This window comes from Equus quagga, chromosome 4 (assembly GCF_021613505.1).
Source record: "Equus quagga isolate Etosha38 chromosome 4, UCLA_HA_Equagga_1.0, whole genome shotgun sequence".
NCBI lineage: Eukaryota > Metazoa > Chordata > Mammalia > Perissodactyla > Equidae > Equus > Equus quagga.
This window is the reverse complement of record NC_060270.1, coordinates 25,991,933-26,095,340: the sequence shown is the minus strand read 5'-3', so window position 1 is coordinate 26,095,340 and position 103,408 is coordinate 25,991,933. Positions and strand designations below refer to the sequence as shown.

The following is a 103,408-nucleotide window of genomic DNA, read 5'->3' as shown; positions in this document are numbered from 1 at the left end:
TAGCAGTAGCTGTTATTGTTATCAGGCACTTACTGTGCGCCAGCAACCATCCTAAGTGCTTTACGTCTATTAATTAATCTAATTTCACAGTAAGTCTAGTACAGAATCCATTACCAAAACTAAGAAACAAAGGAAGAGAAAGAAACTCAAGGAAAAACAATTCTACCTATGCAGACAAGATAAATACTTTCTCATTCTGACTACTCAGGGCTTATATAAAGAGAATTTTATCTTGGTCCCAAAGCATTCTGATTGTGTTGAATTTCTTAAGGTATGAAAATCTTTGAAATTAGTTGAAAGGCTCTGGAAAAGAAAACTTCCCTTGGTATCCTTTTTATTATCACTTGTTATTGTTCAGGGATTTTCAGTGGAGTCAGCCCTAAGAAAAACTACTGTAGGAGAGGAAGAATATTCTTGATATATTGTAGATACAGATAACCGAAGTCCAGAAATCTGAATTATTGTCCCAGCCGAACCAGGAATAGGACCCAAATTTCTGACGTCTGGTTATCTTCCCTGGAAAGCACAAATTTCATTTACTTTAGAATCAAGGTCTCCTGGTAAGAGTGTTCCAGCACTTTAAAATACAACAAAGCAAATAAATCTAAGATTACTCTGACCTGGCAATGATATCATAGAAATGCATTTTGTTTTCCCTCTCTTTCCTCAAAGCGTTCAGGAGAGTGTTGAAAGTGCCTGACTTTTCCAGCTCCTGCATGGTGTCTGTAATTATGTCAGTGAAAAACTGCCTGGAAGAAGAAACACAAAAAGAGGAGTCAATAAGATATATTTCCCTACGTTCACAAAGGACTACAGAAGTCACACAAGTTAAACCCAGAAGGAACATCATAACTAAGTCGGAATAATTCCGGGAATGCAAGAATAGTTTAGTATTAGAAATCTATTAGTAGAATTCATCACATTAATAAAGGCAAAAGGAGAAAAACTATACAATCAATGCAACAGATGCAGAAAAGACATCTGGCAAAATTCAACACCTACTCTTCATTTAAAAACAAGTAACAGGGGCCGGCTCCGTGGTCGAGTGGTTAAGTTCGCGCGCTCCACTGCGGCGGCCCAGGGTTCGGATCCTGGGCGCGGACATGGCACCACTCGTCAGGCTACGCTGAGGCGGCATCCCACATCCCACAACTAGAAGGACATGCAACTAAGATATACAACTGTGTACAGGGGGGTTTGGGGAGATAAAGCAGAAAAAAAAAAAGAAGAAGATTGGCCACAGTTGTTAGCCCAGGTGCCAATCTTTAAAAAAAAAAACAAAAACAAAAACAAATAACAGGGGCCAGCCCTGCGGCCAAGCGGTTAAGTTCACACACTCCACTTCAGCGGCCCAGGGTTTCACCGGTTTGGATCCTGGGCGTGGACCTAGTACCACTCATCAACCCACGAGGCAGCATCCCACATAGCACAACCAGAGGCACTCACAACTAGAATATACAACTACGTACTGGGTGGCTTTGGGAAGAAGAAGAAAAAAAAAGATTGGCAACAGATGTTAGTTGAGGTGCCAATCTTTAAAGAAAAACAACAACAACAACAACAAAAAAACAAATAAGAAACACTCTTAGCAAAGTAGAAATAAAAGAGAACTTCCTTAACCTGAAAAAATTTACATACCAAGGACTAACAAACACTGAATATACAGTATGATAATATGTATACAACATTTAGAAACATGTAAAACTATACGTATCGTTTAAATAAAACACATGTATACACAATATAAGTATCATAATATGCAACAGAATAAAAAACACCAAATTCAGGGGAGAGTTTATCTTTGGGGGAAAAGTGAGGGGACTAGGATCAGAGGCTTCAATTATATCTGAAGTATTTTATTTTTTTCAAAAAAACCTCAAACACAATCGTGGTAAAATGTTAAGATTTGGTGGTGACATACATAAGTACTCATTATTTTATTCTTTATACTTTTCTGCATTGTTGAAATATTTCATAATTTTGAAAAAATTAAATCATTTAAAATTTTTTTTAAAAAAGAACTAATAAACCCCTCACATTTTAGAGATGAGCACACCCAGGCTCAGGAAGGTTAAATGACCTGCCCAAGATCACACAGCCAGTTTGAGAAAGAGCCAAAACTATGTGATCCAGGCTTCCTGATTCCTAGTCCATTGCTCTTTATAACAGTCTCCTAGGTAGAGACTTTTAAAATCTGCTGTTCAATGTTTTGATATAGATCAGTAAGAATTACACTTAGTATTTTATACATAATTTATTAACAGTAGTTCACACAAAAAGATTCAGTAACTATATTAAGAAGAAAAGTTAAGTGTACTGAAGTCAGGAAACTGATGGAAAAGATATATGCCATCACACCAAGGACATGAACGAGGTTGGGCAGGTTATAAGCAGAACACCTCTCTGTCATGTATGCAAATCTGGGACAGACTGATTTTAGCAAGAGACATTACCCTTCCTGTGAGGGTCTAATGCAGGGCTCAGCAAATTTGTCCTGTAAAGTGACAAATAGTAAATATTTTTGGCTTTGCAGGCCATAAATTCTTTGTTACAACTACTCAACTCTGCTGTTGTAGCATGAAAGCACCCACAGACCACATGTAAACAAATGGGCAATGCTGTACTCCAATAAATTTATTTTCAAAAATAGACCATAGGCCAGATTTGGCTAGTGGCCCTTGGTAATTGCTATCAACTCTCATTTATCAAAAAACCCTTATCATAATGTTATGCCCTCTTTTAAACTTAATAGGCTTCTTTGTCAGTAAGCCAGTTGACAACAAAAAACTGAATAACGAGACAATGGAAATTGAGACTGCCTTTAAGAAACCTTCGTAATTAAAATACAGCTTAAAATTTGGCTAGCTTGATGGTGTCTGTCTCTTATTAAGGGAAATAGCATCACAAGGGCTACCACTTTGGGTCAGGCACTGGGCTGGAGCCTTATTTCTCATCCTCACACTAATGTTGCAAGGTTGCTATCATTATTCTCATTTTTATAAATTGGAAACAAAGGCTCAATAACTTGACCAAGATCATCGAGCCACCATACTGTCAATTATACCACACTTCCTCTGGGCAGTCTTTAGCTAATCCTGACATCAGCAGTCACTCTGGCTATAATGACCAATCTGTAAGAGAAGAGAGCAGTTAGCCACACTTGTACCCCTTCTTCATCCATCTGTAGATATATTATTACATTTCCAAATATGCTTTTTTCCTTACCTATCAATCTGAATTTTCTTCAGTGTCTCTGAAGTCATTACGGCCTGCCTTGTAGGTTTTTTGAAGACAAGATCTTGCACTTTGTTAAACTCATTGGCAAATTGGCCTTCTTGTCTGACTTCTGAGAACCGGAATTCTTCTTTAGGTAAGAATAGATTGGATATTTTCGAGGTTCTTGAGACCATTGAAAGCTTTTCTAAGCGTTTTCCTTCTAAACTCTTTTCTTTGTTTTGCTTCTAAAAACAATAAATGATGTTTTACGTAAGACAGATTTTCAAAGAGTAAAGAAACAATGCTATACAAGAGCCTCTGCCCACATTTTTCAACCCCATCTTTTCCCACTCGTGCCTTGTACTACAAGTGGGAGAGTCTTCTTTTTCTTCAGCCACACCAAACCACGTGCCCTGCTGTTTTGTGTCTTCCTGCCTTTAGATAATATTCCCTCTCTGTCATTCCCCGACTTACCACCTGCTGAACTCTAAGACGATGATCAAAGGTAAAGTTCTTTGTGAAATATCTTTATTACAGACATTTACCATATTGTCACCATTTGTATAAATATCTCCATTAGATTGCAAATTCTATGAGGGAAGGGACAGTGTCTTAGAGATCTTGGTTCACCTCAAATTCTTTTTGGAACAAGACTGGATAATAAATGTGGCCATCTTTACAGTCTCATTGTTTAGGACGATGCCTAGAGTACAGCAGAGACTCAAATGTTCATTGAACATATGAATTTGAAATATAATGAAAGGAGAATCGCACCAGAGAGAAGTTGACAGTATATTGATTGATTGATTGATTGATTGATTTTCTTCTCCCTCCTCTCATCTTCTCCCCTTTTTTTTGTTGATAGTATATTTACTGGTGTGGTATTGTTTTCAAAGGTTATGTGGGGAAAAGCCAAAATAATTTTATTTTTCAGACCCAAACTTGGATACTAAGGGGTAAGCATCACCATAGGAACAGCATATGTCTTTCAATTGATAATTCCTATGTAATCTGTGGCTAAAAGCTTGAGCTATTGGGAGGCCATATAACATAACGATTATGCATATGGACTGTGAACTCAGACTTCCTTGTTTGAATCCCAGCTTGATCTCTTACTAAACTGCACTGACTTAAGGCAGCTATTTAACATCTCTATGCCTCCATTCTCCCATTGGTAAGAGAGGGATAATAGTACCTGCCCTCAAAGAGTTATTATGAGGATTAAATAAATTAAGATACATAAATTTAGAACAGTATACAGAACTATGGAAGTTCTGTGTTTATTATGACTACTTAAATTCTTGTGCTGATCCCATGCACGGAAGAAAGGTTTATGTGCAGATTGATACATAAAACCTAGGGCTTTCTTAGGTAAACTTCAACTAGCCCAGAAATGTTAAAAAACTATCCTTGGGGGCTGGCCCCAGGGGCGGAGTGTTTAAGTTCCCACACTCCGTTTCAGCAGCCCAGGGTTTTGCTGGTTTGAATCCCAGGGGTGGACATGGCACTGCGCCTCAGGCCATGCTGAGGCAGCATCCCACATGCCACAACTAGAAGGACTCACAACTAAAATATACAACTAGGTACTGGGGGATTTGGGGAGAAAAAGCAGAAAAAAAAAATAAAGATGATCTTAAAAAAAAAACAAAAAACTATCCTTGAAAGCATACTAAATACAGACTCAACAGCATTTTTCTTTGTATCAACAATAAGCAAAAATTCAGATCGGAGGAAAACATATACAGGAAAGTAAAACAAAATACTGCCTTAAGAATTAAATTGTAAAATACTCCTTTAAATTAAAATTGATATGACTGATTACAAAGAGAATAGAAGCCATAGAATTTCAACAATTGAATTGAAACTTATTTGGACATAAGGAAAACCTTAAGTATATGGATGGTTGTTATTTTGGATTTTGTCTAGGGAGGGAAGGCGAAAATGTAAGGCCTAGGAAGCTCCATTTTTCTGGTTTCCCTAACCATTTTTCCTCTACCTTTCAGCTTGAGCATCTCGAAAAGGAAGCAAACATGTCAAGCAGCCCGATATACTGATTACTGCAAATAAATATAAATTTTTAAAGAAGAGAACTTAAAGGGGGCTGGCTCCGTGGCCGAGTGGTTAAGTTAGCACGCTCCGCTGCAGGCGGCCCAGTGTTTCGTTGGTTCGAATCCTGGGCGCGGACATGGCACTGCTCATCAAACCACGCTGAGGCAGCGTCCCACATGCCACAACTAGAAGGACCCACAACGAAGAATATACAACTATGTACCGGGGGGCTTTGGGGAGAAAAAGGAAAAAAATAAAATCTTTAAAAAAAAAAAAAAAAAAAAGAAGAGAACTTAAAGAAACCAGCTAAATGTTTTAGTCCCTTAACAGATTTTTATATAGCACATGCTATGTACAAGGTAAGGCATTAGACCCTAAGGGAAAAGATAAGAAAAACAGTATTCCCTGGGGGGGAGCTCTTGCCAAATTGTGGTCTAATTACTCCCACTTCTGATAGAATGTGGTATATTAGAACATTTTTCATCATTCCATTCCGTGATTCTGATAAACGAAAATCCACTTGGAGATATCCTTTGCTATAAAAATGGCTATAAAAGAGGGGTAATGCTAACCTTTCATCCTAAGGTTGTTATAAGGCTAAACAATGTAAAGGTTTTGGAGAAAGAAGACATTCACATACATATTAAGATTTTAAAATATATATCCTATGCCCTTTAGGGCGATGGCATTGTAAAATTCATGAGTTGGAACAACTATAGTATTATGATGTAAAAAGCAGAAAATTAAGAGATTTACAATTTTTAAAAGCTATGGAACTAACATTGAGAAAGGGGCTTTTAAGCTGCTATGAATGAAGATAAGAGTGCAAGCCTTTGTTATTTATATTACTATAAAATCAAAAGCAAGGCCTCTGTTAAGTCACAAAATTTTGTGAGTGAACATCATTATCATAAACCAGAATAAAATAGTGCAAAAGTTTCATTCTTTTATTTACTGGAGTGGTGATCACTGCTGAATGCTTTTTTAATTTGAGATTCTTCTCTCTTGACTTTCTATGATGGCAAATTACCCTTTTTTAAGCCTGACAGCAAGTATTGATAAGTATCATGATAAGACTTCATTGTGTTAACTGAATATCTTCTCTTTTCATTTTTGATTCTTATTGAAGGAGACAATAAATAGGAAGGAAACACTAGTTTCTTCTGTACTATTTATTAACTAGCTTATTTTATGAATCAGACTCTTATTTTAAATGCATTGAAAGGCTTAGTTCTTGGGGTTCCAATCTCTTTGCCTTTCATAAATTGATAAGGAAGTTAATTTGTTATAAAATTCCCATAATACCCATTAATATCATTTTAAAACTATCCCAGAACTCAAAGAATGCTATCATTGGAAGGAACCATATGGATCATATGGAGTTAAAACTTCATCACATTTTACAAATGAGAAAACTAAGACCAAGAAAGTGAAATGAATTGCTTATTGCACACAACTAAACGACAAAGGTCTTCTGACTCCAAATCCAGTGTTCCATTAAAATCTTGTATAAACTTTTAAACTTCAACAAAAGTTTTACAAATGCAGACTATATATATAGATAGATATAAATAATAATAATTTAAAAATTGCAAGGGGTAATTAAAGGGAAATTTAATATCTAGTCACAATATATATGGACTTCTTTTCTGTTAGACATGGGAAGCAGGGGCTGGCCCCATGGCCGAGTGGTTGAGTTTGCGCGCTCCGCTTCAGCAGCCCAGGGTTTCACTGGTTCGGATCCTGGGCACGGACATGGCACCACTCATCAGGCCATGCTGAAGTGGTGTCCCACATAGCACAACCAGAGGCACTTATACAACTATGTACTGGGGGCCTTTGGGGAGAGGAAGAAGGAAAAAAAAAAGACACGGGAAGCAATTTACCCTCTCATTTATGTAGCAATTTTCATTTGTCATAGAATCAAAAATAAGAATATATTCTGTACAAATTATACAATGTAATTTTGCTAAACTTAATGAACATGTATTTCTATTTATAAATTGTTTCTGTGTGGTGAACTTGATGTAATCTACACAGAAATCGAAATATATAATGATGTACACCTGAAATCTATATAATGTTATAAACCAATGTTACTGCAATTTAAAAAATAGTTTCTATTTTATATCTACAACCTAAGTTATTAAAATTTACAAGAGCTTAAGAACTTATAAAGATTTTGCTTACTACCAAGTTGAGTTTTTTGATAACTCCATAGTGCTTTAAGGAGGAGCCCATAATATCACTAAAAATGTAATGGCTAACACAATGATGTGGCTGGATATTCAGAAAGGCAGGTTGCAACATATTCAGCAATGACAACAAAGTCATTTTAGATTAAGGCCGTGTCCAGAGGGTCCAGCTGAATCTCCGGCACCTAGTGTTCAGTTACCTTTTAGCAGCTGAGAAATATAAGATAGATGGGACACCTCTGCAATTCGCCTGATCTCCGTATATATCCTATATTTATACTGACTTAACTATAGGCCTTTTTTTCCTTTTTTTTTTTCCTTAAAGATTGGCACCTGAGCTAACAACTGTTGCCAATCTTTTTTTTTTTTTTTCTGCTTTATCTCCCCAAATCCCCCCTGATACATAGTTGTATATCTTAGTTGCAGGTGCTTCTAGTTGTGGCATGTTAGACCTTTTTGAGTAATGCCAATTTAATGGAAGAAAAGGATATTCTGACTGGTAATGTACCTTGAGCTGTGTCTATGTCAGTCCATCAACTGAGTACATAGCTCAGGTAATTATTATAGTCCTTTATCTGAGACAAAGATGCTACTTCTCATGTTAAATTTAATGGCATAAGTACTGTAAATGATGGAAAAAGAAAAAGCAAAAATTAAATAATGGTGAGTCTATATACCGTGTCGCTGCTTATTTCTCTTTCATACTGAACTGGCATGATATAGTTCAGAATAGAAAGCTGGTCTATGGTATCCTCCAGAACTGCAGAGATTCTCAGCACATCTAGAATGAAGAGTGGCTCTGTGATTTCCGGGATGACTTCTACATCGGTTCCTTTGCCTGTTTCTTTTTCTTCTTCCACAGCCCTAGGTGCTTCACCTGTCACTGACATTGTCACCTCAGAATGCCAAACTTTTGGAGGAAGATTTGAGGATTCCAGTCTGTCTCTAAAGAAAGAAGAAAGAAAAATAAATCAGCCACCAAATGTTTAAAAATTACTTAAACTCAAAAGCACAGGCGTCACGTAGATTGGCTCCTGGGAAATCCATATTGTCATATAATATAACCAAGATAAAGAAGAAAAGTCAGAGTTTGTATGTGATTCTGTTAAATACCTCCTAGCAACATTTTGATCAACCAAAGTCAAGCAACTTACTGTTTAATAAAGATATGTAGTCCATGCTATTTGGCTATGCTTAACCAATTTGAATTGAGCCAAAACTAACTTTTTTTCTAGCAACATCTTTAGATGAGAACCAAAAGTATCTGATGATTAGTGAAAGACAGAATGTGGTAGCCAGTCTCCAAAGTGGTCCATAGGATTCTCACCTTCTTGTAGTCATACCCTTTTGCAGTCTCCCCCAAAGTGAATAGGACTACTTAACCTATGTAACCAAAAGGATATTGTGGGTTCCAAAGCTAGGTGATAGAAGACATTGCAGCTTCTCCCTGCTCTCTCCTCTCTCTCACTCTATGGGAAACCAGCTGCCTGATCATGAGGACACTTAAGCAGCCTGGGGAGAAGTTCATGAAGGTGAGGAATTAAGGCCTCTTGCCAACAGTCAACATCAACCTGCCAGCTCAGTAAATGAGCCATCTTAGAAGTGGATCCTCCAGCCCGAGCCAAGTCTTCAGATGACTGTAGCCCTGGCCAACTTGAACCTTATGAGAAACCCCAAGTCAGAACCATCCAGCTAAGCTGTTCTCAAATTCCTGACCCACAGAAATTGTATGAAATCATAAAATTTTATTTATTTATTTTATTTATTTATTTTTTTGAGGAAGATTAGCCCTGAACTAACTGCTGCCAATCCTCCTCTTTTCACTGAGGAAGACTGGCCCTGAGCTAACATCCGTGCCCATCTTCCTCTCCTTTATATGTGGGACTCCTACCACAGCATGGCTTGTCAAGCGGTGCCATGTCTGCACCAGGGATCTGAACCGGCAAACCCTGGGCCGCTGAAGTGGAACGTGTGCACTTAACCACTGCGCCACCAGGCCGGGGCCGGCCTCAAAATTTTATATTTTAAGTCACCAAGCTTTGGGGCAATCTGTTACACAGCAATAGATACATAATACACAGAAATTTAACATAAGATATAATTTATATATGTATATATATATATGCACACACACAAAATAAATTGGAAATTTTGAACATACTGTTCCATTCTTCTTGAGCTAGTTTTGTTAACATCCATGGTACAATTATAATTTCACAAAAATGCAGTTACCTAAAATGGGAAGAAAACATTGAGATTAGTTTAAGGGAGTGTTGAATGACATTTAAGTTATTTCTATGCCCTTTCATTAAGAGAAAATTAAAGAATTACAAGAGCTGTGGCTTATCCCTTCTTTGTGTTTATTAGAGCAGTCCCAGAGAGGGAAGAACCACTGACATCACGTGGTGCAGGTCTATCAAGTAGTCAGCTTAATTACTGGCAGACAAATGCATCCTTTGAGTCTCTTCTTAAGGTAAATTATTATTCAACATGGTTTTCATATTTTTAAAATTGTATTCTGATTTTTAATTAGCAATCTCTATATAAGAGATGTACTTTTCCACTATTCTGATTACTAAAATATTTAATCAGATCACTCCATTCCCCACATCTACCAAATAACAAAATTTATTGCACCTGGACTTAGAAGACTACTTGAGATCACACTTAGAAAAACTGTATTTATCCTGAAAATCAGCTTAAAATTGCTATCAAGATGTTACCCCTCCTCGTAAACCAAAGTCCTTTCGGCTTAAATGAGCTTTACAATGAGAAACACCCTATGGAGAATTTTGCTCTATACTGAATACATAGTGAATGGAAAGTTTCTAGTGTGATTTTATCCACAATAAAGTGATCCTGAGAAGGGTGGTACAAGCATATCTCATGCAACAAAAATCTCATATGCAAAAATTCAAACATATAAAACAGAATCTTTATGTTAACTGAAAAAAAGACACTCAAAACTAGCCAAATTTTCTGGTGCAACAGCAGTCTTAGGAGGAAATAGTGTGGTGTTAAGAAGATTTTGTTCTCGTTGTGTTGTTTATTTCTCCATTTTTTAGGCTTGGGGCATAGGTAAATGTGCTTCCCAGAGGTAAGGTAGGGGTATGCTTATGCAGTACCCAGTGCTTTCATGCTGTTCCGGCTCCTTATTGCTGAATGCTAGAAACCCAGGAGTCACTCCTGCTTCCTCCTTCATCTTGAGTCAGCATCCCCTCACTCCAAACCATCACCAAGTCCTGTGGATTTTACCTTCTGTTTCCATATCCCCTGACACCATCCTGGACCTAACTGTTGTTTCTTCCTTGAACTACTCCATTGGCCTCCGAAGTGGAAGTGATCTTTTTAAAATGAAAGATTGATCTTTTAAAATTGAAAATCTGATCATATCTCTCCTTAGAAGCCTTCAATGGTTTCCCATTGCCTTAGGACAAAAACTAAAACTCTTAACTTGGCCCATAAAGCCTGCATGATCTGGCCCCCTCCGTTCCTCTCCAGATCCATCTGGTACTGCCCTTTTCTTGCTCTCATGGCTCCAGCCTCAGTGGGCTTCTTTCAGTTCTTCTATGGAATCACACTCCCTTCCAACTCAGGGTCTTTGCTGATGCTAGTCCTTCAATGTGAACCACTCTTCCCCTCACCTCTTCACCTTATAAAGTCCAAGTGATCTATTAAGCACGAGCTGAAATCAGTGGCATTTTGCAGCTATCTTCCATTTGCCCCTCTAGATCGAATCTCCACCATTTTCTGTGCCCTGAGAGGCTGACCCATATGGAGTGCATCAACAGAAGATTCCAGAGAGAGGTACAAACTGTAGGAGAGTGAGGTCAGATATTTATTCTCCCAGCTCCACCTGTGCCAGGTCACCAGTGGTTGGCTATGTTTCTCTATCAAAGGCCAAAGCTCCTGTCAGGCAAGCCTCTCCATCTTGCTCTCTCTTGGGAATCAGGTAACTACTTCTTCCTCATATCCCTGGAAACTGCATCACCTCTCTTTTTAAAAAGATATTTTAAAGGTATGCTTTTTTTGGTGAGGAAGATTGGCCCTGAGCTAATATCTGTTGCCAATCTTCCTCTTTTTTTAACTTTTTTCCCTCCCCAAAACCCCAGGACACAGCTGCATATCCTTGTTGCAGTTCATTCTAGTTCTTCTAGAATGTGGGACGCCGCCACAGCATGGCATGATGAGTGGTGTGTAGGTCCATGATCGAGATCCAAATCCACAAACTCCGGGTCACCAAAGTGGAGCATGCAAACTTAACTACTCAGCCACAGGGCCAGCCCCTGCATCATTTCTTATAGTTTCACTCCTGCCTACACCTTTGTAAGCAGATCCTTTATTAAATATTCATCTCTGCCAACCATTTCCTTCCGGGGCAACACTGACTGATACAATGACACACATACATTTTTACATATTGCATATATATGAATATACATACATACAAATCACTGAAACAAGTTTCATAAAACAACTTACCCTTAACGTGCGAAACATTCTATTTTTGATTCTATCATATTTTGCTTAAAAAAGTATTATAATCATGATCTACTAATGGGCCAACACCTGAAGTTTGAAAATGCCTTAAATGACACTTCTGCAAGTGACACTTTCCCACCGACTCATCAGGTTGGATCAGGATTCCTCTGTTCAAGCACTGATTGCACTCTTATTTTTAGACAGCTTTCTTCACAATTGTCATGTTTATGTCAGTTTCCCCCACTAGACTGTTAAGTTCCCTGAGAACTGGAATCATGACAAGAATGCTCACTATTGTATCCTAAATTTCAGGCACTGTGCTCAAATAAGTATTTGTAGAATGAATGAACGAATGAACAAAGGAATGAAACTCACACTTAATGTGTTATTCTTCCCAAGAGTACTTACATTTGGATTTCTAGCACATTTAATAGTGGGATTTCTAGTACATTCTCTACTAATGGGATTTCTAGTATATTTCTGGGACACAGAACATTGGATAGGGGAGTGGGCTCTATGGTACATAAACTCTTTCTTGATGTATTTAAGAGAGGATCTGATTTTAAATACGATTTATGTACATCTATTTCATAAAACTTTGGAGTCATCCTTTTCTCTTCCCTCTCTGATTCCTTATCCATCAGCAAATCCTGTCAGCATTACATTGAAAATATATTCAGAATTTCGTCACCCCTGTCTACACACCATAATCTCTCATCAGGGTCATTATAACAGCCTTCTAATTGATCTTCCTGCTGGTGCTCTTGCTTTCCTTCACCCTCCACACAGTGACCCTGTTAAAACAGAAGTCAGACTGAGTCACTCCTCTGTACAGAAGCCTCAAACGGCTCCCGGTCTCAGAGTAAAAGCCTCCTTTACAGAAGCCTCCCTGCTGAATTTTTCTCCATTGAGAAAGTTTTTCTCACATCGCCTTCTAATGTGCCATTTACTTGCTTATTATCTTGCTCCCCGTACTAAGATGTAAGCTCTATGAGGCGAGAGATTCCTGTTGTTTTGTTTACTGCAGTATCCTTCGAGCTAAGAACAAAGCTTGGTACGTGGCAGTCATTCAATAAACTGTTTGTTGAAAAAAATGAATGAACCCATAGGGGAACCCAAATAAATGTGCAATAATTAGGAAATGTAAATCTCTGATGTCCACTAATCTATCTTATTCTAGTCTACAAGTATTTACTGAAGACCTACTATGTGTGGGCACGGGGCTTGGCGCCCCCAAGTTGGTGGGGGCAGCAGAATGAGTTCTTCTTAAAAGGCAGTAAAGTCTTTTCAGGGCAGTCCTCTTCACCGTCGGGGTCAAAAAGAAGGATGGAGGTAAGAACTTAAGTCATTTCTTGAAAACGACAAAGTAGAAGAAGGAAAGGAGTACAAAAAAAAAAAAAGAAAGAAAGAAAGAAAAGAAGGAAGAGCTCCTCCTGCTTTCGTGCTCCCGGCCTTTCTCTTCCGAGAATCTCTGTTCGCCTCTTACCTGTGTGGTAAGAGGGAAAGATACCCCCTTGTTGGCGAATCAAATCTGGGGTACTCGACACCGAGGGACAGCAAGCCCTCGGGCTTCCTTTCTGCAGCTACAGCGCCCGACAACCCAGGGACCACGCTAAGGTGTTTCTATGGCAACGGTCAGCCTGGAGGACCTTTTCTCACCCTTTAGCTGGCTACCACGTTGCCTTCCTCTGTTCCAAAGTAATATATGTTGCAGCTTACAAAGATAGAACGACTTAGGGAAAGAATTTTAAGAGTGTTTTTAAATGTGGCTTGTTTCAGTCAGATGACGATTTCTGAGGCCTATTTTTTATTTTTTGGGCGGTCGCGGAAGACGCCTAAACTGGGGGCGGAGCAATGTTTATCCCACAAGGCCACACGACCGGGCCTCGACTTTCTCTTTCCGCCATCTTGGAGGCTGTGGAGGTGAGGGAAGCTCCTGCTGTTGAAGTTTGGGGGCAAATAACTGGGATGGGCTCAATCGTATGCGTCCGCGAGGCCCTGGTGCGGCTCGGAGGCCCTGCCAGTCAATGATTTCTGTGGATTCCAGCAAGAGAGAGGACAGGATGGAGGAGATGTGGGACTGATGGTGCTGGTCCCCTGACGCCCGGAGAACGGGTGCTCCCGTGGTCGGAGTTGCTTCCTGGACCCTAGCGGAGTGGAATAGGTGCACTTTGTCCGTCTGCAGTCCCTTTTTTGAGGCAGTGCCTCCTAAAGTCTGGGTTCTTTTTCTCTTTGCTCGTACTCCGAATCTGGCTCACTACACTCTCCCCTTTCCTCAGCTTTTTTCCCCCCATTCACTGCTTAAAAGTCTTGTTTCTGCATGATTCTCTGACTCCTTGGTCTTCATTTCTTTCTGTTGATCGTGGCATGAGTTTTCTTAGGGCTTCCTTTTGGAGTTTCTAAGAGTTAATTTCTTTTGGAGTCTTGACACGTATTTTCGTCATCATTTTGGAGTTTGCCTAGGTGTCAGGCATTCTCTGAGGTTGGGGTGTCTTGCCAGACCGCGCTTCATGTAGGTGTTGTGGCATCATTACGTCTCCCCACACTCTTAACGTGAAATGCTGATCAAAAAGGAATTTGCCTGTGACAGGTTTAAGAAACGAGAGGGGACTAGGTGGGAAACGGGCCTTGCAAGATTTTAAACTGATTCTGTTTGTTTTAAGGCCTGCCGGAGACAGGACTTCTAAAACGACCAGTATGTCTGGAAGGTACGCGTTTTAAATATCACTGCTTTGTACTTGGAGTTTTTTTTGTTTATGGGGCATGAAGCTAAATGTAAGCTTAAAACTGTTGGGGAAAGAAGAAGGTGTTTGCTGTAGGTGACTTTTGGGTAGGTGTCATTACAAGTCAGTTCGCACTGGTGGTTTGTTGAAGTTAAACGAGATCTTTTAAGAGCTTATGGCTGACGTGTGTTTTGTGTCGTAGGCTGTGGTCCAAGGCCATTTTTGCTGGCTATAAGCGGGGTCTCCGGAACCAGAGGGAGCACACGGCCCTTCTTAAAATTGAAGGTGTTTATGCTCGAGATGAAACTGAATTCTATCTAGGCAAGCGATGTGCTTATGTGTACAAAGCAAAGAAGTAAGTTTATAGTCTTCTCATGCTTTTTGAATTTTGTCTCATTTTCCTATTCAAAGAAGAATAAACAAAAGATGTTGGTAAACTAATTGGTACTGTTGTAGCTTCTACTTGGGGTCTTGGTAGGTCATAGAAGGATGTTACTCCTCTGGGTGGTGTTGGATTTAGGTGTCTTCTGCATTAAAAAAAATTCCAGCTGTTACTTGTTTCAAGGACAGAGCCAATGCCTTGTATTATGATCTTAAGGTTTTTCAGAGCACTTTTTGTGTACCCTAACTCGTTTTGCTGATTCCTCGAAATTATATTTTATATACATGCTTCAAGATGTTATGTCTCTCGAGCATTGATTGTTTCTTAATCCTGGGTTCTTAAACCCATCCCAAACCAGTTAAGATCTCTAGGGACATGCTTTCATCTTTGCCCCGCCTTTCCTCCTGCAAGCAGAGTGATCTTTCAAATTATAAGTCATATAATCTGTACATTGCTCAAACTCCCAACTGGTCCCCATCATGTTTAGTAAAAGCCGAAGTCATTAAGGAGCTCCTAAGCCCCTGTACATTCAGGGCTCCCTGTTTCTACTCTTAACCCAGCCAGCATTCCCCCTTTGGTATCTTCTGCCTTTCCACAAGCCAGGGCCACAGCTTCCTCAGATATTTAACACAGGCTGTTCGCTTATCTTCCAGTCTTTGTTCCAGTGTTACCTTCTCAGTGAGGCCTTCCCTGACTGTTTAAAATTCCAAACAAGGGTTAAGTTCGCACAGTCCACTTGTGTGGCCCGGGGTTCGCCGCTTTGGATCCCAGGTTCGGACCTATGTACCACTTGTCAAACCACACTGGTAGCCATCTCACATATAAAGTGGAGGAAGATGGGCACAGATGTTAGCTCGGGGCTAATCTTTCTCAAAAAAAAAGTAAAATTGCAAGCAAATTCCTTCCTTTCCCTACACACAAATATCCTCACATTTCTTGTCTCCCTTTCCCCCCCAATATTGTAGCTATTACCATCTGACATTATATATATTTTACTTGTTACTTGAATATCCTCTGAAAGGGATTTATGCTTTGTAAATGGCTGTAGTTTACACAATTACAAAAAATTTCATTTGTATAGGTACTCAAATATTTGTTAAATGATGCCCCCGTCCTGTCCCCTCCCAACCCCCCAAAGTAGTGAACTACAGTTGAGTTGAGAGCCACTGGTCTAGAGGTCGGTCACCTTGAAATTGTGTCACACTATATTGGTTGCCTGGGTTCTCATGCTTTTTTTAAATCTCTTTAAAATCAGCAACACAGTGACTCCTGGTGGCAAACCTAACAAAACCAGAGTAATCTGGGGAAAGGTAACTCGTGCTCATGGAAACAGTGGCATGGTTCGTGCCAAATTCCGAAGTAACCTTCCTGCGAAGGCCATTGGACACAGAATCCGTGTGGTAAGTACAGTTATTAGCAATATGGCACCCAGTTGAGTCAAACTCGGCTCAAGGCTTGGGCTTTGACTCTAAGAACTATTGTGATTATAAAATGTCACCAGTAATGTTGCACAATTATTGGCTACTATGTCAGTGTATCATGGAACATCAGATTCTTGGCATTAGAAGGAAAGTGAAGGCAAAGTATTCAAATGGCTTGTGGCTGGATTTCAGATTTTGTTAAAGCTACCTGGAGGGGAAATCGTATTTAAATGAACAGTTTTCTGGCAAAGATGTTCATTGAGCACTGAAGTAATTTCTAGAAAGTAAAAATTCAACACACCTTTTCCTGGTATAATTCTTAATATTTTCCCATCTCTTCATCATGACAGTCTTGTTAGAAGAGGTGTTATTAGCTTTATTTTATGGAAGAAACCTGATGCTCTTATTTCTAGGTCCCAGGACTTTGGCCTAAGTCTTTGACTCCAGATCCTGTGATTTTCTAAAATAGCTCCTGTTTTCTTTAGTTAGGATTCATTTAGAGTAGACATGGCCATATTCTTGAGGTCCCAGGGTACTTTTTGAACTCTGCTGAGCAGTTGAGATTTCTCATCAGAGCAAGTTTTTACTCTGTTATTAGAAGAAACAAAATTAAATGGACTTTCAGTGCTCCCAGTACTGGTTCTTAATCAAAGCATGTTCACCCAGAAACTGAAGGCTATAAAAACTCAATCCCCCCCAACCAGGGTAAAAGTTGCCATTGGATGCCTTTCAGAAATGAGTAATGGGGCAGTGGGAGGAGATTTATCCATATTGTAGTACTTAATAACATTTGTAAATTTGTATGTAACATGATGACATTGTGTTCTTTTTTCCTCCCCCAGATGCTGTACCCTTCAAGGATTTAAACTTATTGAAAAGTAAATAAATAAAAGTATGGATTTGTTTTCTTGTATTTTTCTTAAATGGCTTAAAAATCTGTGCCATAAATTCAGCTGCTTTGTGCTCAAATGTGTCGTCATCAGGCATTTTCAGAGTATAAGGAACCCAGAGAGCTACCTGTAATGGTTATTACAGGCATTTAGGCAATAAGAGGGTTTTAGGATAGAATATAAGTTTTCTTTTTTTCCTTCTCCCCAAAGCCCCCCAATATATAGTTGTATATTCTAGTTGTGAGTGCCTCTGGGTGTGCTGTGTGGGACGCTGCCTCAGCATGGCTCAATAAGCGGTGCCATGTCCGAGCCGGGGATCCAAACCAGCGAAACCCCAGGCCACCAAAGAGGAGCGTGTGAACTTAACCACTGGGCCATGGGGCTGGCCCCAGAATATAAGTATTTTAATATAAGGCCTTACAGGGTGTGGGAGTGGTACAAGTAAGCTCTGGCTGGGGACACTTGAAAGGAGTAGCTTGTAAGGTCTGTAGTGATGGAGCACTTGAACCTAGCCTCTGAAAAGCTTTTGGACAAATGGAGAAACAGCATGTTCAAGGAAGGACCGAAGCCAGAAATTTTAGCCAGTGTAGATACATACCATAGAACTTCCAGATTTCCACATCAAAATGGATCTCTAACTCCTCATAACAGTATATTTCAACTTTGTTACTGAGGTTTATTAAATGTACTGGTAACTGCCCTCATTAGATTGGGAGTCAGTGAAAGAAACAAAATTATCTTGACAATTTCTTAAAGGACCTCCTAACAGTATACATTTATTCAATATAGACTGGTTGGGAAACTTGTGACTTAAAAATCAGAGTTGGGGGGGCCTGCCCCGTGGCTGAGGGGTTGGGTTCGTGCGCTTGGCTTTGGTGGCCTGGGGTTTCGTCGGTTTGGATCCTGGGCTCAGACATGGTGCTGCTCATTGGGCCATGCTGGGGCGGCATCCCACCTGCCACAACCAGAGACACTCAACTACAGTACACAACTCTGTACTGGGGGCGGGGGGTTGGGGAGAAGAAGATGGAAAAAAAGGAAGGGGAAGATTGGCAACGGTTGCTGGCTGAGGTGCAAATATTAAAAAAAAAAAACCTGTTAAAAATTGTAGTTGGGAGAAAGTTAAATGGAGATTATGTTGGTGGTATTTGGCAGCTCATTCAGAAAAGCAGGGATAAGATACCTTTGGGATTTGAGACTGGACAAGCATTCCGGTATATAACACTTGACTGGGAATAATGTGTAAGTTGAAAATGTCAAACTAATGCCACATGCCTAAGAAAAAGTATGTCTGTGGGGGTCAAGATTGCTAGGACGGTATGGCTTTCCTTGGCTCCCTGTTTTAATGTAGTAAAGTGCAGGATTGAGATATTTTAGCATAATATAAAGGAAACTAATCCAGGCTGCAGAATATTTTAAGTCTCAGAATGTTGAAATAAGAGTTTGAACCAAGGTATCAGTTTGTAGTATGTGGTTGTAGATGTTTGATGCAGTAGCAGCTAGGTTTTTTTTTGTTTTTTTTTTTAAGATTTTATTTTTCCTTTTCCTCCCCAAAGCCCCCCGGTACATAGTTGTGTATTTTTAGTTGTGGGTCCTTCCAATTGTGGCATGTGGGATGCCGCCCCAGCGTGGCTTGATGAGCGGTGCCGTGTCCACGCCCAGGATCCGAACCAGCGAAACCCTGGGCCACCAAGGCAGAGCTTGCAAACTTAACCTCGGCCACAGGGCTGGCCCCAGCTAGTCTTTTTTATTAACCAATAAATCTTGACATTCTATGGAAAGTGTCAACAGGAAAAGGAGTTTGCCAAACTAAAGCTCTTTTACAGTTTTTTATTTGGGTTCTCAAAAGCAGGTGCTAAACAATCAGCATGCTAAAAATGTATTGGGAGGGAGGGAGAAAGACTAGAAGAAGAGGATGTAGGAAAGGATTGCGTACTAATAGCACGTGGCAGTTCTAAGGTTTGCTAAGTCCAGTGGTCCTCAAGCCAAAGTTGCTGTTGGAAGAGTCCCATGTTTCACAGAAATGGGCTTGTGTTTCTACTGCCAATCTCATTTTGCTGGCAGCAACCCTTGGGAAGTATGGCTTCAAGGCAAACGAGGTGGAGGGTGAGGAGAAGCAGCTTGGGGCCATTGGTCAATTAGGCTGTCTTCTCTAGCTCTGTGTGTTCAGGTCACCACAAGGTGAAATTTGGTTATTAGAACCTGAAAGATAATGAACTTGTAAAATCTAGGGTCAATGGCAGAAAGTGCCAATCTCAGACCTACTACAGTGAGATTTATCCCCCTTCAAAAAACAGCCAAAGTGGGGCTGGGCCCGAGGCCGAGTGGTTAAGTTCGCATGCTCCGCTTTGGCGGCCCAGGGCTTGGCTGGTTAGAGTCCTGGGCAAGGACATGGCACTGCTCATTGGGCCATGCTGGGGCTGCGACCCATATGCCACAGCTAGAAGGACTCACAACTAAAAATACACAACTATGTACCGGGGGGGCTTTGGGGAGAAAAAGGAAAAATAAAATCTTTAAAAAAAAAAAAACGAGCCAAAGTAAACAAAAGTACCTGCTTTTCTGTGCCAGTTAGGCAGATGTATCACTACTCTTAAAGAAGTCATTTGAGGAACCATTCAACTGTGTTATTTACTGTGACTGAAATCTTGTGGGGAACAATTGGAATGTAAGTCCAGAAAACTAAGAAATGTCAGATTATTGCAAGGTCTTGTGTACTGTACTAAGGATTTTAGACATTATTCTTGTATGTAATAAAGTGTCATTGAAGAACTTGATTAACAGGGATGAGCAAATTCATTTTAGAAAGATCTCAGTAGCAACTTGGCATAAACTTAAGGAAGAGAAAGCCAGGTAGGCTTTGCAGTTTGTTTTTTTTTTTTTTTTTTTAGATTTTATTTTTTTCCTTCTTCTCCCCAAAGCCCCCTGGTACATAGTGGTATATTTTTTTTTTTAGTGGTGGGTCCTTCTAGTTGTAGCATGTGGGATGCTGCCTCAGCATGGCTTGATGAGTGGTGCCATGTCGGCACCCAGCATCTGAACCCGTGAAACCCTGGGCCACCAAAGCGGAGCATGCGAACTTAACCACTCAGCCACGGGGCGGCCCCGGGCTTTGCAGTTTTAAACTCAAGATTTTTGAGCACTGAAATAGCGCAGACTCCATAAACATTAACAGAATTTTAAAGCCAATTAATTGTGGAGAGGAGTCTTCAAGGGTAACATGTTCCTAGCTTTCGTTGCTGGGTAATAGTGCATTTAGAACGTTGGGGAACCAGGAGATGGTTTTGTGGCGGGAAAAGTGATGAGTTTGAGGAAGCTGGAGGATGCTCAGCTGTGAACATGTCCAGAAAGGCAAATGGGTATTCAAGTCTGGATTAGGCATATAGAGGAGAGGAAAGAATCCCCAAGGCCTGTCACTTTTGTAGGAGTTCGGTGAATGTGTGGTATTCTGGGTGGGATAGATGATGGTAGGAGAACAATGGGAGTGGATGAAGAAGTGGTAGGCATTTGGACAAAGCAGGGAAGACAAGACAGAATCCTTAGGATAACTTAAGTGCAGTGGCAAACAACCCTTACTGGCAAATTCATCCTCTTTTCCACTGATGTCATGCAGCACTTGTAGAGGAGAGGGTTCCTTATGCTCTTCTGCTCCCTTAATGAGGTTTGGTCAGTGCAAAGGTAGTCCTCAAGCCAAAGTTACAATTGAAGGAGTCTCGTTTCACAAATGCGCTTGAATGGCTAGCAGACCATTCAAACAGCCTATCTCCGCGATGACAGTATTGTTAGACCTAGGAACTTGAAGGTAACTGGTGCTTTTCTTTGTTTTAAATTCACAATTTCTTTGTGGTCGTGTAGTGGAAAGAGCACATGTTCTGAAAGTGATAAATTTGGTTTGGAATCCCAAATTCCACTAATTGTGGGATGATAGACACGTTATCTAATGAGTCTACTCACTTGTAAAATGCCCACCCTTTTATTATTTGAGTACATGATCTTCACCAATGAATTGTAAATTCTTGGGGATTTTCTATACTTTCCTACCCCTATAGTTTCTAGTATAGCAATTTACAATATTGAATTCATGCTGAATGACTATTCCAGCTCTGTGCTTTCAGTTCCTAGTTTTAATTCTTTGTTTCATGTGCCACAAGGAGATTTGTCCCAGTTTTCAATTTTTTATAGTTCTTCACAGCTCAGTTTTGGAGGTAGTTTCCTTAATTGCAAGGGTCCACCCAATCTCATTCTAGGTTAATGCAGTTGCAAGTCGGCTTTTACAGAAGTTAAGGGATGGGGTTGGATAGTAAAGGACACATCATTGATTTTATGGGAAATGAGTTTAGTTAAGAAAAAACTGGGCCTAAAATTGGTCAGTCAGGCTAGAGTAAAAATGGAAATTATATTCCATTCGCATTTTATACAGAAAGCTACACCATAAAAGGTTCAGCAGTTTATATGTCTTGTCTAAGCCACCTGGCATCTAGTGGGTGCATATCTTTTCCATGAAAAACAATTAGACTGAAAAACTGCCTCAGTAAAGACACGACCCACATACCACTAACCCATTGCCGTCAACATCCACTAATCTTCCCACAGCCGAACTCACGTGGGCCACTAAACCGCATTTATTGGCCGGCTTCGCGCAATGAGACACGATGGACGTGATGCAGCTCTCATCTTCCGCGGTGAGCTTCTTATGGTGACGCTAGCCAATCGAAAAGCATCTTTCCGCCGGCTGGTCCCTCCACCCGCCCCGAGCGGCGAGGGGCGGGGCTGGCGCCGAGCGCGGAGGCGTCGCGTACTCCATGGTAACGACGCTCGGCCCAAAGATGGCGGCCGAGTGGGGTGAAGGAACGGGCTTCTCGGGTTCAGGCCCGGGCCCTGACTGCGGGCGCTGGAGAGGTTCTTTGTGGGTCCGAGGCGTCTTACTCCTGTTGGGCGGGCTCTGGGCAAGCGCCACATCTATTCCTGTCTCCTTGGGCAGTTCCCCTCCCTGCCAGCACCACGTCCCCTCTGACACTGAGGTAGGGCGACGGAGGGACGGGAGCGGGCCCTAAGAGGGTAAAGTAATACGGGAGGCGGTGGCCTAGAGGGTAGTGATTGGAACAAGGTGTACTGGAAGAGAAAGCGAAAGTGGTCCAGAGACTGAACTCTTAGAGGTTTGAGAGCCGCTTTCAACTCCCTTTCTGCACTCAGCAAAGTGTCTGAGTTAGGCACTCAGAACATCACTTTCTTGTGCGGGGGGTTGTGCCCGTAGTTCTAGAGTAGTGGTTTTCAAACTTGAGTGTGCATCAGAATCACCTGAAGGACTTGTTAAAACACAGACTGCTGCCCCACTTCCCCACTTTCTAACTCTAGGTCTGGGATAATTTCCCAAATTCCCAAACAGTTGGTGATGCTGCTTGTCCAAGGACCACACTTTGGCAACCACTGATCTAAAGGTTTGGGAAGGAACTGACAGAAGAGCCAGACAAGGGCGTTGGAGGGATATTGGGGGTTCTCTGGAGATAAAATACAGGTTTATTTTCAAGTTAGTTTATCACAGTGCTTGCTTTACCCTGTTCTCCTGCCCTGGAAGTGCCTGCTCCCTTCCCACACTAAATTTAGTTTTTCTCCCTGTCTGAATTCTTTGTCTCACTTTAAGTTCCCTAACCTTAAGACAGCCTGCTGAAACCACCCCAGCAAAATGCTCTTTGCATTTCTTAGTAGTTCTATCTGTACTCTCTTCTGGCATTCAACCAAGTACTGATATGTGGTGATGGCTTATTTTTCAGGCATGTCTTGCCTTTGTAGTTAAATTGTAATGTTCCCTGGGATAAGATTTGTGTGTTATACTTGGATTCCTCCGTCGTACTTAGCTCAGAGGAGGGCCCACAATAATCACTATTCTTTGAGGAAAGGAGACCAGTACCTGGGGCAGGGCTGCATGTTATGATTGGTTTTATAATTTGTCTTATTACTTTATCAAGAAAGATTAACTTAGAAATTTTCATTTCATCCCAGAAATCTCATTTTTTGTGGTAATTTCCAAAAAATTCTATGCATACTGTTTATAACCATATGTGCCAAAATACTGTTTGGGGTTTGTAGCTGTATTACAGCTTTTATCATGACATTGCATTTTGGCTGAATTATTTTGTTTTTATAATCTCTTAGCAACTTCTAAATTTATAATACAATATTGTTGCCTGTAATCACTATACTGTGCATTAGTCTCCAGGACATACTTATCTACTGGTTGCAAGTTGGTAGTACCCTTAAACAACATATTTCCAATCCCTCCCCCATGATGAATTCTTTTTAAAACACATCCCCACAAAGCCTTATACATCCCTCTTTGATTTTAGGTTAAAATAAGAAAGTAGTGCAAAGAACTGCAAAATCTCTGTGCTAGAAGGAACTTTAATAGCTGTTTTCTTCTAGTGTTGATTGCCAGTGTACAAATCTCCAAATTATATTTGAATATCTCCACGGATGGGGAAATTATCTCTAGAGGCAGCCCCTTTGCTTTTTGAGATCACCGTTGTTAAAGTTCTTCTTTTTATAGAGCTGAAAAGTCTTCCTGAAACTTCCACCCACTATTCCTATTTATGCCTCTTGGCTGAACCAACTCAGTAGTAATAATGCTTCAGATATTAAAAGCAAGCTATTAAGTTCTTGAGAGTTCTCATCCCTAGTAAATTTTCCTAGTTCCTCGTGGAGGATGTAATAGCAAGTCCTCCTAACCATTTTCTTTGCTTTAACCTGCATACAAAGTAAAGGCAAAAAATATTCATTGTGCTCATATTAGTGACTGCACCTCTGTTAAATGCTTCGGGAAATTACAGTAACTTTTTTTTTTGGTGGTGGTGGGGCAGTACAAAACATTTTGACTCTTTTAACTTGTTTTAAGCTAAAAGCTCTAAGCTTTGATTTGTTTTTACTTTTTATTATGTAAATTAAAACAAATCCAAAACCACAATAGTATAATGAATTCCCATGGACCCATCACCCGGCTTCAACACTTAACAATAATATTCTGTCATTCTTGTTTCAAATATATTTCCACCCATTCCCCATCCTCCTACTTGTTATTGTTACTTTTAAAAGTTTTTTTGGTAAAATTTACGTGTATTGAAATGCAACAAATGCAGTCATGTACATCATATAAAACCCACAACCTATCACAATAAAGAACATTTCCATATCTCTAGAAAATTCTCTTCTATACTTTGCCAGTCAGTCCCTTCCATCCACCCCAGGCAACTATTGTTCTGATTTTTTTTTTTTTACATTAGATTAGTTTTGCCTGTTCTAGAACGTAGTTTATATAAAAGGAACTATATAGTATACACTGTTATATGGTAGATTACATTGAATTTTCCCAGAGTAAGTCAACCTTGCATTTTGGGGATAAAGCCTACTTGGTCGTGATGTATTATCCTTATTATATACCTCTGAATTCAGTTTGCTAATAAATTGTGAAGGATTTTTGCATCTATGTTTATGAGTGATATTGGTTATAATTTCCTTTTTTAGTGAAGTTTTTGTTAGCTTTTTGTTATCAGAATTATACTGACTGGCCTCATATAATGAGTTGAGAAGTGTTCCATCCTCTTGTATTTCTAAAAATTTGTATAAAATTGAAATCATTTCTCCCTTAAATGTTTGGTATAATTCATAATTGAAACCATCTGGGCCTGGATTTTTCTTTGTAGAGATTTTTTTAATACCTTTATTGAACTATAATTTGTATACCATGAAATTCACCCACTGAAGTGTCCAATTCAATGATTTTTAATAAATTTACAGAGTTGTGCAACCTTCACCACAATCCAGTTTTAGAACATTTCTATTACCCCGGATCCTTTGTGTCCATTTGTAGTCAATCCCTGTTTTCATTTCTGGCCCCTAGCAACGACTATGTAGGGAGATAAATGCAATTTCTCTGATACGAGTCTATTCATATTTTCTGTTTGATCTTGTGTCAGTCTTGGTAACTTTTGTTTTTCAAGGACTTTATTTCATCTGAACTGTTAAATCTCTTGGCATAAAGTTCATAATTTATCCTTTTGAAGTCTGTAGAATCTGTAGTTATATCTATTCTTTCATTTCTAATGTAATAATTTGTGTTTATTCTGTTTTATGCTAGTCTGTTCTTGCTAGGGGGTTATTAATTTTATTAATCACTTTAAATAACCAACTGTTTGCTTGGTTGGTTATTTAAAAAATTACTGTTGGTAATTCTGTTAAATGATTGTTTTTTATTTCATTGTTTTCTATTCTTTGTTATTTCCTCTTTCTACTTATTGTGGATTTACTTTGCTCGTATTGTCAGGTGGAAGCATAGATCATTGTTTTTGAGCCTTTTTTCCTTTCTTATATAAACATTCAAAGATATAAATTTCTAAGTACGACTTTAGCTCAACAGCACAGATTTTGATACATTGTATTTTAATTATCATTTAGTTCAAAGTGTATTTATTTTCCCTGGTAATTTTTTCTTTGGTCCATGAATTATTAAAAATATTTAAAATGTAATTTCTAAATATTTGATCCTTTTCTAGATGTTATTGTTATTGATTTCTAATTTACAGAGTATTTTCTGTAAGATTTCAGTCCTTTGAAATTTGAGATTGTTTTATTTATACCTCAACATATGCTCTATTCTGTTTAACTTTTCATGTGTACTTGTAAAAATATATATATTCTATAGTTATTGAGTGTAGGTTTCTATACGTGTCAATAAGGTGAGGTGATTGATAGTGTACTTCAGATTTTCTATATTCTTACACGTTTTTGTCTAGTCGTCAGAATCTTAAAAATCTCTTAAGATTGTAAATTTGTCTTTCTTCCTTTAGTTCTGTCAGTTTTTGCTTCATGGGTTTTGAATCTGTTGTTAGGTGCATTCACATTTATACTTATATCTTTCTGATGTATTAACACTTTATCATAAAATGTTACTCTTTATTTCGGGTGATACTCCCTGTCTTGAAGTCTGTTTTGTCTGACATTAATATAGCCATTTTAGCTTGCTTATGATTAGAGCTTACTTGATATATCTCTTTTCATCCTTTCACATTTAACCTATCTGTGGGTCGGGGGAGATGTACATGTATGTTTGCTTTAGGGATTACAATATATATCTTTTGCCTATTAAAAATATTTAATGTTAATATTGCCTTATCATACTGACTAAAACCTCTAATATGATGTGGAATAAGAGTGCTGAGGGGCCAGCCTGGTAGCGCAGCGGTTAAGTGCACATGTTCTGCTTCGGAAGCCTGGGGTTCGCCACTTCGGATCCTGGGTGTGGACATGACTTGTCAAGCCATGCTGTGGCAGGCATCCCACATATAAAGTAGAGGAAGATGGGCACGGATGTTAGCTCAGGGCCAGCCATCCTCAGCAAAAAGAGGAGGATTGGTGGCAGATGTTAGCTCAGAGCTAATCTTCCTTAAAAAAAAAGAAAAAGAATGCCGAGAGTAGACATCTTTGCATTGCTCCTGATCTTAGGAGAAAGCAGTGTTCCACTAGTAAGAATATTGCTTGTAGACTTTTTCTAGATGTGCTTTATGAGGTTAAGAAAATTACCTTCTATTCCTAGCTTACTGATAGCTTTTATTATGATTGGATGCTCAATTTTATTAAATGTCTTTTCTGCATCAATTGATATAATCATCTAGCTTTTCTTCTTTACTGTGTTGATATTGTGAATTATATTGTTTGATCTTTTTTGAATGATGAACTAGCCTTGCATTCCTGAGATAAAAGCTCCACTTGGTCATGATGTATTACCCTTTTTCCATTTTGCTGGATTTTATTTGCTAATATTTTGTTGATGATTTTGCGTATATATTCATAAGGGATATGGGTCTGTGTGTTTTTTTTTTTTAATTCAGTAAGTTTGTTGGGTTTGGCATTAGGGTAATGTTGGCCTCATAGAATGAGTTAAGAAATATTCCTTCCTATTTTTTTCCAGGAAGAGTTTGCATACAATCAGTGTTGTTTCTTCCTGGTTAGTAGAATTCATGAGTGAAGCCATCTGAGCCTGGAAATTTCTTTATTGGAGAGTTGTAAACTATTTTTTTAATAGATACTAGAACTATCTATTTTTAACAGATAATAGAACTCATTTTTTAAATAGATATTGGGCTATTCACATCATTTTTTCTTGGTTGTGTTTTGGTAAGTTATTCTTTCAAAGAATTTCATTTTGTTGAAGCTGTCAAATTTATGGACATAACGTTTTTCTTGATATTCTCTTTTGATCTTTTAAATGTCTGTAATTGATTCTGATAATCAATTCCAATGTATGAGGGTTTTCCCACACACCACCAAGCAACTCTGATACCAGCTGGGTGTCCTATAGTTCAACTCAGTTCTGACACTGTCTGCACAGAGATGGCATTGAATTCCATAGATTAAGTGTTCGGTCGTACAAGGCTGCCCCTCCCATTTCAGATGCCAATCCCAAGTCCAGGTTGTCACCTGAGCTTCTGACTGAATGGCTATTGGAGTTTCCAACAACACCCTTTATGGGTTCCATTACTTTACCAGAGCAGCTCACAAAACTCAGAGAAAGAATTTACTTACTAAATTACTAGCTTATTATAAAAGGATATAACTCAAGAACAATAAGATGGAAGTGATGTATTAATAGGATAAAGTATGAAGAAAGGGTAAGGAGCTTCCATGCTCTCTGAGCAGACCACTTTTCCTGAATCTCCATGTGTTCACCAACTCAGAAGCTCTCTAGACCTCATCCTCTTGGGTTTTATGGAGGCTTCATTACGTGGACATGGTTGATTAAATCATTGGTCATTGGTGATTGAATTCAATCTCCAGCCTCTCTCTCCTCCTGGGTGGGGGTGAGGAGAAGGTACGGGCACTGAAAGCTCCAACCCTCTAATCACATGGTTGGCCCCACTGGCAACCAGTTCACATCCTTATGTGCTTTCCAAAAGCCACCTCAGTAACATAGCAAAAGACTCTTTTATCACTCTCATCACGTAGGAAATTGCAAGGGTCTTAGGAGCTCTGTGCCAGAAATGGGATAAAGACCAAATATATGTTTCTTACTGTAAATCACAATATCACAGTCTGTAAAGTCTGTAGTGACGTGTCCTGTTTTATTCTTGATATTGGTACAGTCATATCTCAGAGAGAGCACAGGTTTGGTTCCAGACCACTGCAATAAAGCAAATATTTCAGTAAAGCAAGTGACACAAGTTTTTTGGTTTCCCAGTGTATATGAAAGTTATGTTTATACTATACTGCATTCTATTAAGTGTGCAATAGCATTGTGTCCAGCAAAAACAATGTACATATCTTAATTGAAAAATACCTTATTGCTAAAAATTATCTGAGACTTCAGGCCATAGTAATTTTTTTGCTGGTGGAGGGTCTTGCCTTGATGTTGATGGCTGCTGACTTATCAGGGTGGTGGTGGCTGAAGGTTGTGGTGGATGGGGTAGTTTCTTAAAATAAGACAACAGTGAAGTTTGTTACATCAATTGACTCTTCCTTCCATGCATGATTTCTCTGTAGCATGTGATGCTATTTGATAGCATTTTACCCATAGCAGAACTTCTTTCAAAATTGGAGTCAATTCTCTCAAACTCTGCCTCTGCTTTATCAATTAAGTTTATGTAATATTGTAAATCCTTTGTTGTCATTTCAACAATCTTCATAGTTTCTTCACCAAGAGTAGATTCCATCTCAAGAAACTGCTTTGCTCATCCATAAGAAGCAATTCCTCATCTGTTAAAGTTTTATCATTAGATTGCAGCAATTTAGGCTTCACTTCTAATTCTATTTCTCTTGCTGTTTCCACCACATGTACATTTACTTCCTCCACCAAAGTCTTGAACCCCTCAAAGTCATCCATGAGGCTTGGAATCAACTTCTTCCAGATTCCTATTAATGCTGATATTTTGACCTCTTCCCATGAATCACCGATATTCTTAATGGCATCTAGAATGTTAAATCCTTTCCAGAAGGTTTTCAATTTACTTTGCCAAGATCCATCAGAGAAGTCACCATCTATGGCAGCTATAGCCTTATGAAATGTATTTCTTAAATAAGCCTTGAAAGTTGGAATTACCCCTTGATCCATGGGCTGCAGAATGGATATTGTGTTAGCAAGCATGAAAACAACATTAATCTCATTGTACATCTCCCTCAGAGCTCTTGGGTGACCAGGTGCATTGTCAGTGAGCAGTAATATTTTGAAAGCAATCTTCTGAGCAGTAGGCTCAGCAGTGGGCTTAAAATATTCAGTAAACCATGTTGTAACAGATGTGCTGTCATCCAGGCTTTGTTGTTCCATTTACAGAGCACAGGCAAAGTATATTTAGCATAATTCATAAGGGCCCTTGGATTTTTAGAAGGATAAGTGAGTATTGGCTTCAACTTAAAGTCACGAACTGCATTAGGCCCTAACAAAAGAGTCAGCCTGTCCTTTGAAGCTAAGAAACCAGACCTTGACTTTTCTTCTCCAGCTATGAAAGTCCTAAATGGCATCTCCTTCTGATATAAGGCTGTTTTATCTACATTGATGATCTGTTATTTGGCGTAGCCACCTTCATTAATTATCTTGGTTAGATCTTCTGGATAACTTGCTGCAGCTCCTACGTCAACGCTTGCTCCTTCACCTTGCTCTTTTATGTTGTGGAAATGGCTTCTTTCCTTATGCCTCGTGAACCAACTTCTGCTAGCTTCAAACTTTTCTTCTGCAGCTTCCTTACCTTTCTCAGCCTTCATAGAATTGAAAAGAATTAGGGCCTTGCTCTGGGTTAGACTTTGGCTTAAAGGAATGTGGTGGCTGGTTTGATCTTCTATCTAGACCACTAAAAGTTTTTCCATATCAGCAATAAGGCTGTTCCACTTTCTTATCATGTATTTGCTGGAGTATCACTTTTAATTTTCTTGAAGAACTTTTCCTTTGCATTCACAGCTTGGCTAACTGTTTGGTGCAAGAGGCCTACCTTTCGGCCTGTCTTGGTTTTCAGCATATCTTGCTTTTGACATGCGTTACTCACTAGGCTTAATCATTTTTAGCTTTTGATTTAAAGTGACAGACCTGCAACTCTTTTCACTTGAACACTTAGAGGCCATTGTAGGGTTACTAACTGGCTTAATGTCAATATTGTTGTGTCTCAAGGAACAGGGAGGCCTGAGGAGAGGGAGAGAGATGGAGGAATGACCAGTGGTGGAGCAGTCAGAATATACACAACATTTATTGATTATTTGCCATCTTTTTTGGGTGCAGTTTGTGGCACCTCCAAAACAATTACAATGGTAACATCAAAGATCACTGATTATAGATCACCATAACAAATATAATAATATGAAAAAGTTTTAAATATTTTGAGAATTATCAAAATGTGGCACAGAGACATGAAGTGAGCAAATGCTTTTGGAAAAATGGCGCTAATAGACTTGCTCCCTACAGGATTGTCACAAACCATCAATTTCTAAAAAACACAATATCTACAAAGCACAATAAAACGAGATATGTCTGTAATTGGTGTCCTCTCTCTCTGTCACTCTGCTTAAAAGTTTATCAATTGTATTCTCAAAGAATCAACTCTTAGTTTCATTGATTTTTCTCTGTTTTTGTTTTCCATTTAACTGATTTCTGATCTTTATAATTTCATTTCTTCTGCTTTCTTTGAGTATAATTTGCTCTTCTTTTTCTAGTTTCTTAAGATGGAAGTTTAGATCATTAATTTGAGATTTTTTCCCTAATGTAAGTATTTAAAGTTATAAATTTCCCTCTAAACACTGCCTTAGCTGCATCCCACAAATATTAATTTGTTGTAATTTTATTTTCATTCCATTCAAAATATTTTCTAATCTCCCTGTGACTTCTTCTTCAACCTAAGCGTTATTTAGAAGTTTGTTGTTTGATTTTCAAATGTTAGGGCATTTCCCAGTTATCTTTCTGTAATTGCATTCTAGTTTAATTTTGTTATGGATGAAAATGTCCTTTGTATGATTTCATTTTTAAAATATTTCTTAAGGTTTGTTTTAGCCAAAAATGTGATCTATCTAGGTGAATGTTCCATGTGTACTTGAGAAGAATGTACATTCTGCTCTTGTTGGGGTAAGTGTTCTATAAATGTCAGTTAGGTCAAGTTAGCTATAGAGCTACTCAGGTCTCCTATATCCTTACTGATTTTCTGTCTACTTGTGTTGATTACTGAGATAGGAGAGTTGAAGCCTCCAGCTGTAACTGTAAATTTATCTGTTTCTCCTTTCAGTTTTCAGTTTTCACTTCATGTGTTTTGAAGCTCTGCTGTTAGGTGTTTACACATTTTAGATATTATGTTTTCTTGGCAAATTGACCCATTTAGCATTATAGACTGTCCCTCTCTTTATCTCTGGTAATACTCCTTGTTTTGAAATATACTTCATCTAATACTAGTATAGCCACTCTGGTTTTCTTTTGATTAATGTTTACGTGATATATCTTTTTCCATCCTTATACTTTCAACCTCTCTCTGTCTGTATAGTTAAAATGGGTTTCTTGTAAATAGCATATAGTTGGATCTAGCTGTTATCTAGTCTGACAATCTTTGCTTTTTAATGGGAATATTCAGTCCATTTGCATTTAATGTTTGCATTTAATGTGATTATTGACATGGGTGGATTTAGGTCTGCAATTTAGCTACAGTCATGTGCCGCATAATGACATTTTGGTCAATGATTTAGACAATGACCTCATAAGATTAGTACCATATAGCCTTGGTGTAGTAGGCTATGCCATCTAGGTTTGTGCAAGTATGCTCTATGATGTTCGAACAATGAAGAAATCAGCTAATGATTTCTCAAAACGTATCCCCATAGTTGTGATGCATGACTGTATTTGTTTTCTTTGTTTCACTTGACTATTTTTTTGTTTCCTCTGTTCTTCCTTTAGTATTCTAATTCCTCTGTTGAAGGAGGAATTGCTTTATTTTTTAAAGTGAGATATAATTAACCTACAATAAAACACAATATATTTTTGAATGTTTGCTGTAGTGATTATAATATGTATCTTGTATTTATGACATCCACTTAAAGTTAATATTCATCTTAAATATAGAAACTTTTCAACAGTATAGTTTCATTTACACCCTGGTCCTTTTGTTATTGTTTTAAGATATATTACTTCTACATTTATTATAAACCTCACAATTACATTTCTGTAAGTTTAGCTTTAAACTAAAGAATCTCTTTAATGTCTCTAAAGAAATAAAAAGAAGAAAAGAAATATGTGCATAATTGTTGAGGGTCTCCAAGACCACCTCAAGTTTGGTGATTTACTAGAAGAAGTCACAGGACTCAGCATATAGTCGTACTGACAGCTAAGATTTATTACAATGGAAGGATACAATGCACAATCAGCAAAGAGAAAAGGCTCATACAGCAAAGACTGGAGGAAACCAGGCACAAGCCTGCGAGAGTTCTCCCCTAGTGGAATTCCATAGGACATGCTTAATTCCTTCAGTGGTAACTTGTAACAAGAAGCACAAAATGTTGTCTGTTGGAAGTTCATCTGAGCCTAGGAGACCTGGATTTTTAATTTGAGGTTGGTCATGAGGCACAATTTCAGTCACTACAATTCCAGAATCTAAGAAGTAAAGCGTGCAACATAAACTATATTGTTTCTATTAACAGTTTAGACACAATGAACCTTCCTTATCACTTAGGGAAGTTTTATATCAGCATAGGGAACTGCTTAGTGTTCAAGTTCCCAGACCAGCAAAAGGTCAAACTTGCAAGCAGGGTTTTCTAAAGATAGCAGTCTTAGACCTGCCATGTTAACTCTTTTCTGCACAATAGTTTTTGTATTTACTCATATGTTTACCATTTCCAGTCGTCCTTGCTGTTTCCTACAGATCTGGTATAGACTGAAAATTTGTGTCCCCTGCAAATTCTTATGTTGAAATCCAAATTCCCAGTGTGATGGTCAGGAGGTGGGGTCTTTGGTAGGTGATTAGATCATGAGGGCAGAGCCCTCGTGAATTTGACTAATACCCTTAAGAAAGAGATCCCAGAGAGCTCATTTGCCCTTTCTGCCAGAGGGACATAGTGAGAATATGGCCTTATGAAACAAGAAGAGGGCTTTCACCAGACATCCAATCTTCTGGCATCTTGATCTTGGACTTGCCAGCCTCCAGAACTGTGAGAAATAAATTTCTGTTGTCTAAAAGCTACCTAGTTTATAGTATTGTATTATAGCAGCCTGGACTAAGACAAGATTCAAGTTACCGTCTAGTGTCATTTCCGTGACCATGAAGAACTTTCTTTAGTATTTCCTGTAGTGCAGGTCTGCTGGTGATGAATTCTCTCCATTTTCATCTCTCTGAAATATCTTTATGTCCTCTTCATTTTTGAAGGGTAATTTCATTGGAGATTGACAGTGTTGAACATCTTTCTTTTAGCACTTTAACTTTTTGTTCCACTGTCTTCTAGTCTCCTTTTTTTTTTAAATTAATGACTGTTTTTTAGAGCAGTTTTAGATTCACCACAGAATTAAGAAGAAGGTACAAAGATTTCCCAAATACTCTGTTCCCCCTTCACATGCATAGACTCCCCCATTATCAACATCCCCAACCAGAGTGGTACATTTGTTACAACTGATGAACCTACATTGACACATCATAATTACCCAAAGTTCATAGTTTACATTAGGGTCCACTCTTGGTATTGTACATTCTGTGGGTTTGGACAAATGTATAATGATATGCATCCATCATTATAGTATCACACAGGGCATTTTCACTGCCCTAGAAATCCTCTGTGCTCCACCTGTTCACCCCCACTCTCAACCCCTGTCAAACACTGATCTTTTTACTGTGTCCATAGTTTTGCCTTTTCCACAATGTCATATAGTTGGAATCATAGAGTCTGTAGCCTTTTAAGGTTGGCTTCTTTCACTTAGCAATATGCATTTAAGGTTCCTCCATGTCTTTTCATAGTTTGATAGCTCATCTTTTTACCTCTGAATAATATTTCATTGTTTGGATGTACCACAGTTTATTTATTCATTAGCATTCAAACTATAGCAATATGAATAAAGCCACTATAAACATCCTGGTACAGGATTTTGCATGGACGTAAGTTTTTAAGTCGTTTGAGTAAATGCGAAAATGCACAATTGTTGGGTTGTTATGGTAAGAAGATGTTTAGTTTTGTAAGAAACTGCCAAACTTTCTTCCAAAGTGGCTGTACCATTTTGCATTCCCACCAACAATGAATGAGAGTTTCTGTTGCTCCATGTTGTTGGCAGCATTTGGTCTTTGTTTTCCAGATTTTGGCCGTTCTAATAGATGTGTAGGGATATCTCGTTTTAATTTGCATTTCCCTGATAACATATAATGTGGAGCATCTCTCATTTGTTTATTTGACATCTGTGTATCTTTTTTGGTGAGGTGTCTGTTCAGATCTTTTGCCCATTTTTTAATTGGGTTGTTCATTTTATTATTGTTGATTTTTAGGAGTTCTTTGTGTATTTTGGATAATAGTCTTTTGTCAGATGTGTCTTTTGCAAATATATCCTCCCAGTCTGTGGCTTGTCTTCTTATTCTCTTAGTGTTATCTTTCATAGAGCAGAATTTTTAAATTTTAATAAAGTTGAACTTAGCAATTATTTCATTTATGGATCTTGCCTTTAGTGTTGTATCTAAAAAGTCATTGCCATACCCAAGGTCATCTAGGTTTTCTCCTCTGGCATCTTCTAAGTATTTTATAGTTTTGCATTTTACATTTAGGTCTATAGTCCATTTTGAGTTAATTTTTGTGAAGGATGTGAGATCTGTCTCTAGATTAATTTTTTTCCCCATGTGGATGTCCAGTTGTTCCAGCACCATTTGTTGAAAAGACTATGTTCACTCCATTGTATTGCCTTTGCTCCTTTGTAAAAGATCAGTTGACTGTATTTATGGGGGTCTATTTCTGGGCTCTCTGTTCTGTTCCATTGATCCATTTGTCTCTTCTTTTATCAGTACCACACTGTCTTGATTACTGTAGCTGTATAGTAAATCCTGAAGCCAGGTAGTGTCAGTCCTCCCACTTTGCTCTTCTCCTTCAATATTGTGCTGGCTATTCTGAGTCTTCTGCCTCTCCATATAAACTCTTGAATCAGTTTGTTGATATCCACAGTGTAACTTGCTGGGATTTTGATTGGGGTTACATTGAATCTAGAGATCAACTTGGGAAGAACTGACATCTTGACAATATTGAGCCTTCGTATCCATGAACATGGATTATCTCTGCATTTATTTAATTCTTTTATTTTTTTTCCTGGGTATTATACTTGAAATTTATTTTAATTTTAAGTTGGGATCTCTACTGGCTAACCTCTACAAGTTTTTTAAAAATTTTCAAATCTATTCCTTTTTTTCAGGTCATAAATAAGGTCCATCTTAAAGCAAATCATGTTGTAAAAAGAGATGTTGATGAACATTTAAGAATCAAGACTGTCTATGATAAAAGTATTGAAGAGTAAGTGTACCATTATTTTGTCATCTTTTTTATTAAGAATCAAACTATTAAAGATATTTTTATCTGTTACCTGAAGTTCCATAGATAGAACTAGGTGCTAATGCACCTTCCAGATAGAATTAAGCTAACAATGCTTTTTAGTCTGGAAAGATGAAGGCCATGGGATATGATTAAAATTTATACACCATGAGTAATTTAAACAGAACAAATGGGGATCTACTTGGATTGTGGTCAATAATAGACCTGGAAGGCACCTCCTCGATAAGTACTTGGAGGAAAAATAAGTACTAACATATACAATAATAAGAACATTTACAAAATTAATCAGAGAGATGATATAGACTAATTTTTATTTAGTGTAAGAGGAGTCCAGAAAATAGATAAATTATGAATCTGTAGTAGTTTATGAAGAGCTATTAGGAGTAGCTGATGTCTTTCCCTATCCTTAACTTCCCAAGTGAATAAGATAGCATTTGATCATGCCTAACGTTTTGCTTTGGCACACGGTAAACTCTCAGATGCTCACTGAGGTAAATTGAGATTTGGGGGGACTGATATTGCATGCATCCACAAAGCATTCCTTGGGGCTCTGCCAATGCATTCTGAACAAATGAGGCAGTGCTCTGCCCCAGCATGGCAATTCTTATGTTTTATATCATCATTTTCAGGTTGCTCCCTGAGAAAAGATACCTTGTAACGGTATGTAATAAATACTCATGGCTTGAATTGGATACTTAAAATGGGTACATTTTATTGTATGTAAATTCTGCTTCAATAAAGAAAAATATATACATGACTGTTTTGTGAATGACTAAATAAAAAGTGTTGGTAGTGAATGTATTTATCATTTCAACAAAGGTGTCTTTGTGATGCACTCACCAAAACTGTTCATAGTTGATATTAAATTAGTCCTCCTATTTTATAATTTGATATTAAATCAGTTTTCTCATTTTCTTGTTCTCAAGTTTTGGGGGAGCAAGGCATGCTGAGGATAGGGTGAAAAAAATGATTTTTGAAATACATTGGGAACACCATTCTGGGAGAAATTCTCATTCTCTTGAAGATTAATTGACCTGATAGTATGATATGCCAAAGTTGTTTATAGAGGCGCCAACCTCATTAGTTTTTTAACTGTTACAGACTCACAGACACACATTAAGTCAATTCATTATGGTCCACAGAAGTTGGTGGGGTTAAAGTAGATCTTGTAAACATAAGATTTTCTTAACATAAACCACCTTAATGTTGGAATCGTCTAAATCAGTCTCAAATTTAAAGTAATTTAGATTAATAGTTGAGGTTTATGTTTTCTAATATTCCATTTAAATGGGGACAGGGAAGGAAATTTCCACCTTGTGTTCTTTCTTCAAACTCAACTAGAAAATGAGGAAATTCCTTTGCTCCTAGACTCACTCTCTCCCCAGCCCTTGCCACACAACCTTTGACTAACTAGTATCTGTATTCCAGAATTGTAAGCTTTTCCCATTTTTCTCCTCAGTCCTTAATATCCTATGCTTACTTGTTTTAAATATAATTTATCCTTTGACTATAATTCTGACTGGTTTGGTTTTTTTTCAACTTTTATTTAGAACAAACTTTTTCCACAAGCTATTTCTTATTTAGAGAAGACTTTTCAGGTTCGTAGACCTGCGGGCACAATCTTACTTAGCAGGTATGTCACATTAAACACAGGTTATTTTCTTCAGTCGTTTAGTGCTCTGCCCTCCCCATTCTACCAGTATGGTAAATTATGAAATTTATGCTGGAATATTTTAATAAGACTAAACTGCAAGATATTTAAAAAGAACAAAAAAGCATCTGTTGGGTAATCATTCTTTCCCTGATTTTCCATTATGAGGCTTCCTAGGGTGTAGTTGTCCCTGTTCCCTACATCCCCTTCCTCCCTCCTTCATGTGTCTACATTATTGGTTTTATGAAGTAATTGAAATCTGAAAACCCAGATCAGAAGGATTTCCCACAGAACCAAAATTCTTTCTTAGTCCACTTTTCTAACTAAAATAGTAACCATTATTAATGAACTTATGTAGCAGCTACTAATTTTTTACAATGTTTTAAAATGCTGTGAACTATTCTTTCCTTGTTTTTTTTGGTAATTAAACTTTGATGTACCAACGAACTGAAGACAATGTGCAACAAACCAATACCTACGGAAGGATAATGATCCCCATAGATACTGTACTGGAGAATGTGCAGAGCACACAAAATGTGGCCCAGTTATAGTACCTGAGGAGCACCTCCAGGTAATTCACCCTCCTCTTAGCAATGCTTTTACTCTTTAGGATAAACTTAGGGGAGATTTTGAATCTGCGAGTGTCACCGGGAAGTTTTTACAGACTTAAATTCAGAAGCTTCATTCTTCTACCAAAAGTAATCACAGTTAGGTATGCTGAGTTTATTCTTTCATTGGTTTTGAAATGAATTTAATGATATTTTCTTCCTTTTTTTTTTTTCTTTTTCAATTTATCTCTGGAGTTGTCGAATCATTTCAGCTTAGGACTTTATCTTTGTCATCCAAAACATTTTTTAGCAGGTATATACCCCAGTATTTTTGAAGGGCAATATGAGATTATCTCCTAAAATAAAACATGTGTATGCTTCAACCCAACCTAGAAATACATTTCATAAAAATACTTATAACTATGTAATACATGTTAAACAATATTCTTTGCAAAACTATAAATGTGCCTTTGTTAGTATTAGTCTAATTATGGTATAACCATATAATGGAATGCTATGCAGCTGTTAAAAATGAAGTAGACCTCTATATACTGACTTTGGAAAGATATTTAAGCTCTTAAATTTAAAAAAGTTTCAAATCAGTATGTGTAGTTAGCCTATTTTATTTAAAAATTGCATTCAATTATTCAATTTTTCAATAAAGCTGAGATAAAAACATAAATAAAAAATAAAGAGTATATACATTCATACAATAATACATTATGAAACAATCTAGAGGTACACATATTTAAAAATCTGAACACATAGCAAAGTGTTAATCGTTTTCTTTAAGAGTTGGATTATGAGGGGCTTTTCTTTGGTGAGTCTTTTCTTTGGTAAGTATAATATTTTTGTTATGTTCTGATTTTTCATATTAAGCATACATTACTTATATTAGAAAAAAGATAAAAAATTTAAAATACAAATACCAGAAAACCAATTTATTATACATGTACCTTGGAAAATATGATTACTGCTATAGCTGTTTTTCTCTCTTAAACTGTATTCTCTCATTACTTATGGAAAATGAATACATTGCTGAACATTAACTTTGTAACCAAAATCAAGCATATGTTTAGATGATGTTTACTTTATAATTTTTTCTTAAGGTATTTGAAGCTCAGTAAAGGCTTTTAGAACCCTCTGTATTGGCACTAATACAACTAACATACTCAGCTTTCACTTATCAAATTTCTTGAGAGTATAAACAGTTTTAGGGACACATTTAAAAATTAAAACAACTTGTTAATTATGTAGATGATGATAACAAAATGGAGTAACATATGTCAAATCTTCTAAAATGGAGCTGGGAGGCCATTAAGGAAGTGGGCTTATGCACCTATACAGCATCTGCAACCAAATGTTAACTGAACTTTTGAACTTTGCCTGACCACAGAAGCCATATCCTGGAGCATTTCCTCTTCCAAGAATGGACCATCTGCTAAGATACAACTCAGGGACCAATCACATACTGGCAAATCAGCTTGTTCCTTGCCAGAACCAATCATTGCTTGTTCAGAACAACTTATGTAGGCTTGTGGGTTTTGCCTTTATAAATCCCACCTCTTTTGTCCTCTTCAGACTGAAGAATTTCTGTTTGAGTTTCTACTCAAATCTATATCTCCCAAATTGCAAATCCTAAGACCCCAAGTAAACATTTTGCTTCTCTTGCAGTTTATGCCTCTTATTCATTGACATTATGTGGTGTCAAAAGTGGAATCCAGAGCGACTGACCTCCGATTCCGGCGCCGCTGTGTGGACACGAGCAAGGCAACTGCAAAGAGTCTTTTGTGCTCTGTTGTCTCCTCCTGGCGGCTCCGGCTTCCGGTGGTGAGTCCTCCTGGGCCTGAACCTCCCGCCCTTTTTGGTAGAGGTTCAGATCTTTATTTAGATGTTCTTTGTTGCTGGCTTTTTTTAAGACATCTTTGTTCCTTTTGTTGAGGAACTTCTGTTCCTTTTGTTGGGCCTTTCTTTCTTTGGTAAGTGCTTACATTGGGAAGTTCATTCTCTAAGGGAACTGCTGATGGGCACTCTGGGTCTCCTGCTGAATTTTTGTTTAAAGAATATGGACTTTCTGCATGTAGATTTGTGTCCCAATGGACTCACATTACCCTGGAAATTTTGAGGTTTCACTGGCCTAAATGTGCTCCTTTGAAATTCCTAAATTGGTTTACTTGCGCACTCAACTGGAAAAAGGCTATCAAACCAAACAATTGAGTGAGAAGCTTATTTTAACTGGTCTCAAGGCCTCCAAATGAAACAACAAAAAGGTTGTTTCCTTGCAAGCTGTTAATTCCCATATTTCTTTCTCTCAAAGGGGAAAATATTTCTTGTTTTAAGAGACTTTAGAGACCTAACTGTTCTTCAGTAGATAATTCTGACCCTTCAATAAATGATAAGACTGGCTTTCCATTCTTGTCTTATCCACTCAAATCAAAAAGCAAGAGAATCCTATCTTAGACTCTGTTCCTGGCTGCCTCTGGTCAAAAAGCTTTACAGACGTTGCCTGTATTCACTCTCCCATTGTGATGAAAGTTGAGGTGGATCCAAATAAGACCTTAGCTAATATTAAGCAGCACCCTTTGCATGCTGAAGCAATTAAAGGCATTAAGCCTATAATTGAAGAGTATCTAAAACAAGGGCTCATCATTCCCTTACAAGTTCTTGTCATACACCCATCTTCCCTGTATGTAAACCTCATGGAAGAGGATGGAGATTTGTACAAGACTTAAGAGCCATCCATAACATTGTAATACCCAGCCATCCTGTTGTCCCTAATCTTCATATCTTACTGTCTGCTATTCCTCCAAATAGCAAGTTCTTTATGGTCATATGGTCATAAACCTTTGCAGTACCTTCTTCAGCATTCCCATAGATCCTGGTAGCCAATTTTTATTTGTCTTTGCTTAGGATGGACAACAATACACATAGACAGTCATACCTCAAGGCTATACTGAAAGCCCAACCTACTTCTTTTAGATTTTAAAGGTAGATATAGCAGATGTAACCTTTTCAGAAAATACTTTATTATAATATGTGGATGACCTCCTCCTTTGCTCACAATCAAAGGAAGCATCTGATGTAGATGGACTACATCTCTTAAGGGAACTTGTTTCTAAAGGACATAAAGTTTTAAAAGAGAAGCTGTAGTTTAATCAGCTTCAAGTTAAATTTTGGAACATTTGATATCTAACCAAGGGTTAATGCTTGACCCAGATAGAATTAAAGGAATCCTTTCTTTCCCTGTTCCCCAGTCCAAAAGACAATTGAGGGGACTTTTAGGATTGGCTAGTTATTGTAGAAACTGAATCCCCTACTTCTCAATGATGGCTGAACCCTTACACTCTTCCTTTAAGGTTGACCAGCCAGAACGTCTCAACTGGATAGAAGAAAATCAAAATGCCTTTGAGACAATTAAGCAGGGTCTGCTTGACACCCCAGACTTAGGACATCCTAACTACAAATAGCCCTTTTCCTTTTTGTTCATGAGAAGGAAGGACACTGGGTGTCCTGAACATGGAGGAAAACGTAGACCAATTGACCACTGCAGCCAACAATTAGACCCTGTGTCTGAGGGACTACCTCCCTGCATGAGAGCCATTGCTGCAACTGCAGCTCCTCTTAGAACTGCCAAAGAAACTGTCATGGGCTCTCCTCTGACCATTTATGTACCCCACTTTGGAAGCCCTTCTTAATTCTCATCATACTCAATACCTTGCTGCCAGCTGACTGACCTCCTGTGAGCTGCTTCTGTCCTCACCAAACTTTACTCTTACTTTCATTCCCTCAATCCTGCTACCCTCCTTCCATTGCCTTCTGATGACACACCTCACGACTGTCTTACCTTGACAGACCAATTACTGGTCCCCAGACGAGACTTACAAGAGGCCCCAGTTGAAAATGCTGACATAGTCTGGTTTACTGACAGGTCTTATCTGAAAGATGAAACTGGTAAATATAAGGCAAGATGTGTAGCTCTGTCTTTAACGGAAACAATAGAGGCTGTCCTTTGCCAGTGGCTACCTCTGCACAGCAAGTTGAACTTGTGGCCCTAACCCAAGCCTGTTGTCTGGCTGAAGGGAAAACAGCCAATATCTATACAGACAGCAGATATGCTTTGGGGGTAACTTATGATTTTGGCATGCTTTGCAAACAAAGAGGATTCTTGACCTCTATACGTCAAAGAATAAAAAATTAGTTTCTATGTGTTAAATCTTTTGGATGCCATTCAGAAACCAAGATCTTTAGCAGTGATAAAGATTCCTGGACATTCTAGGTAAATATGGAGGGAAGTGAAGGTAATCATTTTGGTGATTCAACAGCAAAAAACACAGCCCTTCGAAATTACAAACCTCTTTTGGAATTCACCCTAAAACCAAAATTACCCCTCAATCTCGTCAGAGATTTAAAAAATAAACTTATGGAAGTGCAACATTTTGCTCCTAAACAGGAAAGAAAAAAAATGGACAGAGCAGGGTTGCACATTTGAAAGAAAAAAATGTATGGTACAGTCCTAATGGCCATCCTGTCCTCCCTGATCGCCTCCAGGAATGTATTCTCAGCTATGTTCGTGATTTAACTCATTGGAATATTGAGAAGATGCTACTTTGGGGAAAACAATATTATTGGAAACTATCACCTAAAATGGCTTCGAAGGTTTATCAAAGATGCCATATATGTCCTAAACATAACCCTGGAAAGCCTATCCACAGTTCCATGGACCACTTCCCTTTACCTTCTGGACTCTTTGAAACATAACAATTGGATTTCATCCAACTGCCACCATTTCAAGGATATAAATATGTTTTAGTGATGGTATGCATGTTTTCCCATTGGACTGAAGCATTCCCATATTGCAGGGCAACAGCTCATACTCTAAGTAAAATTCTTCTAGAATGGATTTTACCTCAGAGCTTCAACAGCAATCGAGGAAATAATTTTACAAGCCAAATGGTACAATCTGTAGCAAAATTTAGCCTACCCTGCACCAATTTCATTATGCCTATCACTCCAAATCTTCTGGTCTTGTTGAAAGAACTAATAGGATCATAAAAACTCAATTGGCCAAATTCATAGACTCTTTTAATATCCCATGGCCAAAAGCCCTGCCTTTGGTATTGCTCAACCTTAGGTCTATACCTTTTGGAAAGCACAAACTATCCCCATTTGAAGTCATCACAGGATGACCTATGAGATTAGATCAAGGACTATATAAGCCTGTCTTGCATAAAGGAGATATCTTGACCTACCGCAAGGAACTCAGTAAGACTCTTAAGGATAATACTACCCTAGAAGAACAGTCCTTTCACAGCACACTCCCTGGAGATGAAGAAATATGCCACCACAATTTTCAACCAGATTTTGTCAACTGGAAAAGACATCATCACAAGGATGCCTTACAATCACAATGGAAAAGGCCATACCATGTATTGTTGACCAGTCCTTATACAGCTAAACTTGGGGTCGTTGACTCATGGATTCATGTTTCTCATCTTAAAAAGTCACCCTCACCTGATTGGACTTCTCAACCCACTGGAGACCTCAAATTAAAGTTATCATAGGCTGCTTTCCACCCAGATGAGAAGCAGATGACATCGGGAGTAGACAACTGTCCCAAGAATCTGAACCAGGCCAGTATCCATCCCTGAGTTAGCCAAACTTTTTGGCATTCCTTTTTTTGCTGGAATTTTAATGTTCTTTGCCCTTTTACAGACTGTGGGAATTCTACTGGTGGCGAAACATCTTCCTTTTTGCTACTGACCCTTAGATTCCTCCTCCTCCTTACTTCCCCAGTCTCTCATTCCTGGAAAAGCAAGGCTATAATATAATTTTCTCAGTCTTTAGCCTCCTCTTGGAACTAGTCTGAATGTTGGGTATGTCACTATTCCCCTACTGCATCGTTTTGCAAATAATGATTCCATAATCATAACTATATACAATTTTTCTTTTTTTTTAAAGATTGGCACCTGAGCTGACAACTGTTGCCAATCTTCTTCTTTTTTTTTTTTCTCTGCTTTTTTCTCCCCAAATCCCCCCAGCACATAGTTGTGTATTTTTAGTTGTAGGTCCTTCTAGTTGTGGCACATGGGATGCCGCCTCAACGTGGCCTGACGAGTGGTGCCATGTCTGCACCCAGAATCGGAACCGGTGAAACCCTGGGCCGCGGGAAGCAGAGCACATGAACTTAACCACTCGGCCACGGGGCTGGCCCCTACAATTTTTCTAATGTTCCCAGTTATACTGTCACCCTTGACCGGCCCCCCACCACTATTGCCTACCAGATAGAACCTGTCCACCTTATCTCAGGACCCCCTCCTTGCTTCTCCCTGACTCTCTTCTGCCTGTCCACCTTCTACCAAAATAGAGATCTGTCTTCTACACCAATACTGATGTGCCTTCTCAAGTTCTTACTTCTTTCCTCTAACTCTTATATCCAGGGTCTCTATAGCTCCAGGCCCAAATTCAACTGTTCAACACCTCTTTGCTGGGCATACTTGACGTTGCTACTTCCTCTATTCACCCTATTTGAGATCTGTTAACTTAATGGGAGCATTGGAGAACTCCCTAGGACAGATCCCTGGTTCACCTGTATCCCTTGAGAAGTGTCTACCAGTACATCCTTGGAACCCTCTAATGTCACTGGCTCCCTTTGCATACCCTGGAGCTACATTTTCATCTGTGACCAAGAAGGTTCTCCATGGGCATTTGAATGCCTAGATAGCTGGAGAATGGGAGGAACTTACCTCCTGGGACACTTAACCACTCCTTTCACTGTACTCAAGCTAATCTCTGGACAACTAGGGTCTACTAGAATAGGCGAAAGAAAAGGGCACTCTATTGTAGATGATTATCCTGATGAAGACCCCTCTGAATATGAGGATAATATTTGTGGCTGTAGTCAGGGATGTGACCTTCTCACTGGGTATTCAGGTGACCAATTCAATAAATTCTTGAGAATTTTGGGATCTTGGACAGGAGTTAGAACCAAAGATCTGAAGGTTATGATGTGAAACCTCACAAGAGCTGTCAACAGAATTATTTGCTCTGTGGCAAGAACTAATAGGGCACAACAAAGGTCCTTAGACACCCTAGCCCAAGTAGTGTTTGAAGACGGAATAGCCTCAGACTGTCTCCTTACCACCCAAGGATGAGCCTGTGCTATTACCAACACCTCCTGTTGCACCTGGATTAATACCTCTAGTCAAGCTGAATCTGAGACCACTGAGCTTTTCAAACTAGCTAAATCCCTTAAGGGCCGCTCTAGCTTTACTGCAGATTGGTTAAATTTCAAGTTTTCAGATTGAAATTTGCTTTCTGCCCGTTTAGGGGCAATCCTCAGATCCACTTTACATCTTGTTTTACTTGTGATAATTCTGATCTGATCATTTTTAAACTGTCACATGCTGTGCGTTTCTCGCTGTCACACAGCTACTCAAAACATCAAGGTCGTGGTCACTTAAAGACTCAAGACTATTCAGCAAACCTATCCATTGATGACCATTGAACAAAACCATCATTGATGCCTTGGAACTGTGAAACTATGCCTAAGACTCAGTTTCCTGATTGCATCATTATTGCTCAGATGTGGCCAAAGCCTCTGACTACCTTACTCCTACTGATGATTGAGCATCTCACTTCCCCCCATAATGGGACATGACTTCCCAAAGATGAGCCTTCCTGGTGAAAGGGGAAACACCTGTGGGTTTTGCCTTTATAAATCCCTGCCTCTTTTGTCCTCTTCAGAGTGCATTTGAGTTTCCTCTCAAATCTATGTCTCCTGAATTGCAATTCCTAAGACCCCCAAATAAACGTTTTGCTTCTCTTGCAGTTTATGCCTCTTATTTGTTGACAATCACATATCTGCCTCTTTTCACAAAACATTTAGAGACATTTTAAGACACATTTTTTTTTCCTAAGTATTTTTTGTTTACTTTTAATTTTCTTGGCATTTCCAAATTCTGCTTCCTACTTGTCTTCTTGCAGGTCCTGATTTTTTTTTTTAAATAAATGAGTGATCATGGAAGACAATGCTTAAAAATCACAACTTTTTGTAATGCCAACTGTTAATAGGTTAAAGTAATTGAATTTAAAAATTATAAATACATGGGTTAGAGAAGCTAGAGTAAACAATGTAATGAAATGGAGATTTCTGTTTTCTCTCTACAAGCATCACACCTAAAAGATCACAATTTACGGATTTCTCTATTTATAATTTGGAGATTATGATTGTTTAGGAACTTAGAATAAGTCCTCTAAAAAGCAGATATTACAAGAGCAAAGTAAGAATTGCTTAGAAAACTAGAAACAAGGGTAATACTATCAGATGACTTTAACTTTACCTTACATACTTTTGAATTATTTGAATTTTTAACAAGATACCTGGATTACTTTATAATAGGAAATATATTTCCATTAGATAAAAAGTTTTTTATTAATTAATTTCTAAATAACTATAGATTCACAGGAAGTTGCAAAAACAAATCTGTACTAGGAGGCACCTTGTAACTTTCACCTAGTTTAAGGGTTTAAAACCTTTTCTATTTCTTTTTAGAATCCTTTGCAGTTGCATCCAATTGCCCTTTGTAAATAGCAGTTGTTTTAATTACGATTATAGATGTATGATCATTTTATATAAAGTGGAAATTTTAGTAAAATAAATTCAAAATTAGAAATAAGAACTGAGTAGAGGGAGGTATGGATTTTAATAAAAGTTAATGGATAATAAATAAAAGTTAAATCATATGTATTTAGAGTCTGGATTCACTTTAAATTAAAAATCCCTACAGCTAACCTTGTCTCTGGTCTGATTTTCTGTTGCCTCTCATGGGTGCAGCAATGCAGGGTCTGCCGTGGGGGTAAGTGGCCCTGTGAAGCAGTGGGTGTGCAAGACCAAGAGGGCATCCTGGATGCAGACTTTGTTCTTTATGTTGGTGCTCTGGCCACTGAGAGGTGCAGCCATGAAAACATCATCTCTTATGCAGCCTATTGCCAGCAGGAAGCAAAAATGGACAGGTAAACTTTCCCCTGAGACTTATTTCCCAAGATCTAATATGGGAACATGTTATAACAGACCATATTGTAAGTGTTTAGAATATGTACAGGAAGTTCGCATTTGCCAGATTGCCTCCAGTAGTCAGAAACATCCTGAATGGGCAGTCAGGTGGGAGGAGTCAGGTGGTGGGACTGTTATTCACGTGGTAATGTCATCACCAACTCCAAAGAAAAAGTCTGTCAAGAGAACTTTCTTTGGAAGCGAATACCTCTCTAGGAAACAATCTGGACTTTAATTTTAGCCTTTCTGTGCTAAAACTGTAAGATGTTAAAAATATGTGTTCATCTCATTGTCATATCATTTGATATGTCCTTCACTTAGCTAAATTATCACTTAAATTTGTATGTAAGGACCATTGCTGAGGTCCCGAACATTCATCTATCTATCAAAAGATTAGCTGCCTTTAAAAAGCTATTTCACTTCTATTGCTACGTAATTCACTTAAGGAAAAAAATGAAATTATTTGTTGAATGAAGTAGGCAGAACAAAGGAAAGAATTATACTGTCAATCCTGAAGGTGGTAAGGAGATCAGAATCCGCATTATGGATTATGAAAAGCAGTCTGTTACCATGATACTATGTAATTGTTCATCCATAAAATCTACTAAAAAATCTAGCTTTTGAATGTTGAAAAAGCTTAGAGTCAAATATTGAGTATATTACTCAAGAAGAAAGTGCTCTATGTTTTTGCAGATATATATGTACTATTCAGTAAAAACAATATATATATTCTTGTTTATATTCTTTAGTAAAAAGAATATATATATTTAATGGAGTGTTTCTTTTTTCCTGGGAAGCTGTTATTGAATTTATGATATTTTATAATTAATGGTGTCTCAGTATCAAGGAAATGTGGTGTTTGAAGTGCTGAATGATTGTTACTTGATAAAATGAGATACTTTCCTAAAGTAGATGTCTTTGAGAAACAGACCTTCATAACAGTAGTGCTCTACTTTCAACTAAACTATACGAATCGCACACACACACACCTGCAAGTCATTTTGAATATACTGTTGAATGTCAAAAGAACATTGTAAAATAGTGTACATAATATGATTCCATATTTGTTTAAAAAATTTATGTATGTACTTAAAAGGAAAAAGTCAGAAGGAGGATTACCAACCATCCCAGTTTGCCCAGGACTACCCTGTTTTAGCACTGAAAGTCCCAAATCCTGGGAAACCCCTCAGTCCTGGGCAAACCAGGATAGCTGGTCACCCTAAAAATAAAGCACCCCAAATTGTTGGTAGGAGTTACCTCTGATAATGGAATTTAGTGGGGGTAGGTTGTTAAACAGGGAATTTATACATTTCTATATTGTTGGATATATACATTTTTACAATGAGCTTTTACTTTTTTAAAATAAAAGATATTAAAGTGAACCTTATATATTAGGAGCATAATGGCTTCCCTGGGGAGTTGAGGGAGGGATATAAAATCTTGTGTTGAAATGAGTCTAGATTAGTTCATCTCCTTTCAGCATCTGATAATGCTGAAAGTACTTAAAGTATTGAGTTGTCTACTAGTAAGAGCATCCAGCATAGGAGCCATCACACAAATGAGAATCCCCTAGCCCAGAAGTGCATTTCAGTTTCATTGTACTGCTGTTATGTTTGTTTAAAACACTTTAACATTTGGTTCACATTTGATGTGAATGAATAGCTAAAAGAATAAATGTTCTTGTGTATCAGTGAATATAAAGCTACTCATAAATGTCTTCTCATGCCTGGGGAAAGATTTAGGTTTCTTCTGTGGAGAATGTTGATGTTGGAAGAAAAAGCAATATCTTCAGTTATTTTCTCATCTTTTTGAAGGAAGCAAAACTTCCCTTCAAAACTGCTATATTGTAGGGGCCTGGCCCGGTGGTGGAGTAGTTAAGTTCACATATTCCACTTTGGCGGCCTGGGGTTCACTGGTTCGGATCCCAGGTGCAGACCTATGCACCATTTGTTAAGCCATGCTGTGGGAGGCGTCCCACATAAAATAGAGGAAGATGGGCACGGTTGTTAACTCAGGGCCAGTCTTCCTCAGCAAAAAGAGGAGGATTGGCAGCAGATGTTAGCTCAGGGCTAGTCTTCCTCAACAAAAGAAAAAGAAAGAAAAACTGCTATGTTGTATTAATTCATTCAGTGAATATTTGAGTGCCTAGTACGTTGTCAGCAACTAGGTGAAGAAAACAGACGTGTGTACCTGCCTCACAGAACTTAAAAATTACAGAGGGAGACAAATATTAGTTAAATATACTTAGAAAAAGTATGTGATTTCAAAATGTAGTAAAAACTTTGTAGAAAAAAACAGGGTGCTATACCGTAAAAGAAAACAAACGCGGGAAACATAATTTAGATCAATTGGGCAAAGAAGCCCTCTCTGAAAAAGTGAAGTTTTAGCTGTAACCTGAACCTTGAGAGTCTTCACCCAAATAAAGACGTGGAGAAAGAGCTTATGTTGGGAAAAAACCATGTGTACCTGTTGCTGTTAGAAGCCACTTCAGTGGGCAGTGTCTGAGGACGAGACCTTCAGGAGATTCACTGGGGAGGCAGACAGGGCTGCTTTATGCTAAATGCTGTAGGAAGTCCTGACAGGTGGTAAGCCTGGCGGTGACATCCATTTTGTATTTTAGAGGTCACTGTGGTAATGTTTTAGTAATTAATTATATTCATATTTCTTCTAAGTGTAAGTCTGTTGTTTTCAAGTATGAAGAAAGTGTACTGTATGCTTTTTACTTAATCCCATTTACTTTACATTACAAATGTTACTTTGTAAGTAGGCGATCACAATTTGGTGAGGTTTGTGGTGTTTCTGCAGTAAAATGTTAAGGTTGTGGTGGGAGAAAGGATCTTGGGGCTCCTTACCATCGTCTGTCTGCCACAGCTTTTGAAAGACAGGTGGATACCTGGTGGAACGGACTGAATTACTCTGGGTCCTAGTCTGCTCTTGCTCTCGGACTCTCAGGTTCTAGGCTTAGAAAGAGATGTAGAATTCTGCAGCTTCTAGAAGGTGTAGAACATGAAAGAAGATGATGGGAAGATAAAAATCTTTATGTGAGTGAAGGCAGTGTTAGGGCAGGAGAAAGGAAATAGCGAGACGGAGATACTAAGGTTCAGCAATTTTGAGCAACCTGAATGATTTGCTTACTATCCTATTGTATGTTGAGTTTCCCTCTCTACCTACGTGTCTGTCGCTGTGCCTGTAAATACAATGAAATGCCAAAGTCAAATATGGATTTTGCAAATAAAATAGTGTTAAAATTTAAGTTTTTCAGTTCGTTCCTTTTGTTTTTTTTGGTATAGATTGACATATTTTACAAATTCATACTAAAGTATAATTAACTGACTATATCTTTTTGTAGGAAGAGGTGTGGGGTAGCCATGCCATAGGAAAACAGAGGTATATGTCTTAAATATAAAAAACAATAAAAGTTAGATCTTCTGGTACAGAATGTCATTTGATATTTAGCAAAGATTTTTCTGACCTTGTCAGTTTTTGATAGAAAAGTATGTTAGTAAATATCATAATATATATTGTTCTGGAATATAATAAAAAATTTAATGTCTATCTTAACAGGCCAATAGCAGGATATGCTAACCTGTGTCCAAATATGATCTCTACCCAGCCTCAGGAGTTTGTTGGGATGCTGTCCACAGTGAAACATGAGATTATTCATGCCCTGGTAAATTTTTCTAACTACTGTTTTTTCCTTCTGCTTATTATGCTCTCATTTTAATGTATATATTAAATTTTAAGATTGTATGGATTCTTGGAATCATCTTCAGTCAAACCTAGTTGATTAGGCTTCTGCCAATAGAGAATTTTTAATGATTAGGATAGTGGCTAGGTTGAGTTGTACTTCCTAAAATAATTAAACAAGTAAATCCACGGGGCACATAGGATTTTTGAGGAAATGATTAAGCTTCTTAAGAACAAAACTTAAGTAATTTAGTAAAATTTACTTCCCTCTAAAATAACTGATATGCGAATTAGAGATCTTATCTGTAACAGAGATCTCATTTCTAACAGTCTTCCTGGTCTATTTAGGCTTTCTAAAGTGTGTATGTATACTACTGACTCAGAACTTCTTCCTTTTCCCCAATTTCTCCAAAATAGTGAACTTTTACCACATGTCTAGAGAATTAAACGAAGTTGCCTAAGACTCTAGGAAATGTTCTCCTGATGTTATTTGTGTATTTAGAAAATAGATGTCAGTAAAATGCAGGGATTAAGAGAGAGAATGGATCACACAGATCTAGGGGTGAATCTTCTGACCTCTACCACTAAAAATCCTTAGGATCTTGCGCAAATTACTTAGCCTTTGTAAGCCTCAGTTTTATCTGTAAAATGAAAATAATAGTGGTACATATTACAATGAATTTTTCTCATGAAGATTAAATAAGACAAAACAGATAAAACAGCTTAGCACCATGCTGCACATGGCAAAGTGTAATAAAATTAGTGGCTATTATTTGTCTTATTTAGTGGGCTGTCGTGTATGACCTTGAAATGCAAACTTCAGTCTTTAAATCAGTGAATACGTTGAATAACTTGGTGAAACTCTAGTGTAACCAGATTGTGCTTCTGTCCTTCAAGTAAGGAGATTCTGAAATGAGTTGTCTGTTTTCCTTTTATTAAAAAGGAAGTGAGTCAAACTTGCTGATTGTGGTGAAAGACAGAATCATTCTAAGTAACATTTTAAGCTTTAAGCTCTAAAAACTGTAGATACTTGATGTTGAGAGAACCAGAGCAAAACAGCAGGTTTTAAGTATAGTACATAAGTGAACATGAATGCAGAGTTTCCAGACATGAGTTAGTTAGGTTATGAACAGGCAGTTCACAAAAGAAAAAATCCAGTTCACCAAGAAATATGTAACAAGGTATTCAGACTTACTTTAGCAGTCAGGGAATCTCAAATTAAAGCAAGACATCATTGAATATGAAAACGTGTATGAGGGGCCTGCCCGGTGGCATAGTGGTTAAGTTGACACACTCTTCTTCAGCAGCCCAGGCTTCACAGCATCGGATCCGGGTGCAAACCTACACACCATTCGTCAAGCCATGCTGTGGCAGCATCCCACATAAATTAGGGGAAGATTGGCTTGGCACGGGTGTTAGCTAGTGACAATCTTCCTCAAGCAAAAAGAGGAAGATTGTCAACAGTTGTTAGTTCAGAGCCAATCTTCCTCACCAAAAAAACCCCCCAAACATGTATAAGAATTATGCGCGTTGGCTTCAGGGTAGTGGTTACCTCTGGGAAGAAAGGGAGGAGAAAGGGTTTATGTAGTGGGGCTTCAGCAGTATTTATTCTGCAGTGTTTTATTTCTTAAAAAGTCTGAAGAGGGGCCAGCCCCATGGCCAAGTGGTTAAGTTCCTGTGGTCACCTGCAGCGGCCCAGGGTTTCGCTGGTTTGGATCCTGGGCACGGACATGGCACTGTTCATCAGGCCACGCTGAGGCGGCCTCCCACATGCCACAACTAGAAGGACCCACAACTAAAAATATACAACTATGTACTGGGGGATTTCGGGGAGAGAAAAAAAAAGTCTGAAGAAAATATGGCAAAGTTAACATCTTAAATCCTCTTAAAGAGGTTACATAAATGTCTATTAGATTTTTTTTAACTTTTTTGTATATTTATTTAAAAAATTGTAAAAACCTAAGAAATTTTAAATATTAGTTTAAGGCTCAAAAACTATCCTGGAGGATTGTAAGAGTTAAATGTTTAAAGATATTCCCTACAAAATTATATTTGCTCATAGCTATCAACTATAGTCATCCATGGTACTTTAAATACTAGATAAGCCTTCTTCAATGTGAGTGCTTAGAAAAATTTTCAAGTTGATAAGAGTAGAAAAAATATATATTTAGAATACTATAAAGGATGAGGCAAATCATCCTATTTTAAGCTTTATATAACTTCAGTGAATTCTATATTAAAAACTATTTAGGTTTCTTAGCTGACTCCATTGTGTCCTTTGCATCTTCAGAGATTAAAAATGAAGAAGAAATGTAAGAATAAAAGAATAATCTGGATTCCATTAATCATTTTGGCAAGCCTTGAATGACACAGAGGTCACAGTTATGTAAGCAAAGAAATTTGCCAAAGAAATTGATTAATTAATTGGTGATTTATGATTGTTAGTTATTTGGATATAAGCTATAGCATATTCTCAATATGTAAAACATACCTAAAGAAGTAATTACAGAAGTGCTTTGTTTCAGTTATTAGATTAGGAAAGAAAGCAAGAAAAAAAATTTCTCTAATAGAATAGGAGATATCAAATGTCAATAATTTTTTTGGCCCATTTTCTCATCTTATTTGGGAGGGAAGGGATAGAGAATGGGAATTTGAGTACCTTTATACGAAGTATCCATTATCATTAAAATTGAAGACTTCATCAAAACACTATTTAAAAATGTGATTGTAAACATACATATTCACATTGTAAGAAAATTGAGAGAATTTGAATGATTTTACACATTACCATACCACCAAAAGAACCACCGCTTACACTTTGATATATATGTTTCCAGTCTTTTTTCCTAAGTGTACACACACACACACACACACATTTCCAATCTTGTTTTTTTAAGTATAGATATCTATGAAATGTGGACTTTGAACTTTTATGAGCCTGCTCCCCTGCTCTAAACTGTATTAATTGTCTGGACAGCAGCGATCCCCAGACGCAGGTGTAGAGTTGAGCAGGTTCGTGTGAAGAGGATCAACTGTGATAAACACATTCTCAAACAAATAGATGCTCTGTTTATACTACCACCAAAGAATGTCTTTGTTACCAGTACTTTTGATTTCCTCACTTATAATTACCTCAGGTAATTGGAAGTTAAAATTCATAAATATGAAACACTCAGCTGGTGTCCATTTCTAACATATGAGAAGTTCCTGTAGAAGTATTGACGTGGTGTGTTATGTGGTTGTATCAAAGTTCTGATAGCGGCATGTTATCATGTCTTTCATCAGACTTGATATTTTTCCTTTTAAGATATTTTGAACTTTTTCTTATAGGGTTTCTCTGCTGGGCTATTTGCATTCTACCATGATAAAGATGGAAATCCTCTAACTTCAAGATTTGCAGGTGGTCTCCCACCTTTTAATTACAGGTATTTGTTATTTTTGTTCTTGTTCCTCTTTTAGGAGGGTGCTAAGAGTAGAATCTGAGAATCATAGCATATTAGGTGCCATAAATAATAGTGGCTTCATGGCTACCCTAAGAAAATTATAGCTATTAAAACATGATAGGAGGGGCCAGCCCCATGGCCGAGTGGTTAAGTTCTCATGCTCTGCTTCAGCAGCCCAGGGTTTCACTGGTTCAGATCCTGGGCACAGACATGGCACCGCTCATCACGCCTTGCTGAGGCGGCACCCCACATAGCACAGCCAGAAGGACCTACAACTAGAATATGCAACTATGTCCTCGGGGTGCTTTGGGGAGAAAAAGAAGAAAAAACACATGATAAGATATAAGAGATCATTTAGCGTCCCCCTTTTCATTTTATAGATGAAGCAGTTGAGATGCAGAAAGCTTAAGTGACTTATCCAAAGAGCCAGGACTCTTCTTGCCAGGCAGAGCTCTTTTCTACCACATTGTAACTTGTCTTACCTTACAGTATAGTGAGGTCATGGGAAAATGTGGGTTGGTTATATTTTGCTTTATTAATAGTTATTGCCTATACATGGCAATATTTGTGTGTTAAATGTTTTATTTAGCACAGCATATTAGCAGTGATCTAGAGGGCCCAGGCCTAAAATAAATAATACTAAGAAACACTAAAAAATTTATCAAGAAGTTTATATGGACTGTCAGTCACAGAACTGTAACCATTTGCATGCATTTATATAAAAAATAAATCTCTAAATTAAGAGCACATGTCCACAAAAAGACATGTACAAGGATGTTCATGGCAGTTTTGTTATTAATAGTCAAAAAATGGAAACCATTGAGAGGTCCATCAATAGTAGAATGGATAAATAAATTGTGATATATTCCTATAATTGAAAACTACAAGGCACTAAAAGAGAATACACTATTGCTACATGCAGTAATGTGTATGAATATCACAGATAGAATGTTGAGCAAAAGAAGTCAGATAGTCTGTTTGTATGAGTTTAAAAACAGTCAATGATAAACAAATTAGTGGTTTTACTTGAGAGAGCTGGCTGTTAAACTCCATAAAAGTTGAGTATAGATTGGGAAAGGGCACAGGAATCCTTCTGAGGGTGCTGATGCTGTTCCATATCTTTATCAGAGCAGTGGTATATGGGTGTAGAATAAAAAATTAATTAATCTTTATACTGAAAACTTGTTCACTTTATATGTATTTTACTTTGACTACAAAGATCTCTATTAAAATAACTAGAATTAAATAAATATTGAAGTAGATAATACTTTATTCATCATAGTATTTTTTAGAGTACATATGAAGAAACGAGATTCTAATGTAGAAATAGATGTTTTACTTCCTAGATTGCTTGTGTTCATTTGGTGGGGTGGAGGAAGTCTGGTCTTTCCTAAGAATTGTGGTCTTTATGGGAAACATATAAATGGTCAGATAGGCGTCGTCTGCATAGTGATGTAGGTCAGGAGGAGAGAGATACCCACCCAAGAACTATTGTTAAGCTGATCATTTGCAGTGCTTTCTTGCATTCAGGATACTCAAAAGCAGGAAATCTCAGAGTATAAATGAAAATAATAGAGTAATAAAAAATTCAGTTGTTAGACACATGAAGAGTTGAATTTGGCCATAACCTATCTGGAGAAACTGTTAATTGAAGTGTGGATAGTAAAGAGGATTTTAGAGTTATTAATAGGGCAAAAGCTGCTTATTTTCTTGTTGGCTTTGTTCACTATTTATGTTTAAACATTGCCTTGCCATGAAGAAAGATGAAAGGAATTAAGAATAACCTCTCTAGGACATGGGTAAATGAACAGATACATGATTCAAAAAAGCATAACAAAATGTGAATTATAGAATCTAAGTGACAGTTATTGGGTGTACAGATGATCATCATACAATTCTTTCAACAGTTTGTATGTTTAAAATTTTCATAAAATAATGGTGGGAAAAAATAACCTCTTTATATTTTGTTTTATTGGAGAGAACGCAAGATTCACAGGGTCAATGGTAGAAATAATCTAGGGAAAAAGCCAGAAAAAAACAGATTTGGGTTTTAGGGAAAAATCAAAATTGATATCCATCATAATTTTCTGTAATAAATAAATATATTACTTTTTTCATAATGCTTTTATTTGTGCAAGATAGAGTCCCCAAAGTGGAACTGTTGGTTTAGAATCTATGCCCACTATAAAGTTTAATAAAAGTTGTCATATTCCTTTTTTTTAAAGGTTGTGGCAGGGCACACTCCCACCAGCGATATATGAGTGCTTTTGTAACACCTTCCCAGTACTGGATATTATAAATCTTTTTTTTTAGGCCACTTTGATGGGTCAAAAAGATGGTATCTCATATTTCCAGAACTACTAGTAAGGTTTTAGCCATTTGCATGTTTCTCTTTGTATACTGCCTGTTTATTTTCTTTGTCCAGTCTTAAGTGATTTTTCCTTTTCTAGTGACTTTGAAGAGTTTTTTATAAGTTAGAGATTTAATCCTTTTTCATGTTTGTTGTAAATATTTCTCCCATTTGGTTATCTTTTTATTTCATTTATCGTATTTTTGCCATATAGAAAAGTCTTTCAATTTTATATCATTACATTCATCTTTTTTTCCTTTATCGCTTAAGAAAGTTTCTGCCCTCCAAAGATTATTAAAATATTCTCCTAAATTTCTTCTAGTAAATTATTATTTGAATTTTTTACATTCCTAGCTTTAATCCATTTGGAATTTATTTTTGCTTTTTGTATTTTGGGATTTTTTTTGTAGGGTACATATATGTTTGTAATGTTATCTCCTTGGTAGACTGACCTTTTCATCATTATAAAATTGTCTTCTTTGTCTCTAGTAACAATGTTTGTCTTAACGTCTATTTTGTCTGATATTAGTATAGCCATTCTAGCTCTCTTTTTAGTACTGTTTGCATGGTGTATCTTTTTAATCCGTTTACATTCAACCTATTGTGTCCTTGAGTCTGAACTATGTCTCTTGTAGACGTATGGTTGGATCATGTGTTTTTAATACATTCTCCAGTCAAGCCCTTCCCACCCCCTCTGGTGGCTGCAGTTGCTGCTTTTCACCATGGTTGTGAACTGTTGGTTTTCAAGGCTGCCACAGAGCTGGAGAGAAGGCATGGGAAATCGCCACAGAGCTTGCTGTTCTTACTGAGATGCATCCATTTTTCTTAAATAAGTGCTCCCTGAATTGCTGCAAGCCTTTGGTTAATTTCCAGAGTTCTGAAATGTTGATTTGGCCAATTTTGCTACTTTTCTCATTGCTTTCATGAAGCAGAGAATTTTCAGAGGTCCTTACTCTGCCATTTTTGCTGGCATCTGTCTGGAATTTATTTTTGTATATGGGATGAAGCAGAGATTTAATTCTTTTTATTTTTTTTTTTGAGAAAGACTTGCCCTGAGCTAACTGCTGCCAATTCTCCTCTTTTTGCTGAGGGAGACTGGCCCTGAGCTAACATCTGTGCCCATCTTCCTCTACTTTATATGTGGGATGCCTACCACAGCATGGCTTGCCAAGTGGTGCTATGTCCGCACCCAGGATCCAAACAGGTGAACCCCAGGCCGCCGAGAAGCAGAATGTGTGAACTTAACTGCTGTGCCACTAGGCCAGCCCCAAGATTTAACTCTTTTTTTTCCCTCAATGGATAACCAATTTTATAGCATAGTTATTAGGTAAATTATACTTTCCCACTGAATTAAAATGCCATCTTTTTTGTTTATTAAGTTTCCTTATGTACTTAGATATGTGTCTGGGCTTGCTTTTTGTTTTAAAGATTGGCCCTGAGCTAACATCTGTTGCCAATCTTTTTTTTTGCTTCTTCTCCCCAAAGTCCCCCAGTACATAGTTGTGTATTCTAGTTGTAAGTCTTTCTAGTTCTGCTATGTGGGACGCCGCCTCAGCGTGGCTTGATGAGTGGTGCTAGATCCACGCCCAGGATCCAAACTGGTGAAACCCTGGGCCGCCAAAGCAGAGTAGTGAACCCAACCACTCTTGCCATGGGGCCGGCCCCTGGACTAGCTTTTGTTTTATCCAATAAATTTGTTAAGGAAGTAATTTGTCGTCATCTTAGCCAAGTATTAGCTGTGTGAACTTGAGCAAGTTACTTCATTTCTCTCAGCTTCTCTCTCTTTACCTGTAAAATTGTGATGATAATCTCATTAAGACTGTTGAAAAGATTAAATTAGAAAATGTTATCAAGTACTTTGCATGGACTTGGCACATAGTAAGCTCAAATATTTTAATTTCATATTGATATTCATAAACATTTTTACATTTAAAGAGATGGTGAATTTTGCAAAAATGACTCTTTTACTCTTTAATTACAGTCTTGGATTATATCAATGGAGTGATAAAGTAGTTCGAAAAGTGGAGAGATTATGGGATGTTCGAGATAATAAGATAGTTCCTCACACTGTATATCTTCTAGTAACACCTCGTGTTGTCGTAAGTATTACTAAACTTCAGGTCTCATGAGCTATGTGCTCTTTTCCTTCATTATGATCCTTTCTTACCGTTATTGTTTAAGAACTTATGATTAAATTTCAGAGCCTATGATAGGAGAAATAATATGAAGGAGGTACAGTAAAGCTACAGACCAAGAGAAATCTGAGGAAATGGAAATTTGGCAATGGCTCTCAGTGCTCCATTCTACCCACTGCTTTAAGCCAGTGCTCCTCTGTTGTGATACTTCTTAGGATCACTGGTACTACTTGCATAATTGCTGGTCATTTCATTTGGAATCTGGATTAGTCAGGGTTCTCCAGAGCAACAGAACCAAAGGATGTGTTGACAGAGAGAGAGATTTATTTTAAGGAATTGACTCATGCAGGTGTGGTGGTTTTGAGAGTCCAAAATCTGATGGGGTAGGCTGGCAAGCTGGAGACTCAGGGAAGAGTTGCAGTTTGAGCCCAAAGGCTGTCTGCTGGTGGAATTCCTTCTTGCTCAGGCAAAGTCAGTCTTTGTTCTCTTAAGGCCTTCAACTGATTGGATGAGACCGTCTATATTGTGAAAGGTAATCTGCTTTACTCAAAGTCCACTAACTTAAATGTTACTCTCATCCAAAAACACCCTCACAGAAACATTCAGGATAATGTTTGACTAAATATCTGGGCCGCAGTACCAAGTTGATACACAAAATTAACCACGTCTGCTTATTTAATAATAGAAACCTGTTCTTCCTTCCTCCTTCCTTGACTACACACAGCACTCCCAGCCTTCTGGACTTTTGCACTGCTCTTGGGATATTTCCCATCCCTGGAGGTCTCTAACTGAAGGACAGACAAACCAAATGAGCAAAATTGTATTCTAATGAACAACTTATATTTCTTACAAAGACTGTATCTGTAATAAGAGTAGTTTATACCTGCATTAAAATTGTTATTGACACTAGAGTTACAAATGGCAATCATACTAATCTGTAACTTTTTTGAAATATATGTGACTAAAAGTCAAACTGTTCAAATACAGGAAAAATATTAAGACAAATAGTAATTTACTAGCAAAAAAGAATATGACTGTATAAAAATTTTAATTATACTAAAAACCATGTTTCTTGAAGATGTTCTTTCTTCTCACCCAAGTAATTATTTAATGGCTACTTTATTATACCCAGTGTGATAAAGAGTTTGCCATTATCTTTTTGTACTTTTGCAGAGTTTATTTTTTTTCTGATTCTTAGGATGAAGCACGAAAACATTTTAACTGTCCAATACTGGAGGGAATGGAACTTGAAAATCAAGGTGGTATGGGCACTGAGCTCAACCATTGGGAAAAGCGGTTATTAGAGGTTAGTTTATTTTAAAATTTTACTAGACATGTTTTTTCTTTAAAAAGTAATTCTTACTCAAGTTATTGAAACAGTGTAATAGGTTATAAAGTAAAAAATTTAATAATCTCTTTTCCTCTTCAGCTCTTCAGATCACTTTCCAGATATCACTATTTTAGGTTTTTTGTATATCCCTCCAGAAATATTATAGATAGATAGATAGATAGATAGATAAATAGATAAATAGATAAATAGATAGATATAGATATAGATGCACCCACTAGCACACACAGTTGTTTGGTATTTTAAAATAGGTTCATACATTTATGCGTCTTTTTTCACTTGATATATATTAGACATCTTTCCAAGGCAGTAATACAGCTGCTTCTGCTGTAATGTAATGTATGCTTTCCAAAAAAAGCTTTCTTCAAAATCAAACACTAAAAATAACAAGCTTTGTGAGAAAAGCAAATACTAGAGCACTGACAAAAGCAATAAGTCATAATAAAAGTACTAGCTCAGGGGCCGGCCTGGTGGCGCAGCAGTTAAGTGCGCATGTTCTGCTTCAGCAGCCTGGGGTTCACCAGTTCGGATCCCGGGTGCGGACATGGCACCGCTTGGCAAGCCATGCTGTGGTAGGCATCCCACATAGAAAGTAGAGGAAGATGGGCATGACGTTAGCACAGGGCCAGGCTTCCTCAGCAAAAAGAGGAGGATTGGCAGCGGATGTTAGCTCAGGGCTGATCTTCCTGGGGAAAAAAAAAAAAGTACTAGCTCAGTTTAAAAAGACATCATATTTCCAATAAATTAACTTCTATAAGTACTCTAGTATTTCTTTACCTTAAACAGCAACAACCACAAAAAGCAATGGTAGGTGGATGGGAGACTAAATCTGAGTAACGGGGACAAGAGTAAATGTACAGAGCTTAGAGAGAACCCTGCAATAAGCACTTCTAAGACAGAGCCTCTGGCCACGCTAAGCCAAGTGGAAGAACATGGAATGAATAAGCGTCATGTGCAGTACAGCGTTCCTCTGTTGCTCTGTTCACCTGTCTTCGTGTGTTTAGCTGCTATTGCTCCATGGCAGAAAACCTTAAAATCTAGAGAGAAATCATTATTAACCAACACAATTGCATATTATGCTGACGTCATTCCCTTATTTACCAGTCTCACATATGCTCGTTCACATTACAGAAACACATGCTTTAGTAGAATAGACTGTATACTTGAATCTACTCATTTTGTATAAGGTATAATCTACATAGTATTATACAAATGTGAAAACAGTCCTGAGTTAAACAACTATGTTTTAAATTTTTTATTTTAAAAATGTAATGAGCAATTTGTTTATATCTGCAGTGCCTTCCAGAAGTCATGCTCCAATGGGTGTTCTTAGGTTCAACTAAATAATCAGACAAACTCACAAGACCTAAACAGGCCGAACTGACCAAAAATTCAGTTAGAATGATACAAGAAAGAAAGCACGGGCTGCCAGCATGATTTCTCTTGTGCGCCACACAGCAGTCTAGGGGCTATCATCTGTGTCTCTCTCCCTCCCACTCCAGCTCAAATACAGGAGCACAAGACCGTAACAGAGGGGTGAGAGAACCAGCCTAATTTAGAAGTATCATATCCCAAATAAGAACCAATATCTTTTTTAACAGTTCCATTGATAGAACTTCCAGATCCCTGAAAGGCACATACCCATAAGAGTCAGTGCACACGGAGAAGTCTTAGACTGTGGTTTACCAACAGGCATTCAGGTTCATTTACAGTAGCCCCGAGTCCAGAGGCATATCAGGAGGTCTTTTTCCCTCAAGTGCTCTTGCCTGGTAACACAGTTGACATACCACCTTTATTAGGTTTCCTGGGGAGGAGAACTAGAAAGTTAACTCAAGGTCAGATTTGTTTATCCAGAAAAAGAAAGGCTAAATCCCTGGGAGTGGGATTTCTGGGTCAAAGGGTATACATATACATATATACATATATATATATATATATATGTGTGTGTGTGTGTGTGTGCATATTTATTTATTTATTTATTTATTTTTAGAGATCTATTTAGATAATTTAGGTAGTTGCAGCTTACATATGTCATGACTCAAGGAAGCAAAGTTATGAAAAGAGTGAAATTAATGCTTGTGCTGACTGTTCTTATCTAGGTGGCCACAGAGTAACAGTGAAACTTATGGAAGGCATACATGCTTATTTCTACCACGGGAATTTCAGTTTCTTTATTTTTCTTAAGCAGTTTTCTCAAGTGATTCCCTTTAGAAAGTGGTAGATTGGGCAGAAATGAATATTTATTTACTTTTCAGAAGATTTGAAAGTAGTAATTTTATTAATTTCCTTAACTGCTACCTTTCTTTGAAATCAACTTTCCGTCCTTGAACTATTTTTTAAAAAGCTAATGTTAAATTAGTTGAGATAACCATCCAGTGTTCAACATAAGGATGCGAAGAATGATCAGAGGTGCCCAAATATGGAAGATGCTTCTTAAGAGACAGTGAAGTCCTTACCGTTAGGTGACCTCCTGATAGGAATTTTATTATATGAATTAAAACACTGGGTAGATAATAGACCTTAATGATATTTTAGGTCCCTCATGTAACTACTTTGATCCTATTGATTCTATGATACTTGTTTTGAATATTAATGTATATTTCTGTGATCAAAAAGTTGAAAGTTGTATAAGCATTTTCTTTGTAATTCAGGCAAATATTCCCTCTCCCAATATTTTGTTAGTATCTGTCTCAACCGCTCACTTTACTTTGCCTAGATAGTGTAATATTTTTACAGCATTTTTGTTTCCATACATTTATCTTCATTTTCATCAGAGTTGTAAATGCTGGTTGTCTACCATTGCAGGGAAATTGTACACATTATAGACTTTTGAGGCAGAAAGTAGATTTCACTTTAAGCTTCAGTCTTGTCATTTTAAGGAAGGCTTATGTATTTCACTATTTTAAGTGAATATTTTGTCAGCCTCTCACACTTGAGACATTTTAAATATAAACCAAAGTAATCACAGAAATTATTGAGAGCTGCGAGGAGTCCAGTCTTCTAATTAAAATTTGTTGTTGATTTTCAGAATGAAGCAATGACAGGTTCACACACGCAGAACCGAGTCCTGTCTCGAATCACTCTGGCATTAATGGAGGACACTGGGTAAGACAGCTGTGAGAATATTATATGAATTATTTATTAAAATGAAATGAATGTTAAGATTAATATTAAGGTGAAATAAATATTAGCTTAAGAAAATACTGACAATTTACAGAGAAGTAAAATATACTTATTCTTTGAATTTTGTGCAGTTAGCTATCCATTACCTTTACAACTCCATGCCTTCATTCTGTTTTGTTTTTTTTTTTTTAAAGATTTTATTTTTTTCCTTTTTCTCCCCAAAGTCCCCCGGTACATAGTTGTATATTCTTCATTGTGGGTCCTTCTAGTTGTGGCACGTGGGACGCTGCCTCAGCGTGGTTTGATGAGCAGTGCCATGTCCACGCCCAGGATTCGAACCAACGAAACACTGGGCCGCCTGCAGCAGAGCGCGCGAACTTAACCACTCGGCCACGGGGCCAGCCCCCATGCCTTCATTCTGTAAATGTTTGAGGCCCTGAGGTATAGGAAGAATAGAGCAAAATCCCTGGCATTATGAGATTTATTTTCTAGTAAGTAGAGGCCATGCTAATATGAAGGAAAGACTAATCTAGATATTTTTTTATTGTAGATGAAATTGGTGATATATAGATTGCTGGTTTTTAAAGCAGTAGAACTTTCTGGTAAAGCAGTAGAATACTGTTTTTACATGGCTCCAATTGGAGTCTGTTTCCTGGTCAGCTCCTGAGTCCTTTTGACAGGACTCATTAGTTTTTGACATCTTCCTTGCTTTTTGATACATCACGCACCTTTTCCTAGATCTGGGCATCAGCCAACCCTCCAAAGAGTACTGGTTCCTTCTAATGGAGACGAGCTTTTACAAACCATAACCTAGGTAATGTGTTCATTGCTACTGGGTTGTCATTACTTCTCGTAATTTTCAGTGGACCAAGTTGGGAAATTCATATTTTTGAAAAGAAAACACTGGATTCCTTTTAGTGCCATTATAACTCTTTCCCATTTATCCCTGAACAGCAATGGCCAGCAGAAGTGATCCTCAAAAGTGGTCCTGCTGCTCTCTGCAACAACCAAACAATGCTACTTTCTTTAAGATACCAGTAGGATATAGAAGCATTGTGGCGGGCGTGAGTCACTAGTGAAATCATGTCACTGGTGAATTTTAAAGCATATTTTCTTTTTCTGAGGCAACACATCAGCAACGTGGGCCAGACATTCCTAAATGTCTGGCAATATTTTTAAATTGTAGACATGGAAATTAATTTTCATAAATCCATAAGACTTCAGTGTAAATTAACTAAGTTGCTTCTCCCAGTAAAAAACGTTATCATTTATCCATCCAGAAACCTGGGAATCATCTTTGATAACTCCCTCTCCCCACCTCTCACATCCAGTCATCATCAATCTTGCTTGATTTTTAGCTCTTCACTATCCCTGGAGCTGTCTCCTTTTTTGGTCACCACTGCCTTTATCAAGGCCCACCATTATCTTTTGCCTGGATTACTATAGCAGCTTTTTTTTTTTTAATCTGTCTTCCTGCATCTTAAGTGGTCCTTTCTATTGCCAAAAGCCATTTACACATTCTATACAAATACCCTTTAGAATTTTTTTTAGGCCAAGTGTCTCACATAGTAAGAAATACATCATGACCAAAGAATATACATACATGTATAATGGCTAAGAGCAAAGATGTTGACAAAAGTGCCAAGACCGTTTAATGGGGAAAGAGTAGTTTTTTCAATACATGATGCTAGGACTATTGGATATATACATGCAAAAGAATAAACCCCTGGGGCCGACCCAGTGGCGTAGTGGTTAAGTTTCTGTGCTCTGCTTTGGCTGCATGGGGTTTGTGGGTTTGGATCCTGGGTGCGGACCTACACACTGCTCATCAAGCCACGCTGTGGCAGCATCCCACTTACAAAATAGAGAAAGATTGGTGCAGATGTTAGCTCAGGGACAATCTTCCTTAAGCAAAAAGAGGAAGATTGGCAACAGCTCTTAGCTCAGGGCCAATCTTCCTCACCAAAAAAATAAAAAATAAACCCCTACCACACATGATATACAAAAATTAACTCAAAATTTGTCAAACACCTAAATATAAGACCTAAAACTATAAAACTCTTAGAAGGAAACGTAGGTATAAATCTTCATGATAATTGAATTAGACAATGATCTCTTAGATATGACACCAAAAACACAAGCAACTAAAGGAAAAATAGATAAATTGGACTTAAGAAAAAATAAAAGCTTTTGTGCTTGAAAGGATACTACCAAAAAAGTGAAAAGACAACTCACAAAATGGGAGAAAATATTTGCAAATCATCTATCTGGTAAGGGTCTGTTACCCAGAATATATAGGCATACCTCGGAGATATTGCAGGTTTGGTTCCAGACCACCACAATAAAGCAAATATTGCAATAAAGTGAGTCACACAAACTTTTTGGTTTCTCAGTGCATATAAAAGTTATGTTTATACCATACTGTAGTCTATTAAGTGTGCAATAGCATTATATCTAAAAATCAATGGACATACCTTAATTAAAAAATACTTTATTGGGGGGCCGGCTCCATGGTCGAGTGGTTAAGTTCACATGCTCCACTGCGGCGGCCCAGGGTTCGGATCCTGGGCGTGGACATGGCACCACTCGTCAGGCCACATTGAGGCAGCATCCCACATCCCACAACTAGAAGGACCCGCAACTAAGATATACAACTGTGTACAGGGGAGGTTTGGGGAGATAAAGCAGAAAAAAAAAAAGATTGGCCACAGTTGTTAGCCCAGGTGCCAATCCTTAAAAAAAAAAAAAAACTTTATTGCTAAAAAATGCTAACCATCATCTGAGCCTTCAGCAAGTCTTACTCTTTTTTTTTTTTTTGCGGGCGGAGGGTCTCGTAAAAATGCATTATCTTGAAGCACAACAAAGTGAAGCACAATAAAATGAGACATGCCTGTATCAAGAACTCTTACAACTCAACAATAAAAAGACAACTTAATTTAAAAATAGCTGAAGGATTTAAATAGATATTCCTCCAAAAAAGATACACAAGTAGCCAATAAGCATTTGAAATGGTTCCCAACAATAGTAGTCCTTAGGGAAATACAAATCAAAACCACAATGACATACCACTTCACACTCACTAGGATGGCTATAATCAAAAAGACAATAGCAAACATTGATGAGGATGTGGGAAAACTGGAACTCTACACTCTGTTGGTGGGAATGTAAAATGATGCAACTACTTTGGGAAACAGGTTGGCAGTTCCTCAAAATGTTAAACAGATTTACCATGTGATCTAGCAATTCTACTCCCAGGTATATATCCAAAAGAAGTGAAAACATGTCTGCACAAAAACCTGTACATGAATGTTCGCAGCAGCATTACTCATAATAGCCAAAAATCAGAAACAAACCCAAATGTCTATCAACTGATGAATGGATAAACAAAATGTGGTATATCCATACCAAGGAATATTATTTGGCCATAAAAAGGAATAAAGTCAAGAGAATCAGAAGACAAGCTACAGACTGGGAGAATATGTTTTCAAAAGACATCTAATAAAGGCCTGTTATCCAAAATATACAAAGAACTCTTAAAACTCAACAATAAAAAAATGAACAACACAATTAGAAAATGGGCAAAAGATCTGAACAGACACCTCACTAAAAAAGATATACAGATGGTAAATAAGCATATGAAAAGATGCTCCACATTATATGTCATAAGGGAAATGCAAATTAAAACAACAAAATGCCACTACACACATAGTAGAGTGGCCAAAATCCATAACACTGACAACACCAAATGCTGACAAGGATGTGGAGCAACAGAAACTCTCATTCATTGTTAGTGGGAATGCAAAATGGTATAGCCACTTTGGAAGACAATCTAGCAGTTTCTTACAAAATTAAACATAATCTAATCATAACAACCTAGCAGTTGTGCTCTTTTATATTTAATCAAATGAATTAAAAACTTATGTCCACACAAAATCCTGTACACAGATGTTTATAGCAGCTTTATTCATAATTGCCAAAACTTGGAAGCAACCAATTTGTCCTTCAGTATGTGAATGGATAAACTGTGGTACATCCAGATGATGGAATATTATTCAGAGCTAAAAAGAAACAAGCTATCGAGCCATGAAAAGGCATAGAGAAACCTTAAATGTATGTTACTAAATGAAAGAAGCCAATCTGAAAAGGCTACATACTGTATGATTCCAACTATAGGACATTCTAGAAAAAGCAAAACTATGCAGACAGTAAAAATCTCAGTGGTTCCCAGGGGTTAGCAGGAGGAAGGGATGAACAGGCAGAGCAGAGGAGATTTTAAGGGCAATGAAATTATTCTGTATGATAATGTAATGGTGGATACATGGCATTGTACATTTGTCCGAAACCATAGAATGTATAACACTAAGAGTAAACCCTACTGTAAACACTGACTTTGGGTGATTATGATGTAGCATTGATTGCAACAAATGTAGCACGCTGTTGCAGTATGTTGATAATGGGGAAGGCTGCCTGTTGGGGAGCAGGGGATGTATGGGAACTCTGTACTTTCCACTCAGTTTTGCTGTGAACCTAAAACTGCTCTAAAAAATAAAATCCTTTAAAGAAAAAAAAAGTGAAGTACTAATACATGCTACAACATATATGAACCTTGAAAACCTTATACTAAGTGAAAGAAGTCAGACAGAAAAGACCACATTCCATTTCTGAGAAATGTCCAAAGTAGGCAAATCTATGGAGACAGACAGTAGATCAGTGGTTGCCTGGGACTGGGGAATGACTACTAATGGGTACATAGTTTTTTGGGGGGTGATAGAAGTGTTTTGAAATTAGAGGTAATGGTTGTACAACTTTGTGAATATACTAAAAACATTGAATTGTACACATTATAAGAGTGAATTTTATAGTATGTGAATTGTATCTCAGTTTTTGAAAAAAACACACAAACGTTGAAATCAGAGCCCTAGATTCAAATCTCAGCTCTGCTGCTTCCTGGCTGTATCTTTGCCTCAGTTCTTTCATCTGTAAAATAGGAATAAAAAGTGATCCCTACTTCATAGAGTTTTATGAGGCTTTAATGAGTTAATATATGTAAAGCCCTTAGTACAATGTTGGGCACATTCTAAGTACCAACTAAGTATTAGTCATTATATATAAAACTGAACTGAAGTTTCGTGAAATGATATTTACTCTTGCTATCTACAATGCACTCCTTTTTTCTATTCTGTTAACTTTATTTATTTATTTTTAGAGATTGGCACCTGACTAACATCTGTTGCCAATCTTTTTTTTTTTCTCCTCCCCAAAGCCCCCCAGTACCTAGTTGTATACTCTTGTTGTGAGTGCCCCTGGTTGTGTTATGTGGGACGTCACCTCAGCATGGCCTGATGAGTGGTGCCATGTCCACACCTGGGATCCAAACCAGTGAAACACTGGGCTACCGAAGTGGAGCACACGAAACCACTGGGCCGTGGGGCCAGCCCCTCTATTAATTTTAAAAAGAGAGAGAAAGAAATGTTGATTAAAATCCTCTAAATTGAAGATAAACAAAATTGACAAACCGTTAGCCAGATTCACTAAGAAAAAAAGAAAGGAGTCTCAAATAAATAAAATTAGAAATGAAAGAGGAGAAATAACAATGGATACCACAGCAATATAAAAGATTATAAGAGAATATTGTGAAAAACTATATGCCAACAAACTGGACAATCTTGGAGAAATGGATAAATTTTTAGACTCTTATAACCTCCCAAAACTGAATCAAGAAGAAATAGAGAACCTGAATAGACCAATCACAAGTAAAGAGATTGAAACAGTAATCAAAAACCTCCCAAAAAATAAAAGTCCAGGACCAGATGGCTTCTCTGGAGAATTCTACCAAACATTCAAAGAAGATTTATTACCTATCCTTCTCAAACTATTCCAAAAAATTGAGGAAGATGGAAAAATTCCTAACACATTCTACGAGGCCAACATCACCCTGATACCAAAGCTAGACAAGGACAGCACAAAGAAGGAAAATTACAGGCCAATATCACTGATGGGCATAGATGCAAAAATCCTCAACAAAATATTGGCAAGTAAAATACAGCAATACATTAAAAAGATCATACACCATGATCAAGTGGGATTCATACCAGGGACACAGGGATGGTTCAACCCCCGCAAATCAACCAACGTAATACACCACATTAACAAAATGAGGAACAAAAACCACATGATAATCTCAATGGCTGCAGAGAAAGCATTTGACAAGATTCAACATCCATTCATGATAAAAACTCTCAATGAAATGAGTATAGAAGGAAAGTACCTCAACATAATAAAGGCCATATATGACAAACCCACAGCCAACATTATACTCAATGGGGATAAACTGAAAGCCATCCCTCTGAGAACAGAAACAAGACAAGGGTGCCCACTCTCACCACTCTTACTCAACATAGTAGTAGAGGTTTTGGCCAGAGCAATTAGGCAAGAAAAAGAAATAAAAGGAGTCCAAATATGCACTGAAGAAGTGAAACTCTTTCTGTTTGCAGATGACATGATTTTATATATAGAAAACTCTAAAGAATCCATCGGAAAACTATTAGAAGTAATCGACATCTGCAGCAAATTTGCAGGATACAAAGTCAACTTACAAAAATCAGTGGCATTTATATACTCCAGTAACGAACTAACAGAACGAGAACTCAAGAATATAATCCCATTTACAGTTGCAACAAGAAGAATAAAATATCTAGGAGTAAATTTAACCAAGGAAATGAAAGACCTATACAAGGAAAACTATAAGCTAGTACTGAAAGAAATCAATAATGACATAAAGAAATGGAAAGATATTCCATGCACATGGATTGGAAGAATAAACATAGTTAAAATGTCCATACTACCTAAAGCTATCTACAGATTCCATGCAATCCTAACCAGAATCCCAATGACATTCTTCACAGAAATAGAACAAAGAGTCTTAAAATTCATATGGGGCAACAAAAGACCCCGAATAGCCAAAGCAATCCTGAGAAACAAGAACAGAGCTGGTGGCATCACAATCCCAGCCTTCAAAATATAGTCCGAAGCTATAGTAATCAAAACAGCATGCTACTGGTACCAAAACAGGCACATAGATCAATGGAACAGAATTGAAAGCCCAGAAGTAAAACCACACATCTTTGGCCAGCTAATCTTTGGCAAAGGCGCCAAGAACATACAATGGAGAAAAGAAGGCCTCTTCAAAAAATTGTGTTGGGAACACTGGACAGCCACATGCAAAAGAATGGAAGTTGACCATTGTCTTTCTCCATACACAAAAATAGACTCAAAATGGACCCAAGGCTTGAAGGTAAGATCTGAAACCATAAAACTTCTGGAAGAAAATATCGGCAGTACACTCATTGACATCAGCCTTAAAAGGATCTTTTCGAGTACCATGTCTACTCCTACAAGGGAAACAAAAGAAAAAATAAACAAGTGGGACTTCATCAGACTAAAGAGCTGCTGGAAGGCAAAGGAAACCAGGATCAAAATGAAAAAACAGGGGCCAGCCCCATGGCCCAGTGATTAAGTTTGCACGCTCCACTTCGGTGGCCCAGGGTTTCACCGGTTTGGATCCTGGGTGTGGACATGGCACCACTCATCAGGCCATGCTAAGGCAGCATCCCACATACCACAACTAGAAGGACCCACAACTAAAAATATACAACTATGTACCGAGGGGCTTTGGGAAGAAAAAGGAAAAAAAATAAAATCTTTAAAAAAAAATGAAAAAACAACCCACCAACTGGGAGAAAATATTTGCAAATCATATATCTGACAAAAGGTTAATCTCCATAATATATGAAGAACTCAAACAACAGAACTACAAAAAAACAAACAACCCAGTCAAAAAATGGGCAGAGGATATGAACAGACATTTTTCCAAAGAAGATATACACATGGCCATTAGACACATAAAAAGATGCTCCATATCACTAATCATCAGGGAAATGCAAATGAAAATTACACTTAGATATCACCTTACACCCGTTAGAATGGCTATAATCACCAAGACAAAAAATAACAAATGTTGGAGAGGTTGTGGAGAAAAGGGGACCCTCATATGCTGCTGGTGGGAATGCAAACTGGTGCAACCACTATGGAAAACAGTGTGCAGCTTTCTCAAAAAATTAAAAATAGAAATACCGCATGACCCAGCCATCCCACTACTGGATATTTATCCAAAGAACTTGAAATCGACAATACAAAGAGGCTTCTGCACCCCTATGTTCATTGCAGCTTTATTCACAATAGCCAAGACATGGAAGCAACCCAAGTACCCATCAACCAATGATGGATAAAGATGATGTGGTATCTGTATACAATGGCATACTACTCAGCCATTAAAAAAAGACAAAATGGTCCCATTCACAACCACATGGATGGACCTTGAGGATATTATGTTAAGTGAAATAAGCCAGACAGAGAAAGACAAACACCGTATGATTTCACTTATTTGTGGAACATAAACTTATTGACAAAGAGAACGGTTTAGTGGTTACCGGGGGATGGGAGTTGAGGGGTGGGCACAAGGGGTGAAGGTGCACGTTTACATGGTGTCTGACAAATAATAATGTACAACTGAAATTTCACAATGTTACAAACTATTATGACCACAATAAAAAAAAATGTTTTTTAAAAAACCTTTAAATTGATCTCACAGCACACTAATGCCACTAAGAAACCCTGTTTCTTATGCTCCTGCTCCTTCAGCTAACTTGTGCTCATCCTTCTGGGTTTAGCTTAAAGTTGCTTCCTCAGAAAAATCTTTCCTAATTCCCTAGGCTAGCTTAGGTTTCCTTATTAAAGTGCTCCTGTTAGCATCTTATACTTAACCTCTGTGGTACTCATCAACCTTGTAATTTTTTTAAAATATGCGTCTTCCCCACTAGATTATAATCTTCATGAGGGCAGGACCTGTGTGAGTCTATTCATTGCGGTGGCCTTAGCATTTAGCAGAGTGCCTGCCGTGTAAGAAATGTTTAATAACTCTTGACTTATAGTACGGAACAGCTGCAAAGAAAAGGTGTCGAGAAGGTTTCAAGAAATGTGGCTGGAGTGCCTAGCTGGTGATTGAGTAACACAGTGCTGTTAGTGTGACTGCACTTAGCAACCTGGGCTAGCTATGGTAATTCCTAAGGCAATCTAGCTACTTTACATTTTTTCCATAGCGAGAAAGACTTCCTAACCCAGGCACTGCTGAAATGATTGACTAGGGGCATCTGTTACTATCTGGACAACTTGACCTGTTGTGATACCAAGTTAGCTAATTAACGTAACACGTTGTAGCTGTAGAGGTTCCAGGCACTGTGATATTGGAGTGCCAGGATTCATTTCTTCACTCTCTGCGTGAGAAACTTCTGTTCTTTGAAAGAGGAGCGTTTTGGAAGAAGCTATGTCACAAATTTCTGCTTGTGTTTAACTTTGAGGGAAGGTGGGTGGAGTGGAGGGGATGGTTTTTCTCATTCCCCTAGCCTTTGAGCCTATGTTTTTATTTACTGTTTTGGTAATGCTAAAGAGACAAGATATAAACAGATAAGAAACTATTTTGTATAATTTTATAACTTTTGTAAATTAATCTTGTCATTAGGAATAAAGAAGAAAAACTAATAAAAGTAGGTTCCTTGCCTTTGATTAAATTTGCCAGGAAACTAAATCAACGTTGGGTTTTTTTCCCTGAAGTTAGAACATTTTTAAAGTATTGGACATAATATTCATTTGTCTTATTGTAATGGTGTAATGTTTAGTTGCAAGCAGGGCCTGTGTTGATAGAATATCACAAATTCAAGGCCAGAGAAGCAAGAAACTAGGACCAACTGAATCCAATTAGGTAAAGGCTAGACAACTAGTAATTCCACTATTTCTTCCTCAGTTTACTCCCTTCTCTTTCTCTCATTCTCTTTCTGTTTCTTTGGCTCTCACTCTCCTTGTCTCACACCTTACCCGCTTTCTACTCTGTGACTTCTGTCATCTTTGAAAGTTAGAATGGAAGCATGCTTCGTTTTTATTTTTGTTTTCAAAGATGGAAGTACCGTAGCCATAAGACTGCAGTCTCCTGCTCCCTGTGCAGCAGGGGCTTTGTAAACGCTCGTGTGTGTTGAGGTCCTGTCTGCTCATTGCTGAGGTTTGTAATTGGTGTGCTGGAGTCGTTTGTAAATTGACAATAATAAAAAGTGCTTTGTTGAATTGTTTCCACAGCTGGTACAAGGCGAATTACAGCATGGCTGAGAAGTTAGACTGGGGCCGAGGAATGGGCTGTGACTTTGTCAGGAAGAGCTGTAAATTCTGGATTGATCAGCAGAGACAAAAGTAGGAATGCATTTCCTCATAATATCTTTGATAACAACTTATTTCTAATTTTGTTCTTTATTCTGAGCCTAAAATGTCACTATTTTCAAAATGTGGTCTAAATAGTTCGATTTCAAAATGTGTAGAAAACCATCTAAGGTGCTTGGTGATAATACAATAAATACTGCAGTATTGTTTTAAATCATATACTAAAAGAATCTACAGTATAAGAGCCAGAGCCATAAAGATTTTTGTTTAGCTTATAATTCATAAATCTATGTGTATTGAAAAATTTTTTGCATATTTTATCATTCTTATTGTTTTCTTCAGAGAATGCACTCATAAACATAGATGAAACTGTTGATTCAGTGTCAAAAAGCATAAAGGTACTTTTGAATAGTAGTTCTCAAATCTGGATGCATATCATAATCACCTAGCAAGCTTTTTAAAAATACATTCTCCAAGTTTGGGGAATACACACACATGTACACACACACACATTTATTTGTTTATGCATGTGTTTATATATTTATAAATATATATATATTTTTAACTTTTTCTTTCAAGGTAATTGTAGAGTCACATGCAGTCGTAAAAAAACATGCAGAGACCTCACGTACATTTTATCCAGTTTTCTTGATTGGTAACATCTTGCAAAACTATAGTACAATATCTCAACCAGGATGTTGACGTTAATACAGTCAGATAGAGAACGTTTCCGTTACAAGGATCTCTCATGTTGCCCAGTTATAATCATACCCACTTCCTTCCCACCCCAGCCCCTCCTTAGTCCCTGGAAAGCACTAATCTGTTCTCCATTTCTATAATTTTATCATTTCAATAATATTACATAAATAGATTCATACTGTATATAACCTTTTGGGATTGGCTGTTTTCACTCAGCATAATTTTCTGGAGATTCATCCAGGTTGTTGTGTCTATCAATGGTTTGCTCAATTTTATGGCTGAATAGTATTCCATAACGTGGATGTACCACAGTTTGTTTAACCCTTCTCAGTTTTTGGCTATTTGAATAAAGCTACTATAAACATTCATTTACAGGTTTCTGTGTGAACATAAATCTTCATTTCTCCAAAATAAACGCCTAGGAGTGCAGTTGCTGGGTCGTATGGTAGTTCCAAGTTTAGTTTTGTAAGAAACTGCCAAACTCTCTTTCAGAACGGCTATACCATTTGATAATCCTACCAGCAATGTGTAAGTGATAACAGTTTCTCCATATCCTCTCCAGCGTTTGGTATTGTCACGATGTTTTAGGTATTCTGAAAGGTCATAGGGATGTCTCCTTGTGGTTTTAATTTGCATTTCCCCAGTGGCTAATGATGTTGAACATATTTTCGTGTGCTTATTTGCTATCTATATATCCTCTTTGGTGAGATATTTCTTCATGTTTTATGCCAATTTTTTAATTGGGTTGTTTACTTTTTTACTGTAGAGTTTTGAGTTCTTTACGTATTCTAGATACTAGTCCTTTATCAGATATGCGGTACATATTTTCTCCTAATATGTAGCTTGTCTTTTTCTCCTCTTAATAGAGTCTTTTGTGGAGCAAAAGTTTTTAATTTTGATGAAGTCTAAATTATCAGTCTGTCCTTTTATGAGTCATACTTTTGGTGTCAAGACTAAGAACTCTTGGCCAAGGCCTAGATCCCAAAGATTTCCTTATATTTTTTTCAAAAATTTTATTGTTTTATGTTTAAGTTTGTGATCTATTTTGAGTTAATTTTTGTATAGGGTGGAAGACTTCCATCTGGGTTCATTTTTTGCATGTCAGTGTCCAATTGCCCCAGCACCGTTTGTTGAAAGGGCTTTCTTCCATTGAGTTGCTTTTATTGCCGTTGTCGAGAAACCAGTTGAGTGTATTTATATGGGTCCCTTTCTGAGTTCTCTGTTCTCTTCCATTGATCTATGTGTCTGTCATTCCACCAATACCACACAGTCCTTGATTACTGTAGCTATAATAAGACTTGAAATTTGGTGCACTGATTCCTACCACGTTATTCTTTTTCAAATCATTTTAGCTGTTCTAGTCCCTTTGCCTTTTCATATAAATTTTAGAATAACCTTTTCTATATCTAAAAAAAATCTTGCTGGGATTTTTCCTATGAATTGCATTAAATCTGTATATCAATTTGAGGAGAATTGACATCTTAACTATATTGAGGTTTTTTTTTTTTTTTAAAGATTTTATTTTTTCCTTTTTTCTCCCCAAAGCCCCCCGGTACATAGTTGTGTATTCTTCGTTGTGGGTTCTTCTAGTTGTGGCATGTGGGACGCTGCCTCAGCGTGGTCTGATGAGCAGTGCCATGTCCGCGCCCAGGATTCGAACTAACAAAACACTGGGCCGCCTGCAGCGGAGCGCGCGAACTTAACCACTCGGCCACGGGGCTAGCCCCACTATATTGAGTTTTTTGATCTATAAACACAAGAAGTGGAAAACATTCAGTCTTTCACCATTAAGTATTTGAAGTTCCTCTCTATTCCTATTTTTCTGAGAGTTTTTGTCATGAATGGATGTTGACTTTTGTCAGATGCTTTTTCTGCTTTGGTTGATACAATCATGTGATTTTTTTTTTTAGACTATTAATATAGTGAATTACATTGATTGATTTTCAAATATTAAACCAGCCTTGCATCGGTGACCTAAGCCCTGCTTAGTCATGGTGTATAATTATTCTTATATTGCTGAATTCCACGTAGTAATATTTTGTTATGGATTTTTCCATCTGTGTTCATGAGGAATATAGTACAGTCTTTGTTTCTTTTTTGTACTGTCTTTGTTTCTTTATATCAGGGTAATACTAGCTTCATAAAATGAACTGGAAAGTATTCCCTCCTCTTCTGTCTTCTGGAAGAGATTGTGTACAATTGATCTTAATTCTTCTTTAAATGTTTGGTAGAATTCTTCAGTGAAACCATCTGGGCCTGGAGATTTCTCTTTTGGCAGTTTTAAAATTGTTAATTCAACTTCCTTAATATTTGTAGGGCTACTTATATTAACTATTTCTTATTGGATGAATTGTGGTAGTTTGTGTTTTTTGAGGAATTGGTCCATTTTGTCTAAGTTATTAGATTTATGTGTACAGAGTAGTTTGTAGTAGTTCCGTATTATTGTTTTGGTGTCTATAGGTCTGTAGTGAGATCCCATTTCATTCCTGATATTGATAATTTGCATCTTCTCTCTTTGTTTCTTTTTCAGTTTTGCTAGAGGTTTGTCAATTTTATTGATCTTTTTAAAGAACTATCTTTTTGTTTCATTGATGTCTTCTATTGTTTTTCTGTTTTCAAATTCATTGATTTCTGCTTTTATCTTTGTTATTTCCTTAAGCTTGTTTTTGGTTTATTCTTCTCTTCTTTCTCTAGATACTTAATTATTGACTTGAGATGTTAACATCTTCCTGATGTATGTGTTTAGTGTATAAATTTCCCTCTCAACATTTCTTTAGCTGTGTCCCACAAATTTCACTATGTTATTCATTTTACTGATAAGTAAAAAGGGGTGACACAAATCACTTGCCCAGGGTCATATGGTTGGTGAGAGAGAGAGCTGGGACTCTAACTTCTCTTTCCGAGTCCAGTGCTTTCCCCATTAAATCACAGGTACTTCTTGTGTTATAGATGTTATTCTTTTCTCACCTGGGTTAGGTCTCAAAACTAAGTTACTCATAATTCCTACTAAGGAGTCTGACATCTGGGTTGTAACTCTACTGTGAAAAGAGCTGCTAATAAGCAGTAGCAGGAATCACCTGCAGCTGCTTTGGGGACAGCTAGTTAAATCCAGCAGTACAATTTGATCTGCTAGTGTAGTGGTTCCAAAATTCTGCTGCACGTTAGAGTCATCTAGAGAGATTTAGAAAATCTCCATGGCCACATTGCACCCCATATCAATTAAATCAGAATGTCTGGAGGTGGGAACGAGGCATTGGTATTTTTTTTAGAGATCCCCAGATGCCTGAAATGTGCAGCAAAGTTTGGGAACCACTTTTCCAGTGTTGAAGGAAGTATATATATAACTAACATTGCAGCTACAAGAGTTTAGAGAGATGTTTTTTCTTTTAACAGATGCAATTCTGTTTGGTCCCCTTTGGGTCCCAATTATAGGATCACCTAAAACCAAAAACAGAAGGAAATTTCCCCTAGTCTCTTTTTAAAAGCTAAAACTATTGGTCCCCTGAATTCTCCTATCTTTCAACCATAATCCAGAGGTTGGTAAATTTTTTATGTGAAGGGCCAGATAGTAAATATTTTAGGCTTTGAGGGTTGTACAGGCTCTGTCACAACTACTCAACTCTACTTTTGTGTATCAAGAGCAGTCATAGACAAAACTAATGGGCATGGCCATGTTCCAGTAATACTTTATTTACAAAAACAGATTGTGGGAGAAACAAAGAAACAAAAAAGAGGTTGTGGGGAGGATTTGACCCAAGAGTTGAAGTTTGCTGATCCCTGTCACAAGCATTCAAATGTCCCACTTGTGAAACGATGTCCAGAAGTATTTACAGGACAGAAGCCAACTTCTAGCACCATAGGCCCGATCTGGCTATCTCCCTGAGTTATCTTAGAGATTCCTGTGTGACCCTTCTTGAGCACAGGGGGTGGTGCTTAACTTCACCTGTGACACCTCTCCTCCGTTGTTGGGTGACTGGCTGTGAGAAGGGGATAGTAGAGCATAGGCAGAGCCGTGCTCACTTGAATCACTTGAATCTACGTACACCCAAAATAAGGTTCTTTCTATGTTTTGAAACAACTAAAAATGATAAATTACCCAACTCCTCTGCCTAGCTTATTTGACATTAATATCAACTCTAGAGCTGTACTGTCCAATATGGCACCACTAGCCATATGTGTTATGTACTTTATATTTAACTTAATTAAAGTAAAATAAAGTTTAAAATTCAGTTCTTCAGTTGCACTAGTCACATTTCAAGAGGTTAATAGCCACTATGTAATTAGTGGCTACTGTATTGGACAGCAGAGATACATTGCAGAAAGTTCTGTTGGGTAGTGCTGCTGTCGAATTTGTAAGTCATAAATCCTGAACAACTCTAATTTTGAAATTTTTAAAATCAGTATTTTTTAACCTCTTTATTCTTCTTATTCATTTAGCCAAAACTCATTTTTTAATTAATTTAAAGTAAATGTAATGTACCGTTTTATTTTAGAGAAAAAGGAAATGCATTTCATGGTATCAAGAAAATGACTTAGTAAGAACTACTGGTCATATTCATTGGAAACTTCATCATAGAAAGTTATAAAATTGCCTTACATGAAGAGTTGATAAAAATGGTGCGGACAGTGAAATTATGTTTATTGGGTCACTTGTGTGTGCTAGGCACTCAGTGCTTTATAATTGAAGCTCGGGAAGGTTAAGGAAACTCAAGGAAGCTGGTACTTGAAACTGAGTCTGTGTGATGACTTAAGGACCTTTGCTTTCCTGTAAACCATGCTGCTTCAGTTTTACCCCAGTCTGTGGTAGGTGTTTTACACATTTTATCGCAAGAAGCTGTAATTCCCTAGAGATGTTTTATTGCTGTACTATGTTAAGTTAAATGATGCAAGTATCAATCTTCCTTATAATAAGAAATCTAACCTAGGCTTCTTTTCCTTAAGAAGCATATGGGAGAAGAGGAAAAATACCAGTGGTCCTATTACGATTTGGCAGAGCAGTTGTAATAGGATTTAGGAATACTGGAATTTCATTTAAAACATTTCTATTATGACGTTAATATAATATGTATTTTAACTATCAATACGATGACTGATCAGAATTATAGGTTTATTTGAAGGTTATTTTTACAGGACGCTGCAACAGATCCTGCTTTGGAAAATTGTAAGACTTCTTTTTGCAAATTTCACTTCCAAGATTAGATTTAACAGAGAACAGAACAAGTTGTAACAGTTATGAATATTCTCACCATCTTCATTTTGCACAAGAAAACAAGATTGTCCTGTGAATGTTTTTAGTTTAACAAATTGTCAGACAAGATTCTTTGAACTAGATTATGACACAGAAAAAATTTCACTGTATCTGGAAGACAGAGGGGACATCATCTCCATCTCTTTCTGAGACTCCATTTGTTAATTATGAAGATTTGTATTTTTAGGCAGGATTTGGAATTTCATTATTTGTCATTAAAAATGCAAATCAGGTCTGCAGAACTCCATTTTACTGGCAAAAATGAAGGAAGATAAATAGTATTTTATTTAATAATGGTGAAGTAATGTTATAATGCAGCTAGCATTAATCTTTCACATCTGCATTAAGCATTTTCTTTTACCCTTTGAAAAGTAAGTTTATAACCTGATTCAACAGTTAATTTTAAGTTCTTAGAACATATTGAAATTATAATGGAAAAGACAAAGCCATAAAATAGACCTGTAGTGTTTTCTGCAGAGTTCGATGCCGTGCTGTTTGTCTTTGTGTGCAGGAGGCAGATGCTGAGCCCTTACTGTGACACGCTCAGAAGTAATCCATTGCAGCTAACCTGCAGGCAGGACCAGAGGGCAGTTGCAGTGTGTAATTTGCAGAAGTTTCCGAAACCTTTACCTCGAGAGTACCAGGTAACACTTCTTTTGAGCACAATTTTAAGAATCAACTTTCTAAAAACAAGCCTTCATTTTAATTAGAAAGGTGAATTCTCCTAAGTTTTTCAATTTATAAGGCCCCATTTGTTTTCTGTAAGTTAGAAAAAACAGAATTCCTCCATTTCTTTATAACCAATGTGCTAATCGATAGCGATTAATACTTAGCAATGCCTTGTAGTAATGGTCAGAGGCATTTGTAATATTTATTTGATCTATTTTTAAACTCTTTTTATTTTCTTCTTAATTGTTTCCAAAGTCTTTGTCTTTGATTTCCTCTAATTTACACAGAAAACAAGGTCTTTAAAGAAAATAACTGAGATACTCTTAATTAATTAGAAAGCTTAGTAGTTCTGCTTTAGAAAAGGTTTGACTCATGGGATCTAAAAGGTGAAGAACATGGTCCCACATGTTCAGTCTTAATCTCTGATTTGACCTTGAGTTTTTTGTTGCATTGGCTCTCTCTAAGAAGCCTTATCTCTGCCTACCATTTACAAAGGACCCTTTAGGCAGAAATGATATCTCAGAAATTAATTTAAAATGATTGCTGCTAAATTTTGAACTTCCTACATATGTTTGTGACCCTGCTGAGTGCTTCGGACACCATAAGATGGCAACTGTATTTCTAGGCATAGTAATATAATTAAATGAGTGGGTGTAAAATGTGAAATCTTTAAAATGTATCTGATACGCGGTTCCTTTGGTGTTCGAAGTATTTTATATATATGATCTCATTCATTTTCTCAGTTTTATTTTTTCAAGTTTCTCAAAACAACATATAAATTGTCTCCTAAAAACACTTGAAGTACATTATATTTAAATATCTTAATTGTATGCGTTAGTTTTGTGTTTTGTCAACTCTTAAAACTCTTCCTCTTCACCCTTTTAAAACATTAGTCAAATCTTGTCATCTAATAAAAAACTTAGACTAATTTACTTACCTTGCTTGTGTGTAAAACTATACCAACCTCGAAATACCCCTTAGGTAGTGTATTACTATCTTTGTGTTGTACTGTATTTGAAGAGAAGTCCATTAATATCTTCTTTGTACTATACGACGTTAGAGGGTTGCTATAAATTGCCTCTGTGCTTCGTTTTGATTATACAGAATGCTTCCTACTCTCCTGTCTTCCTAATCATTTTTTTTGTAGTACTTTGATGAACTCAGTGGAATACCTGCAGAAGATTTGCCTTATTATGGTGGTTCAGTAGAAATTGCTGACTACTGCCCTTTCAGTCAGGAATTCAGCTGGCATTTAAGTGGCGAATATCAGCGCAGCTCAGATTGTAGAATATCAGAAAATCAACCAGGTTAGTAGTCTAGTGAAACGAAATGTTATTTACGTACTAAAATTACATATCGGCAATATAAAATAGTGGTTAAGGGCACAGACTCTGGAGCTAGACTGAGTTTGTGTTGTTGTTCCACTGCTACTCATCTGTTGGAAGTGACTTAACTTTCTCTGCCTCAATTTCCTCCTCTGTACAAAGGAGATGATAATACCTATCTCATAGAGTTGTTGTGAGAATTAAACGAATTAGTGTAGTAGGTGCTTAGAATTCTGACATATGAAAGGATTGTTAGCTGTTATTAGACACACTTGTGTGTGTTCATATACGCTGCTTTTTAGTAATACCATATATCTGCGTGACACTTCTCCTTTGCAAAGCATTTTTATTTTATCATTTTATTTTATTCTTCCAAAAACCTGATGAGAGACATAAAGAAGATGATGTTGAATTTCACAGATGAATGGACACTAAGTAATATAGTTAATTGGTGTCAGTGCAAGATCCTCCAATGCAGAGCTCTTTTTATTAAATCATATTAGATACCTCATTTTTTCCTTTCCTGAGGAATGTGAATTTTATGTGATTTAGAAGTGACTTGTCATTCTCCAGATATCAGAATAATACTATTGTCCCATGGCTAGTAAAGATGTATTGCCATATTATTTATTCCCTTTTAATATGTATAAATGAATAGATCATCAAAGGAATAAACAGTATGGCAATTGGATATTCAGCAATAGTAGTTATATTGCATACTAACCACCTCTGTAAACAAAATGTTCTCACATCTGATATGTTAATAAAGAGCAAGAAGTAGTTTTTTTCTCTGTGGTCATGAAGATTTTTAAGCTGGTGGTTTTTCCCCCTCTTATTCCATATTTTATTACAGACTAAGACATTTAAAATTTAAATTTCCGTAGTGTTTTTCATTTTATTCTTAAACCTGGCAGATTTAACTGGATTTGTACAGTAATTTTTTTCACCACTCATCTACTTAATAAATGTCTAAAGACTTATAACTACTCAGCAGTTCCATGTTAAACAAAAGTGCACAGATCTGACAATTATGGATTTGCCAAAAATATAGTATCACATTTTATTGTTTTAGAGTTGGACTTGGCAAACGTTTATTGTAAAGAGCAAGATAGTAAATATTTTAGGCTTTGTGGAGCATACAGTCTCTGTTGCAACTACTCAACTCTGCTGTTATAGTGTGAAAGCAGTGATAGACAACCGTAAATGAATGAGTGTGTCTGTGTTCCAATAAAATTTTATTTATAAAAACAGATGGTCCTCCAGGTTTGGCCTGAGGGTTGCAGTTTGCTGACCTCCTTTTTTCATTTGACACTGATCACTATGTTTTTCAAGGACTTTGAAATACTCATAAATAAAAGAAATATAGAGTCCTGTTTTATTGTTTTACATTTCCTTTCTTAGCTTATACAATTAATATTTTTCAAAACTGACATAAAATACTTATCTTTATAATATTTCAAAATGGGTTAATTGAACTGTCTGCTTTGAAAAGATGAAACTTACTTGTATTAAGTGTAAAGAGAACTAATTATTGCTGGGCTGTGAGAGCCTCATCCCTTTGCCCATCAACTGTTTAGAGGTCATTTAGTCCACTCCACCTGTTTAGAGGTCATTTAGTCCACCCCACTCCTCTGCAGGTTTCTGCTTAGGCTGAGAGTAGATTAGCCTGCTATTTATGGACTTCCAGCAGATGGCCTAAGATGAAAATTCAAGAAAGTTTTGCAAAAGTTGCAACACCCCAAAAAAGCCTTCATTACATACATCACTTGCCTCGTGCTGTCTTGGGTCACTTGGGAGGTAACTCCTGCTTAGACCTCCAGTGAGGAGGATTCTTAATGTCATTTCCTCTTTTTATCTAACTTAGATACTTTAGGCCCAGTTTTTTCTCTTGTTTCTAATATAATAATTTTTTCCCACTAATCCCTTTATTGAGAACCCAGTTTGAGTTTGGAGCCCCGTTTCTCTTGATTTTTTTAATTGAAAATTTCCATTAAACATGTTTGACTTTTAAAGCAACTTTTAATCATAAGAACAGAATGCTTCAATTTCTTGTTCTTGGAGCCATAAGTAAATTTTTAAGAAAATTTTTCTGGTTTGCTTCAGATCTTTTTAAAAACTATGGTGCTGAAAAGTACGGACCTCATTCAGTTTGTCTAATTCAGAAGTCAGCGTTTGTCATGGAAAAGTGCGAGAGGAAGCTGAGTTACCCAGACTGGGGGAGTGGATGTTATCAGGTAAACTGTAGGATTGTTAATAATTATACCAAATGCTGTATAATTTTATCTCATTATATGCTTCTTATATTTTAAAATACATTTTTTTAATCTTTTCATATAGCTAATTTACTGGTTAATACTTTAACTTCTCTTGTTTATTTATGTAAATATTAGTTTGAATGCTTGTGTTTTGTGAAAATACTGTCATTTCTTTGGGAGAAATTGCCTTTTCCATTTGTTTAAAAATATATATAATTGCTATAGATCAGCAAGTTTGTAATAATTTTGCTTCTGGACATGTATCCTAAGGTAATAATAGAAAATATGTAATTTTGTTCTTAAACAAATATTACTTTGTAATGGAAGAAATTTGCAATTTTATTTCATAAGATCTGAGGAAAGCATGGATTTAAGAATTAATAAATCAACTACTGGTTGATAATAGGGTTTTTTCCTTTGAAATTAGAAATCCAAAGTGGATAAACTACTATTTTCTTAATTATCTTATTTGCACATCTGATATTAAGCGACGCATCACCTTATTAAGAACGTATTAAGATACAGGCATTCTGTAACATAGGAGCATCCAACTTAGAGAATATTTCTCACCCTACTGATGGATGTCAGAGAGGAGAGGCGATCCCGAGAACTGAGAAAGAAGAATTTGTTGTGCCATTTCAGCTTCAAGAGCTAAATAGACTTCTGGAGCTTGGAATTTAACTATTATTTTTCAAGTTATTTATAAAATTAACTTTTTTTGATAACAGCTTTATTGAGATACAATTCACACACTGTACAATTCACATAAATCTATCTTTGAAACCTTAATAAAAGATAATTAAAAATAAACACTTTCTAGCCATAATCTAACTGTATCCAGCAACCATTTTCTGATAAATTCCATTAAAGATTTATGTATTGACTAAATACATAGTTTTGACCTAGTTGTAATCATAATACATAATTTTGTTTTACTGCCTTCACTTAGTATGCAGAGCAAACACCTTTTCCAAGTTTTTCCAATAATTATACTTACTATTCTTTATGGATGTAGAACATTGCATCATTTTTAAAGTATCATAATTAGGGAAGTCATTTCCGTGTTAAATATTGAGTTAATTTTCACTTTTCACTATATAAAAGTGTTGTTATAAGTATATTTACATATTTTACCTTTTTTTAAATTTATTTTTTGAAATAAATTCCCGTAAGTGAGAATATTAGGTTAAAGGAGATAAAGCTAGAACAGTGGCAACTATAGTAGGAGAATGACCTTTTCAGACTATTTAAATGTTTTATTAACACCAGCACCACCACTGCAAAGGAATTATGTAGATTTGTAATACCATCTGCAAAGATTGAATGTCCTTGGCTTCCCTGTGCCTAGTGTTGTCAGTTAATTTTGCTAATTTAATACTAAGCACCATTTGTGTGAGAAACTGTATGATTTCCAAACAATTAACATACGATTACCTGGATTTTTTGTTGTTGTTGTTTGTTCTACTTATTTTGACAGTGAAGTTGCAAGAATGATACAAAAATATTTTTTGAGTCATTTAAGTACAAATTGCTTCTATGTTGCCTCTTCAACCCAAATACTTAGTGTTTTTCTTATAAACAAGGACATCCTCCTACGTTATTATAATATTACCCCCAAAATCAAGAAATTAACATTGATGCTTCTAATTCTCAGACCCCATTCAAGTTTGCCGATTGTCCCAATAATGTCCTTGTAGCAATAGGATCTGGATTAATATCACATGTTTCGTAGTTGTCACATCTCTGATCTCCTTCAATCTGTGACAGTTCCTTTTATAACCTTGACTAGCTTTTAAAGATTACAAGCCATTTCTTTTCGAGGATGTGTCACAATTTGGGTTTGTCTGATGTTTCTTCATGATTAGATTCAGGTAATGTATTTTGAGCAGTAATATCACAGAAGTGATGCTCATGTTCTTCTGGTGATACTCTCTTTTGATTTGTCCCTTTGTTAGTGATCTTGTTGGCATCTGGTAGACTTCTCCACTCCACTTTTTCTCTTTTAATTGATTCCCTTTGTAATTAATAAGTATCTTGGGGGCAGATACTGCGTCAATAACTTACTTCTTACCATACTTTCATTTTATTAATTTAGGTATTTGTATCATTATTGACTCATGGATTCCATTTTATTCAGTGGGTATTACTGTAACTATCATTACTTATTTTGATATTTAAGTTCCCCAAGATTTGGCCAGGTGAAGCCCCTTCAAGCTGGTTCCTGTGTCCTTTTACCCCATTCCACCTCCTCCGAGGGGGGCTCCAGCCTCTCTGCCCTCCGTTGTATGGCTGTGTGGGTCTCTCTGACTGTTTTTTGTGCTGTGTTTGAATGTCCTCTGTTGGACTATAAATGACTTTTTCATTGTATGTTGTAGGGGAGGAATTACTGGGAATGCTTACTCTGCCATGATGCTGATGTAACTCGTCAATATTTTTGATTCCAGTCCAACGCCAAAGAGTTCATTTTAGTTTTCCCCCTTTCCATATTTGTAACTCCTCTCTCCAACAGTGAGAAATCTGGCTCTCATTGTCTTCCATATGCTTACTTATTTGGTCTGTCCACTTCCTGTCCATCTTTGCCCAGCCCTACGTGGTTATCCTCCTCACCCACTCCAGCTCTGATACAACTCACCAGGTCACAACATCTCTCCTTCACTGTGATCCAAATCCTGTGCACATCTTTAGAACATAAATGTTCTTTCTTCCACAAAAATTTCTGATCTTTATTGCTCTTGTTTCTACCATTTATTGAGTCTTAATCATGAAACAGTCTGACATTGTTAATTTTGGGGGAAAAAAGTTTAAATCCCACCCTTCTTACCTCAATTAAAGCTGCTAGAGGGCAGGCATTGTGTTACAGACTTCTTTGGTATCCCCTTCAGCACCAAGCGTGGTGCTCAGTCAATTCTCACTTAAAAGAATAATTACTTGCGCTGTAGCTATGGTGATGCTCACTAGATGTGGATTGTTGAATGACAGGCTTCTGGAAGAGGTTACATTTTGTTGTTGTTTGGTTTCTTGATACCTTATTTAACTTAAATTTTCAAATGAGTATTATATTTGAACTTGATTGATGATAGAGTTATTTCAAAAATAACTCCAGGGGCCGGCCCAGTGATGCAGCCATTAAGTGTGCACATTCCGCTTTGGCAGCCCGGGGTTCGCTGGTTTGGATCCCAGGTGAAGACATGGCACCGCGTGGCAAGCCATGCTGTGTTAGGCGTCCCACGTATAAAGTAGAGGAAGATGGGCACGGATGTCTGCTCAGGGCCAGTCTTCCTCAGCAAAAAGAGGAGGATTTGCAGCAGATGTTAACTCAGGGCTAATCTTCCTCGAAAAAAAAAAAAGACTCCATTGCTGAAATATGCTTTTGAAACTCCTCTTTTGAAACTTCCTTCAGAAATAGTTTAGTAGCCATCTAAGAGAATAGATTTTAGTATTTTGCATCACACCTATGTTAACCTTCTGTTAACCAGTTTAGTCAACTACCTTAACCAGACTTGGTTCTCGGCAACTTTTGGGTATTTCCATAAATTACATCTACTTACAAAGTAAAAAGTTTCCACCATCAGACATGTTCAGAAGCATGCACTTGCTTTGAAGCTAATTCCAGGAGAGAAGTTCCAGAAATATTTAAAGTGAAGTAGCATAATTGAAGTTAATCTGAAATCTTTGTAGAAAACGACTTTGAAGAAGCCACGGTCATTTTAAATTCTTTAAAAGTTAGCTTTAATGTGTTTGCTTTTTGAAATGGGCTTCATTAGTTCCCCCTTGTAGTTGAGATATGAGTCCTGCCTTTAAAGATGTTACCAGTCTGTATAAAAGCACTAAGATCATTTTTGTCTCTGAGCAGAGGATCTGGGATAGAGAAAAAGAAGAAAGAAATTTTACTTTGTACATTTTTGTGCTGTGTGCTTTTTCTTTATAATGAGCATATATTATTTTTATAATTTAAAACTAATACAATTTGATTTACAAAATTTAGTGATTTGTGGAGAGAATGACATGATTAATGACTCTTTGACAGAGATTTAAGCTGAAGTATGTGAGGATACTGGAATCTGCAGAAATGTTATTCTTGATAACTTGACTTCAGTGGTCTGTGATTCCAACTTGTATGTATAGCTGTGTGTTGCCTTATTTTTTTCAAGAAAAGTGTCCAGAGCTTTTATCAGATTTTTGAAAGTGCTAGACTAAAAGTTTAAGAATTACCAGAGAGTGAAACTCCTTTAGAACCTGAATTACCTAACCCTCTTCATATGAGATTAAAGATACGCCCACATCCCACATTGTGTTTTATAGCCAGTATTTTTAGTAAATTCTAACAGATTTTCCTGCAGTTGAAGGAGAAGGCTCGCATACTGGAATCTTACTGATCTGATTTTTTTTTTCCTATTGGAAGGTTTCTTGTTCTCCACAAGGTCTGAAGGTTTGGGTCCAGGACACTTCATATTTGTGTAGTCGGGCCGGGCAAGTCCTCCCTGTGAGTATTCAGATGAACGGCTGGATTCATGATGGAAACCTGCTCTGCCCGTCGTGTTGGGACTTCTGTGAGCTCTGTCCTCCAGAAACAGATCCGCCAGCTACTAACTTGAGCCGAGCTCTACCACTGGGTGAGTGGTTTCCATGGCTGGGGAAGGAAGAGGGGCTTTTCTGATCAGATTTGAAAATTCCCTCCAAGGAAACTCTCAAACAGGTTGAGCATCTTCTCTTCTAATTGCGGTTTTATAGGAAAAGCTCCTTCCCTGTTGTTAGAAATTGAAGGTGGATGAACTTGACAGTTGTATTCAGTAAGAGCAAGGAAACTTTCTGTGTGGAGAACCTCTGAGTTGCACAAAAAATTCACTGAAGGTTACAAAAAGTGAATGTTTCAACCATTCATTTTGAAACTAACGGTAAACAAAATTCTGCTCATTAAATACAAAAAAGCAATTGAATATATGTTAGTTATAATTAGATGAATTGAGAGAGAAAGACACTGGAAAAGATGCTCAAAGAAGGGATTGACAGGCCCGTAAAGAAGAAGAGAAAGGTGCGGGAGGATACAAATAGCCACACACGGTGAGGGAGAAAGACAGGCTGCCCAAGACAAGGTGGTTTTCGCTGAGAGATATTTTACTGATTCTGTGGAAGTCCAGGGGCTAGAATTGAGACCAATAGCTTGAAGTCGTAGGGAGACAGAGTCCATTGAAATCCTTTAGAGGCAGCAGAAGAATGGAAAGGGCTGCCTTGAGAAGAGCGCATTCCTCATTAGTGAAGACGTGCAGACTGAGACTGATGACCCATTTCTAAGAGTTATAAACAGAATTCACGAATTCTAATTAAAGCTTTGATCTCTGATCTGTGAGAGTTTAATTAAATGACCTGTGAGATTTTACGCAGTTTGACATTTTAGAGTATGAATAATAAAGATCTTGTGCAATGTTTCATTTTCTCAGCTGCAGGTATTTTTTAAATGGAACCATGTAGCCCTTTGCCTATTCCATGGCCTGGTTGGAAATGGAGGGCTACCTTCACTTTGCAAATCAAAGTTTCTCCACCTCTAACATTTAGTTTCCTTTCTTTCCCAAATCCTGGGGGCTTTCTCTAGACTTGAGCTCTAAGTAGAGGGTGAGTTTTGGGAGATCAGTGCTTGTGTGGGGCTGCCCAAGATTTGGTGGTTTAGTAGATCTCTAGGACTCACAAGACTCAGCCTCTAGTTGTACTTATGGCTAAGATTTGTCAAAGGGAAAAGATAGAAAGCAGAATCGGCAGAGGGAAAAGGGGCAAAGGGGCCAAATCGGGAGGAAACCGGTTCCCAGATGCCAGCTAAAACCCATCTTTACAAGCAGGACTTTGAAAGGATGGTGATCTCAGGCCTGCTGTGTTAACTCTCTTCTGCACAGTACTCCCGTGAGTCAGCTGAGTTTTCTGCAGTTATTATAGTAATAACACAATAAATAGTTTGAAATGATATAAGATCTTAGGTCCTTTTGATGTGGTATATAGTAAATGTAGTGTTAAATGCTCTTAGTTAACTTTTGTTCTTAATATGAAGCTGGTAGGATGACTTAATTTTGTTGTTACTGTTAAATTGCCTTGGCTAGAATTAGAGGGCTGCTGGTCCACAAGTAGATGGTTCTGATGGAGTTCCCATTCTCAGGCCTAATCTCAGAGTTACCTATAAGAGACTGTCACCGTCTCATTGTCCAAGAGATGAGCAGAGATTGAGCCTTTAGCAGTTAGAGTTGAGATAGAGAGAATTACTGAAGCTGGTTCAGGGGTAAGACTCTTAGGAGTACAGTAGAAGAATGTGTAGGAATGAGGAGGAAGCCAGACCAGGTCAAGGTGCTATGAAATGATTAGTTCTTGTCCTTGGAGCATGACAGAGACAAGTGAATCTGTAGAAAGAAGGTGAGGAGTAGAGATTACAAACCACCCCAGCCCCTCCACCTCCACCAAACTGCGCCGTAGGCTCTAATTCTTCTTATCCTGCTCCCTCTTTATCAGTCGCCCTTCTGATATTGTGGTGCGATGATGGGATTTCGTTCTCTGTTGACCAGTTAGTTCTATGAGGAAGCATGCTCAAAAGAGCACTGTAACTTCCACAATTTTGAAACATGGGTAAACTATTACAAGAACAGATACCTTTTTGGCATTGCTTTTTAAACATTATAAATATCACTATTGAAATTTTAAAATATTCTGACTTCCCATATTTGTTCCTGTGTTTGAAGAGAGCACACAGTGAGAGTTTACTGAGTATTTATTAAACTGTGTGCCAGGGACTATGGCAAACTTTACATATGCTGTTTCTTTTAGGTAAATAGTTTGTTTATATTGTTATTATGACCACCAAACTTGTAAAAATAATATTTGATGCTTTAAATGTACTTGTATGGGAAATGCTAATAATTAGAATTAACCTATGATGAAGCTTATGAAACAAATAATCATCCCTAATCTATCTGTGAATTTAAGTATTTTTTTTTTTGGTTTTTAAGTATGCCTTCAAAACATTAAAACTGTTAATATTCTGGAGGAAGTGTGAAAGATATTCCTTTCCCCAAATTCTTCTGATTTTTCTTGTTTTTGTTCTCAGATGTTAGTTCACATGGGCTTTCCCAACATTTGTAATTTCTTTCAGAATTTAAAACTTTCATCTTTTCTCTCTCTTTTTCCCTGGTCATCACTTCTACGTGCTAGAGTGTGATTAAATAGTTTTCCTATATTGCCTATGATAGTTTCCATTACTGAATATGAAAGATTTATTTCTAAATTCTTTCTGGTCTCTTCAGATTGTAGGGTTTTTTGTTTTGTTTTGTTTTGTTTTTTAAAGATTTTATTTTTTTCCTTTTTCTCCCCAAAGCCCCCCAGTACATAGTTGTATATTCTTCATTGTGGGTCCTTCTAGTTTGGCATATGGGACGCTGCCTCAGCGTGGTTTGATGAGCAGTGCCATGTCCGCGCCCAGGATTCGAACCAACGAAACACTGGGCCGCCTGCAGCGGAGCGCGCGAACTTAACCACTCAGCCACGGGGCCAGCCCCTGTAGGGGTTGTTTTTGTTTCCATTTATTGAATGCTGGACACTTTGCTAAGTGCTTTGTGTCTATATCTTATCGTCTCCAATTCATTTGGAAACACCCTCTTTGAATCTTTTTGTTTAAGGAGTGCTATCACAGAAAATGCAATGTTTTTGAAGGACAGCAAGGGTTCCAAAGCTGCCATTAATGTTTTAATAGCTTGTTAAATTTTAGTGCCACAGTAGATAACAACTAGTTCTCCTCCTATTTTGGGGGGGCCAAATTGAGAATCAAGAGATAAAGGGATATGCCTGTGTTATTAGTGACTCCAAAGTCCATTCATTATCCAGCTAAGACCACTCTCCCTGATGCTCTAGGCCAGAACTTGTCCAGTAGAACCTTCTGAGTTGATGGAAATGTTCTGTAGTCTGCACTGTCCAATACAATAGTCATTAGCCACATGTGACTACTGAACATGTGAAATGTGGCTAGTGTGACTGAGGAACTAAATATTTTATTTTGTTTTAATTAATTTAAATTTAAACAGCACATGTAGCTAGTGGCTGCCATATTGGACAGTGCAGCTCTAGATCAGAGGTTCTCCAACTTTAGCATGTATCAGAATCATGTTAAAACAGATTGCTAGGCCTCACCCCTGGAGTTTCTGGTTTGGAAGATCTGGGTTGGAGCTGAAAATTTGCATTTTTAACAAGTTCCTGGTGATACTGATGTTGCTCATCCAAGAACCACACTTTGAGAAGGACTGTTTTTGACTGAGTGGGATTTTTCTGAGATTTAACAAATACCAGCTGATTCCATTGGGGAAGAATAGAAGTTCCGCATGGTTTACCTGCATCACATGCATTGAAATAATTTTTAAAAATAATTGTTCCACACTGTATAGTGCTCAGAAGAGTAGGCTCCATGCCTTGAGATTATCATTCCATTTATTCTATAGCTGAGGACCAGCCCTATTTTTCTTACCTTTTAATCAAGTTAGACTTGAAGCTTGGTTGGTTCTTTATTCGTCCAAGTATTAGAAAGGATAGCTCATCCTAAAATAAAGTCAGGTTGACCTGGTCTCTTGATTGCTATAAAAATGTTTTCCATTCTGAGAATTGTTTTGGGAAATAGTTTTAGCCATGAGAACAACTCAGGGATGAATTAAAATACATGCCTAGTGCCCAAAGCCCATAGAATCTTCTGCTGTTTCCAAATAAAGCCTAGGGTGATATGAATAGGTGGGTAGATATTTAAAGATCAAGGGCTTTATGTCCTCGTTTGCCTGGGACAGTCCATTTGCCTATTGTACTGGTATAATTATTAATAGCATTCCTTTGTGTTAAAATGAGCAGAGAACAATTTAGTTGATCTAAGCAAATTTTATTTCACACTTCGTGAAGTTCAGAGAACTCTCAAGAGACCAGAGAACTACAAAATAAGGGAAAATGGCTACAAGCAGAAAACAAGGAAGAAGTACTTGGCTTAAGTTGATTGGCTGAGGTTGTGTATCTGACCTTATTTAGAAAGATCAAGGAAAAAGGAAATAACTGTACAGTCCAGAGTTGGCTTGGCTGTTGGAGATTGGCTGTCTGGATATAATGTGTTTCTGGTCAAATGGAGCATTTACGGGAACACAAAAGGTAACTAAGTTGCAGTTTGCTGACATAGCACCATGGGCAGGAGTGGTTCCATCTTGGGACTAGAAATTTATTTTAACACTTGTCTCAAAATGTCCTAATTTGGAGTGATGAATTATATGGTCACCCTACTTAGAAGGGACAAGGAAGAATAGAAGGAGAGAGTCCTACATCCCATGTCAGAATGGCCAAGATACTAATTTACTTTCCTGTGTAGCATCTTTAGCTTTGCTGGGACACTACTCCAAGACACTTCTTTCATTTTTTGAGGTGCTGTGTTTTAACCTTGATATGGTAGATACATCTTTTCTTCCTGCTTAAATATTTTGTTCTTTTTCCATAAATATAAAAAAATGACTTTGCATATCTGGGTTTCAGGAAGTCATTCTTGATTCTGCTCTCCACTATTTGAGAGTCAGTGTTTAGTTAGTATGATTTATTCCACAAATGTCTATAGAAACTTAATTTTTTGTTTTCAACCCTAGATCTCTGTTCCCGTTCCTCTAGCCTGGTGGTCACCCTCTGGCTTCTGCTGGGCAATCTATTTCCTCTGCTGGCTGGATTTCTTCTGTGTGTATGGCACTAGGAATGGAAAAGTGGATTCTCAAGACATTCCTTTGTGTCATGTTCCTCTGAACAAAGCACAAAATCTGGGTGAGTGAGAGCCTATGAAGACGGCGGAAGTGGCATTCCTGACTTCGGCTTGGCAGCGTTGACCACGATCAGAGCGTGAAGCAGAGCTTCCCCTCAGTCACTCTTCAGCAGCCCAACAGCCTCAGAGCCTGGAGAGGAGGGAATGCCAAGTTACCAAGTCTCTTTAGTTTTTAAGATACACAACTTTCCTGAAGTTTTCTTTTGAAAAGGAAATAATCAGTGACATTTTCGGAGTGATTACATACCTCAGCATTTTCATTAACCTAAAATGATAAGGAGTTCATCAACACTGCAGTAATTTAAAGAACAGCTAATTATTGCAAGATTGTAAGCTGTGGATCCTGTCCTCAAAAGTATAGATTGTCTTTTGACTTCAAGAAAATAATTGAATTGGGATTTCTACATCACTGTTGTACCTGTTTTGAATTTAATGGCTATACATGGTACCCTAAAATCATTGTTGTCATTGTTCTAAAAAGTTTTTTGTAATTATGTTTTGCTGAATCTTATGATGTAACCATGCTTACCTTTTTCAAACCAGCTGTGTGGCCATTACCCCTGAACCGTTGTGTGCTGGTAGCTCTCTTCCACCTGTGTCTGTGCTTAGTGCTCTTCTGTGCTCAGCTTCCAACTATATTCTCCGTTAAGTTAATAATGACTTGAAAAACTGTGGACGCAGAGAGAGAAAGATTCTCTGCCCTGTAAAGACATTGAAGACATGCAAACAGAAGAAAACCTATTTTATGTTTTTCAGATAATAGTTATGACAACTGTAATCCGACAAAAGCAGAACTATTCCTTTTTGACCAATGGAGATAAAAAGAAATTCTGGTGTAGACAGGTGTGCAGTTACTTTCAAGTGAGCTTAGAAATTGTTACAGAAGAATTTCTACTATCTGAAAATTATTTTGTATATAAGAAGAAGAATATAAGCAAAACAAGATGGTCTGAATTGTTTACTGATAGCAAAGTGTAGGTTTGGTGTAGGGTCTGTCCAGTAGGGTCCACTTTACCGCACAACATATGACAGTTCACAGAAGTCAGAAGATTGCCTCTGCTTTAGAAGGAAGCGATGTCCTTTACCTCCTGTGTTCGACACTCCTTCTGTTACTACACAGACTCTGGGCCCCAGAAGCGATTCTGCTCTGCTGCCGGAGCTTATACTAACCCCGCTTAGTAATTCCAGTTAGAAATTCTTTAATGATAAGTGATGCACAGTTTTTTCTCTCTAAAGTCCTCTAGCATTATAAACATGGTCCTTGGACAAACATTTATTCATTCATTCATTCATTCGTGCATTCATTGTTTGGCCCTTTAACTCAGCATATAGTTATTGAGCACTCCATTTAAGAAATTGTGCTAAGTAGCAAGCAGCATAATTAGTGAGGAGTAATTCCAACTGACTGTTTGGCATTGGAGCCAAACTGCAACGCCAGTATAAAGGAAAGTCACCTTTTTCTAATGCATCAATTTAAAATACCTGTTTGCATGTGGTTTTAAGTTGGAGGTATTTACCGTTGTGAAAAGCCGGGAATCTCTAGCATGGCCAACTTCAGCTACAGAGAAGCTAGTAGTAATGGTGTCAGGCCAGTGCTCGGTTTTCCTCCCATGTCATGCAAACTTTAAATTGTGCAAGGTCAGAGAAAAGTGTAGAGTATATTTTTAAAGAAAATTATAAAAATCTAAACTTATATACCTATTGTGATTATGAATCATCTTGTAAAGTTGTATAAAGAATTTCACCAAAAATACTATGGATTAATAATATATTTGAGATTCACAGTGATAGGTTCAATTATATTTTGAACGTTGTGCAGTAATGCCATTTAGGTAGCATTGTTTCCGAGCATGGTGCTTTTTATACTTGAAATATATTTTTTGCTTTATTTTTTATTGATATAAATATATTTGCACTAATGACTTTCTGGAGAAAATATTATAGATGACATTTTTTCTATATATATTTATTAAACTTGGAATCTGGTAGCCCAGTGTTTTCTCTGCACGAATATGAAACTTGATAAAGTATGATGTTAAGAAATCTTGAGTTTCTGAGGGTAGCTGACTGTGCTGGTGTCTTCCTTCCTCTTGACCAAGTCTCGAAAGTGGTTATCACTGATTCTGCATAGTATATTCAGTGAAGATTTAGAGGGCCACTGAACCTGAAAGAAATTTTGAGGCGTGTTTCAGTCACTTAGAATATAGCAATATTCTAAAAACAAAGACTTTTAAAATCCGAGATTTCCGTGCAGAATTGAGTGGGCTAGAATTCAGCTTAGAACTGAAGAATATGAAATAGCCTGAATGTTGGTATCCTGAGGCAGGTGACGCCCTTGAGGTTAACAGGACTAGTTCACTGAGGAAGAGACCAGCAGCCTGCAGCCAGGGTGGAGGTGAGGTGAGCGGAGAGGGAGCCCGGGAAGGGGCTGGTTTGGGGATAGGAGACTGGAGACCCTTTCTGACTCAAAAAGGGTCAAGTGCTTATAAAAACTGACTACCTCAGTTTTCAGTTCAGACTTAGGTTCATTTTGATAGTATTAAGGTCCCAATTGTCAAAATTATCAAGTGAATTTGTCTCTCAGGTTTTCAAGAACAGAATTTACAAGAAGGAAACAAAAGCCATGTCAGCAGACTTGAGCTGGCAGCTTTAGAGAAACTGGCTAGCAGTTAGGTCCTCTGAGTGGAGACCCCTCTAATATTCTCCTGGAAAACATCCTTTCCCTTTCTTCTTTCTTAAGGATACTTATTTTTGTTAAGACCAAATAGACATTCTAAAAATGTTATAAATTATGCTTAAAATTAGTTTTAGCCTGATACGTTGGCTTAGAGTTTTATCAATATTTGAAGATAAAACATAAATTAATTAAGTTTAAATAGTTTTAGGAAGATACATAAGTAAGTATACCAGAGACTGCATAAAATTTTATCAACATTCTCTTCAATATTAGAAGACTCCCTGATTAAGGCCATCTGTAAAATGACTTGATGCTTTCTCAGAATCTTTCCAGCTCTAATATTCCACGGCTAATACTCCTCCAGAATGGCTAGGTCACCACTGGCTCTGTCTGACCCACCTCCTGGAGGAGGCCAGCTTGCACGTCATGTTCATCGCAGTGTCTTGTGCTCGATGTCTTAGCGCTGTCCATGTTCTTGAACACTGAATGAAGAGAAGAGCCCGTCTCGGAGGGCGCTTGAGTAGCCCTGGCAGGAGGAGGTGGACGTCAGTCACAGCCCCACAGACCCGTTTCATAGTGGGCACCAGTCATTCGAGCCATGTCCTTGCAGCTGGGGAGGACTAACACTTAAACCAAGTCTGCTATTCATCCTGAAGAAAGAACTTACCTGAATGGAAGACCTTCTTTTGGATCCATTTAGTCAGGGTTGGGGAGGGAGTGGTGAATTATTTTCTTTTATGTTTACGTTTTTAATAAATAAAATAGAAGATTTAATAACTAATCTTTATTTATGGTATTGAACTTTAAGTGTAATATACTCCTTAGAAAAATGTAACTTTAATAAAAATGGAAACTAATCTGCATCTTGTCTTAACACCATCAATTTTTTTTAAAACCTGTGGGGAAGGTGAGGTGTTGAATATGAAACATAATTCAGTCTTTATTTTAAATGGAGTAAAATTGTCCTACTTAAAGAATGGGGACAGGTCTTATGTAAAGCTACAGGGAGTAGCCCTCCTCAAATAGTGAAGCAGGAAAGAGAGCAGACTAAAAGAATTCAGGGCAGCCGCCTCAGGCTGAAGATTCTTCCAGTCCCTTTAGTCTATGCCGTGGGCCAGGAGTCTCATCACATGACCCCCCTGGTGCATTCAAATACCATACTTTACGCGGTGGCGTCAAGTAGACTGCGCTGTAGTCGTGGAAGTGATCCTTGCTCATGACCTGAATGTAGTTTGAGAGAGTGTATCCAGGACGTACCTTTACCATGTGCTGTTAGAGCCATTCTGCCCTGTGGCATGGAGCCAAGCCCTTGGTGAAATTATTGAATGTAGCCTACGTGACCTAATTGCTGAGCTGAGATCTTTGTGGGAAATCTTAATAATAAATTTAGATTTTTTTAAAGCTTTAAATATTTCATATAAGTAGCTAAAACTGTATACAATCAATTACTTAGTTGAATAAACCCAGTATTATTTGCACAGTAAACTGAAGTTAAAACTGTCTACATCTCATATATTACCTTGTCTACACTATGTTTTGGTGTGTTGATAGAATATAGCTTATTTGGTAGATGTTATTATTACATAGGCTTGTCTTTGTCCATAACTTCTCCAGTAGATTTGCTGAAATAGATGGTTCATTTAAATCAGCTTTGTTAGTGTCCCACTAGAATTTCATTCTATAATCTTTGGAAAAAATTGGACATATTTGGAGATAGTAGTCCAAATATGTGATCTGATGTTGTGGTAGACGACAGATACCTTTCCCATTTTATATGTACAGAGATGTTTTTTTTCTACCTGTAGACATTAGTGTATCTTAGATTCAATGCCACTTTAACACTCAGTGCCACTAACAGTTTTTTGAGTTTCAGCAAAAACTTCAGTGACTTAACAACTGTCTGACATTGTCTTATTTGAAAATCACACTATCTGAACACCCCTGACTTCCTCCCTCCCCATTAGGTCTCTCCTAATGACATTTCCAGAGGGTTATTGGTTGATTGGAAGAGATTTCACAAGTGCGCCCACATAGGAGTGTTCATGAGTATGTATACAGTGAAAGTTTTGATGTATTTGACTCAGGAAAATTTAATGAAAGTGAGATAGCCATGAAGAATAGAGCAAATGTCGCCTGCCTCAGCACATCTTGCCAGTCCAGCCCCAATCCCCAACAGTTGTGCTGCTAATGACAATGTCTGCTCAAAGGAGGGTCTCGCTGATCTAAGATGCTTCAGTTTCTGCCATCCCACTGTCCTTTCATAGGTGGATCTATGTCACTATTCAGGAAGAACTTAATCTATGTGTCTAAACCTTCCATTTAAGGAAATGTTCACAAACGTAGAGCATTCCTGGTTCTTGACCTGAACTCATTGAGACCACATCCCTTCTCAGGGAAAGCACGATCTGTCTCCAACTTTCTTATACTGGGGAATGCCCATTTATTAGATTATTAGATCCTAATCTCTTATTATTTTATGAGAATCATGAATTGATTCTCTAAATCATGATGTCTTTGTGGACTTACTCATTGGAAAAATTGGTCCAGGAATTTGTCTTATACTTTTGATCATATATTTCTCTGTCAGTTTCATAATTAGTGTAGACACAATGGACGTTGATGTTCTACAAATGCTGTGGTGCTTCTTTTCTCAAAGAAGAAAAATCCCTAATATCCCATATATTAAGATTTCGTGGCCGCCTAATCATGCCTTGGGCTAGTGTTCTCAAGACACCACCCCTCATTGCCTTCAATAAGACTTTGGCAGGAAGATGGTGTGGATTTAGATTGCTCTAAGGTTACAGCTCAAATCTTGATTGTAATATATACATCTCACTCATATCTTTGCTGGCATTAGGATTGACCAGTGGAATGGGCTCTTAATTCTAAAAAAATAATTTTATCATCAAATTATTGATTTAAAAGAATATATTTGTTTCCAGTATTCTTATGTATCCAACTTGAACCATAACAGAGGTTAAATAAAACAGGTTATGCCACTGTTCTAAAATGATTTGGTTAGTTGTGAAGCTTTATGCTTACTACTAAGTAAATAAAATGTGTAAAGTCTGGGCTTCTTGCATAGGTTTGACAGAAGAGTGAAGAGGGAACCGGTAAGTGCTATATAAGTTTTAAATAACCCTTAGGGATAAGTATCATCGTAATGGGGAGAAAAAGGAAGAAGTCAAATGTGTGAGGGGAGTTAGTGCTCTGACTGGCCGAGGTGAGTCAGTGGATTGGCCCCAGACCCCCTGTGCCAGCGGTGCACTGTGCCAGATCCCCACAGATAGGAGCTTTTCCCCATTTTTCTCTGACTTATCCTCTCACAGTTATCCCAGCTTCCCTTCACCCCAGGCTGTGGCCACTCCTCCTCCTGCCTCCCCACCACCCATTCAAAACAGCCCAGTTTTCCCAAGTATCCCGACATATCCACTGGCTCTTGTTGCCTGGGCCAGAAGTGAGGGGTGAGGAGTCCTACCTCTCCATCATTTCTCAAGGATTGATGTGGAGGGAGGGAGCCAGGAGCCCTCACCAACTTACTAATTTGGCAGAAACCAGAAACTCTTCTCCCTCTATAGCCTGCTCCTGCTGTGTTATAATTTCCGTACCACCATTCAATTTCTGAGTTGGGAATGACAGTGCCTGGTGTGGCTGCCTGTGCACCACGGCCCAGGAGGCATGGTGGTAGAAATGAGCAGGCTAGAGTCTGTTGAGCTGAAGAACACAGCGGGTCAGCTCCAGGGTGGGCAGGCACCTGCCTGGGTGCGGCCATCAGATGCTAAAAATAAACCAAAAGCATAGATACAGAAACAACTGTAGTCCAGAGGCAGAAACAGATAGTGAAGGTGAGCCTAAGTACGGGAAGAATGAAGGCCTAGGCATGGGGTACGAAGAAGATAGTCAAAAGTGAGGGAAACAGAAGGGCCAGAGGAACAAGAGTGTGCACGGAGAATGACCAGACCACGTCCTGCTGGATGGGGTGGGGGTGGGAGGGGGCTGCCTTTCCTTCTTGACTCCCAGGTTTAAGTGCACTGGGAGTGTCTTCTGACACTTAGCACAGTGGAGATACTCACTGAATCTAGTGATTTAACACTGGAAAAGTATTTGTTGAGTACTTAGTATATTCAATGTGTATTTAGCACCAACTCTGTCAGGCAGTCTACTGGGCCATGGGAACACAAGAAACTGACAGACGTGGTCTTTGTCCTGGAGCCAGTGAAGGAGGGGACAATTAAACAAGCATTTACAGTAAGTACAGACTTGAATTAATGGGATAAAATGTATAGCATGCTGATGAGAACTAGTGGAGAGAGCAAGGCTGAAGATATGAGACTGAGATGCCCAGTACAGCCAGGCTCTGAGAAGATTAAGGCTGGGACCAGAGCGTGGGGCAAGACCCGCCCCATCCACTGTGAGATAGGACACGGAGGGAAGCAGGAGCACATTTGTTAGGTTTGGCGGCTGGAAGCTGATTTCCTGGCTCTGGAAGCAAAGTCACCATTGTCTGTCATGAATGGGGTTTGAGATCTGAAGAGCACTGAAGGTTTAAGCTTTTGCAAAAAGAGGTTTTGGTGGTAACTGTTCTGGGTTCATTTTCCCTGGAAGACACTTAGTGCCCTTTCAGTCCATAGATTCGAGTCTTCTTTTATTTCAAATAAGTTCTTTTGAATTTTATCTTTATTTCCTGTTTTAAATTTTCCTCTTTAGGAATGCCAATTATGTATAAGCTTATCTTCAATTACTGTAACTTTCTTTAATCCTTAATTCTTTCTTTCATTGTCTTTTTCTCATTTCTGCCCATTGTGTCCTTTGTGGTATTTTCAGCAGTGTCTATTGACCCCTCTGCTCTTTTCATTTTTGCTCTTGTTGGGGACAGGAATTGGCCACCCCAAGATATGTCTCTTTGGCATGAGGATTATTTTAGCCTGGTTACTTTTAATAAACTGCAGATAGGAAAGGAGGCTCTGAGGAGTAGAATTTACTTACCCTTTGTTAAGAGACATTTACATTGTAAAGGAAATCTCCATCTGTAAAGGCGTCTCCCTCTCTGTACCAGGAAGAATTGGGGCAGGTGACCTTATCTCTAGAAACTCTTAATCAATGCCAAAGGCAAGGACTTAAATCTGCATTTGTTCACTGTACTTGTGTGGTAATCTCCCATGATCTACTCCCCCTCCACCCCCAACATCCTCCTTTGTCTTTAGCTGAAGATGATATTTAAGGTCGGGGCTTCAGCCGTTTTGGCTAACACAGCTTGCCTGAGCCTCTCCCATGTATACATGTTATAAAACTTTGTTTAATTTTCTCCTGTTATTCTGTCCCATGTGAATTTAATTTGTTCTCCAGTCAGAAGAACCCACAGCAGGTAGAGGAAATGTCTTCCTCCCCTACACTCTCTTTTCTGTGTTTTTACTTTTCTGTGGTGTATCTTTCCTGAGCCCGCAGCTGCTTCTCCACATCCACAAAGCTGATGATTAGACACTGGAACTCTGGGTATGGCTGAAGCTGCCTCTAAACACTTAGGTCTCCAGAATCTTGGTTGCTAATAGCAACAGCAGCAGAAAGATGGGCTCTGCTTCACATCTGCCTTCTAAATATTGTGAGAGTGCATCTAACTGACAGAACCTAATTGACATCCAGAATCCTAGCTGCAAGAGAGTCTCAGGCATGTGGTTTTAAGCTTTACACCGTCTACAAACAGAAGGAAGGAGGGATGGAGGTGGAGTCAGCTAACCCCCAGTATCTACCACGGTCTTCTATTTTGCAAATTCTTTTTACACATTTGTCATTTGTTAGATGGAAGTTTTGAATTTTTAAATAATATGCTCTGGTTTTTGTCTTTGGTGTTATGTTTAGAAGACCTTCTCACCCCTAATATATATTTTTTTCACTTTCTTTCTTTGGAAAGACTGAACACAAGAATAGAAATATTTTATCATTCTACCACTCTTAAAATATTATATAAAAAAAAAGTAAAAATGTTACTGAGCAAGGGCTCACCACCCAATACGCACAGAAGCCCACAGCGTGGCACAGCGGTCTTTGAAAGAAGGAAGGCTTTGTTGCATAATCAATTGGCAGGAAGACAGAAGGACAAGCTTGCAAATCTGTCTCCTTCGTCCAAGGTATGGCGTAAGGTTTAAGGGATCAGGGAGGGCCCAACAGTATGCAGAAGCACTGGCAGGATGAGTTTCAATTGGCAGATCAAAATTTTCTCTTCTGTGCATGCTCCTGGCTGGCTCACCACCCCCTGAAAAATAGCTTTAACATCCTGTTGTGAAGATAGGGTCAGTTATGGGAGGCCACTGGGAAAAGCACAGCAAACGAGGGGAAAGTTGTTATGCAGATTTATGTCCTTGCCTTCTCCATCGATAAGAGTTTCTAGAGATTTAGAGTCATCCTCCCCTTCCTGGCACAGAGAGGGAGGCACTCCTACAAATGAAGATTTCTCTTATAAGTGTAAATTTCTTTTACAAAAGGGAAACTTCCACTAGGTTTTAAGAGCTTTTCCTGTATCTGCTAGTTTTTAAACAATCATCAGCTCAAAATAGCCCTCATGCCAAAGAGACATGTTTTGGAGAAGCAAATTCTGTTCCTGGTCCTGTGGTTACAAAAATACTCCTACTTCCTCTGGCCCTCCATTTCTATCCCTCTAGAGGTAACCTAGAGGGCCCCAGCTTGGTACATATCCTTTCAGACTTTACTATTATATCCACACATAAATATAGGATTAGGTATACAATATTAAAAATGAAAATGGTATCACATGACACATACTGTTTGGTACCTTGTATTTATTGCTTACAGGTTCAGCACAGTCATCTTTCCAAGTCAGTAATCTTAGATTTACCTCATAGTTTGTATACTTCTTTATGGATATGACATCATCTATTGAGCCTCTTCCCTACTGATGGACATTTATGTTATTTCCAGTATAATTATTCACGTATATCTTATTCTGGTTCTTTTAATTTTTACATTTTATTCTTTAACTCAGCAGGAATTAATTTTGATGTTTAGCCTGTGGAAGGATTCAGACTTCAATTTTTCCAAGTAGTTCAAGTCTAGTGTCATTTACTAAACCAGCAGGAACAGATTTGTTGTTGTTTTGTTGTTTTTTTCTTTGAGAAATATTAGCCCTGCACTAACATCTGCTGCCAACTCTCCTCTTTTTGCTGAGGAAGACTGGCCCTGAGCTAACATCCCTGCCCATCTTCCTCTACTTTATATGTGGGACGCCTACCACAGCATGGCTTGCTAAACAGTGGGTA

The 103,408-nt window shown here is 37.7% G+C and overlaps 3 protein-coding genes across 6 annotated transcripts in view; 2 read left to right on the top strand and 1 right to left on the bottom strand.

The window, feature by feature from the left end:
- The window catches only part of IQCG (IQ motif containing G), a 43,323-nt gene extending 29,776 nt beyond the window's left edge, over positions 1-13,547 (bottom strand). For both annotated transcript variants that reach the window (XM_046657761.1, XM_046657760.1), the window contains exons 1-5: positions 13,429-13,547; positions 9,622-9,692; positions 8,138-8,405; positions 3,226-3,461; positions 621-749 (exon numbers count right to left, since the gene is read on the bottom strand). In XM_046657761.1, the coding sequence (XP_046513717.1) occupies positions 621-749; positions 3,226-3,461; positions 8,138-8,405; positions 9,622-9,659 (671 nt within the window). In that variant the 5' untranslated portion in view covers positions 9,660-9,692; positions 13,429-13,547. The remainder of the gene's footprint in view (positions 1-620; positions 750-3,225; positions 3,462-8,137; positions 8,406-9,621; positions 9,693-13,428) is intronic.
- A 146-nt stretch (positions 13,548-13,693) lies between these two features.
- Positions 13,694-17,381, top strand: RPL35A (ribosomal protein L35a). 2 transcript variants are annotated; one of them, XM_046659808.1, is made up of 5 exons: positions 13,694-13,865; positions 14,606-14,650; positions 14,868-15,020; positions 16,303-16,447; positions 17,311-17,381. In XM_046659808.1, the coding sequence occupies exons 1-5, from the start codon at positions 13,726-13,728 to the stop codon at positions 17,332-17,334; spliced, it is 507 nt and encodes a 168-aa protein (XP_046515764.1). In that variant the 5' UTR covers positions 13,694-13,725; the 3' UTR covers positions 17,335-17,381. The 2 variants fall into 2 exon arrangements, with proteins under 2 accessions (XP_046515764.1, XP_046515765.1); XM_046659809.1 differs by lacking the exon at positions 13,694-13,865 and adding an exon at positions 13,906-14,106.
- Positions 17,382-21,962: 4,581 nt separating this feature from the next.
- LMLN (leishmanolysin like peptidase) lies at positions 21,963-96,994 on the top strand. 2 transcript variants are annotated; one of them, XM_046659483.1, is made up of 17 exons: positions 21,963-22,040; positions 35,732-35,829; positions 36,498-36,528; positions 37,419-37,501; positions 37,973-38,090; positions 46,901-47,079; positions 50,684-50,789; positions 54,137-54,231; positions 58,581-58,698; positions 59,933-60,040; positions 63,111-63,187; positions 73,391-73,501; positions 79,927-80,059; positions 81,232-81,391; positions 83,513-83,643; positions 88,067-88,277; positions 93,294-96,994. In XM_046659483.1, exons 1-17 carry the CDS (start codon positions 22,011-22,013, stop codon positions 93,392-93,394), a joined length of 1,890 nt encoding a protein of 629 aa, XP_046515439.1. In that variant the 5' UTR covers positions 21,963-22,010; the 3' UTR covers positions 93,395-96,994. The 2 variants fall into 2 exon arrangements, with proteins under 2 accessions (XP_046515439.1, XP_046515438.1); XM_046659482.1 differs by lacking the exon at positions 21,963-22,040 and adding an exon at positions 22,161-22,379.
- The last annotated feature ends 6,414 nt before the right edge of the window (positions 96,995-103,408 follow it).

What these genes read in the sequence shown, in the direction of transcription:
- RPL35A (XM_046659808.1), top strand. Translation starts at nt 13,726, where the DNA reads ATGACGATTTCTGAGGCCTATTTTTTATTTTTTGGGCGGTCGCGGAAG. An exon ending in ACGACCAGTATGTCTGGAAG is followed by an intron (nt 14,651 to 14,867) that starts GTACGCGTTTTA and finishes TTTGTGTCGTAG; the next exon opens with GCTGTGGTCCAAGGCCATTT. An exon ending in TATGTGTACAAAGCAAAGAA is followed by an intron (nt 15,021 to 16,302) that starts GTAAGTTTATAG and finishes CTTTAAAATCAG; the next exon opens with CAACACAGTGACTCCTGGTG.
- LMLN (XM_046659482.1), top strand. Translation starts at nt 22,161, where the DNA reads ATGGTAACGACGCTCGGCCCAAAGATGGCGGCCGAGTGGGGTGAAGGA. An exon ending in CTTTACCTCGAGAGTACCAG is followed by an intron (nt 80,060 to 81,231) that starts GTAACACTTCTT and finishes TTTTTTTTGTAG; the next exon opens with TACTTTGATGAACTCAGTGG. An exon ending in AATATCAGAAAATCAACCAG is followed by an intron (nt 81,392 to 83,512) that starts GTTAGTAGTCTA and finishes GGTTTGCTTCAG; the next exon opens with ATCTTTTTAAAAACTATGGT.